This window comes from Falco punctatus (genome assembly GCF_963210335.1).
Source record: "Falco punctatus genome assembly, chromosome: 3".
Lineage (NCBI taxonomy): Eukaryota > Metazoa > Chordata > Aves > Falconiformes > Falconidae > Falco > Falco punctatus.
The window spans coordinates 69986860-70119686 of NC_137582.1; the positions used below are offsets into that span (position 1 = coordinate 69986860).

The 132827-nt window shown below is 38.8% G+C and overlaps 1 long non-coding RNA gene across 1 annotated transcript; it reads right to left on the reverse strand.

Moving 5' to 3' along the window:
- Positions 1 to 45834: 45834 nt before the first annotated feature.
- On the reverse strand, positions 45835 to 115041 carry LOC308060175. Its single transcript, XR_013926632.1, has 2 exons — positions 89506 to 115041; positions 45835 to 78695 (listed from the first exon to the last, which is right to left on the reverse strand). It is a non-coding gene; the product is annotated as an uncharacterized lncRNA (long non-coding RNA).
- Between the last annotated feature and the right edge of the window lie 17786 nt (positions 115042 to 132827).

The window sequence follows — 132827 nt, forward strand, 5'->3', positions numbered from 1 at the left end:
ATGAATTGATGCCAAATAAGCAGGGATCTTCTTTTATCACTCTTTTTTATCCACTCAAGGAGTTAGTTGTGTATCTGCCATGCTTGCATAAGCATTTCCTACTTCCCCACAATATCCCTTGTGCCTGTAGTGGTTTACATCCCTAAAAGTAGGCAAACCCTTACTGGTGTTTCCCAAAGCGCTGAAGTACTTTTTCTGTTTGATAGAAACAGTGCAATCTATTAAAGCAGTTGAGAAAAAACAGCTATAAATCTGCCTGCATCTTTAAGCATTAAAAAGAAAATAAATCTGGCCCTATAAGCCCATGTATTGTATAATAAAATATTGTCTGAAACAAATGAGACATAGAAACATTTCCCAGTATCACTGCCTTTGTTAAATTAACAGAGAGCTGTCACCCATCTAAACTAATCTGTAATCTCAGTTTGTAGCCTGCTCTGTATTAAATTGTGTGGCAGAATGGAATGGCTGATACTCCGCCACAGCTGACCTCTGGGGAGCTGCGATCAGCTGGGGCTCAGCAGAGACCCTTTCAAGACTTAGGAGAGGACATAGCCATAGCATCAATACAGCATCAGTATTTCCCCGTGACCACGTTGGCATGGTATGATGCAAAAGAACCCCCCTTGCCCAAGCTGGGTCTCTTGGAGGCATACCTCCATGAGGTCACTGGAAATGGCCATGTTTTTAACTGCTTGCATAACGAGATTAAGGACGTGACTGGCTGGCACTGTGCAGATAAACACGCTGCCTAGCTTTAATCCTGCTTGATAAAGACTGTAAATTCTGATGGGTCACCAGCTACAGCATGCTACCAGAAAGAAAAAGGGAAAAACAAAAACCCCAGCACTGATTAGAAGAATGGAGTTTAAATTTCCCTAGATGTTAATTTCTCCAGGAAGCAAGATGACAACTGGAGGAAGTTCAAATTGCCCTTTGTATTGCATCTGACTGCTGATTGCCCTATATATTGCAAAGACTGGGGACAAAAACCAGGAGATGGGGTTACTGTATTCACTCTCTGTTACTTGAGTGGATGAGGCTTACTGTGAAGCACTGCTCCACAGATTGAAGAACATGTAAAGCATATGAAGAGCAGTAACTAAAGGGAGGCGAGATAAACTTAATTCATATCAGTCTTCTCTAAATTGCTCTATAGCACTTTATTGTTTCTGTCTTTCCCCATTCTGACATCAGTAAAAATATATGCACTGAGACACAATAGTTGACTTATGATACTGTATTTTCACGAAGACATAAAATGAATAATGTAACAAAATTAGATTTCAATTCAGCAGCATAGCCCTGTGCATTTTTAAACCTAATAACTAATTAAGCCTTACCGATTTTATTAAACACAAATTGTTGTGCTAAACTGAGGTCATCATTTTCCTTGAAGTTAAATATTGATTTTTACAATTACATGTACTGTATAATAAGTTAATAAATTGTTATGATGTGAATCATTATTATTTTCCCCACAAGTGATACACCAGAGAAACATAAGGAAAACAAAAATTAGAAGTAGAAATGAGCAGGCTGTAATAGTAAAGAATTTATTTATACAATATATCATGACTATGGATGTTGTAAAATGAGCATTGCTGTTCATAGGCAACACAGTAGCCTACAACTTCTGGCAGTAAAAATTATAACACCTAATTCTATCACCTATTATGTATTTTTACCATTAAGCAGAATTTTCTGAAACATAAACAAACCTCATAACAACAACAGGTTTGACTTCATTCAACAGACTGTGAAGACTGTGAGGACATTTTAGCCTGTTTCTAAACAGGTACTTTATTTTACCAAAGGGGTAATCTTAAATATTATTTGAAGTTATTGTAGTAAGCAATTGAATGTTAAGAAAGCTGTGTATGTCTGTAAGTCAGGTATACATAGAGAAGGAAGAAGGTACAGTACTGCAATATATTAACCATACTATACAACTATCCATCTTTTCACAATAGTTGCAATTCTGCTAGCGCCAAGATATCTGAAAGTCATTCTGTGATTGTGATTTTAAGATGTATTTTTTACTGACCTGCAGTAACACCTTCCTTATTTGTGTGATTCTGCTGGAGTCTGATAGGATAGGAAGGCTTCACCATATATTGAAGTCACTGTAACTGAAAAGAATGGGGCATCACCTGGAAATAGATGAAAATTGCTATATCAGTTATGAGCAAAATTATCTTTGTCCCAAGATTCACTCTTGAGGGTAACAGTTTGACTCTTTCAGTGGGATGTAGCTGTCAGGGGAAGAGAAAACAGTTCATAGAAGTAATGTGGGAAAATTCTGTGAAGATACTGTAGATGAAGAGTGAAACTTTGCAAGTAATTCAGAATTATTTGGGGAATTAGTAAGGACAGTGAAACAGACTGGGGATTTTTGATCAGGTGAGCCCTATCCATTCCCCATCAATCCTGAATTCTTTAGGAACATAAAGATGAATCTTCAGTTTATCAGGCAAGAAATTTATTGGACTTTAAATTATATGTATTTGGTCATGCCTTATTAGAATAGAGTAGATTGATAATTTTTAATGCTATCAGTGTTAACTGATTGTCCACTTCTGAAACTGACTGAATCAAATCAAGTCAGGAAACAGATACCAATCAACTCCAAGCTGGCCTTGTAACATGCAGTGTAGTGTGTTTTCATACAGTTTAATATGCAACTTATGTGATACTACTTTGATGCAAGGTCATAGAGAATTCAGTTTATATTTTTCAGGCTACCATTTCATTATTGAAATTTCAAGAATTTCATTTATTTAGCTAACTAAATGGAAATGCAGAAAAATATGATTGTGCTTGAAGTATTTTATTATTCTAAGTAGCACTTACTAAAATAAGAAAAAATAGCCAGTGAAATCCTGCCAAAGAAATCACAAAACAACTGATATCTTAAAAGTGTGTGGATTTATTTAATGTAATTTTATATACAACCACATATGAGATCTTTACTAAATTTTTATTTTCTCCATATTCAGGCAAATACCCATTGATCTAATGCTTCTTTTTTCACAATGCATTACAAACAGGAGCAATAATAATGAAGTATAAATCAGCTATAGACCATTATTGATGTCATATTGTAAAGCCATGATCTTGATTTCATAGCTTCAGTTGTAATCAGTCTCCAGTACAGATTCTGATTTACAGACTCCGTTAGTCCTATCAAGGCAGAAAGGAAGGTGTGGCACTTATATTGAAGAATCAGGAGCACTGAAAGGTTCAGAGATTTTGGAGCTGAAGAAAACCAAAAAGCTGTTGAAACTTCTAAGCTCTAAGGATAAGGTGAAAAGAACAAGGGAGCTGGATATTTTATTAATGTAGCTTAATGTAATAATCTACACTGAACAGACACAAAATATATGTATATATATATAAATATACACAGATACACACAGTGGATTGTTCTGATTAATGGAATAGGTTTGCTGATAAACTGTCTTCAGAATATTTTTACAAGTGTATTACATAATTATAATTTTAACAACAAAAATTCTTACAGCATTTATAATTTCCCCTATCAATTTTCCCAAAGGCTGGACTTTGCACAGGAGGAAATAGTTCTGTCACAATTTAATAGGAGCTCTGTGAATAAAAGGTCAAAATCCCTTTCTTTGTGTATATTTGTGTCTACAAATTTAATTATCCTCATTGTCGTTCTGTTTAAAACCTGTGTAAAGTGGGAAGAATCTGTGTAGTTAGTTGCTTCCAGATGGTGTTTTGAGACTTCTGTCCCAGTCAAAACTAAGAAGTGACAGATGCCTCTGGAGCAATAAAAACTAATAAACTGCTAACAATCTTACAGAAAATTAAGAAAAAGGATTTAAGATTGGGATGTAAGGTTTTGCTGCTCGTTGTTTATCTCAGTTGATTTTGTGATAACTATTTCTTTAAATTTTTTCAATTTGCGAGGTCATTAAGTAAATGAGAGATATAAAGAAAAAATGTGTCACTTCATAAAGCCTGCAATCTCACTTTTGCATATAGGCAGTGTTTATTAGGTGACAAAGATTGAATGTTAAGATGTTGATTGGCTAATAGCTGCTCAGCCTTGATAGGCGACTGTTTGTGATATCCTCTTAATTGTTCCTTTCACGATTTTGTTAGAAGGGTTTGGGCCAGCTGTGACCTTAGGTTTGCTGCGTGGGTGGTTATGCAAAGATCAGCCATTCAGGTAAAATGCTGATAGGCTTGGCGATTGCCTTGTGCTTTCCATTAGGTTTGTTGGCACGTAGTAATCTCATCACAGATTTCAGCACAGATGTTTCTTGTGTCAATTGTATTCATCAGTTTGAAAATATTGTGTTGTCACATGCCAGTTATATTATTTTCTAGAAAAGAATATAATGAAGATTAAACAGGAAAGATGGTTAGAAGATGTTATGAGCAAGTCTTCAGGTCAAAGCTTTCCAAATCTCAGCTGTATTAAATTAGGGCTTGCATTGAAGCCTGGTTTTGGTCTAACTTCCACCTCCCCATGACCTAGTGAAGTTTTTCATTCTCATCTAAGCAGTTTGCTGCAGAGAAACAGAGCCTCTTTCTTCAGGCTCCGCTTTCTGCATTTCCTTCACTGGCACTCTTGATCTCCACAAATGTAGTAGTATTGCTCTTATTTCCCAGAAACCAAAGAAAATCCTGGCCCAAGAGTATTCCTCCAAAGTGATCCATCCTCCCTGAAGACCTGCTAATACCTGAGGAGTCCTTGAAGGAAAGGTAGAGGGCACAGGCTGGTTCAGTTACTCTGGTAAGTTACAAATAGTTCAAATTCGATTATTTGTTTCTGTAGACAGCAAAGATTTATAGCAGTGGTAGTATTTTTTTTAATTAGTACAACAGTGACTGTAAGATTGGGCTCTGGATCTGCTCTGAGGCTAAAACGATTCCTTTAAGGATCTCTCCACTTTCTTGGAATCCTAAATAATGCCCCATTTTAAGGGATGTTCTTAACTAAATGCAGCCTACAGCTTTGATCAATGTGTTGTTAATGATTTCTAAATCATTTATCCAATAGCTCCTTAATGTACTCTCTCTGATGATGCAAACATACTCTTTCCCATTAGTGGCTTCAGGCTATACATCACTATAGTTAATGTACATAGAAACAAAAAAAAGTTTGTGTAAGAGGTAATCTAACATACTGCCTGATTACCAAAAGCATTGAGCCACGTCTCACAACTTTACTTAACAAGGGTCTGTTCAGACAAAAGAACTATGTGTGATGATTCTAATCATGACACAGAAATTTTAAGCATGGCTAAAGGAGGCCTGAAAATAAGGATCTTTCCATGACCTAATTCTAAAAAACCTGAAAGAACACAAGATTTCTGCCCTGGCTGTTCCTGCATGTCAGTAATTTTCTGTTCTGCGGGATGTGTCGCCAGGCCACTTTGCTTGGTGCCTCAGCCCTCTTGCAGGCTGAGCTGCTGCGCCAGAATTCGCTCAGAGCTGGCTGCTTGCAGGCGCCACCGCATTTTGATATGATTTGGACACGATGATTTAGTGTTGTCTAGTACTTCATTGTAAGCTGTAACAAACTATACTTGGCAAGGTTTCTTACAGTCAAAGAAATCTGGGTGAGTTTAGACATAACCAATGTAAGCAATCTGATTTTCTTGCTCCCTTATCTAGATTGCAAAAGACAGGCTTAGGTGGTAAGCCTAGGTAGGAGGCAATTGCTTTTAAGCAGTGCTACAGCATCATGTTCTGTATCCATTCAAACTGCAGTGAAAGCAGGTTACTTCCCCCCCCCCCCCCCCCCCCCCCCCCCCCAGGCTTCCAGTAGCTCAGCTGTATTGCAATGATTCAATCAGTCTATTGATTCTTAAGACTGCCTATTGCATGTTATTTTGGGTTATCCTCTCCTTAGTTTCTTTTCTGTTATTTTCATCAGTGAGTAGTTTCAGATCTTCATACAGTAGTGCTCTGGAAAAAAATGAAATTATATCTTTTGCTGCAATTCTCTAAATGCTTTAATGTAAAATAAGAATATACCATCACATCTTGGGCGTTCCCTTGGGAATCTTCCATTTTGACTCCATAATATCTTTCAAAACTTAGTTCAGTGGTAGATATGAATTGGTTGAAACAACACCTAATTCACATATTTCAATTTGAAAGACAAATTAAACAACCAACCAAAAGGTGCTAGTAGTAGTATTGTTATTTGAGACTTTTTTTTTTTTTTAATATGATATCCTCTACCAAACTGTGCTAAAAGCTTAAAGCCATAAATCCCTATAGCAGTTACAGACAGCAGGCAAAAAAAAATCAGGTACTGTGCAAACCTTTATCATCTTATCCCTGTGCAAATCAAAGGGGTTGTTTTGAATCTAAACTGAACTTGAATGTGAAGGAAAAACATTGAACTACTACTACAGAGCTGACAATAGAAAGAAAACTGCCTGAGGAAAATCCTGAGGAGAGCCTAGAACAAGTGCTACCCTATCATTTTCAGAACTATAATTATTTCTGAGAGATTGACGGTACATACAAAAAAAGAGAACATTTCATCATCTATAGTATGATGCTTTATATTACTAGATCATCTTTATGCAGAAACAGGGTTTAGAGCATTAACAACATCGTAACATTTATTTCATTAATACGTTACAAACATGGTGCAATTTGACTGCTTTCCAATCAAAGTCTCACAGTGAGACTGCCTGCTAACACTGATGCGATTCTTCTCCAGGTCTGCATGGGTATTTTGATGGCAGAACTCAGTGAAATAGAATACAATGTCGTGAAGGGTTACTGCTGACTAATTACAGTCCTGGAGTGCAAGCCTTACAATCCCCAAAAGCTAAATACAATAAATAGCAAATTCAGTGGCTTTGTTGTAACATTTTATTATTGCCATTCCCTCTCATTTGCCTTGTTATATGTTTCAAATACCTGTAGGTATAAATTTTGGGAAACATCCCAGTGAGAAATCTTGAAGATAAAGGAATACTGAGACATTGAGGTAACTGCACCATATCTCCCTGAACTAATGTCAGTAAATATTAGACTTAGTAACTATTAGACTTACAATCTATTATTAGATTATTAGATAAATATTAGTAATTGAGGGTGATTATCCTTCATTCTTTCATCCAGGCATCTGATTTTTCCGGGGTCAGCTGAAATCTGATCTGGAGAACCTTTGTGTGGCAGAAAATGCTGTATGAGGTGGTGACCTTCTCTCTTGGTCTTCTGGAGTGCAGGACTTCCTACACCCTGCCTGTGGGAGGTGTGGGGACAACCCCATCCCTCACCACTCTCACCTTGTTGTACCCCTTTTTTCTCCTGGCACCTGGAAAGAAGGAGCCCTGCTTTCAGAGAAGGGAGGGATCATGGCTTGCTTTCAACCCACTGCTGGGAGGAATAGCAGCTCTGCAGGCAGTGTTACTAGTAGACCCTGCTTTGGGGAGAGAAAGGTGCAGGGGCAGTAGCAGTGCTGGTGCAGGGCTGTTTGCAAACAGGCATAGGACTTGTGTTGCCCTGAGGGTGAGACATTGGTAGCATGAGCATCCCACCATTTTGGTACTGTCTACATTTAAAAAGTCTAACGCTGCCATGGGTCTATTGTGCATTTTTACTGGGATAATATACAAACAGTAAGAGGGGCTGCAGTGTGCCTGAAAAGATTTTTGCACAGTGATCACTTTTGCAGCGTGTAATACTGGATTTTCATGCAACAGGTAAGACCAACAAAATTAAATCAAAACATCAAAGAAAGGTCTATGATTTATTCAAGTTACTCATGAACGTTTCTATTTAACTCTCGTAATACAGGTACCAAAAAATATCTCAATGTCCTTAAGTATTTCAATAACAGTGACATTTTAGGCATGTCATGAGTGACATCTTAGAGAGCACTTTGAGGAGGCAGGGAAGCAGCTACCTGAATGTATTATTATCTGCTATTAATAATATACCACTTTTGAAAGAGGAAGATTCATTGCCATAGCAATAAGTGGATGACAGTATCCAAAACCACCCCACTAGCGAAGAAGGTCACAGAGGACTGGCCAGCTACCACCTGTGTGTCTTTAAAAATACACTCCTCCAAGTTCAATCAATATAATGCAGCACATAGCAAGTATGGCTGTAGCTTTTCAGTTTTAAATGTATCTTGTCTGATTGACTTTATTTTGCTTTTATAGTGCTCGTGATGAGACAGAAAATGAGGAGGAGAAAATTATATCAAAGGTGGACAGCTGAAATCTACCCAGAAGTGAAGTCTGAGAAGAGCGGAAAACCGAGAGGAGGTTGCTTGCCTCAGAGAAAGAAGGAAGGACTCAAACATAAAGACAGCTGTGGATAAAAAGGGAAGAACTGGGCAGGATGACGGGCAGTGAGCACACCTCTGAAACCAAAGCTGAGATGGGCCAGTGAAAAGCCAAACCAGTGGCACTGCAGATGAGGATTATAAATTGGGGAGGGGGGTGTGTCTACAGAAGTGGTTTTGTTCTTCGTCTTGACAACCTGTACAGTCTGTTCTGATGCCAAATTTGCACTTCTACTTCATGTGTGAGAAGGTCTCAGACACATCGGGTGTATTGTAACCAGAGCCATGTTTTGAACGAAAGGCTGTGCCTAACAGTGGAAAGACAGCGGCTTGTCTGAGGACAACTAACAGCAAGGGTGCTGTTACACCCTTCACGGAGAATGCAGCTGGTGAGAAGTCATTTGTGGATGTGGCTTAAGTGTCACCTTCACGTTCCTCCAAGACTGTTGACCTAAAAAAAAATCATAGTTATAAAAAGCTTTTCCTCTTACCTGGATTGTTGATTTTTTTTTTTTCTTTTGGTGCAAGCCCAAGCTGTGATCTGAAGTAGGTGGTGTGACTCCACACTGAAAATACTGGGAAGCCCTTATAGTCTGAACAGTATCACCCAGATTCACACCCAAGGTGGAGGGGGAAGGAACACATTTTGCAAAATGAAATCTTTCTGACTTTTAACTCCAAGCTCCTGCTCTTGTGAGTGAAATTAAAAGAATTAAAAGTTCTTTCCTGACTTCTTTTTTTTTTTTTTTTTTTTCCTTTTCTTTTGGGTGCTGTGACCACTTTGAATGCTGGAGCCAAAGCTTAGTATCTTTCATGTAAGTGCCACCAGTTGAATCAGCAAGAGTTAAACCAGGGAAATAGAACATATTTGCTGAATGTAGTTGCTTTTGTTTCCCTTCCTTTCAGGATCACCACATAAAAAGTTTTTTCTTCTTTCATTTGATCTAATTCCTCTTATTCATGTGAAGGGAGTACAAAGTCCAATCTAGTTTGGCAACCTTGAAGATACATTAATTATATATGCTGTAACGATTGATATAGTTCATATATGATGACACACATATATATATCACAATGTATTTGTTCAAACCAGCTATAAATTAAACCAGAAAAAAATCAGTGCAACAGTTTGTCATCAAGAATATCTTCAGTGAGGATTCTTAAATTATGCCACAGAGTCTTTCCCCACATGTGAATTTTCAATAGCATTTAAAAGAAAAAAAATGTTCTTTGTTTTTTCCAGATATTCATGTTGGATTTCCAGTGACATTAAGGTCCCAGCAAACCTATTCCTATTTCAGGCACAAAAATGTTTCTCAAGACACAAACTATTATGTTGTCCTTAGTCAGATTTCTTATAAAAGGCAGGGGGGGTTTATGAGCCAGCCATAAAAGCCCTGCTGGATATTACACTTCTTTCACTCCATTGCTTCACCAAGGTAAAAAATATGCTTTATGTCATATTTTTATTATTAGAGCAGAAAGGTCAACTATAGGTTGTCAACATTAGGGATCATTACTACTCACAATGTTGGGCATATTATGAATGAATATATTTAGTTTGAGTAGAACTGAATCTGTAGTCATGAACTGTGTGAGGACATGAAGGTTGTATTTGTTGAATAAAATTTACAGTGATAGAGCAAAACCATTCAAAAAGGCCTGAATGTTATACCATATTTGTGTACAGTGTCATATATATTATGTACAAATATTTGTTCTGAAAGTCTGTATCAAAATATCTACATTAAACATACATAGTAAGCAAGAAAGCAAATCCAGTTCTGTAACTTTGCTGTACTAGAAGTTTATTTTGTATTGTTGTCTTCAACTTCAGTTAAATTTAGGAGTTTCCAAATACAGGCTAATTACCACTGCAGTTTGGGTGCTGAACAAGGGCATTAAGCCAGTAAGGTAGAAAGTTACTGTAAGACAAACTTAGAAGTTCAGATGAAAAAAGATTATGAGAACCCATTTTTTTTCACTAATCTTCCATAATGGTTGTGCTATGAAATGTTACAATATTTACTGCCTTCACAGGCAAAATACTTCAAAATGAATTCCAAAATATAAAACTTCTACAATTATGAAGGGCATCTTTTCTGTGAAATTTATGAGTGATCTTAACACTTCTTTCATGTTCAGTCTCCTCTATTTTCATGTCATTCTCTGCCATTTGTCTTTTTTTAATGTATTCTTTGTATTTCTATGTTTAGCTTTGTTTAATTATCTTCCATTTTTACAGCCATCTATATTCGTCTCACCAGTTAGCTAATACAGTATTACTTCTCATAGTAATGCAGTAAGAGAGAACTAAAATTTTGCTCCAACGCTGCATTTTTTAGTGGAAATTAGTATCAGTTTTATAACCATCTCAGTGTGGTCTACTATCACCTGCTGCTTTACTGCTGCTAGCAATTGCATCCTGTTTGTGACACAGGCTCAGACACCTGTTTATGAACAGTGCCTTCAACAACATTTTTGTATTAGATGGAGTAAAATACTATAAAACGAAACATCTTCAGGAATAAAGAAGCATATTCCAAAGAGGATGAGAGAGAAAGAATGCAGATGTGTCTATGATTCTGTAAGATAGTCCATTTTTCCTCATAAACAACTGTTTCTTTATTTTTAATCAGACATAATTTTTTTCTATTTAAATTATCAGTTAAAAAAAGGAAAAAAAAAAAACAAAGCCACCCAGAGTTTGCTTTTCCTACCAGCTAGCCAAAGCTTCTGCTTGCAGCAAAGCTGACTATAGATGAGTCTGTTGTGCTGAAACAGCAGTTTAACAGTTAGATGTGTCTTAACCAAACCAACCTTGCTGCTTGGAGTTTGTACCTAACCGCATGTTTAGGCTGTTAAATGGTAGGCATGCTGAATAAACTACAATTCTTTCTGCAGATGCTCCACACCTTGAAAAATCTGTAGACAGACAGCTCCTGGTAAGTCCTAGTGACTAGCTTTAGATGCCAGAATTCTCTGGTATTTTGGGCTACACGGACTTTTTGGTCTTGAATGGATCTGTGCCTTTCAACATCAATGCTTTGGCATTCACCATGCTATAACATCTATGCAGCACTGAACCTCTGTCTCCTGGAGGTCTCAGAAAAATGCCCATGAAGTTACCGCTGCTCCTGCTATTTGCCTGGTAGCACTGATATTCTGATATTTTTGTGAAGGGCTTCCTGTGAAGTATATCACATTTCCCACAGTGCTCTTCAATCCAGGATATGCTGAGAATGTTCTTCAGCCTGCTCTGTCCCTCTGAGCCTGCTAGGTACGTTCAGCAATGTGTTGCAGCATCCTGGCCCGCAGAGATTTTATCCCTGGCAGCCTTTGCTTTATCCTCTAACAGGTTGCTATGGGAACAGTGAAGCACATATGATAACTCATTACAGCATCGACCAATTGTTTTTAAGTCAACTAACTTGAAAAAGGGTTGTTAGCATGTTTTTGGGGTTTTTTTTGTTGTTGCAAAATAATAATGATAATAATAATGATAATAATGATAATAATGATAATAATAACTACACCAACATATGTATCAAGTACCAGCCACAGTTCTTTAGAACACAGTACACGACGAGCTGGGAGCGTACATATATCTGTGAGAGACTTTACCAAAGGAGAACTTAATAAATATCTATGTCAGAAAGCTCACTTTATTCAGACAAGTTGTGCTCCAGGTTTCTGTGCACAGTTCTGACATGTCAGGAAGGATACACTTCGTACAGAAATTTTGGCTTCATGGAAGCTGATCAGCAACAACCAGTTCAGTCCTGCCTTAGCACAGAAAAGGCTCTAAGGCTGTAAAGACAACAGCTTTTGTAGCCTTAAGAAAATTTACGTGTATGCAAGATAAAGAGTTTTTCAGGTGCCTTGGTTCAGTTTTTCTTGGGAGGAGAGGGCAGAGAAATCTTGTGGAGTATATTCTGTAGCTAGATTGAAAATTTTCTTTCCGTGAGGCTTTTGGCTGGGTTGACGCAACTAGATAGAGCTAGCACACTTAAAAACACACTTTTTTTGCTTGTTATGAGATAATCCGTACATGATGTTAAATCATGTTACTATCTCTAGAGGAAACCTTTTTATTTGTCTTGATTTTCTGTATTTTTAATAGCGTAAGAGGATTTTTATATTCAAAAGACACACAGTAAGTGTGAGTTCTCTTACAGTGCATCCTACCCCAACCTGCTCCGAGAACAGACACTATATTGAACACTGAGAACATAAAGAGTTTCTGTTCAAATAAAATGTATCAAAAAAGCCAAGAAAAATACAATTAAAATCAATTCTCTATATGGCAACAAATTAAGATTAGCTAATCGACGATGTAATTTGTAGTACTATGACTGCAGGTACAGTTCACATACTTGTAGTTAATTTACATCGGTTTGGGGTTTTTGTTGTTGTTGTGACATAAAATTAGCCATTCAAATTTGCTCTGGGCTGAAACATGGCTTGCAGGATACCATTTAGTGCCAACTGTATTATTTTTTTTCCCTGCGTCAATAATGAAAGCTTCTTTTTCTCCAGGCTATTGAGTTGTGCTATTGGGGCATATGTAGGACACAATTGTTTAATTTGTAGCTGACACTGAAAGAACCAACCATTCCAGAATTTTACATTAGAGTGTAACAGTGAAATAGTAAGCAAATGTGTCATGATTGCATGAAACAACCCCTTGAAAAGTGATTCTGCACATCCAGAGTCACAACTGCTAATGCTAATAAGGAAAAATAAGTGCTTTGTGTCTGTTTGCTCCATATAACTCTTCTTTACAAGCATGTAAGTGAGTAAGAAATATTCAGAGTCGGAACCAGCTGCTTTATGCCACCCTTGCAGGTGGAGGCAGGGACAAGATGGATATAGAAGCAGTAGCCCATATTTCAGTGTGGGTTAACATCAAGTGTGCAGCTGGATCCCCAGAAGATTTGTATTCTGTGCTGAAATTCCATCCATCTGGGTCTGCTTCGCATGGCTACCCAGGCTTGCCAGAGGAGAGCTGGTAAGGGGATGGGTAAATTGCCCACATCTGCAGTAATCCTATGCAAACTGGATTCAACTAACAGCCCAAACTCCAGCTGGAAGGTCCCCAATTACAGAGGACAGCCAGCAGTGCCCAGAGGAGGTGAAGTGCCCAGCAGGGTGGCATGATGAAGGTAATGTCCTACGGGGCCTCACTGCCATGTCCCATAGGAATCCAGTAGGTAAGGCTACTACAGGATTGGGGCTTGCTTATGGGAAGCCAAAATAAGATGTGGTAAAATCCCTTTCTGCAGCAAGCAAGTGTTTTTGCTTTAAGATTATATTTTCTGTGAAGATTCATAGTGAATGATAATACTACATGGACAGGAAAGCAGATGGAGCAGTTTGTTACTGCTTTCTAAGACCTGAAATGGGGTCTTCCTACTGAATTTGTGACCAATACTATTCCTCCTCAGCCTTTTATTCACAAAATTAGAAATGGCCTGCACGTGGGATTAGTTTGTGCATAGAAAAATGGCAAAATCTTGGGCATGTCAGTTAGTAACCAGGAAAATGTATCACTTTCACTATGTGTTTCCAGATGTTGCCATACCATGAATTAAAGCCTTCCTGCTTTATTTGAATTGGATTTGAAACCTGTTATATTGCACTACTGCAACCACAGTGGTTCTGTCACCAGTGGTGAATTACCTTACAAGAAAACATGAGAAACAGAAGCACAATGTAAACTGGAGCTGAATCAAACATGCAAACATTTTGCAATATTGATACATCTAAAAACTTCTGCAGCCCACCTCAAACACTGGAGACTGCAAACCTCTCCACAGTCAGGTGTTCCCATAAATCTTAGAGAAATTTCATAAACATGTTCTCAGGGGTGCTTTTTGCTCTGTGTTAAACTTGTAAGCGTTACTGACAAGCCTCTCAATCAAATTCCCTTCCCATCCTTTGAAATCATTATTTTTCAAGTCCGATACATAATTTGATCCTAAGTTTGGGCAAGAAAGACTGAGTGCTGCCATCTGAGTGTGCCCCGGACTAGGGTTTGTCAGTGACAGCTTCATTAAGAACCCTTGATATTCCCTATGTCAGCCTTTCCTCTTGGACATTATCCTGTTACTCATTTGGTTTTTCGTATTAGTTTCCCTCTGCTTGACATTTGTAAGACAAGATTAATCAGCAGGTAAGCCAATGTGCATATTGTGCAAAATAATGTGTAATACCTAATTTTCCACAAAGATTAGAAAAACTTCTCTCACAGAAGATTATTCCACATTTGTCTACCACTTTTTAAACATTTTTCTCTGAAGCATTTGTGACTGGCCTCAGGATGTTGTACTAGACAGTCCATTATTCTGATTTGATGTGGCAATTTCTACATCCCTAAATGTGTTGATGGCAGCACCCCTGAGCTGAAGATGGGCTATAGTTTTGTGAATTCCTCCCTGGGTATAGACCTGTCAGGGGGGCTGCAAACACAGTCTCCAGCTTGGGATGGATGCTGGGAAAAGGCTGGAGTACAGTCCAGTCCTGCTGTTTTCCAGTTATTCTCCATCAGGAAAATGTTCACAGGGGGGATGTTGCAAATGAATGTAAATTAGAACTGGCTAAGATTCCCCTGGTTCCACTGATGAGAGCCAGGGCCGGAGCTGTGATGCAGGCAGCGTACAGCTAATGAAAAATCAGCTTTGCCCCCTCCCTAGGCTGATGATGAACCAAGTTCAGGGGCAAGGAGGCTGTAGCACAAAGCACTGCATCACCATCGGGCACATTCAGGTCCCTGCTTCCAGACTGCTCCCTATGCAATTGCTGCGTCATTTCCCACGCATACCTATTAGTCCATGCAGCCAACACTAAGTTGAATTAAAAGCCTTTTTCTGAACCTGTGAGTTGTTTTCCTTTCAGTCTCAGTCTTCAGGAAATACTGTAGGTTAAATGAGGTTATTTAACAGAGTGCTTCTGGAACTGCAGAGGTAAATCCAACTAGTTCTGATTCTGTTACAAAAACACCTGCCCATTTCTAGTAATTGTAGCCCATCTGGAGGCTTCGTTTTCTCCTGTAAATATCTGTGAGAGGAAGTTGGAAGCCCTGTTGAGTCAAGAGCAAAGAAACAAGTAAGCTAAGCCAGCCGTAACTACCGTGGAAATTTATTTCCACCGCTCTTCAAGAGAAATACGTATTTATGCTATTGCTGTACTTAATGGAGAAATCATACACAGCAAAGTGGCAAAAGTCCAGGCTCATTAAGCATGACTCTTCTCCAGAGTTAGCTTTATAACCTTCTCTCTGGAGGAAGGGTGGTGCCATCTACATGTAATAAGATATTGCAATTAAATAGAGATCCTGGTAAATCAGCTTTCAGCAAGCTTTTTCTATAGTAAGTTTGGTAATGGCAGCTTTCATACTGTTAACAGAAAAAAGATGCTTGAAAATATGTTATGACTTCATCAACAAAGCTCCTTAGAATAAATAATTTGATGAATGGACTTGCTTCTGTTCATAGGCTTTACAAACTGGGAGGGATACTGCACACCACTTGGTATAAAAGTGTGTACAAAAAAAGAGAGACCGTGACAAAGGAGACGCTAACGGTGACGCCATATACTTTTATGTCTTATGCTGTTTCTCTTACAACCTCTGGTCACACAGACAGATTTTTGCAAAAAACTAAAATAATTTGACTACATATCACTCAACAGATTCATCTGCATAGATAGGGTGTCAGGACAGCAACATACTTTCTCACACAGTTAAAGAGCTGCGTCAAAGGTAAACAACATATTCACAATGATAGCATGATGGAGACATCAGTAAGTAATTTGCAAGTCTGACGAAAATCTTTGAAATTAGTTGGGGGAAAAAAGAAAGGATGCTGAGGGACAGGTTCTGGCATTGCTGTGGTGTCTTGGAGGGACCAGGCAGCCAGCAGAGGCAGAAGTGGAGTGAGGCTCAGTGTTCAGCTGGCTGCTTCTGTGTGCAGCTGTGGCAATCTCACCATCCTGTGGTCCAGTCCCTATTGTGTGACTTAGAAGCCTCTCAGAGTCTTTTCTTTGAGGAAAAAAAAAAAAAAAAAAAAAAAACAACCCACAAACCAAAGACAAAAGTAAAAAAGCACTACATTTTCTGAGGATCCTTGAACCAGTCTTGTCAGATTGCTTAAGCACCCCCAATCCCACTGGGAAAGCTATCTCTTGTCTCAGACTCAGTATCTGTTTGATGCTTGTCCAGATTTCTCTATGCTTTCAGTTTTTCTTTTCATGAAATCGCTTCTGTAGATTGTAATAGTTTGTCTTTAGTGAGAGTATATGAAGTGCATATAAAGTACATAGATTCGGTGTGCACTGTGCCTAGCTGTGGGACGGATGTCTACTCAGTCTCAAAATCTCTCTTCGGGTTATTTTAGCTTTGACATAGGTTTGGCTCTGAGCACTCTAGTAACTAAATAATGGGTCAGAAATTATTTTGGTGGGTGCTAATTTGCTAACAATGAAGACGTAAGCATTTCCAAGACTCTAAGCTGTATGCCTGTGTATCTTTTAAAGGATGTGGCAGCATTTGACTTGTTCACCATGATATCTTGGAGCTGTAGTAAAGTAAGAGCCTGAACCTCATCTTCCAGGTTTATGCCAAGAGCACAAATCTCTGGTCTTTTGAGGATTTTTGTCATAGAATCATTTCAATTTTAATTGCTAGCAGACATTTCAACAGCATAAGGTAGTACTTTTGCATTGATTTGAGGCAGTAGAGAACTGAAAGGAAGAACTGCACTCTTCTGCATGTACCAGAGATATGGGGGTTTTGGAAGCCACAGAACAGGGATTTGTAGGAATGAAAAATTCAGAAGTGTTGATGTGGGAAAAGACTTTATCACAGTGAAACCTACAGAGTGATAGGCACAAGAATATGGAGGATGACAGGTAAGCTCACAAGAGACGAAATATGGAAAGTGAAAGAAAAGTATAAACTCTGAATAAAGTATAAGAAGAAAGTAAAATGCTATTATTCATAGAAATGACTGACATTGCATAAAGGACAGCAGCAACTTTAATGATTTTTATGCAGGTATTGCATCTGATCTGTGAAAACTAAAGATACCAATTCTTATAATTACAGGTGCTTTATTATTTACATATTCATAATCTGCATTGATAATACCTTAGGGCAAAATGGAAACATTCAGAAACTTAGAAAGTAGAAGAGGAAAATGTTTTTGTTGGATGCTCCTAGTCGGAGTCAACTGAATAGAGATCACTATTTATGCAAAGTTAAAAAAATTTAGATGTCTAAATACATAGACATGTATTCCCTTGCTACTCATTAAAATTAAATTAAATTAAATTATAACAAAAAATAAATTAATCAGAGAAAGTGTATTGCTTCGTGTTAATTAGAAATGTACATTTGCACTGTGAAGGACGATTGAAAACATTGATGGTTGTCACACCAACTCAGTAGCCAAGCTGTCATGGTAATTCAGCATCTATGGAAGGAAAGCAAGAACTAGGTGTGCTTCTTCTGAATGCAGGGGAATTTCTGCAGCTTGCCAGCTAGTTTACTTACTGTAGAATGAGGAACTGGCAATCACTAAATTTAGCCTAACTTCATGGTAGCCTGGATTGGGAGGGCTTTCAACAGATGCCAAAATATTCTCAGAACATTGCAGCATGTTACTTGCCCTGTGAGGGGATTTATCAAATTGATTGTCTTAGGTCATTTCATATAGTCAAAAGCAAAATAGGTGCAGTGTCATGACAGAAAATTACATAATTGTCAAGTCATTATGTCCATCCTGTACAACCCGTGATAAATTGAAGATGAGCTAATATGATTTGAACAGGAGCAGTAAATTGTACAATCTTTTGCTGAAAATGATTTTTTACTCTTTGTCTTCCAAGGTTGTTATCTCATTCTGCAACTAATCCTTATTTTCTATATCTGCCAAAGCCAACAGTTACAACCTTTAAATTTCAAATGTATACTGTAAAATAGATTTATGTCTTGAAAGTAAAAGATAATAATAATATGCATAAAATGCATGACCAATAACCTCTTTTAAGAGTATTGCTTGATTATGGGCTTTTCAAAGAAATTTGTAAGCTCAGGCAATTCACCAGAACTTTTGCTAAACACTGTCCATGATTCTTTCATCGCGAATAACATTTGATTGGGACACAGAGATGTATGTAATGGGATACGTATATTTTATTAAGCATTCAAGTGAATATTCAAACAGAACTGAGGAACGAACTTCCTTCGTGCTTCTAGATGAGCACCAACCACCTGTTTGACAGTCTATTCTTATTTATTAAATGCCGCTCTATCTCTGTGGAACTATAAGAGACTTTCTGTCAAAATCAAAAAACCTTAAATTAATTTGGAGTGGCAATACAAAACACCTAAGGACTAGATCCTGACTGGGACACTAAGGGAATTTTAATCCAGCTGGGACACCTGCTATAGTATTCACCGTGTTAAGCTCAGAACCAACAACACATAGTTCCTCATTTGAATTAGGTAGGCTGAGCTCCCTTCATACCCAGAGGAGGAAAAATGAGCTGTTCTATAGCATTCATCTGATTAATTCTAAATGTTAACCTTAAGATTAGATAAATTATGTCCTAGTGTTTCTTTTTCTGTCCTATCCTATAGAAGGAGGAAAAAGTAGGTAGTTCAGAAGTAGGTGATCATACCTATAGATAATGACAGTTGGTTAGATAAAAACAACAAAACCTTTTTGTCTGATTGTGAACAGTACCTGCCACTGAGAAATACTAAGATAGATCCATTTTTATGAAAAAAAAAATTAAAAAGAAGAGATTCTGCTGGGATAGGGGAAAATATGCCTATGATTATGTAAAGCGTTATTACAGCAGTATCATTATAGAATATTAGCTGTAATTGTTTGCAAATGTTTACATATTTAAAATTAACACAGACCAGATTTTCTGTCCTTTCTACTCACTGATTAAACAGGTCAGCTAAACTGAATATCATCACAGGAAAGGAAAAGCAAATGGTCACTCTTTAGTATAAGAGGTTTGATGAGCAGAAGTAATTGTTATGTCTGTATTAGTCCAATGATATATTTTACTTCAACATTGTTATGCGTATAGAATCTTTCTTGCCCATTGCAAGTGATTTACTATTAAAATACACATTTTTTTGCATAGCAGCTGATAAAGTGAATGCAATCAAGTCTTGTATGCATAAATAACAAAACCTCTTTTTTCTTGAAAGCCTTCAAAAGAAATTGCTCAATAGCCTCTTCACTGTAAAACTATTTTTCTACCGTGATCCACTTCATGAACTATCATGGAAACATATCTTGGGCATCAAGGATGGACTGGGACAGAACTGGGGCTTTCAGCTTCATTTCAAGAAAAGTGTAAATGTCTATGTGTGTATGTGTCTGTAGTCTGTGCTTTTTCCACCTATTTTGTTTTTACGTTCAGATCCCAAGAAAATCAGAGTGCTACTTCCTTTGCATAACATACCTTGAGTTAGAAGAGTTACAAGAGAAACACTTAGATACAGATTGACTCTGTATGCATTTTACATTATTTTCTGTGGTTAAAAATACTTAGATTTGAAAAAACAGTAATATCAGTCTAAGTATTTAATATTTTCCCATGCACTTATAATGGTACTGTGGGTATATAATATGAGATCATTAAAACTGGAGGGTGACTTTCAATACTATTTGTTTCTAAACCAACAGATACTCTCTAAACTGCTACAGCAGGAAAACAGAGTGAGGAAATTCTGTCTAGAAATGCACGTGCAACACCATCAGTCTTTCTTGAGGACCAGATTCAGTACAACTAAAATCCTGTAATTATTTTCTTGCAGAGTGATATTAAGTACCGCACAGAAGGCATCACTGCTGCTGGCAATAACAAACATGTAGCAAGCAGCATGGCAAGGAACATTTTTCAGGAACAAGTTCCTGCCTCTGCACAGTCAGGTATAACTGCTTCCTGGAGTTCTAAAATTAAAAAGAGAATATATGGGCTACTTTCAGCACTGAGTCAGCCTGATGACTTAGCAGGCTGGTTATACTTCCATTTTGTTTCACACTCTTTGAAAAGTGAAAAATTTCCTTTATTCTTTAAGGAACTGGATCTGCTACCTCCCAGGACTCTTAGAATTGTCTCAATAATGTGACATTATATGAAAAGGCAGAAAAAAAACCAGTAACAGGAGAGGGCTTCTACTACTTTCTACTGAGGAAAACCACCTTTTTCCAACTGCACTGTAGTAGAAAAGTTGTGAACCCAAAAAAAGAAAATTCCACGGTAACTGCTGTCAGAGCGGAAATGGCTGAGAAAGAGTGAAAAAGAATTTCAAGAAGAAATTTCCTTTGTCTCCGTTAGCCTTTCTGAAGGCTTGGTCTTGTTTTCCCAGGCAGGAGCTACTCGGGTAGCATGGATAGTGATGAGGAAGGCACTAACAGCTTTCAGTCTCTTTAGCTTAAGAACCTATTTCCCTCCACTTTCTTCATCCTCCTACCTTAACACTATCAGCCAACTGTAAGGTCCATGTTTGTTCTGCCCTTATTGAATTAGAACTCCACATCAGAGCTTCATGACTGTCTCCAGAAGTGTTTACTCTTGACTGCCCACCCAAATGTTGAAAGACTGGGCCAAATAAGCCGGTATTTCTTGGGATATGAATATATATGGACACAAAAATCCCTTGCTTCCTTTGCCTTATTCTTTCAGGAATCTAGCAGGCTACAGGTTAAAAATACCTCTTTACACAAACTTGTAAATCTTTTTCAGCAATGGAGTACTTACCAGGATTTGTTTTAACATGGCTTTAATATTATCTTATGGGCAGCCATAATTTTTGGTTTTCTTATAACCACAGTGTGGTTCACTAGCCTTTGGGTGGCTATAAGCAGTTCAGATTTCTCTTAATTAAATGTTTTCATTTGTCTTGTTTCCAATTACATTTGGTACTATTTTATTGACTGAAGTGTAACTCTTTAAAGTGTTCTGTTCTAATTAATATAAATAGAGGGTACGTAATTCAATAAGTAATTCAATTTTTTAGGGATTTCTTATTTTCTCTTGAGGCTATAAACTGAGCACTGATGGTAAAATATTCTAGTTTGGAAAATAAAGAAGAACAAAACCCCTATTCAGATTTTACTTTCAATCTAACTGGAACCATAACCATTATGAAATCTCAGTTTATTAAAGGACATAGTCTACTTTTGTCATTATTTAATTTTTTTAAAAAATTAAATAAGATTGTCTTAGTTAACTGACCCTGTCTGGTGGTTTATGTCTTTCTTTATGGGCAGCCTAAACTCATCCTAAGGTGACTTACTGATTGAAGTGGAGTTATGACAGAAATGAATGTGATCCAGTACCTCTCGCATGAAAATATATTTTTAGTGCTGACAGGTTTTCAGTAAGCTCTTGAATATCAGTTTTTTGCCTTCAAAAAATCCTCAACTTGCCTTCTGAAGGCAGTAGGAGGAAACCTGATTGACAGACATCAGCTGCATTGAAGAGTGGTCCTGCTGCACCGCTCCTAACTGTATTCCTTTAGGCACTAAAAGATGTGGGAATAGTGACTTTTTCTTACAGTGTGCTTATTTGTTTTTGTAACTTTAAGCATATCAAGTCTTTCTTTCCATCTATAGTCAACCATGCACACAGAATAATTCCTGCAATCTTTTGAGGTCCAGATTTCCATAAGTGTTCCTGTTATTGAAGTAAGCCAATCACAACAGGTATTTTTAAAGTTCTTTAGACAGGTTACATTTAGTGGGATTTAGGCAGCAGATTTTGCCCTCAGTGGGCTTTAGGGTCCTAACTTTCTGAGAAGAATTTACAAACACAGAAAGATACATAGTATTGTTTTGAACCAAAAGCATTTGGGCATCTGATCTTTAATTTCTGTGTGTCTTTTTCTAATGTTTATTCCCTTCCTTCAAGACTTCATCCCACTGACCAAAATCTTGTGGCCGCTACTGTTGCTACAATTCAGCCTTTAGATTTTACCTTTTACCTTTGTTGCGTTTGAAAATAGCAGCAGTGTTTCTGTGTGCCTAGTTTGAGAAAAATAGTCACATTCTAAAAAACAGAGGATGTTTTGCAAAACTCAGACTTCAGTCAGTTGACTAATCAGGACCATAACAGATCCATCATTTCAAAGTGCTCATTGCTGAAAAGGTACTATGACCAATGTGATGGCTACAAATGACTTTATATATCCTTTAGTCTGGCTAAATTACTCGGCCACACATTGTCCTTGAAAAGATTGCATTTCATTTCCCCATCAGAGTGTAGATAGATAGATAGATAGATAGGTGTGTATATATATATATATATATATATATATATATATAGGTATATACATGTATAAATAGAATTATTGTGTTAAATAAAGACATAAGCATGACTTGGGGTCAAGTTGAGAAGCAAAGTTCACTCATAGTAGTAGTTACTCCTAGTAAGGAATAGCTAACGACCAGCTTGGTAGTCATAATCAAGTGGATGTCTCTTAATATCTAACACAAATATGATGTGATTCATAAGCATTTTGATCCTCAGAACCTGAAAAGGCAATATTTAACACAAGCAATACATGAGAAAATGTTGAAATATATGATATACTCAAACTAGTCAGAGGTATGAAGGTAGGTATGTGTGGGTATGGAAAAAAATCTATTCTCTCTGGATTCACACTCCTACAAAAAGTAAAAATTACAAACTGGATAAACTACTGGATCTGTTGACATCTCATATTTTAGAGTTATGAATTCTTTTATCTTTTTTAATCTTTTTTATCTATTTTTTCTATTTTGTATTTCTATAAAATATTCTATTTTATATTTCTATATATATTTATATTTTATATTTCTATAAAAAAATGTCTATTTTTATCTATTTTCTATCTTTAGTGATTTTAAAATTTATACAGAAACGTAAGAAGAATGGATTTTGAAAGTTAACCAAAAGTCCTCTCTTACATGGCAAAACTGAGAAGTTTTTCTCTTTTCTTCCCTGAGGAATACATAGATCTGGCAAATCTTAAGCTGTACGGTTACACATGAAGTAGAGAGCTGAGGAACTATTCCTGTCTCATTAGAATATTTTGAAACACTATTTTTAAAGTTTAAATTCATAGTAGAATATAAGCATCTCATGTTTATATGGTTATTCAACAAACGATAATAAATGCAGGCATTATATTTAAATAGGCTTACTTTCAAGATTAAAGACATTTTCTTCAGTATCTATTTTTCCCCACAGTACTTTATTTTATATGCAAAGTCTTAATGAGGGAGACTGAAATGGTAGGATATCACTGGGAAAAGAGATTCACAAATTCTTACAAACTTTCTTGCCAGTATTCTAATCTCAGAATCCATTTTTCTAATCTTCTTTCAGAACTCCAAGTTTAAAAATAATTCTAGAAGTACAATAAAATAAATCCTTTTATGACTGAGATGTATTTAACTCTTTAGCAAATGAAAAATGTACTGTGGTCTATTGTTGTTTCTGTCCAAACAGAGTAGTAAATAATATTAGCATAATTATTTAATAAAGGCATACTTATATTTAATAATAGCATAAGTATTTTGTTATTGCCAGAGAACTTTGGCAACCTCAAGTAACAAGAATAAGTAATGGAGGAAAATAGTTCATTTTATCAGTAGAATTTAAGCAGTTCTACTGCAAGGGAAACGACATCATTTATAAAATGCATTTTACAGAAGTGAAAAATGCCTGAAGGGTACTGTAGCTCACTGCTATAGAAACTTCTTCACTAGGCACAACTCATGATTTATTAGATTCAAACTGACAATGTATTGTAAAAAAGGTCAGTTTTTAACTCAAATAATTATATGTTCATACATGGACCTCACTTATTTGTATACTGTGACATAACTACAATGATAATTATATTCTATAAGTTGTGCCTACACAAATCACAGAATCACAGAATCAATCACAGAATCACAGAATGGTCAGGGCTGGAAGGGACCTCTGGAGATCATCTAGTCCAGCACCCTACTAAAGCAGATCCACCCAGAGCAGGTTGCACAGGATCATGTCCACGTGGGTTGTGAATGTCTCCAGAGAAGGAGATTCTGCAGCCTCCCTGGGCAGCCCATTCCAGAGCTCCGTCACCCTCAGGCTAAACAAGTATTTCCTCATACTCAGGTGGAACTTCCAGTGTTTTGGTTTGTGCCTGTTGCCCCCTGTCCTGTCACTGGGCACCACTGGAAAGAGCCCGGCCCCGTCCTCCTGATACTCACCCTTAAGATATTTGTAGACATTGATAAGATCCCCTCTCAGTCTTCTCTTCTCCAGGCTAAACAGGCCCAGCTCTCTCAGCCTTTCCTCATGAAGGAGATGCTCCAGTCCCCTCATCACCTGCATAGCCCTCTACGGGACCCTCTCCAGTAGTTCCTGTCTCTCCCAAACTGGACAGCCCAGCACTGGACACAGCACTCCAGGTGCGGCCTCAGCAGGGCAGAGCAGAGGGGCAGGATCACCTCCCTCCACCCGCTGGCCACCCTCCTCCTAATGCCCCCCGGGATCTCACTGGCCTCCCTGGCCACCAGGGCACCCTGCTGGCTCATGGGCAATGTGCTGCCCACCAGCACTCCCAGGTCCCTCTCCGCAGAGCCGCCTCCCAGCAGATCAGCCCCAGCCTGTGCTGGTGCGTGGGGTTGTCCCTCCCCAGGTGCAGGACCCTGCACTTGCCTTTGTCGAACTTCATGAGGTCCCTCTCCGCCCAGCTCTCCAGCCTGCCCAGGTCTGCCTGAATGGCAGCGCAGCCGCCTGGTGTGTCAGCCACTGCTCCCAGGTTTGTACCATCAGCAAACTCGCTGAGGGCACGCTCTGCCCCTTCGTCCCAGTCAGCGATGACTGGAGTTTAACATGACTGGACCCAGCGCTGACCCCTGGGGAACACCACAAGCTACAGGCCTCCAGCTGGACTCTGGGCTGCTGATCACAACCCCCTGAGCTCTGCCATCAGCCAGTTCTCCATCCACCCCACTGCCCGCTCATCTGACCCACGCTGCCTGAGCTTACCTATGGGGATCTTATGGGAGACGGTGCCAACAGCCTTGCTGAGATCAAGGTAGACAACATCCACGGCTCTCCCCTCGTCTACCCAGCCAGTCATTCCATCGTAGAAGGCTGTTAGGTTGGTCAGGCATGATTTTGCCTTGATGAATCCATGTTGCTAACTCCTGATAACCCTCTTTTCCTTCACATCCTTAGAGATGACCTCCAAGATGAGCTGTTCCATCACCTTCCTAGGGATAAAAGCTATAAGAAAGGAACTTCAAAACTTTGGCTGCAACTAATCCTGTGTGTATTGCCCAGCTGCTCACTGACAGCTCAGAGTTATACTCTGGCTCTTTAGGCAGGGAAACTCCAATGCAGAGAAACGGCTTCTGAGAAGTTGTATTTTACTATCTGACATGCTGATCTACACCAGCCTTTCTCATAGCCCATTGAAGGTACCCCATCACTCCTATACTTTTGTAGCTTCCCCTGAAACCAAAACCCAACCAATCCCTGCTTTACTATCCCCTATCTAAAAGGGCATCAAAAGTAGCCCACCCATTATTTGTATAAATAGTCTACAGCTCTGTGTGTTAATGATCCATCTGGGCCTTTGCTAAGGAAATCTTGTCAGTAGATTTAAAGGGTAATTTAGGGTTAATTTTGTGCTAATGTATCATTATGTCACCAGAGATGGCTAGAGGGTGGCTTTGCTGATCTTGGAAATAAGTTCAAGTTATAACTGAAAAGCTTGATGGTGGCCTACAAGAATTGTAAACACTTTGCTAACATAAAGATTGCAGTGTGATTTATAGAGGTTTTCACCTATGTTCTGGTAATCCATGATAGTTTCATGTCAGAATTAGTAGTCTGTCCTCACCCTTTGATATTGTTGTGTCAAGCCTTATTATCCGCAGTCTCAGCCAGGAGAAGCTGAGGAAATAAAGGAAGGAATTCTTTCACAGTTCACACCACCAGTAACATGAAAGACCCACCCTGTGCTGTTGTACAGCTGCCAGCATCTCAGGATCCATTGAAGGGACTTTTTATGTCTGCTCAAACACCAGCAACTACGTGAGCAGAAATCTGTTGGGAAACTGTGAGTGAAGGTTTAGGGGTTGGGAGGTTGGGAGCACACAAGCTCTGTTTGTGGGGCACGTGGGGAAGGGTAGAGGTGTGTGGGAAGTCCTAGGTACACCCCTTTTCCATCCTTCTGCTCTGTCCCTCTCCAGGAGAGACAAGGGTATCTCATCCTGTCACAAACTGGGTCAGATGTACTGTGTAGGCACAGTAAGAACCAGGTGTGTCGGGCTGGAAACTCAGCAAGACAGCCAAGCATATACCAGCTTGGGCCAGTTCAGCCTGAGCACAGCACGTGTGACCTCCTCACTGTGCAGCCTACCTGCCTCTTGAAGAAATTAGACTTTGACCAGACATCTGACACAAGATACCATTCTGAGCCAGAGTCACGCAGACCAGCTGTTGAGGTGGCTATGATAAAACAAGAGCTGCATTTGAGAACTAACAGAAAAGGGACTGACCTGGGTCTGCTATCAAAAACTGGCTGGTGAAGTATGACTAGAAATGAGATAAATCCCTGTTTCTCTGGGACTTTCTGAAGCATAAGGGGAATCTTTGCACTTATACATATGCTGGGATTTTTGTTTGTTTGTGAGGTTTTTTTAGTTTTGGCTGTATGTAGAATCTTCTTATTTCTCTAGCAGAAAACTTGGGTATTTAACTACAGATTATATAGAAGGAAATATCATTGCTACAGGCCATTCTATGCCATCGCAAATATCAGGCCTCTCAGACAAGCTAGCTAAAACACCTTGTATTACAGGATTGCAGTAGGGGGTCAAGGAAATGAATGCATGGTCTGCTTGGCCTAATCATCTCAGGGAGGAAGTAGGTAGAGCTTGGGCATCTCAATAATGGTAGTCATCACCTCTGGATGTATGTCACAGCTAAAGCCGAGAAACTGCAGCAAATGCATATTGAGCAGATTGCTTGCTTAAAGAAGAGCATGGCAACAAGTGAATGCTAGGAGGCCATTGAACAAAACTCGTGGGCAGCCCAATGTGTGGGACGGTTAGGATGGCAGCCAACTTGAACCATCCACCCAAGCCTTAGGTGCTGCTGTTTAGAGACAGATGTGTGTGTTCTTGGCTGGGGTGTCCAGAGGATACCTCAGTATGCTTGAGGGTGCCATTGCAGAGTTTCTCAGGAATATGCAATGCCTTTTTAATATCATCAGATACAGCCTAACTTCTCTGTCTCTTTTTCTTCTTTTCCTTCATTGCTCATTCTTGTGCTGATACAGAGAAGATTCCAGTCTCTGCTTGAAGCAACAATAATAAGAATGATGAAAAATATCATTAGAAGAAAAGCATGGCTAAGCTGGTCATATCTTCAAAGGCAATTCAAGCTCAGCCGATGCAGGCAATTTCCTGTCAACTTGATCTTCAGTGATATGACTGTCATTAATTATGCTTATAATGAAAGTTAACATATGATGGACTTTGATACTAGGACACTGTCTTCAACATAAAAATCAAGGAGTATGAATAATTTGCTGGATTTTTAAGGTCAGAGTTGTAATTACAGTGCATTAATTTAATTACTCAAATTTAATCTTTTAGACCTGCTTCTTATCATGTTTTAGTCTGTGTGACTCATGAACCACGAGCATGCTAGAATGCTGAAAAGACTGCCATACACCGTAAGTGGAAGCAAATTAAATTTTGGGGAATTATTTGAAAGTAAATGATGTGTGGGGCTGTAAAAGTAACGCATTCCTCTGATAACCTGTTATGAGTAGAATTTACTGCATTTATCCTTATCACATAGAAAATGTTTTGCAGTTAAGGAAAAGTGAAATAATTTATTTCAGGTTCTATATATAAAAAAATAACCTTTCTATTATGTTTTGTCTAGTTGGGATATTATTTTTGACCCTTTAGTTCTTTTCCCCTTCTACTTTATACATTCAGTCTTAGTTACCACTTCTTAATTTTTGCTCTGTTTGATTTCTTATTTAATTTGCTAGTGTAAATTACAAATATTTTGAGATCAGGAAAGGCTCATAACAATGAACATGATTCAGAGCTGGACTTGTTATATAAAGTCCTGTTCCCCATAGAGAGTAAATTCTCATGAAAGAGGGTTCAGTTTCATGATCAGCTGTTACTGATAAAAATCACCCCCATCCTGCTGTCACATACTCTGATCTTTCTTTTTTTTCATCCCTTTCAATTCTTGAGAGTTTTGTAACTGAAAACTAACGGAGCAGGCTGCCCAGACCCCTGCCAAAAACAGCTACATCTTCATTGAGCCAGGTCTCAGCAAGCTGATCTGACCTAGTACTTGTGTAAAGACTTCACAGGACAACCAAGAAAGAAAAGGAGTCCGAGCAGACCTCAGTGTTGGCTGAGCTCATCATGGAACGCCAGCCTCATTAAGTTCAGAAACATGCAGACAGCTTTGGGATTGCATGGTCCTGTGAGCAACTGGGCTGGTTTTGGCTGAGTTAATTTTCTTCATAGTAGCTGGTATGGGGCTGTGTTTTGGACTTGTGCTGGTAACACTGTTGATAATTCAGAGATTTTTTCATCATTGTTGAGCAGCACTTACCCAGAGCCAAGGCCTTTTCTGCTCCTCACCCCACCCCACCAGCAAGCAGGCTGGGCGTACACAAGAATTTGGGAGGGGACACAGCTGGGACAGCTGACCCCAACTGACCAAAGGGATATTCCGTACCATATGACATCATGCTCAGCATTAAAAGCTGGGGGAAGAAGAAGGAAAGGAGGATGTTCAGAGTTACAGCATTTTGTCTTCCCAAGTAGCCCTTAAGCATGATGGAGCCCTGCCCTCCTGGGGGTGGCTGAACACCTGCCTGCCGACGGGAAGTGGTGGATGAATTCCTTGTTTTGCTTTGCTTGCATGTGTGGCTTTTGCTTTGCCTATTGATCTGTCTTTACCTCAGCCCATGAGTTCTCTCACTTTTACCCTTCCGATTCTTTCCCCCATCTCACCAGGAGGGAAGGAGTGAGTGGCTGTGTGGGGCTTAGTTGCCAGCCGGGCTTAAACCACGACAGCAACGGAAGTCGGACTTCTAAATAAGGTCTGAAAAGCAATCAAAAACTTAGTGCCCCAAAAATCTGTTTTTTTACTGAAATATGTAATTAAAGCTAGATTTAGCAGGTAGGAAAAAATGCTTAATGTAATGACAAAAACATTTGGACAGTTGTCAAAATTGTTTTAACAGATAATCTCTTAAATCAAAACATTCCCTTTTTTTAAAAAATACTAATTTACTATTAATACAGTTTTACCCTATCATTGTCTGATCTTATGAATTAATCTTCTCAGAACCAAATTAAGGTCTTTTACTCTGACATACATCTTCCTCTGGAATTACCACTGCATATCATTTTTTAAGACATTATAACCTTTTTTTGAGGGACATTTTATAAAAGCCAGGCAATTAGTTACAGAAAAAAGTGTACTTGGTCTTCCTTGACAACAGTCTAGATTGAAGCCAGGTGCCAGGTGTATCTTCCTCAGTGTCCCAGGAGATTTCATATCATTACTCTGTTACTTGCTCTGAAGCTAACTTAATAATGTAACATAAAGACACTCTGGAGATACTACAAATCCACAATGCATTACCTCTAATTTATTAAAGTTAATCCGCTATGGAGATATTCTGCTGAATCTCTCAGTGATTTTCATCAAGGAGATCATTGAAGTTTCTACTTCTGTAAGTATGCCAGTAAATCATTTGTATGTATGACTACTCAGCCCTTCTTATCCCAGAGTATTAGGGTCCTCATTTCAGTGAAAGAGAGCATATGGCTAATGTCAGAAGTTCCATGCATCTCTCTTCTGGTCCTTTCAGTGGATGTCACTCTGTGCAAGGAAGTTACTACTGGTTTCATGCAGAGTAATTACATCTTTTAAAGCCTCTCGGCACTGGTTTGCTTTTAGTCAATTTTTTTTTTCAAAAAATAACATTTTATTATTTTGGCTATAATTATGGGAAAACAAATGAGCATAAATTTTAAAGATATTGGAATAATAGATGTATTGTAGAAAGAAGCATGCATGTAGAAGTATCTGTCTGTTGCCTGTTGTGCATCTTCCAAGCCAGCCTAATCAATCATGTTCGAAGTTTGAAAATGCTTTTATAAGGGTTACAATGTAATAAGCTTTCATGCTACTTAAGCAAGGAAAATCAGCTTTGTTTCCTTAGACAAGATTTGTTGAATTTACTTTCTTACCAGTTACAAAACTTACCTAGAAAATCACATCCAAAAGCATTGTTTCAAAGCTTTGTAGGCAATGATTTTTTAGGCACCATGGCAATTATTATTTGGAATGTTTAACATGTTTTATACCCAAAAAAGACAGACCAATCCATTTTCCCTTCAATACCAATTGTCATCAAGGATTTGAATTTTTCCCACAATTTCCTCAGGGTATTTATATAAATGTGTGCTTGTTGTGTAGCAATATCCCAAACAGATTTGTCTTGCATTGACTGAGCAAAGCGCCCTGCTAATCTTTTTGTTACAGGCAACAGGCAATTTTTCTTTTCCTTATGATAGTTCATTGTGCACCTAAAAATTAATTATTTTAAAATATTCTATTTATACAATTATTTGTAGCCTTCAGCAAGTCTTCCTTGAATCTTTCCTTGAGAATGTGGTCATCCTTTGATGAAACACTGGGTAACTACCCAACTCCAGTACCCCTTGCTTTTCTAAAACTGTGGCTCAGCATATATAAAAGAGAGATTATATAGCTAATGTTATTAAAGAAGAAATACCCATAAATTTTACACAGAGAAAGACAACCCTAGCAAGTTAGGGATGGTTGATAAAGGAGTATCCATATTGTAGTGAACTGGGGATTTATTCTTTTTCCATTTCCCAGTGAAAAGCCCTAGATAACCTGAACTTTAACATGAAATGTAATAATAGTTATGTAGCTGTAAGTCTCAGACTTAGAGAGCACAATAATCCTTAGGTCTGGTGTTGAATTTTTGTTCCAACATTGAAGTCAAGAGTCACTTAAGTAAGGAAGTGTGACATAACAATGTACATATGTATAACAACTCCTCTATATAAATAGTTTGTAGCACAAAAAATCGCACACCTATAAGGCACATGGTTAACAAAATTTATTTTAATTGTAAGCTAGATACTTGATTTTTGAAACTAGAAAAACTCATACCCAGTCCCGCACAAGGGTCTGCTTGGCATATCCTCCTTCTCCTAAGGACTTGGGGATCTGTGTAGAGAAGAGTTCATTGAGAAACAGAGGCCTTAATGACATGGATTAGCCAACAAACTAATTTGTAGAGGGTTACAGCTGAAGTTACATCTTTCTAAGGGTTACAGTTCCTTTAGTAATCTGAGAGTAAGCAGTATGAGAAGGTGACACAGGAAGTGATCTAAGGCATCTCAATAATTTGAAGGCATGCAGCAATAGGAAGTCTTAGATGATAAAAACTTTTTTTATTTTAACATTGTACATTCCCAAATGTTTCATGGCAGAATGAAAACTTTTCAGGGCATTTTCTCTGTTTTTTCTGCCCTTTCATGCACAAGTTTGCTAGAACTCATTTAGATGAGTTCCTCCCTTACCATCCTAGGAAAGACCGAGCTGACAAACTTTTGAGCTCAAGATGTGAATTTAGCACATTCTACTCTGTAGCCAACACACAACTCATAGGAGATGCTGTATAACATAAATGAGAACAATGACGTTTAGGACAGCCTTAAAAATCAGATGCAAAATCTAAGATGAGAAATTGAGCCAACATTCATTGCCAGGACCAATAGTTTGAGTTCAGTGCTAAGGTAACAATTACAGCTTTTACAAAATTACATATTGTTGATCCTTAGCATCTTCCAGGCCCTACTGAGCCTTATGAAGAAAATTCATTGACAAGGTCAAACCTTTGATATGAAATCATTAAGTACTAAAACAAAGCAATATCAAGCTGCATATTTTGATTTTTCTGCTTACAAATAAATCCTGCTATAAAAACGTGAAGCTGTCCCAAACTGGGTTAGAGCACATGCTTTTTTCTAACATGTGAAAGATTATCAGAATTCCCTGACGTGTAGGGAAATGGCATATTATCAGTGAGTTTGTAATTCTAAACAATTCTTTCCTTGAACAGAAGAAAAAGAATAGAAGCCTAGTACCCCTGTATATATACAGTAAATTTCCATTATTGTTGTTGCAGTTTCAGCTGCTACTATATAAAGGAAAAAAAAATACATTTAATTAAAGGAAAACAGTAGTTTTTTCTTTTTCTCCTCTGGTTCAAAAATCTTAGTCTTGCAGTCAGAACCTAATCTTCTAATGGATTGCACTGGGAACTTTAACTAGGAGAGAAACCTGAGCTATACCTGTGAGAAATTAGACCAAAGTGTGAAATATTTATTGCTCTGTCTTATAATTCCATGGAAAAATAATTATTTTCTTTTATGATTAACTGGGGCTCATATTGTATAAGTATTTTAATTACTGATGTAGCTCATTGTCGACTTGCAATGCTTTTACTACCCTTGACATTAAGTAATAGTTGGGAAGGGGACAACACTGTCCTACAGGCAAAACATAATCAAAACCTTTTTTCATAGCTTCAATGCCTTATTTTAGTCAGCTTTGTAATTCTCAGGGTTTCTCAGTTCAGAAGTCCCTGCTGTATGTAGTGTCCATCAGTAAAAAGCTGACATAAATTACTAGGGGTGTTGAGTTAGAACAGAGACAACACAGATGTTCTTCAGAAGTACCATGATCTTACGTCCCGTGCTTCAGCTCAACGGACTACACGTGAAGCTTAGTCTTACAGTATGTTAGTTCACTCCTATTATAATATGGAATTTATTTTAAAACGGCAGTCTTTCAAGTAACGAGCTACTGCAGTTCTCCCCAAGAGCCTTACTTCTAGTTGTGACTGTTGTTTCAGGTTTCGCTAGTGAAGAAGCCAGTTAAGCAGGCCACTCTCACGAGGGAGCTGCAGAGCGCGGCTGCCATCTGTTTTCCGTCTCGCTTTAGTCAATCATTAGATCTTTGATAACGTGCTTATCTCTCTACAATAATCTATGTTGTATGGGGTGGCAGAGCCTGGTTTTAAAAAACCATAGTGTGCACCAGGGCACCATGGGTAAGATGGCTCCCTGGGGCTGGGACGCTCCAAGAAGTGAGGGCTCCCCATGGAGCTCCCTCCCTCCCAGTGTCCTACCCATCCCACTGCCCCTGCCAGGAGCAGGGCAGCCAGGGAGCACCGGGCAGCCCCAGCCCCAGGCATCGGGCACCTCCCTGGGCATGGGGATGGGCTGAGACAGAGCCGGGACGTGGGCCCACAGGTGGGCCTGGCGTGGGGGCCCATGTCCGGGCAGGGCAGGGCTGGGGGGGCTGGAGACCGGCCCCTCTGCAGCATCGCTGGGGCTGGGGCTGATGGCCTCAGGGGGCTGAGGTGGGCTCCTGGGCCCTGGCAGGAGCAGGAGGTGCTCACCTGGGAGTCCCTGGCTCTCCCAAAAGAGAGCCAGATGTCCCCAGTGCCCTGCCTAGCCCTGAAAGAGGCAGTGATGGCTCCAGCACCAGCAGGGAGCCAGTGGGTGCAGCTGGGCCCCCAGGAGACAGACCCCAAACACAGCCAGGAGCTGCCCCAGGATCCCAAGGAAGCAGGGCAGGGCAAGGTGGAGGGACACCAACGAGCCCCAGAGAATATTTTGAAACATTTAAGTCTTCAGCATAATGATAGACCAATTGAAGAAAGGTGTTTTAATGGTTTATGTGATGATATCAAGACCTTCAACTTTTGGAGGACATGGTCATTTCATCCTTTCCATCTAGGCTGGAGTGTTCCTTTTTTCTTTTTTCTTTTTTTTTTTTTTTCCTAGTTGGTGCACCTTGATGCAGACCCAGTCTGCATGCTCCCAAAAGCAGCACAATTCAGAAGCAGGTTCTAGAGGGGCTTCTTTTACCCGTGAGTGAACAGTCCTCACACATTTTATTAGAACCTTGCAGTAATGTAACATGGCATCATCGGCTACCTGTAAATTGGATTGATGCAGAGGCTTAGGTGAAGTGTGCAGTAACTTAATGGATCTATCCATCAGAATTTCATACGAGGATAGTCAGTGTTTTTTATTCAAAATGTTCTGTGTTACGATATTCTTGATATGTGTTAGGACAAATAGTAAAGTATCTGGCCATTTAAGGCCAATTTTTTTCACCAATTTTGACTAGTTGAGTTTTTAAATCAGAATTCTTCCTTCAAACACCTCCGCTGGACTGTGGATGGCATGTGCAGTGTAAATGCTGATCGATTGTCCTGGAACAGGATAGCAAAAACTAAACCTCTGTGCCTTCTCTTTAAGTGAAATAAGTCCATTCTATTTCTGTGGAAAAGTATGCAGATGATGCTTTAATGCATGTCAGTGTTGCACCTCCAATTGATTTACTATTTATAAGTGTGAGTTCTAAAAGAGATGCTCTGTACATTTGATAAACCTTTCTTTTTTGCATGATAATTCTCACCTGATTTTACTTTATCCAAACTGCTTGAAAATCAACTCTTTTTGACATGTAAGAGCACATAAGGGTGAGGAAGGCGCAAAAATATTTGTTTTACTTTTACACTAAGTATATATTTGTTAAATATTTTTAAATAATTGTATACAAAGCTTTATTGCATTTAAATGAGAAATCTTTAGTTTTAATGTGTTTCCCATAGAGTATCAACAGCCTTAACACTAAATGAACTGATTATTGGCTTGCAGCTTGAATAGAGCTACATTCACTTACAGGAAAGATCCTTTTGAACTTATTTCTGGGAGGAGTATTAGGAGATACAATTTATCACAGAGTATTTGTCTTCTGCTCAAAACTGCATAAACTTCACTTTGTGTTAAATCATGAGGCAATCTCATCTTCTTGTCTGGGATGGCTTTCTTCAGACCAGCTTCCTAGGATTTTTTTTTTTTTATTTTGCACTGCGGGGTCTTTTTTCCCTTAGAGAAACACTTCTCTTTGCTAGAGCTTAGTCCAGAAAGCCATTCCCTTGGGCCTTCTTAGTTTTGGCAGGAAAGTTTATTTATTGCTCACTGTATCTGATCTGTCTTACAGGCAAGTTTCATTTTTACAAAATTATGACAATAATTTAATGAAATAAATACTTAGAAAACACAGTGTACTCATAACTCTAAATGCCACAAGCTAGCATAAATATAGATAATAGCATATATCAATACTGTTATTTCACTGTATGCTAGAGTTGTGAATTCCATGATCTTTCATAGAAGTTTATGATCTTTCTGCCTCTCATATATGCTCCTTCTTTTGTGCTTAACTTTAAGTCACTGAGCAGGTAAATTAATTGACGGATTCAGTAATAGTACCTTGGTGGGCAGAGGTATTTGTGTGAATCCAGAAAAAAGTTTATTTTTCATGAATGATATTAAAAAGTGTGATGAGAATGTATGAAGTCTGAGCTTTATTTGTGTTCACTGGGAGTCTGAGCTGGTACAGATAAAATCAATTTAATTTTATCAACTTCAATGGGAAGAAAAGGGAACCCTAGCAGAGAAAATAGGGAAAGAGGAAAAAAGGCAGTTAAAGAAAGTAGTTCTAGAGCCCTGAAGTATTAATTCAACTCTTCTGTAGCGTTTGAATGGCAACAACAAAAGCCAGGTTCAAATTTTAGGAACCCCTACAAAACACTTGCTCAGCCAGCAACCCGGGGAACATTATGGGATCCTCCCAACTTACAGGCATGTTGCTTAGATATGCAAGGGGGGAAAAGATAAATCAACAGGACAGATAAACAGGCAGTACAATACCTGTGCACCTGTGACAGGTCTCAGCTTGAGTGCCCTTGGGAGCCAAGAGCTGAGCCAGGTCTTCACTTCCCTCAGCCTGCAGCAATGCCCACTCACAGTTTGGGGTTAACCCATCATGGATATTGATATGCATCTCCAGCTGGATCTTCACACTGGAGCAGCTAGAATACTTAATATTTTCAGATGCTCATGGTATGTAATGATATATCTCGCTTCACAAAGTATGGTAACTTCCGTGCAGAAGCTCAAACGTCTGCTGAGAAAATTCTGCGATCTTTTTGTTTTCCAGATGATGTCTGGGGTTTTCCAGCATGAGTACTTCATTTCACTGAGGACAAAACCAAAATCGGTGTAAGTCCATTTGCAAGAAGGTGAAAAAAGGATAGCCTGTTTCTTCCTGAAAATTGAAGAGGTTTTTCTTTAATTTGTTCAATGCAATGGATTGCTTTATCCATGTTGTAGAAGACTATTCAAAAGGCCATAGTGGATCTCACAGAAGGTCTAGCCTAATGGCCTTTCACTGATACTGGAAGAATCAGGAGCCTAGCAAAGAATGTTTTTTGGAAAAAAAAAGGAGAAATGATGTTTTAAAAAATGGTTACTTGAATGCTTTTCCTGCCTTCACTGCTCTGTGGATAAAAAGAGGCTTCTCCTTAGACAAAAGTGTCTGTTTAAGGACATAAACTGAAAAGCTGTTAGCATGTGGAAAAAAGCACTTTTGGTTTTCAAGAACTACAAATGTTAAACACACAAAAAGATGTGCAGTTTAGTTCTGGATTAAGTTTTCCTTCAATATTGTATTTCTCTTCAAGTCTGACCTGGGCCTAATGGTTTTGTTCAGATTCATGCTGTTCTTATATCCAGGCAGATATTGCTAGATTATGTGCTCAGGTGGTAGTGCTTGACAAAGATTAGCTGAGGTTCTGAGATCCTATTACATTGATTGGGAAAAAAAAAAAATCTCATAAAAGTACAGTCATTCCCTTGAGATTTCTGCTATTTCAATGCACACTTTGTTAGGACTGGGAAAAAAACATGCTTCTCTCAATATTTTTTTAAGGCCACAATGCTATGCTCTTTAAAAAAAAGAGGCAAGAAGACAGTACTTCTCCTTCAGAACTATCTATCTAGTTATAGCTGTGTTTAATCATAATTAAAAATTGTGTCTCTGATTTATACAGATTCTATCATCTCTATAGTGATTCTTTTCCAAGAAGTCATGTTTTAAATTCCTCATATGTAAAAACTATTTATTTGTTTTACTTTAACAAGAAAATTAAAAGAGCATAGATACATATTCAGAAATAAGTGATTAACGTAATCTTGCTTTTAAAATGTGTCATGGCTTAACCCCAGCCAGAAACTAAGTACCACACAGCTGCTTGCTCACTTCCCTGCTCCCTGCCCCAGCGGGATGGGGAGGAGAAGTGGAAAAAGGTAAAACCCATGGGTTGAGATAAGAACAATTTAATTATTTTAAATAAAGTAAAAATAATAATAATTAGTAATAACAACAATATTAATTGCAATGAAGAGGAGAGGGAGAGAGAGGAATTAAACCCACAAGGAGAAAACCAAGTGAAGCACAATAGAATCGCTCACCACCTGCTGACCAATGCTCAGCCAGTCCCCGAGCAGTGATCAGCAGCTCCTGGCCAACTCCCCCCAGTTTATATACTCAGCATGACATTCAGTGGTATGGAATATCTCTTTAGCTAGTTCAGGTCAGCCGTCCTGGTTGTGTCCCCTCCCAGCTTCTTGTGCACCTCTTCTTAGACTTGAAAAGTCCTTGATTTAGAGTAAGCACTACTTAGCAACAGCTAAAACATCAGTGTGTTATCAACATTCTCATACTAAAACAAAAACACAGCACTGCACCAGCTACTAAGAAGAAACTTTACTCTATCCCAACCAAAACCAGGACAAAATGGCAAGTAGCCCTATCTCTATGACTTATTTCTTCCCATAATTACATGCAAAAAGATTTATTAGAAAAGAATGTAATAATTTCTAAGAAAGATCAGTATCAGTGGTGATTTGGAATACAATGTTTCTCAACACTAGCTTCCAAAAGAGTTTGATTCTTTTTTTTCTTATTCTGTGGATAACTGTTTCAAGCAACTTTAATCTTAAAATCAAAAGTAGGGAAACATAGCTTTTTCAATGTATTTTTCATCCAAATCCAATTTAAAAGGCACACATTTAATTTAAAAATACTAATAAAAAAATTCCTTGTTTGGTTAAATTCTGTAACACCTAACAAGACTCTCTAAAACTGGAAATTTTCCCAGCATTGAGAACATCAAGAAAAATGCACCAAGATTACAGGGGAAAGATTAATTACTTCTTGAAACTCTTCTTTATGTATTGCATGTTGTGCACAGAGTAGAAATGTATAGTTTGGGGAATTAATATATACTTACTATATAATTTGGGGGGCAGAGAAGACTCCAAATATTATCTTTAAAAGCTGGATTTCCATTTTAATTGTGAATACTGCTGTAGGGTAGTTCATAACAAGTTAATATCCTCTAAATACCATTGTGGTGAAGTAGAACTGTTTATGAGTCCATCTGATTGCGAAAAGATTGGCTTCTTCATGTATTCAGTGTTCTGAAATGCCTGAAAAAAATACTTTCTGGTAATTATGTTAGCATGATTGACAAAATGTTAAGTAACATGAAGGATTTTCAGGGAATGGCTCCATAGCAAAGACCCTGAGATTTCAAAATCCTGAAGTAATAGTAACTGGCACAATGTTACAGATGTACAAATAGTCATTTTTTTTAAAAAAAGTGCTTTTTTTCTGTCCTGAGATTAGAAAGAACAGAGGAACTGTTTATTCTTGCAAAGAAAAGGAACTACAAATAGCGCTGATGAGCTAAAGCTTACTTGAAAAATGAAGAGACAATCAGAGTTCCAAGAGAAAAATGGCATTGCAGTTTGTGAAAAGAAATGCTAGAGGCAACATCAAAATGTGAGCATGATGGATGCATGATGTAACAGTATCTGAAATACATTGTCTTATCATTTTCCTTTAAAAAAAGCCAAAACCCCTTCAATAAACCAGCTCTGTAACATTCCTAGAAAGCCCTTCAACCTCCCCTTCTTCCTCAAGGCCCCAAAACACTGTTACAGGTAAAAACTTCCTGCAACAAAAGGTTTAAGTTGCAAATGATCAACATCTTTGTGTTAATTATTTGTGCATTTGCAGGGACTTTGTGACCTTACCTGTATCTGCATTGTCCTTTGATAGTTTTTCAAATTTTAGCTCTGTTTTGTTGCTTTACTATGTATCATTCTCATCTTATTTTGTGCAGCATCTAGGCTCCACCTCATTGGATTCATGCTCTGATTGGAAATTGATGCAAATCAGAATCAGAACATAAAATAGGTGGAATATATTCTAGAAAACCTATCTGCAATGTGTTGTGTTGGTAAGTACAGTTTCTACCTGATTTATCTTTGCAAGATCTTGCTGGTGGTTATTGTCAGTGAAAAAACAGTCAAAAATATGTTACAGATAAACACGTAAACATCCCTATTTCATTGGGTCATAAGAAAAGTTCACAGTACCAGGATAAAGAGATGAGAGTAAGTAAGGTTCTTATTTTTATTTTTTGAAGACAGATCTAGTATTTAAAGCTCTGTGCAGTTCTGTTAGAGCACCTGCGATGTTTGAGAAATTGAAATTTTCATGCCAGGTCATTCATTCTGTTATGCAACTCTATCAAAGTTTCAGAGTGCATAAAGCAATATGGTTCATTTCACTTCTTCTGTTTCCTCTTTATCTGGTGATTGAACTTCTTGTAATTTTCTCAGTAGCTCATCTTACCACCTGAGAATAATAGGTTCATAGAAAACTGGGTTTGTATTCTGAAGCATTATTTATCCAGTAACATCAATTTCAGCCAGTGTCCATACGTCTTGTCTCTTCACTGGGAAACTGAGTTTTCAAATGCAGCAGCCTGCAGGATTAGTATACATGTTGTCTGAATCACTTGCTTTAAAATAATATAAATTGGAATTGCTTGCCTATTTCTTATCATCATGCTATGCCAGCATAGCATACATACCTCAGTGAGTTAAGAAGTGGGAAAGGTAGTAGACTTGTAGTTAACCTTCTCAATGAATATTTGCAAAGGCTTAGTTGTTTCCCAATTAGTATTGCAGTTTACTTTCTGATAATTTATATGACTCCTTAGTTGTTTCTGTATTTACAGGAAAATGATAAAATATTGTTGTTGTTTTGTTAAGTAAGAAATATGTGATCTTTTTAATCACTCATTTTATTACACAGTGTCATGTTTCTTGCATTTTCAATTATAGGAAAAATTTGCCTACAGAAATGCTTAATTTTTGTTCTGAAAATGCAATTATTTTTTTAAAATCTCGGTTACATTCCCAGCTCTGCCAAGCATTCTCTTCTTGGAGAACCCCAAGAATCATGAGCAAAGCTTTTTTTTCTCTTTTCCTAAGATAAACGTTGCCTTCAAATGCATAAATTTTGCTCAGCATGGAAACCTGTATCTTATTGATGCAAAGAAATCGGGAACAAAAGAAATCTAAATAGTAGAATAAATGAAGAAAATGGCTGATTTAAAGCACTCATATGTACAGTACTATTGCTCTTTAAAATAATATAAAAATTTGCTGAGATTTTTGCTCTAGACATTAGCACTAAGATAGCTTGAAAGAGTATGAAAATGTATTAAGCTGGTTAAAAAACTAAAATAGTAGTTTTCCTCTGTATCACTATTACTATTAAATCACATAATTGAGTTTAAAAGAAGGCATTTCTAAATACATCTGTAGGAAAGCCATTGCTTGCTTGAGCATACTTACATTTATTCCGTGATTCAGCCTTAGCATATCTGTGTTATTTGCAGTATTAAAATACAAAAACCCTCTGAAATCTAGCTAGTTCAGGCCAATAATTATGACATTCATGTTCATAGCTTACAAAGGACACTATAGTACTGATGTAGATAAAAACTAAGACTGAAGGACACATGGGATTTTGAAACTAATTTATCTCAAAAACCTGAAAGTTACCATACTCCATAATAAAGTTCTTAATTAGCAGAGTCCATCACTTCCCCTGCAGTGCACACAGGAGTTTTGTGGAAATCACTGAGCAGCAGGAGTTGGAGTGCAGTGGTGACAGAGGGGTGTATAAAGGGAAAACTTTATGTGCTCAGCTCTCTTTCTGATCCCTCCTGGGAACACATTTTGGAAGACTCAGTGTAAGAGCAAAGATACAAAAAACCCTACTGTCAGTGCAATTGCCTCGCATAATAAGATTCACAAACTTACTGAAATCTTTTTTACAAGTAAGGAGGAAATGTGTTCCTTTCCTTCTTCTGAGAGGCTGTTTTAGGACCTCACAGCATGATGATTGGAAAGCATTTTCCAATCTGTAGCCTAAATTCAGTCACAGCCAGTTTCTGCCCCTTGTTCTGCTGGTAACATCATCTTTCAGTTTAAACAACCCTTTTCTATCTCTTTGGAAATACGATGGTAAAAAAGCTGCAAGATAGAAAAGCAAAACTTCCCTCTGGTTTTGGGAGCGTGTCATGAAAATCAGCACTGGTGATCTTTAATCTGTAATGTGAGGGGAGAAATCTCCTGAAAATCCTGTTACGAAACTGCAGTTTAGAAGGGAAATAAATTAACATTGGAGTGACTGGACACTAAGGTGCTTTAATATCTCACTTTGCTGGGATAGAAGCTTATTCTTCTGGGATCTGGTTTATTCTTCCTTTGGAATAAGCTCCTCAGTTGCTGTAAAGCTGTGCTGCCTTACTAGAGCTGTAGGGAGAGGTCTTTTAACCAAATATTGTGCTGTACCAGTGCTGAGATCAGCGCTGTGCAAATTCAGAAGCAGAAAAGACATTTTTGCTTTCGATGTACTAAAAATGTAAACGTGTATATCTCAGCAGAGAAGTCAGTTAAATACAAGAAACATTAAGTCCTAACAGTGAGACTCAAAAGCTAGTTAAGAGGTTTGGCAACAGCCAGCAAAAAAATGCTCATGAGGTTATGGAGAGGTTCAAATTAATTAGTGTTGATTAGGTGAAACATGGGTATGGGAGGAGGCTAGCATCCTCGGGGAACAGTCACCTCTATGAGTGCACCTGCATCAACAGTTTAGTGCACAGATAGATTCCTTTTAGCTCTGCAGCCTTCATGTGTCTGTACTTGATGTGCTGTGCAGCCCCTGTCTTTGCACCACCGATGCTCAGGTACAGGTTTTCATGATTTCTCATTAGAGCAAATGCCAGTCAGTATGAGCCAAGAAATTGGTAGAGGGAGGTAATGTTTATAGAAGATTATAAAGAGCTTGGTTCAGAGAAACATGGATTAATGATGTTCTTCTGTACAAATTCTCCAAACAAGGCAATTGGACTGAAAAATTTCCTATACTAAAACTCATTAGCTTGCCCAGTCTGCACTGTCAAGCAGCTGAGCCATGTACCTGCTGCTTCAAATCTATGTATAGCGTGGCGGGGGTGGGAAGGGGGGGCTTAGGGAGGAACGCTTTGTCTTTTGTTTCAAAATCACCTCATGAGTGTTTAACTAATTGCACCATATTATCTGCAATTTTAGGCTGTGTAGCCTAAATTGGTTTCATATTGTAGAAGGAAAACAGGGTCATGAAAATAATGTCTGTGGTCTTGAACTACTTTTTTTTTCTAAATTATTAAAAATATCCACCATCTTTTTGTGTGTGTGTGTGTGTGAAAGTAGAGGATCTGAAGTTGACAATAAATCATATTATTATAGCATAGCATTAAGTTGTACTCAAGTCATTTCAGGTCTTTTTGTTTGACTTGCTATTAGAAACTGCTTGACATCACAGTCTATGCAGTCAGCACTGGTGCTAAAAGAATCTCAATATTGTAAAACTTTTCCTAACATAAAACCTAAGTATCCCTTCTCCAAATTTAAGTCATTGCTTCTGTCTTTCTCACTTTGTACATGGGGGAGATTTTTTTAACAAACATGGAGTATCCCTCCATTTTCATCTTGAAACTAGTCTCAGTTGTGTTTCAGCCTTCTTTTGTGGAGCCTACTTATGGACCTGCAATTATTCTTTTTGCTTTCACTTTAAAATCTCTTCACTACCAGTTACTTGAAATGTGGTACTGACAGCTGGATATAATACACTGTTATCTTGCTGCTGTCTGCTTTAGAGCAGGAGTCCATTGGACGGCTGCCTCTTTCACTTGGCAGTATGATCATGGATAGAAATTATGATGTTGATGCATGCTCAGCTTGCAAGATACTACTCTTCCATAGAACCCTTCCACAGAACAGTTGTTGCATGTTCTGCCTCTGAGCAGATGATTGTTCCTGCTTAAATGCCTTTACATGTTCTAACTCAAAGATAATCCCTTCACTTCATAAAAATTCACTTGATCCAGTTCATCAGGGCAGCACCTCCCAGTCGTGCACCCACCCTATATTCTTACTTTTTTGATATCAAAAAACTCTGTCAGAGAAGATCTGATTAAATGTCAAAAGCCTGATTCAGAGTTTGGATATGCATACCTACAGCTTCTAATCCATCCTCAGGCCGTCACCGGAGGAGATTTGATTGATTTGATGTTATTCGGAGAGGGTTTTGTCAAATACATTCATTTTAATATTACTCTTTAGTCTTTCTTCCATATCTTTACAAACAGTTCAATGGATTATTTTTGCAGATATTGTAGCATAATACATAGCATCTTCCAGATCTTCCTCATTTCCCTTTAAAGACAGCCATTATTTCCACCTCTGCAACCTTGTGTTTCACAAGTTCTCAGAGATCACTTCAGCCAATTCTCTAAACTTACTAGCATCAACTTTATCAACTTTATTCTTTACCTTCTTACTATTTTTCCCCTTCTGAAACAAATTTCGGTGGTTTTAATTCTGTTAACTCTCACTTTCAGTGGAGAACAAAATGAAAGTGCTGCAGTTTTCACAGTCATTTCTCATGACTTGTCACTTCTCAGGTCATTTAGCAATGATTTTCTTCTCACAAAATCAGCAGAGTAAGACTTTCCTCATTTTTTTTCCCTAACCTAACATGCAAAGAGAACAAATTGTACCTTTTCAAGTTTGTTGAAGAGGAATGTGCCACAAATCAGTGGTTCTTGGTTAATTAGAAATCTCAGAGTGAAAATTTTGTTATGTATGCGATATGAATTTCATCGCTGTCTCATTAAGTAACATTGCCACATAACAATGTTAACCAACAAGGTTGTAAATAAAAAAGCTTTCTTCTGTGCCTTTTTTGATAATAAGATGTTTTGAAATTCCGTCATGTGAAAGCTAAACAAATACATTCTCAAAATGAGAAAGACTACAATCCCTACTAAAGTGATTGATATTGTTCTACATGGTGAAACTCACAAAACCTACTATTCATATGAAAGATTAGAGGAAAAACAAACCGGACAAATTAATAAGCAAAAAAAACCCAAGCTCACAAAGATGCAATAGACTATGAGTACAATTCACACTGAAACTCATGCAATAAAAAGATCCTAAATTACAAAAATATGGCACAGAGTGTGAAAGCAGCATGACAGAATATAGCTGGCAAGAACACTCTTGATCCACAGGCACATGTACACTCTACTGATCTCTTAAAGTAGTGCCTGTTCACAGGAACCTGTGAACTTTACAACGTGATCTCACACAACCATTATAACCAATAAGTTACTGTTGTGGGAAACCCATTCTCATGGCAATGGCCATAGTATGATGCAGAATGAGCAAATACTAGCTTTTTCTATGACGTAATAGTACATAGGAGCAAAATGCTTATAATGCTTTCCTTTTTTGTTTACTCAGACGTTTTCTGAAAGACAAACTTCTTTCTGGCAAAATTTTCTTATTGCCTTACAGTTACACTTTTTTCTTAGAATTTCTGCATGGTTTTGTTATTATTAGATTTAGGTGGAAAATGAAACAAAAATCTCACTTCCAAAAAGATGTGAATTTGGGGAAAAGTCACATTCATGCTTCACAACCCAGTTCCATCTGTAAATACATAATCAATAGCATACTCCCTTCATTTCTCATCTTTCCTGCTTTTTGAATGACATTAATGTTTAGCTTGTCTCCTTTCTTCAACATTATCTTCCATTAAGACTGCTCTAGTGCATCCTAAAATTGGTTCCATAACTAGAGCTGAAGCAAGAATTTAAATCCTTTTCTGAATTTTTCATATTGCAGGACCATCCATTAATTTTATCTGCTACAGAACTTAGACTTATCAGCATATTACTTGCCAAACTCCACAGGGCTGATTGGATAATAAGATAAATATTTCCATAACATCTCTTATTAATTCTTTATGTTGGCACCTATGAATCATTATAAATAAATTTACACACAAACCAACATAATGGGATTAGGTTGTCAGTGAACATATGTATATTTAGATTTCAAATATAGCCCTCAGATACATAAAGGTTTTGCACTGCAGTGTAATTTATACCTACCTACATTGTTCAGAACAATGAAGGTTTATTTCAAACCATTTATTTATGTGCTATATAATACATATACATTTACAATGTGCACATTAAAAATAATATAAATATACTTAAATTATGATGTGTTGTATGTTTTTATTTAGGATTATGTTTATGTTTATTTAATTTCTTTTTTAAAAAAATTCCTTCCCACCACAGTATAGTTCCTATATTTATACTGTGCAACAGGTTCTTACAATATTTTTGTTGTTGCCAGTGCAGATTCAGGAGAGAATACAGTGAATATAATATCTACATGCATTGTTTTGCATCAGAGTGAATAAATTAAAATTAGCTTAGCTATGACTTCAAAGAAAAAGGTCTCTATCTTCAAACTAGGGAGGGCTTTTTTATGATGTGATTATCACCTCTTTTTATTAATTCCTATGGTAATTAAATCATAATGTTCTTGTGCATCAACATTTTAAAATTTTCAGGACATAAGACGGTTTCCATGAGTAGCTTTTTTCCTCTGTTGTAACTTCACTGAGCCAACCAAAGAGATCTGATTTTAACTGTTGCATTCTCAAAAACTGTAGAAATACCATCCCTTTTAAGTTTGAACACAACTGCACTGTTGAAATAAACAGCTCCAATACTGACAGCTGTTTTTCAAATACCACTCAGGGACTTTGTGAAACATTTGTGAAGTGCTGTGCTACATAGAGGGCATTTTGTGAAAACAGCATGGGACTGTAATGTTTCTTGGTCTCATACAAAATGCAGCCACACTTAGTAGAATACAATCCAAACTATACGCAGTGTTTTAGACCATACATTTACACTCAGGTTCTCCTATTTGCTGTTTCAGACTGAGTACTAAAAATCAACTCCAGAAGACGGCAGTGGCGTGAGTCTGATTGTGTGCTCAGTCAGATGTATTTCAGGCCTTCACTGTGAGCACTACTGTGTGCAGTTACAGCTCCATTAAAAAAGAAAAACGACAAGAGAATTAGCAGTAAAATTGTTTTTAAGCAAGAATTGGAATTTAAAGCCTAGATTTGGTGGGAGTATTTTATGTTCTAAAGCAATAAGAAGCATATGGCCAGCAACTCACAGATTTGGTTTCTTTATTCCTGTTTCTTATGTTGAGGCCAACTGCATGATTTGAATCACCCTGTATTAACATAAAACTTCTTTGTAGCGCAGGTGGAGCAGCTATTCCTTAGCGAATGCATGCAGGTCTTCTCTCAGCCCGGTTTGTTTGAATTCTGCTAAAATTCTATGGCTGATTTGCACTTTGTCTAGAAGTGCACCAGAACACATGAGGGAAGAACACTAAACTTACTAAATGCTTTACAGTATTTTTAGACCGTTGCGGGGTAGATCCTAATAAAGACTTTCAAAAGAGTTTCATACCAATTCAAAAATGACTGCATTCTGTGTGATATCTCGGGGCAATTCGTTTGCCTTCATATGCAATCATGATATACATTTTGGGAATATTAGCAGAAGCAGTTACATGATTTCAGGACTCCTCCTCAGTGGCAGAAGAATAAAATGCAAAATTTCCTATTACAAAGTCCTGGTGCCTATGCAAAGTCGGTTTGCATCATAATATAAATTTACCATAGCTAAATAAATACTATTTATTTAATAGAAGATAAAGAAATAAATGCCTTGGAATACATGAAACTGAAGTACTCTGTGTTGAGTGACTGACTATTCTCATTATTTTTTTTACATCATGCAGAGTTGTCATTCTTCAAAAATGGTTTTGCAGGCTGTACTGTATGTCTTAATTGGTTATGATAATCACAGTCCTAACTACATTTCTGTAACATTATCTGAATGCCTCCTTTTTAATGCAGGAATTGGTTAGGCAATTTTTTAAATTATATATTCTATTTGTGATAAATTTTCCTATTAATTATTAAAATTTAATCAAAGAAGTTTTTTTATTTTAAAATCAAATATCTGCATTTTTCTGTCTATAGAAAACTGCAACAAAATAATATGAGAACAATGTTTTGAACTTAACTACAGAGGACATGAAATGAGCAATGTGATAGTGCTGCTGTTCACTATAGTGTTATACATGTGCTTTGCCTGCAAAGATTTTTAGCATCTCAGAATTTTAATTTTGTGTGTTCATGTCTTTGCAGTCAAAACACAGATAGCAATATATGGAAAAAACCTGTTCAAGTCAGATTTGTATTCATAGTCAAGTATAAACCAGTCTTTGCATTTGAAACCTGAACTCCTGGAGGAAACCACCAGCCTTACTGCTTGTCATTATATTAAAATTATCGATTGCTAAACAGCCTAGATGAATAAATGAATAGTATAAGGAAAAAAGGCTTTTTTCAGAAGTAGGAAAAATTTCAGAATAAACAATGACAAGATGCTACAAATAACATGTCAAATTACAGAAATGTAAAGGGAAGAAGGTAGAATTTAATCGATATAGCAAAACATGAGGGATAGCACAGACAAGAGTTAAATAATGCACATTCAAAAATAATCTTCAAGTATTTCCAAGATCTGTAGAGAAAGAATGAAGCTAAATTTGTAGTACTTTCCTTGGCTAGAGGAAGTTGTTCAGGCATACAAATCTCTCAGGTAATTTTTGGTTCCTATAAAGTTTCCCTACAGTCAAGAAGAGCTTCCATTTTGTTCTCATCTTACTGAATATTTCAAATGTTTTCTCGTCTTTATTTAAAAAAGAAAACAACTTAAAATAGGCAAACAATATAAACCTCAATATTCTCCATAGCCATGTAAGTGTTTAATGAAACCTCCCTTGACTCCAGTCCTTTGGCTTTGTAGACAGCAGCTGGAAGACGGTGCTTCCTTAGCTCATGGTGTCACTGTTGAAGAGAACCGTGACATGCAGTGCAGAAATAATACGCTGGAGAGGTCAGTGTAAGGAATGGGTAGTAGTATTTGTAAATGAGATATAGTTAGTACAGTCTTCTGTGGAAAGCATAGATAATAAAGTGAGAAAGGAGTCTAAGAGATCACCTGCTTTACCTTCATCTAATATGCCCATCATTCTCATAGCATTCTAACCTCCAGGTACAGCACTTTAACCTTTTTTATCATTGAAACATACTACATCAGATTGTTATACAGTACATTCTTCAGATTCGTTTTTGTAGAAATGCTGTCTGCCTGATCTTTCTGCAATTTATATCTGTGCTGCTGATTATTTCTACTTATTTGTGGAAATCATGCTAGCTCCTGTTGAGTTCAAATGATATTCAGGTAGTTCCAACTCTAATCTTATCCTCAAAAATACTAATCTCTCACTTTTTTGTGACATATGTAGGTTTATAAGCTTGTCTTTTTTATCATCCAATTTTGGTGCAAAGAAAGTACTCGGGAAGAAAGTATATAGTACAATTGAGGAAAGAAAAAAAAAAACCCAGCAACTTTTATCCTAGTTTGCCTTGCTAAGAGAATGTCAAACTTTAAAACACCTTTTTTAAATTATTTTTTAATGAAAAAGATCGATTTTTTTACTGAGGGAAACAAATAATTTGAAAATCTAGCAAAATTTAGACCTGGATAACTCAGGCTGGGCCTAGATTTATGTGTAGATACACAAATCCTACTTATCCCGGTTCCTTTAAAGACTGAATCCTGGATGCCAGAGTGCCTCAAATAAGCACTACACCTGCAGTAAGAGAGTTTCTTTAAATCTCTGCTATATCCAAACTTCCCTTTCTGTGTCTTTGTAATAGAATAACAGCATCTTTCAATGCCTCTCAGCTTCACAAGAATATATTTAATACAGAGGACTCCTCAGCTTTATTCTTCTGTAGGATTTTCAGGCAGTGAAGGAAAAGAAGTATCTATTTAAGTAGTAGTATATTCTATTTTTCCAGTGATGCAACAGGTAAGTTTTCACTAAGCCTTCTGGCTTAGAAAATAAAATGTTAAAAACTGTGGTCCTTTTTCATCAAAGTGAAATATAGTTTTATGTAGGGTTCATTTCTATAAAACCGATACAGGGAAAAAACAGTAGAGCAGTGTCTCTATTGTCTTCCATTAATTCCATGTCATCTGAAATCATTTAAATTTTATATCAATGTTTTATATCAACATATTCTAAATCTTCTCTTTTTTATACATCAGTATTAGAGCTTTGGAAACTCAATTATTCTCTTAGTTAAAGACATGAATATACACATACATGTGCAGTGCCACTCAGCCTTCAAGGAAAATAAGTAACTTATTTTCTTTATTGCAGTCAGCAGTGTCTGACTGCACAGAGAAGCAAGTCACATGAAAAAGTCAGCATTTTTCAACAATTATTGAAGTAAAATTCCTCTTTAGAGGTCTAATTCAAAGCTCACTGCAGCCCTTATTCACTTTACAAGGTTTCAGATCTGGCCTAAGAACACAAAGGAGACTCTCCTCACCTTTTTTTCTTTTTTTTTTGGTAATTAAACGGTAATTAAAAGAAAAATGTTCAACTTACCTTTTTTATACAACATTATATGTGAATTAACTTTTCTCAACTACATTCCTTAACAGATTCAACAATAAAACTTTTATTAATTATGAAATTGGAAATTTTTATAACACAGGTTTTCATAACCCAGTGCACTTTATGGTATTGTGTCTTTTAAAATCTCTAAAATATGCCACAATTCTGAAGTGTTTCATCAATTTTTGAACCCACTATGCTTTTGTTGTAGATATGTTTTATGGCACACAGCAAAAAGAGCTCTAGAGTTTCAGAGTGTATTTATGTGGCTTTATCTTAAAACTGGAAAGAGAAAGGGATATTAAAATTAACACACCCATTAGATCTTTGCACTTCAAAAACTCTACTTATAGGAGTGAGCCCTGCATTAGACAGGTAACAGGAAATTTCTTTGGTGTCTTTATTCCTAAAATATCAGTCATTACATTTAGAAACATGACAGACTTACTGTTAAAGGATAATGAAAGGCAAAAGATTTTATGCTGCAGGGTTTGTATAAAACAGAGAAATGCTCGTTGATTTTGAAGGGATGAGGATCTGGGCCCAAACAAAAATCAGTCAAAATGCCAGTGGACCCCAAAGGGAGGGAATAACAGCCTCTCTAATTAGAAACATGATGAAAATGCTGTTGTCATACCTGCACTTCATATTTTTCTACCACTTTTTGAAGACTGAACATACCACAAAAGGAAGGACGGTACCCCAAACTGTTTGCAGTAGCAAGGTCCAATAGGCTTGGGATTTCATAAGAAGATTCAGAGTGCCCAGAGCTTTTCATTGAATAACCCTCCGTTGTTGGTGGACTGAAGTTGGTAAGCTTTGCAGAAGCATGCTAGCTCCCCAAAGAAAGACGTATTCAAAGGCAAACAAACTTTTTATTTTCACAAAGAACTAGTAGTGGCATCTTTTTCTCTACTTCTAACAAACCTTCACATATGAAAATAGCTCTGGATGAACAAAAACAAGTGTATTCCTCTGACAGCTTCTGGTAGTTATATCAGAATCATCAAATCATTTAGGTTGGAAAAGACATTTAAGATCATTAAGACCAACCGTTATACAATCTTGTGTTTGAGTTTTCACCCAAGACTGTAAAATAACACCTGCAATGTGGTTTTAAGAGCCTCACAAAAGTAAGAAGACAGACATGGATGTGTTTTTGGGGCAATGTTCTTCCGAGTCATTAACCGTAAGCATCTCCTATCCCACCTGTATTTGCAGACAGTCATTTCCTGACCGAGGCATGGTGTTTCTTTGGTCCTTGTACAATGCTGAGCACATGGTCAGGAAAACACATTCTCTTAAGTAAAGAAAAAATTTCAAAATGGACAACAAATTATTTTTTGAGGGAAAAAGATCAAACATTTCAGTTCCTTTAAGGAAGAAGCTAATAAAGTTTTGCAGAAAAGAAAAACTTGTGCTCCTTATGAGACACAATTGAATTACTAGATACTTACACTGAAGCAAATATTTGAAGTAAACTTTAATATTTATGTAAGTGTTTTATTATGATCGGTCCCCACTGAATTTTGGGGCTCCTTGCCCTTTTATTTCCCTTACAATCGCCCATTTTGGGGGTTTGAGGTTTTTTTTATTATGATCGTATCCTTTTTTTCTATCAGTAACATTAACATATAGTTTATTATCCTGATAAAATCTGTTGTGAAGAGATTTCATTGCTGGAAATTACGGAAGTACCAGGAAAAATACTTTTCATTTTATGTCAGTGAGATTGGTTCTTGCTCTTTTTGAAACTGTATCATAGAATGCTGAGTGATGCATCACTGTAACAATCAAAAACCAGCAGTGGGAACACAGAGGGAAAGGTTGAATCCCATTACTCATTTTCAGCCACATGAATTCTGATAAGCCTTGTGGTTCTGTGCAAGTCATGAGACAGTACGCTGTTTGAAGTATTACATGACCTTGGTGTCCTGCAAAGACTATAAAGGCTACTCAAGAATATCTTTCCATGCTGATACAAGGCAACAAACAGGGGGAAATACATTTAAACCAAGAACTTTTTAATATCTATATAATATTTCATAAAACAGATAGGTCTGAGAAGAGGGACAAGAAACTTCTATTTTTCACTGCTAAACATGCTCTAAGATAGATTTATATTTAATAGGTACAATGGTAAGATGTTGAGTTTACATTAAGTGATTTTGAGGGTCTTAACTCTGACTGGTTACTTTACAGTGGATAATTATGGGGACCAAAATTAAACATGAAAGGCTGCAAATCTAAAATGACTAAATTTGGCAGAGAAGATTATGTATCAGATCTTTGATGGACTTGAGAATGTCTACAGGAAAACAATAATGCATCTTCTACCAATACACAACCATGCTGGAATGACACCAAGAAGACTATGAGGGAATATAAACATTCAAGATTAATAATATGGACCCAGTACTAGTCCTCTGCCTTAGTTAAACTGCTGATTGGTGAAAGCAGAAAAAAATAAGCTTTGATTTAGTGGAGCTGTGCTCTAGGATCAGACCCTGACGTGAATCCTGCTTCAGACTTGCCAGGAGACCCCATGACTTCCAGAGGAAAGGCAAACCCAAGACACAGGCACCTGTCAGCATTTCTTGTGCCCTGTCAGGTTGCTGTGAGCCCTGAACTGTGCAACCTCTCGTTTTCCAAAGAGAGGTCAAACTGAGCCCTGTTTTCTGTTGCTTGAGGCTGGTTTTCCTTGGCGTTTGGTATTATTAAAAACATTCCAACTGTGTGGGCTCCTCTTGTGGTTTTGATTTCCTTTTGTTTTCTTCTGTTCCTACAACCAGTACTTTGAAGTGGTTGTTTTACTCTCACTTATCTGAAATTCATTCTTGGATGAAATAGGACATATTTTAAACTTAGGTTAGATTAGAAAATATACCTTTAGATTAAAATGTCTATGTTAATCACAGTATAGATTTCACTGCCTAAATTCTTGTCAGCGTGCCTTACAAGGATAGCTATCTCCCTCTCATGTTAACTTGTATTTGGTCTCATTTAGGTAGAGAATTCTCTCCTGCTTGGGACAGTAGTGAAGACCAGATCACTGGCAACACAGTGCCTGCCTAGCCAAAAGCACATTGCAGAACTAAGCACCTGGAAATGGACCTCTGTCATTAGTGTACGCAAGCAAAGTAACTGACATTTAAAGGCTGTGGTAGTTACTGGTTAAAACTTAAAATAAAGCTGGTGTGACATTCCTTCTATTTGATTTACTTGTAGAAATTTTCACCCCTGATGCATCTCTGCTTACCAGTTCTGTCACTTAATTATCCATATTTATTTTAAATAAATCCATGTTTTGGATAATACGCCATTGTAACAACTGACCGCATCTTATCACAGAAACAATGTGGTTGTGTTCCTACTATAATTAATAGGAGTGGAGCACCCTCCGTTAAACTTGCTACAGCAAGTACAGCAAAAAAATTCTTATACACCCAACTAGAAAGCAACAAAACTCTTATATACCCAACTTAAACCTAAAGTGCATATTAGTATATACTAGAAGTCCCTTGAAAATATGTATCGTCTCCTTCATTATGTTATTTCTCAATACCTCTTTTATGTTTTTACTTTCTTCTTTTTTTCTCCTTCAATTCACAGTATTTCAGAGGATGGTCTTGTATCTCACTAGCTGAAACTTTTATAGCAGGCTGTGCACCGCGTGTGTTGTGGCTGGAGGGCACCTGGGGGTGCTTGGAGGTGCACAGACTGCTAGGGCAGTAGCAGAGGATGGAGTCATATCTACCATGCTCTACCTAAGTGCTTGTTGCAGAAAAGTGTATCTTCAAAACTGCTTCCAGGCTTTTCTGGAGAGAAAGGTTGTAGGAATTTTATAAAGCTGAGCCAGGGAGCAAGCAGCATGTGTAACTAGGAACTGGTCCTCATGTTTGCTCCCTGGTCCTCTCTAGTAAGTGTAGTGTACCCAGTAAGACTTACTACATAACAAGTTCAGTGATAGTTTGAAAACTCTGAAGGTTAAAACATTGCTTTCAAACTTGATTCAGCATAATGTCTATGAGTCTGTGCGCATGTGTGTGTACAACCTGGACTGAAGCCAAAAGAAAATAGCAACGTCTTGGAACATGCTTACAAAACACCTGGAAATGGAAAAATTTATTCTACCTCTGCTCTTTCCTATATATGGGAGAATATTAGAAAAATCGGTGATCGAACCTACAGGGTGAGTTCAAGGTATAACATCTCAATTCTTTCATTTGGCTAGTTGTGGTTGCATCATAACGGACCAGTGGGGACTTTCAGTTAAAAGAAGTGAATCTGTACTTTCCTTTGTGCAGCCTGTTTTGTGGCAGTGTTACAGAAATACCTACTAATGTTTTCAGATTGCTATCAGGTCTTCTTTTTTTCATTACACTACCCCTCAAACACTAGTTTATCACAAAAGTGAATTATCTTATCTCCAATTTTGTATAACAGGTAAAGGAAATATCTGAAAATGAACCCTGGGCTGGTATATGCCAGCAGACCAGCAAGTATACATCAGTGCAAGTGGTGCAGTGCAGAGAGCACTGTGGGACTATGCATCCAAGCTTCTTATTTCGTGTGCATGACCAGAATCAGGAACATTCAGAGCTCTGCAGGTTTGCCGTCTACATTAGAAAAGTTATGAGATGCACATTTGTTGTGTCTCAAAATGTATTTTGTGTTATGAGAACTTCCTCCCATGCATTTTCTTCCTCCATCACAATATCACATGAGACATGTATGTAATGAATCAGCTGGCAGGACAAAAACTTTTTTAAAGCTTTTCCAGGTGTGTCCTGACCTCCTTTTCCTCTGGGCATGCTAAGTGGCCCTGATGTGAAACATGGGGAAAGAAACAAAAGAAAAACAATTTTTTAAAAAAATCCTGGGTTTAGACTGCTAGAGAGGTATTTGTACTATGGCAACAAAGGGCACAGCTCTATCTAGCCAACATATGGAAATTAAAACAAAAAATCACCTTGAGACAGCAACGCAAATATTACTATTTAACATTAAACATGTAATTTAATTTTCACTTGCTGAGTCCTTTTACTGACCTCTTGATTTCTCTTCATCTTCCAATAATCAATGCTTTGAAGTGTTTTTTTCTCAAGTAGCTTATTGAGTCAGCTTCCTTAACTTATTGCCTTGTAAAAATTCCAATAATGTTACATTTCATGGTTGCATTTGCAATTAACCAAATACTCTTAACTGCTTTTGCTTCTATTTATTTGGTGATGGTCACGAAAAATATACTAATTTGTATATTTTCCTATATTTCTTTGCTTCGGCTCAATAGGGTATATATAAAGGCATTAAGAATGAAAGGGGAACTTTGGGAAATTCAATCTTGCACAATTTGAGAATTCCAAATTATTTAGGTTCGTTTTTTTCAGTTTACAACCTTCTAGCTACCTAAGAGGAAAAAAAGTGTATTATTAAATTGATTCCTTTTGTTTCAAATAAAATCTGCTTTTCTGCCTTATAATAGCTAGCTAATTAAGTTCTCCCTTTCTCCTGTGACAGCCTGAGGCTTCTTCAACTGAAGATCTCTTTTCAGTTCTTACTCCTCTTTCTTGCCCTCCATTAATCAAGATAAAAATCGTTAATGATAGTAGGGGGGGAAAATAGACTTATTTCTTGGATAGAATTTTTTATTACTGTTATTAAATCAAAAATCGTCAAAGCACTCTTTCTGTTATGCTGTAAAGACTTTTAAACCTTTCATTGACACAGTTCTGCTTATCAAATTTCTGCTAAATCTTCTAAGGAGAAATATTAATAAAAGTAACCACACTAAAAGGCAAGTGACCTCTTTTGAGAAATACAGGGCACACACACAGTTAAGCAAATCTCAGTCATTACTATATAGCAATTTGAAAGAAAATCCTAACAAGTTTACATTTGCTGCTGTTGCTGTCCAGGTTAGTTACACACAGTAGTTCTTTGACAACTTCTGAATTTCTAGGTGTATTACTGTGTATGCCAAGGAAAAGAAATAATAGATCTTCCCTAAGAAAAGACTCCATGCTACCAATAAGATGCTATAAATATGAAAAATAGGCAATAAACAAAAAAATCACAGTGACAGTCAATTTCAGACAGATACATTTCAGTGAGGTGGATTTCACTGACTTTTCAGACAAAATGTTTTATATTCACAAGTGGCAACGGTGTCTTTTATTCTGACCATGTAGTTCTAAGAGAAATATTTACTGGCTTTCATCAGAGTACCACAAATGTCTTGAAATAAAGACAGCTGTGCGGAAAAATAGTATCTTGCATTAGACCAACAAGTAGAGCTGGAAATATCAAAGGTCTTCAGAGCATGCAAAACATTGATCAAGATTAAATCTCAGAAACACTGAAATGTAAAAGCTTTTTGCTTGGAAAGGAGATCTCCATGTCAATCAAGGCAAATCCTGTTTGTTCAGAAACAGTCAGAAGACTAAACAGCAACTGTGCGATTTTTGCGACTGGCTATACCCATTAGCAAAAAAAATATGGCATTTAATTTTGACAGCTCAATTAAAGCAATGAAGCAAACAACTATTGCTTTAAGAAAAGAATAAAGGAAGCACCAAAAATGTTAAAGAAACATATAGATCAAGTCCTTAATTCTTGTTGCTTGCTTCCAGGAAGATATCATAAAATTATTAGAGATGTAGGAAAGGCAATTTCCAAATAACATTACAGCTCAATTATGAAAGAACAAAGAGCTGAGATTGGAATGGCATTAGGTCACTGCAGAGAAGATAAACACATTCCCACATCAGAGCCCTTCTTTGCAGAGCACTCTTTAGAGGATTTGTCTCAAACTGACTCAAGAAGAAGTTACGGAGCAATTTAACAAAATCAGTCGTAACAAATTGCCTGGGCTAAACTGATCTTACCTGGAAGTCTGAAGGCAACTAAAGGATGAAGCACTTGAATTGCTGATGTAGGTGGTTTATCTCTTGCTTAGAGCTGTTTCACTACCTACATCTTGAAGGGTGGTCTGTGTACCCTTGTACATGGCAAAAGCAGCTTCCAGTCCTCATCTAAAGAATTACAATCCCACAAGCCTGACATCTGTGCTGGGAAAATATAGAGAAAATATAGTGAAAAGCAAGATTAATAAATACCTGAAAAATATGATCCCCTGTATATGAAGAGTCAACATGATTTTTTGGTTGATTTTTGTGTGTGTGTATGGTATTTAGAGTTTGTTTTTTGGTTGGGTTTTTTTGTTTGTTTTGTTTTGTTTTTTTTCTGTAAGATATCCCGTAAGTGTATTGGGTATATTTGAAATTCAGATTCAAGAAGCATGTGGGGAAGAGTGAGTTTAGTTGAGACAGGTTTGTAAAAAAGTTCTGGGCAGAGAGGTTTATACTGGACATTAGGAAGCATTTCTTTACAGAGAGGGTGGTCAAACACAGTAACCAGCTTCCTAGAGAGGTGTTCGATACCCCACGCCTGTTTATGTGTTTAAGAGGCATTTGGTCAGCCCTGAAGTGGTCAGGCAGTTGAACTAAATGATCACTCTAAGTCCCTTCCAATGATTCAATTCGATTTGATTAGATTCAATTCGATTTGATTTGATTTGATTCTATTTCTATTCTATTCTATTCTATTCTATTTTATTCTATTCTATTCTATTCTATTCTATTCTATTCTATTCTATTTCTATTCTATTCTATTCTGTTCTATTCTATTCTATTCTATTTCTATTCTATTCTATTCTATTTCTATTCTATTTCTATTCTATTCTATTCTATTCTATTCTATTCTATTCTATTTCTATTTCTATTCTATTCTATTCTATTCTATTCTATTTCTATTTCTATTCTATTCTATTCTGTTCTATTCTATTCTATTCTATTCTATTCTATTTTAATTCTATTCTATTCTATTCTATTCTATTCTATTCTATTCTATTCTATTCTATTCTATTCTATTCTACTGGCCACAACAGCTTTAAGGAAAATGAGTATCCATAGCAGAAAAGGGAGAGCTCTTGCATGGATAAATAGTTGGCTAAAAGATAAGAAATAGAGAGCGAGAGGGAGGGGTCAGGACTTCCAACAGCCTTTCAGTGAAATGTCACAGGCCTGTCCTGATGTATCTGCTGGTTAACAGCTCTGTGAAACACCTGAGCAATGGAATGAGTAGTGAAGTAAAAAAAGTTTTATTATGATGCACAGTTATCCAGAATCATAAGGACAATGAAGAATTTGAGATTAACTTTAGAAGACTAAATCACAGGGCAATAAAATGGCTCCAAATTCATTGTGGATAAATGTGAATTGTATAGGAGAAAGAAAACCCAACAAACCTGGCTCCAAAGGCTAATCAATGGGCTCTGAGCTGTCTATTGATTTTTTTAGAGTAAGGATTTGGGGGTATGATAATTCCAAGAAAAGGTCTACTCACTGTTTGACAGGGGTCAAAGAGGCAAATCAAACGTTAGTAATTCCCAGGCAGAGAACAGATAACAAAAAAAAAGGGGCATGATGCCATTTTTTGGATCTATTGTTTGCCCACATCTTGAAGGGTGCAATTCTGGTCCCCTCAGTCAGTGTAGCAGGAGTGAGAAGAGTTGAAAGGAAAGCAACCCGAAGTAGCCTGCTTACACTGATGCTGACACTTGTCTGACTGCTGAGGGAGCCCACTCGACATACCAGCCCAGAGGAGTAATAACCCAGCAAAACTAAGTGAATGTCATTGAGCCAGGTAGGAGGGAAATGGCAGGAGGCTCATCCTTTCAAAAATCAATGATACTCTATGTTGAATTTAAAGAATAAATTAGACATTCCTTTTTATTTTCATGAAGATATTTCAAACTAATAAAAACATATGAAAGTTTAAAATAGAACTACTTACCTACAATAACCTTTCCTACAAGATAGCTGAGGCTAGGTAGTATCAAATTTTCATATCATTAGATCATTCTGTACCTCTACAGCAGTGTAAAAGAGATTGAACAGCAGAGTAAATTATATTGGCACATACATTTAAGGTACTGTTGGTGTAATGTCAATTAATGTAAATGAAATACTGGTTTCTGCTATGGCTAATAAGTGCATTCAGTTACATTAGTCAGTACCAAATTACACTGATGAGGAATATAAACTTTCACATGCCATGGAATAATAAGTCAATCACTAATTAAGGAGGCCTGAAAAAAAAAATGGCTTGAACAATTGACTGTTGCCTGTGTTTTGAAGGCTATATATTTCTTCCAATTTCTATTTTTTGTTGCATTTTTAGAAAAATTCTTACTGGTTTCTTCTGGAATACTGTACTATGGGCAAGTCCTGTGTAGTAGAATTTGATGAACAATCATCAAGTAGAGTAGTATTTTTCAAATTCTGGAGAAGGTCATTAACTCATTTATCCACTTTAGGAAGTCTTTCACTGAGTCCTGTCTTGCTCATGTTGACAGATTCTTATCAAGAGTAGGAATTAAGTTTCTTCAAATTATTTTTTCTGACACTTTGCTTTCCCCTTTCCTGTAAAATTTATTAACCCACTTAGAAAGGAAAAATATTAATCACACTTTTTTACTTATGAGTTAAATTTATATGAGTTAAAACTTTGCAGTATTAATTAGTTGTATAAACAAGTAGTTAGGAAAAACACTGTTTGCTGATCAATGTGCTATTTCAAACAATAATAATCTCTGGGTGGTATAGAGGAACAAATCACAGCAAAATGTATAACAGTAGAAATAATACTTACTTAGGTACTTAGGCATCCAATTAATTGGTACTATACAAGCTAATCAACTAAAATGTATCCATAAATCTTCTTGGTGCTCTAAGCCATTATATTTTTCAAAAGGAAATCCAGAAGTGGCCCCGGAAGGCAAAAATGTCACAGCCTCCCTGGTTTATGTAATTGGAAATTTAGCCTCCTGGGTTTACAAAAAGAAATGCAGTGGGTTTGGACGTAATCCAAATGACTCATTGTCACCTGGTTCTGAATGACTGCTCCCCTACACACACACACATATATACAAGGATGCTGCTACTACACTATATACTACATATATAGATAGTGCTTGTCTATGGTCAAGGATAGGTAAAATCTCACAGCCTACTGTGATCCATATATTTTTTTCTAGTTGACAACAGATTGGATCAAGCTATGTCGTTGATACATATAAATGGATTTCTTTTTTGTTAAGGCAGGTACTGCAAGACAGGCAGGAACAATACCAGTTTCCATCGAGTTTTGTTCTCTGGTGCCTATAGTGTTTGTTTCCAGACCAGGTTTTAAGTCCTCTCTGGATTCCATAGTCAAAGAAAGGTATGTTGTATATTACACTTCACGATAGAGCACTACTGTGCACGCTAGGGGTTTTTTCTCTATTTTTGTATGGAGCTTCTTTGCATGTTGATAGTTGTTAAGGGTATGGGATGGATCTGTAAGCTTTCATAAATCCTGCAGGGGATTCCAGGATTTATGGACATCACAAATCATGCTATTAGATTCTAGCCTAGGTTTAACAATTATCAAGCTAGTGAACCTCATGTTAGTAGAGGAGGAAAAGGACTATGCATAACATGTTAGTCCATTTTAGGACTCTGAGGGTTTTGTCATTAAGCTAAAATACGCAGACCCATACAATGGAGGTAGCAGTGACCCAGTCCATGCCTTTTGCCCAGATTCATCTCACTAATTTTAGCTGTCTAAAAATTAGGTGTCTTATCTAAGCTAGCTGTCTAAGCTTCCTTAGTATTCAGCAGAGATAAAGGCACTTGAGGATGATTCATCTGGCTTATTTTACAGAAGTGTTTATTACATACATATGTTGGTTTAGCTTAATAACCGAGCTGCTAGGGTTTAAATAAACAACTTTCTAGTAAACATGGCAGGGGGTCATACAAATTCTCAGTGCTTTTCATGGCCAATTCACAATGTTGAAAGCAATTATGACTGAATCAAGTAGGAGTAATTTTTGAACAAACTATGGAGATTTCATGCATGACTACAGGAGATAAGGGAGCCTAATTTCCTACAGATCTCTGTCTGACGCACGAATGCTGGCTGCAGTTCTGCTCACATCTGTGGCACGAGTAATGATGTATAGATCTTCTGGGGCAGGAGATTATGATGGCAATCACCCCTGCAGTTAGTTTTTCTGCTTTATCTTGGCTGTTGATTTTTCATTAATTTGTTGGCAGTTTGGAGGTATCTTACTGCTGGCAAAGTGAGGAGAAACTGAACTATACGTTCAGTTCTATACTGAACTGTACATGGGGCTTTCAACTTCAAGTAAGGCTGATGTTGCATAGCAGCTATCATAATCTTATCCACAAGACCACCAACACTATTCAAATGGAAGAATTTGTACACTGATACCAAAAGCTGTGAATTATATGCAGAGAATGATAGAAAATCAATAAATGAAGGAAAAAGAGAAAAAAACACCAAAGCATACATCAGAAGCATTAAGGTCAGTACAAAGAAATTTTCAATGACTAAGAAAAAAATTAATGGACAAGTGGCATCAACCCATTATTAGGTAGGTATTGTGGAGATCTCAATAATAATTCAGAGATTTTTCAGGGAAGTTTATGTTCTGCATTTTAGAAAAAGCAAACAAACGATTCCTGTTGAAGAAGAATGATGAATAAATATGTGTTAACTAAACTGTCACTCAGAACAGGGTGATCAATGAAGATAGAGATTTGTAAACCAGCAGCTCCAGAGGGCTTCATCCAGCAGCTGGCTAAGTTCCCTGAGCTGGCAGAAAAGTAGCATTGCACCACTAGTCAACAAAATTGAGTAAGATAATATAAAAGGTGATTAGTCCAACAGCCATGGCATCGACCCTGGACAAAGTGATAGAATGACTGTTGCAGGAGTCAGGAAAGATGGCGCTGAAAAGACTAAGGAACAGAAACTTCACATGCTGCCTTTGCCAGCAAAGGAAATATGATAAAAGGACAGTCTCTATGTGCTTTCACAGTTTTCGTCTTTTTTTTTTTTCTCTTTTTTCTCTGCTGCTAGTGGAGTTCACTTCTTGATGAGATTGTAAATTTGGTTGATAAAGATAATATTTTTCATGCAGCACACTTGTTCCTCTAGGGCATTGGACTTATCATCGCGTGACGTCTTGAGCAATTATCCAGGGTGGTACAGTATAAACATGGCACTGATGAATTTAGAACAGATTAAATGAGAAGTCCCAATGGTAATTATAAATAAGGAATCATTACTGAGTGATTGTATTTCTTGTGATACTCTGCAGAGATCAATTCTTTGGCCTCTGACTCTTGGTGATTTTATCTGTGTGCTGAAAGAAAGTTGAGTATCTGTGATGAAGTTTTCAGTTCAGCTGGAAAATTCAGTGTTGAATTAGAGGAGGCTTGGTTATGAAGGGAACATGTATTCACAATGGCTCTCTGTTTCTGCAAGTGCTGTGGAATGCAGTCTGTCAACAGCTAAAATCAGATAGAGACGTGGGTTGCTTTCTGCAGATCTATAAAGGATGGCTTAAAATTAGATTTCTGGTATGGTTGAGACGAAACTGTAGGTATTGTGCTTGAAGCTCTGAAGCTCATTTCAATTCTTTTTCCATCTCTAAGCACTGTAAATCTAGCTACAAAGAATAATGAATTGTTTTCTGCTTGGTTAATGATTTGAAATGGCTCACTGCAGGCTGCTGAGTGCTAGAGCTAGCATGACGAGGGCAGAGTGAAAGCATGGCAGGGGAAAGCGCTGCTGGGGAGGGCAGGACCGTGGTGACCAAAACTGATAGCAGCTCCTGTGAAATTGTCTCATCTCAGAAATTTCCTCAGAATCATACCTATATAACCTCACAATTCTACTTTATTTACTTATGAGAATAAATGCATGCGATTATGCATGCAGAACTAACCTAGCTTTCACTTGAAAGCAAAGTGGAGAGCATGGATTTAGTCTGAAGCGCAAATGCAAATACGGCAGTGTCCTCCAGCATGGTCTATGAGGATATTTGCAAGGTTTCATGAGGTGTCTTCAGTGCCTAGAAACTTCTGCAGCATCACTGTGTTTGCTCCCCCATTTGCAGCTGTGTAGCTCTGCTGGCTGGCATTGACGAAGGGCAGAGACCTGTCACTTTGAGTCACAGGCACGCAGGGTCACAACCTGCTTAAGCGACAGTCTTCAGGAGCCCTGCTTTTCCTCTTGTACCAGGGACATTGATCCCTACAGCTGAACATTGGAGCTACTCCCTGGGAAAAGAGACTGTGTGAAAGGTAGTTCTAGGTCATTCTGTCCCCCATCGATAAGGTAATATGACCTGTTAGTTACAGCTACATGGCATGCTTTCTTTTGCAGAAAAGCCATTTTTAGAGATTCCTAATTTTTCTGTTGCACCTGCCCCTATACTGTCTTTTGCTGTCCCTCATTTGCACCAATTCAACAGGTTTTTGTACTAAAGACTGGTGGAAAACCAGGTGAAAATAACAGCTTGCCTTTTAAGGACTGATTATTTTAATAGACATCATCACAATGACAGTGTTCCACAAAAGGTTGTAGCAGCATATCCGACAGGGAAAGGGCTTCTGCAGGAGTTGGGAAAGATGGGGTGAGATGACTGAGAAGTAAAAACTTCACAAGCTGACTTTGCCAGCAAAGGAAACATGATAAAAAGACGGTCTCTATGTGCTTTCACAGTTTTAAAGATATTTTGCTCATTATTTTCCTGACAACTCTGCTTAGTAATAGTATAATGGTTTTTGTGTGTTAAAATTAGTATTTTAGCTGTTATAACTGATCTGCATCCTTATCATACCCTTCTGCTTTCAAGCAGAAACATTACCCACTTCAACACAGGATTACCCTACTCTGCTGGATAAATCACTTGCAAGGTACTTTCAATATAAAATTAATTTCAGACTAGATCAGTACAGAATAAATCCTTTATGTGACTTTCAGTCTAAGAATACACAGCTAATATAGCTCACAGAGACATTTCAAATTAAGTTCCCTCACCGTGATATTTTAATTATACCAATTAGTGAAGTAAAACTTTAATGTGTCAGGATGTCAACATTTCTAAGTGATAAATAAGTAATTTTACCATGATCTAACTGACAAATGTTTCTCTGTGTTGAAAAGAGTATTTGAAAATGTATCCAGTGTTATGTGATTTCACAGGAAATTTTCCTGACTGTCTATAAAATGGCAAAATATTTACACCTTCTGAATAAGAAAGACTGAAAATAAATGGTATGTATCTTCTTCAAAGACAAATAATAACAAAGTTGAACCTATTTCAGCAACTAATAGAAAATTATAATTTCCTTTTTTGATTATTTCCACTCCTTTGGACTTGCCTTAGTAACTCCATAGTGACTGGGGAGGTAAGGGAGAATTGTTAGGGTAAATATTCAGTATGTGCAAACAGTAAAAAGTTTCAATAGCACAGCAATGGCTTACTTCAGAGCAATTTTCAGTATCATGGTACCTAAGATTTCTTTGCTTCCTTTTATATTTATTTATTTATTAATTCACAAAGAAACAACCATATGGTTATTCCATCATCTAGATTTTAAAACAATATTAGAAAGATCATGCTTACAGACTCTTAAAGGTACTTTAAACCTCCTGGATAGGTAACAACAGCTACAAACACATTTTTGTAACTAATGCATACAGAGAAATGACAACTTTCATTTTTGTATTATTTTTGTCATACTTTTACCGAATTACAGGCATGCAGGTGGAAACCTGAGTTTAGGAATCTTGTATTTAAAGGGTGGTTCTCATGGGTTTGAACATTTCCATATATTGTTTACTTTTGTTTATTTTGCTTTCATTTTGTATTTCAGCTGTGCCAAATGAAAATCTTTCTTTACTCAGAACTGGTCCTAAAGAAAGTAGGAAAGTCCTTTTAAAGGTAGGAAATATTAACCAGAAGGCTCATATGCTAAAGTCCTGCATTGTGCAACCACGTCTCAGCCACAGAGATGGGCTGGCCCAAGCTTCCAGCTTGCTCCTTTTGAAAAAGGTGATTCTGTGCATCTCTCCCTAAAAGGTGCCTGATGGGAGCAGTTCCAGCTTGCCATCCTGGTTTACTTTCTGGCTTACTTGAACTAAGCACAAAAGTTCTTGCTTCCGTTTTATGTTTGACATGTAGACAGAGCACGACGGTAAGTGTTCAGCCGTGCTTTACAATGCTTTTTTATCTGGTGTGAATAACCCTCTGACGCTTAATGAGATAATTTGAAAGAAAGTAATAAGACAATGGAGAGATGCTTATTGTCAGAGGACTGTTAACAGAAGTCTGTGACTGTAAATTTGTACCAGATAAAGTCTATAATTTCTGATATTAAAAACGAAAGCAAAGAACTGAAAGCAAGAGCGTGACAGTTCCCAAGCAGTAAACAGGCCCCACTGGGATTACAATTGCCTAGTATAGCCAGCTTGCTCTTTTGCAGTGTCAAGAAGGGAACTAAAACTTTAGAACTTGATTTCAAATAACACTACTTTGTGATGACTGGTATGTCACTATAATAGAAGTAATTAAATGGTATTTCCAAGCCCAAGCATGTATAAATTACTTTATTCTTAATTTAAAAAGTTAGTGAGAAATCTCATTATTTTTTATAGAAAGCATTAATCAGCATTATTACGGACAAATTCCTCAAAGTGTGAATCTATGATTTATTTATTTTTTTCTCACCGGAACAGTAGAATTTCTCAATGGTAAGCTGGTATTGGTTTATTCCATATTAACTTAACTCCTAATGTAACTTCCTGCATCCATGCCTCCTTCTCTCACAATTATGCTTAAGTAAACAAAGATACAACTAATACAAAGCTGGTTTAATTCAAGAACTAGCTACAAATTAGCCCTGAAAGATTAGAGAGAAGAATTGCTGAACCTGATCTTGCATTGCTTGCTTTTTTTATCTGTGTCTGTGCTTGCACAGATTATAGCTAGATCTCCTCAGAACTATTAAAATGGCTGCAAAGATGGCAGGACTCTCCTGACTCTGTATCCAGTGGATTTGAAGAGACATAAATTCAGAGGTAATGTTCCTTGTTGCTATTTACTATCTTTGTTTCTTGTCTGGCATGTAATTGCAAGAATGGCTGATTTCCAAATGTTCTACAAATAGCTGTCAGAATGACACTGTAATTCTTTGCAGGTAAATATACAATTACCTACTCTTCCTATAAGCCAACTGTACTGATGCTTATGGATGTTGCTATGCCAGAGATGTCTTTTTTTTTTTTTTCCCCAACATAATTTCTGAAGTTCTTAAACTCTGCAAATAAAAAATATCAGCAGGGATACACTTACCAAAATGAACATAAAATAAACATACTGCTGTTTTTCCCACCCATCAGTAGTCACGTATCTACTGTACCACTAGTTCCTGTTTCTGGCAATAACAGACCATGCTGGAGAAATCAGCATATATGATACAGAACTGAAATATAGCTCTGTGATAACTGCATGCTTATGATGTCTTTGTATCAATCAAGTGGACTTTCAGACTTGGCCCCGAAGCTGCCTGTGTAATAACAGGGTACCTGGTCATTTGAACTTAGCCAAAGACAGCCGGAGCTGTTCTCCAGTTACTTTAATGCCATCGAACCAATAACTGGCTTTGGTTTGAATAAGTGGGTTTCTGCAAAAAGGAAGAATGGCAATTTTGAAACTCACCCCTGGACTTTGCCGCTAACAAGTTATGCAGATTACATGCAGGAGAGTAGCACGTTGTGCCATTGCAGCTCTCCCTGTGCTTTCACATTTCACATTTTGAATGCTGTTCTCTTAGGAGCTTGGCACATGAAGAAAAAACCCATAGGAGGAATCAAAATAAAAAGGTTAGAGAGCAAATTAAGTAGTCCTAGCCTCTAAACATCTTAAAATTATAGAGAACTACAGCATGTGGCCAAGAGAAAGGCAAGGGCTGTTACCCCGGCCCGGGGATTAGCTGGCAGGGAAGCAGAAAGGGCTGCTCTCAGGCTGCTTCATTAGTGAGAGCTGGGGCAACACAAGAGAATAATAGCAGCGGCTGATTTTGTTCACATCTATTGGCAGAGATAGGCAAAATGACATGGATGGGGCCAGTTCAGACTTTGACATCAATCATATGGTCCCCCAGAAATCAGAAGAAATATTGGTGAAGTCAGCCAGGAGTCCTGCTGCAGCGCTCACCGCTCACATGGCTCATCTCAAACAGTCTCCTGCCCTTAAACTGCAGCATCCTTCCCTGCTTGCCTTCGAATCCTTTATCCAATAACACTGTTCACACCTTGTAAGTGTTCATCCAGAAGCAATCACCTGCCATATCCACAAATTACTTTGTCAGGGATAGCCTTTTCCCAGTTCTTTTTGATCTCTTTTAAGACAGCATCCAGAGAAGCCCCTTTCCCAAATCTTTTGTATCTGCTTTAAGACAGCATCCGGAGGGGTTCAATGGGTCTAAGCACAGACATGCACAGGGCTTTCAGCTGCTGGTCCACTCGTTCACAGAAAGTACATGGTGACCCTCTCTGTAAGACTCCCTGTTCGTCAGCTGGAGCGAGTGGGAATGAACAACACACTTGTGAGGGACAGACTGGAGGAGAATTTGCTGGCATTACAGCAGCAGTAACACGGTTTGCCCTCCAAAGATCTGTCAAATTATGTTCTTATGAAAGACATTTGTCCCGACGTGTGGCACAGCCACTGCAGCTGAATGATTGGCCCATGGGACTGATTTGTTCTTTGTTTTCAGCTTGGTTGTATGTTTCCTCCATATATTATTGTGATATTCCTGAGCACAGATTCTTCTAACAACTGCCTTCTATTTCCAGTTTCTGCAGTCTCCTGCCACATTTTCCAGGATAATTTGCACTGCAAAATCAGAACCACATGAGACCTGAATTTCAATTCACAGTCTGTTAAGTACTCCTAGATTATTTTAGAGTAAACCTAAGGTGATTTCACTGATGAAATGGAAAGGTGGAAGGAATTTGAAGGGTGGAAGAGATGAAAAGGCAATTTCACATGGCAAGAAGAAAACGAATGAAATGTGATGCAGCAAACTGCTAGGGGGGATAGCAAAACTCTAAAAGTGAAGTGTTTGAACTAAACACCAGACTTTGAGTCTCATTTTACATAGTTTAAATGCTAACTGCAATTGCAAAGCATCATATAGTAACCCTTTTACTAAACAAAACCAGAACTGGAGGTAGCAGGCTTGTTCCCTTCCAGCCAATCTAAGGGCATGGTACCACCAAAGAGGGGGAAGGAGATGCTGGTGCCCCCACCCATGCTTCAGTCCTGCATTCCCACATTTATTCTTCTATTAGTTAAAGGACTTGATGTAGCTGTGCAATGACTGGAAGCAAACTTTATAGACAAAAAAAGGATTTGTGTTCAGTCAGATTAATAAACTAGTCAAACTCATGAGACTATGGCATCATACAGGAATTCAGAGTCGTGGTCAGGGGAAGTGTGAGATCTTTGGCAGCAACATGGTTTTAGACCAGCTTGGATTGGCTGAAAGACATGTCTTTCATGTTCATACCCAGAATGTGATACACTGAGGTCACAGAAAGAAACTTAAATTTCACAATGAAGGTGATTTGAAAATGGTAACAAGTATTACGATATCGATTTCCAAAGCAAATAAGTGATCTGCTGCTGGGCAAAGTCTCTGCTGGGTCACTGACTGTTAGCACATCCTTCTGAACTGCAGTCTGGGAGAGTTGCTTTGGTCACCAAGCCTCTGAGGATGAGCCTCCCAGCCCAGCACCTCCCTTGGTACTTCAGAACAAATGAAACTGGTTGGGAGTCAAAACTGGCTTTTTTGCTGGGGCAGGCAACCATCAAATCTGTTGTTTCTGTGTGATGACAGGAATAGATAGCAGTGTGAGACTGAAGCCCCGGCATATAAATTAACTGAATCTATTCGCTTATTCAAAACTTTGTGCAAATAGCTGTTCCTTATTTCTCTCTGTGACTGTCTTAAAAGTAAATAAATCCGGGTCCTTAGGATAATAGATGAATGAGGGCAAATTTCTTATCTCCTCTGTGTATTTTAAAAACTAGTAACATGAATACTAAATTCAGCAATTATGTATAGGAATCTCATTGTTCTTTTTATATTTACAGTGGAATTTGAATAGCAAAAGCATCTTCAGCAGTGTGACAGGGTAACAATCCCTGTTCCCAGACGAGTGTCTCCAAATTTATGAAAAATAAATGACAAGCTTGAACAAGAAAGACTGAACATGGAGAAAGCCCCTACACAATGGCTTTATTTTTATTAAAACAAATGCTTTGTGACAATTAACTCCCTCTGACTTATGCATCTCATTGATGAATTTTATGAATAGTTTTTATTTCATTCTTGTTGGCCATTATTATGAGTTTTGGGCGTGTTTTGAGTTTGGATATGCTCTGATTCTGGTTTTCTGTTTCATTTCTGTTTCATTTAGGGAGAGACTGAAGTCTCTATGGATTAGTTCTCCTCCCTGTTCCTTTTGTGGGTTTGTTATTCAATTCTGAGCTACCTTTTAGAGCTTTTTACCCTTTTAAATATTTTTTATTTGTACAAAAATATTTTTCTAGGGCTATGTCATGGTTTAACCCTGGCTGGTAGTTAAGTACCACACAACGCTCACTCACTCCCCCCACACCCAGAAGGATGGGGAGGAGAGTTGGAAAGGAATGTAAAACTGGAGGGTTGCAATAAGAACAATTTAATAGTTGAAACAGAATAAAAATGAAAGAATAATAACAACAATGACAATAACAGTTATAATGAAAAGGGAAAGAACAACATCCAGAGGGAAAGGCAGAAAGGAACACACGGTGCACAGTGCAACCACCCACCACCCACCAGCCAATGCCCAGCCTGTGCCCCAGCAACCACCCGCCCGCCCCGGCCAGGCCCCCAGGTATATATACCGGGCATGCCGTCCCATGGTATGGAATAGCCCCTTGGCTAGTTCGGGTCGGCTGGACCAGCTGTGTCCCCTCCCCATTCCTTGTGCCCCTCCAGCCTTTTCACTAACAAGGCCTGAGGAACTGGAAAGTCTCACACCAAAGCCAAAACACAGCACCACACTGGCTCCTGAGAAGGTAATTAACTCCATCCCAGCTAAAACCAGGACAGGCTAGTAGCATCTCAAGTTAATTTTTATTGAGTTTTGGGCTCCTTTTTGCAGTAACTATACACAGACTTGGCATTTGAATCCCAAGAGGAGAAACTGTTCAGGAAAGCCCAGGCAAGGAGGAGCATTGTGCTGATACATGTAGGAGAGAAAAAGGAGGTACAAAAGGAGGAGTGCTGCACTCTGTGCTTTTCATATTGGATGGTATTTCTGTTGAAAGGTAGTGAGTGTATCATAGAGGGAAGGAGGTAGAGAGTTAAGATAGTGTGGGGAAGTCCAGGTAGATAGATGTGAATGTTTGAAGGGAACGGTAACCCTAACCTAAGGCGAGAGCTTACAACCTTGCACAAAACAGGAGCATAGAAGAAGAAAAGGACAAGAAAATTTAAAACGTTAATTTAGGCAGCAAGGAGTTTTTATGGTTCTCTATACTGCAGCATCTTTCTAAATAGTGGAAATCACTAGCAGAAAAGAAGGGGTACCTGGAGAGGAGCAGCAACCTACACGTGAACTAGCGGAGACAGCTGGGCAACTTTCATTGCTTAAAACTATTTTGTAGGAGTAGATGGTGGTAGTTTACTCTTCTATGTCAGGTGAAGGTCTTCAGGAGGTTGATCCCATTGCTTAGTGCCTGACTTCAGACATCTAAATCAGCATTTTCAAACTTAATTTTAGAAGTTCATAGAAGGCATTAGAATGTCAGATGCACTGAGAAAGAGGAGGGATTTTCAGAAGAGTTTGTTCCCACCACCACTAGTTATTTTTTAAGTTTTGAATGGAAAGAATCACGCCTTTAGGTATTTCTTTTTTGACTTCCCCAAAAACAAGACCTCCCTTCTGTCAGTTTGTCTTAGGTTTATCCCCCTGCAACTCCATTCTGTGCATGTTATTACCATGTTTAAATTTGTGTAAGATATCCTGAGGAGGAATAAAGTGTCCAGAGGCCTGGGCTTTAGAATAGTCTGAGGAGACAATTTTAATCCCAATCTCAGCAGCAGCTGCATTTGGGTTGCCATCATTCACAAAACTGGGAAGGAAAACCTGGCTTCTGTCTCCATCGTTGTCAGCTTGTTTCTGCTGGAGGACTCAAGGTTTTGAAATTATGAACAAAATTCAAGGAAGTGAGCTGGAAATGGCTGAAGACTCTGTAACTGCTTATAAATATGATACCTAGTACCTCTGGCATTTATATGAGATGTGAGTTTCTTGGTTTAGATACCTACCAGAAGCACCTTTGTAAAATGGACTCATCTGTGTTTTGATCTATCCCTGGATTATCTGTCATTTTAGGAAAGATACTCGAACTGGAATTTTATGGCTCACCTTCATAATTTACTGCCTGAGAGAGATCCAAGTTTGATGTCTGCAACAATTTAGTCACCCCTTTCCTTCATTTCCTTCAAAAATCAAAACCAGCAAGCAACTGGGGCTGATGTTGCTAAGCCCGTAGCCCCTGTGTTTCTTGCCACACTCAGCAAGAAGAGTCTGGGAGAATCAGCAGCCGCCGCCGTCACGAGAACTAGGTCAGGTTTGCTGGAGTGTTGCAGTGTGTTGAAAACAGCAGCGAACTGTGAAGGTATTTTGAGACTTCAGCCCCGTGTCAGCTGTACCCAGCTAGCAGGAATGCTCTTACCAGCATTAGACATCATGAGGCACCTGGCTACATGTGAAATTATTACACAAGAGAAACCTTTGTTTTCTAAAGAGCGGCAAGTGTCAAAGGCCAAGGTTAGGCCACCAAGGATGTTTCCCTGTGCTGCTGCTGCCGCTGCCGCCACCACCTTCATATCTTTGCACTGGCAGCGGCAGCAGCAGCACTGTTGCCCTGCTAGTCCCGTACCGCATCCTTCCTGGGGAATAATTAACACTAACAGATCACTGGCAATTTGAAGAGCTCGGCTGAGTGAATGGTAACCAGCTGCTGCCGTTGTGGAGCCTGCTGCTATCACCATGACAAACGATCGTGTGCTTCTGCATATGTACACTAGAGCTATAGTTCCTTTTTCTTTCTCTTTGCACCAGCACACGCATTTGCAGCTAGTAAAGCACAAGACCATGTTTGAAAATCATGTTCCCACACTGGCTGCTGCCGCATTGATGATGTGGTCCCAGAGTAATCAGTGATCTGCACATTACTATTGCCTAAAAAATGCTCGACACACTGCATGCTGAGGGGTAAAATGATGGTCTTCCTTCCGTAACATATTATACTGACTTTAGGCTGCTTAAGGGCTCTAAATTCCTGCTGAGGCTGACATCTATAAGGGACTTTTCAAAGCTCTCAGGCATTGCAGTATGTCACACATGCCTGTCTCTCTTGGATAGCCAGCTGGACTTGCTTCTGCTATTACAGTGCTCCCCCCTACCGTGGTTACCTCTACTGTCAAATTCAATCATTAGTACCATCTAAGGGTGGTCCTTTGTCCCTATACTCACCCGCAGCTTGACTAAAATATTTGTTATCAAGCATGCACTAATAAAGGGAATTTTCCACATCATGGGGAATATAAAAATTTATGATGTGTTGCTTGGCTTATGCCTAAAGTCTTAATATCATCAGTAATACGCAGAACAAGAATACTGATTTGTGGTATAGCAGGCACACTAAATATGGTTACCTCTCCTCCTATTTTACATTTTGGTGCTTTTTCTTTCAATAACTACAACTAATTCATTGAATCCTACTGCTTGTTTTAGCAATGAAAATGTTGAAAATAAGATTATTCAGCTTTTCCTTTGTATTCCTGGAGCTTTTTACTCCTGGATGACAGGAAGTAACCACTGACAGTTCCAGTTATATGGATACTTCATAGCAGCACCTGCTACAGAAAACGAGTGTAAACTAAAATGCCACATTTTGTTGCCATACCAGCTGATCAAGTGAATGCAGGCTGTTCATCAGATCGCTGGAGAATGACAGAGGTAAAGCTGATCAACCACCAGTAAGGATACTGAATATAGCCTATCATGCTGCTCAAGGGCTATAAAATATCTGTAAATTCTCCCTGATATCAGTTATATACGTTATAATTTCTAAACTATCTTCTTCAGTGTCTGTAAAATAAATTCAAAGTTAATTTCCTGGAATCGGGAAAAAAACCTGGATGAGGTACTGACTTACCTTGGATCTTCAGCGTTCAACTCTATAAAGCTAAACTGTGTCCAAAATGCTCTCTGACTTTGCATTCATGTCCATGGTGCTATCCAGTCCCACAGACCAGCATTTAGACACCTCAGAAATTACTTCTTGTGGTAGCAAAGATCCAGTTATGTGTCAACAACAGAGCGCTACAGCTACAATATTTTGTTTCCCCTCCCCTCATGGCTTACAAGCTAAAAGGAAGCAATGAGAAGGACCCAAAATTCAGAATCACTTTGGAGAATACTTTTTTATTCATGTATTGCTATTACACTCTCGCTGCTGTGGCTTGTTGCATCTGCAATAAATACCTTGTCACATCCTGACGTGCTGCATCATATCTGAAGTGACCATCTGTGCAATGCGATTGATTTAACAACACACCAGAAGACATTAAGGGCTTGCACTGGAGTTGTTTTTACATAGCGGGTGTGTTTATTTGAATTTGTTGTCATCTTAATTGTTTCCTCCCCTCTCCAAATGATCTTCAATTTGCATTCGTTTCTGGCAAGGCAGGTGTTCCATTTCCCTTCCTTACACAACTCCAACATTTAAAGCAATGCCCATAGGGAGACCTGGCACTCCTAGGTGGCAGCATTCTTGTCTTACCTTCCCAATGATGAAATTTCTTAATTCCATCTTTCCTTAACAGTATTAAACCTGCAATCATTTATTCAATTATCCCTACTTACCTATGGCATTTGAACAGCAGTAATGCAGCCATGACATGCTTGTCATTTGAAATATTAGATACTAACACTCTTTAATATCGATATATTGATTTATCTATCTTCTGCATAGCAATTCTGAGGTCACATAATGGATTTAAAAGTACCTATTTTATGTTTCAACATAAACAACTGATGTCTATGTGGAAGGGCAAATTGTGATGATCCATTTCAGAAGATTGCTGATGACTCATTAATAAATTGACTTTCTAATATATATTTATTTCTCAAAAATCTTCTGCCTTTTAATATCATCCCAATGTTTTCTGTTGTCATAGACACTCATTTTAAAAAAATGTAACTGTACTATCCAGAGACAAATAGCCTGGTAGCTAAAAATATAGATTGAAATTGCCTAGGACGTGTTTGTTTAGCATCTTTGGATAGATCACTTGGACCTCAGAAAAAAATGGCTAAAACATATTGAAAATCATTACTGCATAGCAGGTAATCAAGGCATGTAGAACACTTAGGAATAATAGATATGTGCAGTTTTGCAGTGTTCCCTCCTGTTTAAAGAAAGCAACAAAAGGGAGAGGGGAGACTTCCAGAAGAAAAAAGGGAGGTTAACAGAAGTAAACATATTGCATGTGTTTATAACCGTTTATTTTTCACTGAAAATCCACCCACTAAACACTGAACTCAAGCAAGCTGCCCTTTTTCCCAACACAGCATTTCTGCTTTAAGCCTGCAATAAGAAGGTGGCAACTATTTGCAGGTTTGTTATAAACCAAGGAGCAGAGAGGCATGACTGGGTACAACTTAGCAGTGCTTAGGCTTTTTACGCTGCCAAATGGATGATAATGGCCTGTGAAGTGCAGTAAGAGCACTCTAAAAGGTTTGTCTCGCACAGGTGATACTGAGATGTGCTCTGGGCTCAGAAGTCATGCTGTAAAAATACAAGCTAACAGGCCGCTCAGGAGTGTAAGATGTTTGATCAACCCAGACACAAGTAGTATTTTTTTGTATGCTTTGCCTATTTCTTCTTCATATGCTTTATTTAATAATCTGTTACCATATCTACAAAGAACACGGTATTTTATTTCATCTCCAAGGATTATGTGGACCCTCCAGCGCTCCTGAAATCCTCCGAGTGTATCTTGCCAATAGAGTTGCAGGCAGTGAATAGAATCGGAGCAAAATCTTCAGTGTCTGATGCTACTCCCATTGACAAAAGGTATATCTCATTGCAATGGTAATGACAAGCGATGCCACAAGGGAAATGATTTACAGGCTTTGCTGTGTTATCTCACAGAGTAGGTTTTGGAGCAGAACAACGTGCATAGCTGTTGTTTGATACGAACATGGTATCTGCTATCCTCTTCTAGTGATGGAGAAGCCAGACTCCCATGCAGCTGCAGTGTGGCTCTGCCTCCGACAAAACTCACTAACCACCCTGGGAAAGAGATGTTAACATAAAAAAAATAAGTGAGAAGGGCCCCTCACACTGCTCCTGCTTCACCCTGCTCCTTATCAGCACGATACACAGTCCATTAGCACCAGGGCTACTAATTAATGTGTTGGCAATATTGCTTTAACATACTGCCCCTTTTTTAATGCAAACCCCAGCCCATGCATGGCAGAATTTTACACCTTTATTGTAGCTGGATTACTGTGGTGACAGTGACAATACACCTCAAAGAATAAGATCCTAAATAGCTCTATGTTGTACCCCCCAGACAGGTCTTGCCTGAAGAGGTGTCACCCTGCTGCTCCCACAGCCCCAGTGGTCTCAGCCTGGTCAGGGCAGGTGGGTGTTGGAGAGGGAGTTAGCAGGGAAGGTGCTGGGAAATTTCTGAAGTATGAGCTTGTATTGGTTTGTGTGGCAAGATTTTGGTAGTGGGAGGGCTACAGGGTGGCTTCTGAGAGAAGATGCCAGAAGCTTCCCCTGTATCTGATGGAGCCAATGCTGGCCGGCTCCAAGACCTACCCGCTGCTGGCCAAGGCTGAGCCCATCAGTGACAGTGGTAGCACCTCTGGGGTAACATATTTAAGGGGAAATAAACCCTGTATGATGGCAACTGCAGCCTGAAACAGGAGCAAGAGTATGTGAGTCTGCAGATTTAGACACCAAGGCTGGTGAAGAAGAAGGGGGAGGAGATGCTCCAGGTGCCAGAGCAGAGATTCCCCTGCAGCCCCAGGTGAAGACCCTGGTGAGGCAGGCTGTGCCCCTGCAGCCCGCGGGGGTTCTTGGTGGAGCAGATATCACTGCAGCCCATGGAGGACCCCACATGGGAGCAGGGGGATGCCCAAAGGAAGCTGTGACCCCTGGGAAGCCCAAGCTGGAACAGGCTCCTGGAAGGAGCTATGGACCCCATGGAGAGAGGAGCCCAGGCTGCAGCAGGTTTCCTGGCAGGACCTGTGACCCCATGGGGAACCCACCCTGGAGCAGTCTGTGCCTGAAGGGCTGCACCCCGTGGGAGGGACCCACGCTGGAGCAGTTTGTGAAGAACTGCAGCACATGGGAAGGACTCACGTTGGAGAAGTTCATGGAGGACTGTGTCCCGTGGGAGGGACCCACGCTGGAGCAGGGGAAGAGTGTGAGGAGCCTCCCTCTCAGGAGGGGGTGGCAAAGACAATGTGTGATGGACTGACCATAACACACATTCCCGGTACCCCGTGCTGCTGGACAGGGGAGGAGGTAGAGAAATTGAGAGTGAAATTAAGCCCAGGAAGAAGAGAGGAGTGGGGGGAAGGTGTTTTTAAGATTTGGGGTTTTTTCTCATTATCCTACTCTGATTTGATTGGTAATAAATTAAATTAATTTTCCCCAAGTTGAGTCTGTTCTGCCTGTGACGGTAGCCACTGAGTGATCTCTCCCTGTCCTAATCACAATCCAGGAGCCTTTCATTGCATTTTCTCTCCCTGGTCCAGCTGAGGAGGGGAGTGACAGAGCAGCTTTGCTGGGCACCTGGCATCCAGCCAGGGTCAACCCACCACAGAGCTGATTGCCAGGGAAGCTGTGGAAAGATGCTCCTTCTGGCCACAAGTTATGCCAGCTGTTTGATCGGCCAGTCCTTAATTAGGTTCATCTTTCAAAGCAGTCACATAAAACTGGGCAAAATCATTTCAGGCATGACTGTACGGTAGGAATAGCAAGATACATTCCTTTTTACAACATTGCAGCTATCGGCTTGTTAGAACATTATGGTGATAACATTATTCTAACAGTTTGTTACCATGATTAGAGTGTATCTGGCCTTGTGGGAAATGGATCAAATGAACAATAGCTACCTGCTCTTAGCAAAAGAGCCATTCCTTTATCAGAATATAAACCTCAGATTTGCAGTTTTCAATTGATAACCCATCCAATTCACTTATCTATGTGCAAAGTATCCCGTTTTACCCAATGAAACACAGAACATACATTTTTCTGTTGAGAAAAATTGCACTTAGATCTTCCTTATAATGTCAGGGTCACAGTGTTATCAAATATTAACTCTGAAAGCACCTTAAACGTCTATAAGGACCCTTGGTGTTGAAACAGGTTCTTTACCTGGTTTTCATGCACTTCAAACCTAACATGAATACCCAGCAGTGTGATGCTGTTACGGCATTAACAGGAATTATATAACCTTTCTTTTTCTATATATCATCTATATACATAATATTTTGATAAAGGCTTACCTCATTCTTTTGTCCAAGATTCCAGATACTCATATCTGTTATTAAAAACCAATAAGCTAATCCTCTCAGATCCTAAAATCTTTTTCTATATTCATTGTGACAAAAGGCTTTGAGAATTACAACAAATACCATAGTATCACCACCTGTATTATTTTAGCTTCCATGTTGTCTACACTTTAATAACTGGTATGCGACAGCTTTAGAAAGTAGAAAAGCCAGAGCCGCTTTCCCAGTGACAGATTAATGAAGTTTCTGGCTGTCACATAAATCCATCGCCATGCCTATCTTGATGTACCAATATAATCAGGTTCTGCTCCGCATGCAGGCTGAAGTAGTGTCAGTCAACATGCTGCTGGCTGTTATGACATGACTAAACATTATTCAGGACGGAGGACAAATTGTTGTAACAGCAGGCAGTCAGCATCCACTTGCATCTGTGGAGTCTTTTTAGAAAATAAATTCTAATTAAAACTACATATTAACCCTCATGTATTTTATACAGTGAACTTTTCTATTAAAATAAATGCTAGGAGGAATATGTGTGTGTGTGTGTATACATATACACTTTCCATGAACTAGAAAAAGCAGATGGGGAGGGGCTATAAATACTGCCACAGGCTGAAGACATCCCACTTTGTGCTGTAAGTGAAACAGGGAAAACTGGAGACCTTCCTTGTGATGGGAAGACCCATCTGTCTTGGCACAATTTATGTTTTTTAAACAGCAGTTCAGTGGCAAGATGCAGTGTCTGGTTTTCCAAATGGACAGCATAAACTAAAAGATGGAATAGATATAGCAGCTGCAAGCAGCTGTTCTGGTGTGTCCTCAGAAGAAAAGGTGGTTTCCCATCAGACTCTTGCCATCTTCTGAGTCCACAGAGATAAGCAACCACAGGAGTGAGCTTCAGAGCTTTTTCAGGTGGACCATGATGTGTATAGACACACCACCCCCTGTGCAGACATAAGCAGAAACATTCAATTTTACTGAAATGGAAGATCAAATTCACATAGGTATGGCACTGGAAAATTTGCAGCTCCATGTTCTAATAATGTTAACCAGAGAATGCCTAGTCTACACACTGGGCCGGGCAGTAACAGAACAGAGAAGTCAAGGTCAGATTAAACTGAATAAACAGTACCAGAAGACTGAGCTCTCCAAACTACAGCAAGAGTCTGGAAGAACTCCTGGAAAAGTAAAGAATGACCTACTGAGCGAGACTGAGAAACACAGCAGGTGCCTATCTGAATGGGGTGTGCATTATTGTTCCTTTTCTGCACTGAAAGCTTGCTGTGGAGCTCCCACAAAATTTTGAGACCCATAAAACCAGATGTTTGCAAATGGGGAAGTGTTATTAGAGAGCTCTGGGATGAACATTAGAAAATGAGAAAAATCCAGATCTTATTTTGTACACAAGGGGGAAACATTTTGAACCCTTTCTCTTGGAAAGTTGCTTACAAGACTACCTGTCCATGACCAAAGATTCACATTTGCCCTATTCCCTGAAAAATTTTCATATAGTGCCAGGAATTATAAAGAGAACAGTAACTTCACTACTACTAACAATTGGATATCCATGTAAATAAACATCACATGACAGAGAATAATTTCCTAGTCCCAGTAAGTCTTATTAAATTGAAATGCACCAGGGAGAAACAAGAACAGTGTCAGACTTGTTTTCCTGCCAATCTTTCTTTTGTGGTTTTGTTCATAGTGTAAAAAACATGTCATAATAAAGCATAAACAAAATACATACTTGGAATCCATCTATTAGAATCTGAAAAAGTTAATGCAATACAGATATGTACTTTTTCAACAAATCATGTATCACAAAATTGTCCCATATTTGCTCTTGGCAATACATGCTGAATTTGCTTTTCAAAGCCCTGTGTTATTTACATGTAAAATACAATTTTGCATTTTCAAGGGGCATTGATATTCTTTGGCACTTTGGAGTTTAAAAGACGAGTTAATACTGCCCTCTGCAGCTAGTCTGGGTTCAAAAGCTCCTACTGCTCTGACGGCATTGGTAGCAGTGCTGTGGTTACTATGATGGTCTAAAGATATAGGAAAAGCTTTTTTTTAATTGTATTATTGTAGCCTGGAAAAAAACCATAGATGAGGTCTGGGAAGGGGGGCACATGTTGTTCTTCTGGCCTAAAACAGAAGCAGGAAACGTCTTTTTCAGGCCAGGAGAAAGGCTGACATGCTGAAAGCTCCTTTGTTTCTTCCAACCTATATAAATAAAATTAATTAAAGATATTACCGCTACAAACCTTTCCTACCTGAGCAACTGCAAGCATACACAGATTGCGTAGTGGGTAAATGGGTAAGGATGTCCAGCTCTGCTGTGTAGTTTTCTGAGAGAACTCGGAGACCATCTGAATAGCTCACCTAAAATCTCTCTTCTTAATGTGAAAACTGGAAGGGGTGGAGAATACACCATATCCCCATGGTCAGTTACCCTCACTGCACAAACGTACATCTTCTTATCTACAGCTGGGCACAGGAAAAATGCTTCTATGTTTATCTAACTCCCATTTTCTCTTATTGGTCAGCTTCCACTGACTTCAGGGCCATAGACATCACCTACACCATGAGAAAGCCAGTCGCGGGACAGCAGTTGAAACCCTGCTCACTTCTAGCAGAAAAAAAACTTTGACATGTTTATTGTCCAGGCTGCGTGGTGTGCTTTAACCATTTGGTAAGGAGTCCTCATCCCTTGCTTTCTTACCTATCCACAGCACTTAATTTCAAAATTTGGCCTAGACCATTACAAGCTCACATTCCCTGCTGAGGTTAAAGGTCTGGTGAAAGGTTATTACCCTGCAAAACGCATGTGATAACTTGGGGAGGTCGGTTGTTTCCACCGGCTGTGTAGGAGGCATTGCAAGGAGAAAGAGTGACTCAGACATGGGAGATTGAACTCCTCTAAGAAAAAACAAAATTAATTAGGGGGGGAAAAGTAAACTTTGAGAACATTTTACAAGGAAGATGTATGTTTCATAAAGTGGACGAAGGAAAAGACAAAGGCAGGCATGCTGATGTTAATGTCACTGCAAAAGGAGCTATTACTCCTCACCCTTGTCATTTAGATACACAGCTTCTACAGATCTAGATTTATAACCATACATCTATTGATTGAAATTAAACCTTACATAATATTTGAAGAAAAAATACCATGTTTTTAGCTTGACTACTTAAAGGCATTGCTACAAAGAGATTTCTGGATACCACATCGTCATTGTTTCATGTGACCCCTTTGTGAGTCTCCTTTATTCTCCATGCCAGTTTTCCTGCACTTCATAAATGGAGCCAAACTGCATCTCCTCTTTGCTACTTACTAGGATGATTTTCTTTCCATTTTGTTTTTCCTAACTCATTACCATGACAGGGCACAATGAATCCAAATATACATTTCATTATGTTTCCATTTCCAGATTCCAGATTTATATTTTGTTATTTATAATATACTAAAACCCTATTAACAATCTTCATTCTACTAATCTGAAGACACTGCTGGAGCTGTATAGGAAGATGCAAAAAGAAGATACTAAAAACATTAAGTGTAGGCATTCTCCAAAGTAGCATGGAGCTATTAAGCCAAATTCTACTCTGATTAACATTGATAAATGCCTAATAATTCCACCAAAATCCCAGTTTCTACACCTTCTTGCCCTGGTTAATGAAAGTAGAATTTAGTCTGTTTATTTCAGAACAGAAAGGGAACTTTGCCATTGTCTCATATAAGGGCAGGATTTTACCCAATTTCAGGTTTATGTCCATCATAATAGGCAGACTATATTTCTGATCTCAAATTTATTTGACCTATTCCTTAATGAATCCAATTATTCATTTTAATATTCATTTTATTCCTTACCTTTCTTTGAGACACACGCAAACCACATTATGATGAAACGCCTAATGAAAAGATTTCATGAAACCCATAACGAATCACAGAATATTTAAGACAAGAGCAATCTAGACTATATTACATCATTTCAAAGCACTGCAGCAATAATATCGTACATCTTTCCATTAAGGGGATTTGCATCTTTCATTGTTAAAATGTGGCTTTACTGATACAGCTAGTTGGAGCACTTTCTATCTGATACCATATTCATCCTAACATAATGACTAAAGTCTATTACATTAAGGTCAATATTCCTAACTGAGTTAAATAGAAGCATTAAAGTTTCTAAAATCAATATTAGAGAAATCTTAAAAGATAACCATATGATCTAATAACTTTTGATTTATTTTCAATGTACAATACCAAAAAATGCTCTGTAAACTTCATCTAAATGAAATACATTCACTCTCCCAACAAGACCAAAGACGAATGCTTCTCTTGTGCCCTATCTTGTTAACATGGGCAGAACACTAAATCATACCTTGCCTCTTCTAAAAACTGATTCCCTGGTTTCGATTCAGTTTACAGCTTCAGGACATCTCTAGAGAGCATTGCTGTGATCTTTTTTTATTGCTCTGTTTTTGTTTCTAAGCTGTGAGAAGGAAGTCCTGGCATACCTGTAGCACATCCCATTCTTGAAGAGAAGACTAGGGCCACCATTTGCTTTACACAATCCTGGATGCAGATCCATGCAGGAACATATAAGGACATTTCTGTTCTGTGTAAGGCCCCTTGAAATTAAATTATTTTCCTACATAGTAAGGAGAGTGCATAACTGTGGTTAAAAGGATTTTTTGTTTTTTTGAGGTTGTTAATCAGGAAATTAATTGAAATGTGCTGACTTCCATGTTCATTCTTCTGGTGTGTTTGGTTCTAGTATCTTAGTGAGTTAGCTAGAACTTACTTTAATAGCTTGTAAACATTTTCTAAAGTATCCACATTCACACCAATAATGCTATACTGGATAACAGGTTTGAATAGTGAATATTTGGTATCCAAATACTGTATTGCCCTGTGTTGCAAAAGCACATTATATGGAGACAACTACCTACTATGAAGCAGATGTAAATTTACAGATGTATAACATATCATGTACCTGCTATTTTTTTGAAAGATATAGTTTTGGACATATATTTATTCTGTTAATGGTGTAATTTATAAAAAGTAATTAAAGGGTGTAGACAAAAAAAGCTGTTCTCCTTATTTGGATGTTCAGTGACTCCCAAGTTCTTAAGAGGAAATGTCCTTCTTAATAAGATGTAGAATAATTGAGAGAGATGATATTAGACAAAATTTAAGACTATAGGTATGGTGATGTGTCTATTATAGAATTTTTTGAGTGACTGTCACTTAGAAAATCAAACAAATAAAAAGCCCAGCCAACAGTGCATGCATAAAAATACTTTAAGCAGAAAAATTGCAGATGTCTTTTTGACATAGTGAAAGCCAATAAATCTCTGATTTCAGGCAATGGTACATGAATTAGTCTAGGCTAGACTGAAACCTTGCATTTGAGGAAAGGTGACCTTTGAAAAAATAACTTCTAAACTTAAATCAAAGCGTAAAACATTGCTAAGATGTCTCTTGCCTCTCCTTGGCCCCTTAATTTTTAAGAAGACTTCTTTGCCAAGAAAGCCCTTCCCACAGTGCAGTGGATATCATTTGACTAGTGCCATGCCCCTACAAACCCACTGATTTATATCCTACTTTGTTGCTTTTAAATGAGGTTTTCAAACTCTGTTTATATCCTGAATCAAAATAAATCTAATTTCTGTTCTCTTGCACAGACTTCCCCCTAATACTGACAATCTTTTCAAGATATTCAAACCTACAGAGCTACAATGACAAACTCAAAGTAAGTCTGAGGATGCAGGAGTTTTTTGTAAGTAACAGTAAATAATTGCTCACTAAAGGCAGAGCTTAAGCCTGGCATCCCACTTTTGAGGGAAGCCCAAATCTCTGCGCAGGGGCTGGGCTTGGGAGGTTCACAAAGTCCTTCTGGACTGAAGAAGCCTTGGCTTGAGGCTGGACTTTGCCGAGCATCCCAGTCACCACCTGACTTTTGTGGGTACATGCTACCAAACTCCAAACTCCCTGCAGAGCTGCTAGGCGAGTACAGCATCAGCCTTGTGACTGGCCACAGAAAGATTTAGGGGGGCCCAGAAGGGCTGGTCCCCTGCTTTAACCAGGGTTTGCTACATTTGGGATGCATTTGAAGCGACCACGTGGAGGAAGGACTGAATCTGAAGCGCACATCTAGCTCAGCCTCAAGCTAACTCAGGAGCTGATGCGCAGAGGTGCTGACAGTACTTGGTGCCAGGACACAGCTGAGACATCTGAGGGATCCTTCCGGAGTGGGGGAAGTTAGAAAAATGCAGCCTCATAAACTTAACTGGGCAGCATCCAGTTTTATACCTATACCCTCTCCCCCTTGCCAAACTCTACCATTTAGTGTATTAGATATAAATTGGTGGGTACGCACAAAATCACTTTAGGCTTTTTTTTGCAATCTGTTGTACCAGAAGCTTGCTGCATTTTATACAATTTCAAAGCAGTATCTCTAACTTGGATCAGTTCAGGGGACCATATTAGAATTGCACTGTTGAAACACCCAAATGCAGAGACATTTCTGAAATATTTGTTTCCGTAGTTGTAAATGCAGGTAAAATGAGAAGATTTGTTGCTATTAAGCACAATTGAGATAAAAGAATGAAAATAAAAGATAACAAAAATGAGTGTGCCTGAGGATTCTGGTTACAGGTCCAGGATTCCCATTTGTGTTACCTGCAAGCTAGAAGATAGTCAGAAGGAACAGAGCTGGTGATAAGCAAAAAGGACTGCTGTTAGCCTTGATGGATACCAGCTCCCATAATTTTCCTGTGTTTTGATCAATGCTGCTCAGTAACTGATCCAGCCTGAAACTGAAGCATCATTCCCATAAGTCACACAAGTGCACCTTGAAACAGAAGCTTGTAAGGAGTCTCATCAAATCAAAGGCATGGTGTCAAATAAAAAATGCTTGTCATCCCTTTCAGGTCCTCTCTTGGCTCTTTTCTCACTTCACTCTCTCTGTTGTTTGTCACCATAAAATAGTTAATTCCCATCAATGGTGACAGCTTCATCAGCTGCATGTCTTTCTATAAAAATTTAGAGAAGAAGTGTATCTTCCTTCTAATGAGCTCCTTCACTTAAAAGAAAATTTACAACTTCTGTAGTTAATGTAGACAGTGGGAGAAATGGAGGTGAAATGATTTATGAAGAGCCATGTAGCCAAGTCAGGATTAGAAGGAAATGACAATTCAGGTTTGAGGTCCAGTGCCCCGATGTGTCTGCAGTGTTTTCACAACAGCACTGTCCAGCAGCAGGCTTGCAATGACACTTTATAGTGTATTCTTTAGGGAACATTTTGTTTCCTAGTCTGACAAATTCCAAGTATCAGCTGACTATTAATACTTACGGGTTTGCTTTGAGCATGTATTATACAGCTAATATAACCTCATGAGTTTCTGAAAACATCAGTCTGCTGTGATGTCACTTCGCAGAAAAAGAATATTGCATGGTTTATCGTGACAGATCCAGTCCTACACTGTGCTTCCCTCGAACCACTGCTAAGAAAACTGAAATCCGCATTCCAGGTGGCATTAAGGAATGGCTGCCTCAAGGTTATTAAATATCCTTTTCCCATGTCCTAGCTGCTATTTGATAACTTGCCTTGACCGAAGTCCCAGATAATCCCCCCTTTTTCCTCACCTTTAAACCTACTTTGCCACTTTAATTAGGTAGGAATGTGGAGAACAAATTCTTTGCTTGAGAGAGTATAGATTATATGAGTCAGCCTTACTCCATTTTCTCAAGCGGAGTGAATGCAAAGATAAAATGGTTCGAGAGAAACATTTACCTGCAGCAATTTGGCAGGCACTGTGAAAATTTCTTTCAGAAAAGGAAAATGGAAATGGTTTTGAAGGACATATGTCAGTGAGTTTCAGAGCCATTCGCGTGCACTTTCCTTAACAAAAATCTTCTCCTGGTACAAATGCCCATGCACCCGTGTGCAAACAGCTGGTTTGGAGTAGCTGTTAAGCAGAGACCTTCAACCCCTTCAGATTTGTGGCCGATCTAACTCACTTTGATTTCTACACCTGACATGGATTCACGCATAATTTTTGTTTCAGTGCTATAAATATGTATTGCATCTGGGACTGTGAGGGGAAGGGTGAGAAAGAAGCATTCCCTTGCCAGGTTCTTGTTTATAGAAAACAAAAAATTGTAATTGTTAACCCCAGCATGTATGAAATGTGTAAAAGGTACACGTGCTTATTACCAGAACATAAATGTAAATTCAACTCCAGCACAGGATTATCTTAGTTCACTGCTTTGTGAAGGCTATTCTACAAGATCAAAGAGAGCATCCAGGGCAAGATGGGAAAGCATGGGGGTTTAAATTGGGCATTTTTGCCTCTAAATTAACTACATATTGCTGAAAGTGAAAAAGGAAAAGAGTTTTCCTAACTTTCTGTAGCACTATTGTGAATGTGCTTGAAAAGGAATATGGTTTGTCACTCGTCACTGATGCTAGCTCATTGAAGGGAAAGAATTGAGTGCTAGGAAGGAAATAGCATTGGTATTTAATGTTTATCACCCCTAATACAGATTTTAGGAATCAGGGCTCTCAAAAAAGCCCTAGGCAGTTGTCCTGGTTTCAGCAGAGATAGAGTTAATTTTGTTCTGTGCAGTGCTGTGTTTTGGATTTGGTGTGAGAACAACGCTGATAGCACAGGGATGGTTTTGGTTGTTGCTGGGTGATGTTTACACCAAGTCCAGGACTTTTAAGTTTCTCAGACCCTGTCAGCGAGAGAGCTGGATGGGCACAGGAAACTGGGAGGGGACACAGGCAGGACAGGTGACCTGAACCAGCCAAAGGGATATTCCATACCAGGGGCCATCATGCTTGGTATATGAGCTGGGGGAAGAAGAAGGAAGGGGGGATGTTCAGAGTTATGGCATTTGTCTTCCCAAGTAGCCCTTAAGCACGATGGAGCCCTGCCCTCCTGGGGGTGGCTGAACACCTGCCTGCCGATGGGAAGTGGTGGATGAATTCCTTGTTTTGCTTTGCTTGCGTGTGCAGCTTTTGCTTTGCCTATTGAACTGTCTTTAGTTCAGCCCATGAGTTCTCTCACTTTTACCCTTCTGACTCCCACAACCCACCAGGGGGAAGTGAGCAAGCAGCTGTGTGGGGCTTAGTTGCCAGCTGGGGTTAAACAACGACAGGAGTATTACGGGAAGTTATGAAATGAAGGGAGAAGCTGAAAGCATATGTTAAAAACAGATTTTGATCGGTTGTTTCTTATTCACACCAAGTTCTCCAAATGACACTGAGTCAAAGAGAAATTAGATAAATACCATAGGACTAAAATTTGAAATTCTGGTTTCAGCCCCAAACACAAATTCAGATTGCTTTGTTCCATGCTGCCATGTTCAAGCCTTAGAACCTGCTAGTCAGACCCCCAGCATCATAAATAGCCTAAAAATGCTGAGATGCCAGAACATAGCAGAGGTTGCCTTTAGCTTTATATAAACCTTTCTTTTGGGCACCCTTTTTAAACCATTCTCTGCACATATCTGGGCCAGAATCTTGCTTAAATAATCAAGTAATCAAGAAGTATTTGTTTTAGAAACAAAAAACTGTGCTAATCTATTTTTACACACTAAAAATGACAATCATTGTTATTGGACTTCTTCCTAACTGATTGTGAGTAAGGACTGAGTTTTCAGGTACAGAAACTATCTGTTTCTACCTTTTTTTCCAGGTTTTACATTCCATTCAGTTCTTACAGGTAACCTTCAGAGCATGCTAGGAGGCTCCCCCAGTCTTGAGTTTGTCCCCCTGAGCCTTCCAGGAGGGGGTTCAAGGCTCCTTGTGAAACTGTTGTGGTTTAACCCCGGCCGCCAACCCAGCCCCACGCAGCCGCTCAATCGCTTCCCCCCACCCGGAGGGGTGGGGGGAGAATCGGAAAGGAATGTAAAACTCCAGGGTTCTGATAAGAACAATTCAATGCTTTGAACAGAACAGAATAAAAAGATAAGAACAATAACAATAATAATAGCAACGACAGGTTATAACAGAAAGGTGGGGAAAAGGATAAAATCCAAAGGAAAAGGGCAAAGGAAAACAAGTGATGCACAGTACAGCTGCTCGCCGCCCGCTGACCGATGCCCAGCCAGTCCCTGAGCAATGATCCCCCCACCCCCAGCTAACCCCCTCAGCTCATATACCAAGCATGATGGCCCATGGTATGGAATATCCCTTTGGCTGGTTCAGGTCACCTGTCCTGCCTGTGTCCCTTCCCAGGCTCTTGTGCCCCCCCAGCCCTCTCACTGGCAGGGACCGAGAAACCTAAAAGTCCTGGACTTGGTGTAAACATCACTCAGCAACAACCGAAAAACCATCAGCATGTTATCAACATTGCTCTCACATCAGAGCCAAAACACGGCACTGTACTAGCTACTAAGAAGAAAGTTAACTCCATCCCAGCCAAAACCAGGACAGAAACCAACAAGGAGATTTTTTAAAGGAGATCCTAGATGTGGCCCTGAAATTGATGAAGGAATATGAAAATAAGAGTTGTCATTTCAGTCTCTAAATCTATATACAGCCCTGGGCTCCATCAGTTTCTGTTGTCAGTCAGGTCTCTCAGCTAGGCATTTCAGGACAGCAGGCTGCCATGAGACTGTACTTCTCTTCCATAGCCTTCAGTGTATCCTGGTTAGCACTGCCAAGATATAACTAGTACCACCATAAGTCCTTACAGATCATGTATAGTATGAATGTTTTATTCTTGCTGTCTTCATATGAAAAGTGTAATTTTTCTTAATATATGTTGGGTGTTAATTTAAGCTCTTCTTTCCTAAAGTAAAAAAATAGCTTTGTTTAAACAAAGTGCATGTTCTTTCACTACAAGTTTGGTTTCTTTACTAGGAAAATGTTTTCTGTATTTCTATTTTTCCATTTCTCATTTAGGATTCTGTTACACCTCAATGGAATGGCTGGCAAGAAAGTGAAAATTGCTTCAGATGAGCAAATAGCACTAAGGTACCAGCATATGCAAGCGAGATTAGTTTGCCCATGGGAGTTTCACAAAGCCTGTGTCAGCCCCCCCACCCCGCCTTCACAAGCCAAGGCAGTCCAATCACAACCATTTTACCAAACTGCCACATTTACAAAACACAATGCTGGATTCTCGTAGGCACGCTTGAGAAATTTGAGTTGATGTGTACAAAAGCATTTAATAATAGCTATCACTGTAAATATCTATAATTTCTTCCCAAGTGTGTATTGCAAATATTTTGCTTTTAGTTATGACTGTGCCATTGCCTTAATCTTCAGACAGCAACACGGTGTTTGACTCTAACAGGCACGGCGTGCCCTCCGCCTTGCTGTTGCTGAAAGCATCTTGCTTTCACCACGTGCCTCTCTTTCCCCCTGTCCTTGCACTGTGCTCATATTCATGTGTGGGTCTTCACCTTCAAACCCTGAACTCCTGCTCTGGAGATGGAACTAAGACTCCCCGTATTTCCTTACTGACCTGGCTGGTGTAATCTTGACCGTACTTGAATTGTCAATAAAAATAATAAGACCTAGGTGTTCAATAGAGAATGCTGGAGTCTCTATGTGTTACAGGATGATTAAAAACAGCTGAGAATTCTTCCCTTACTGTAGAACTAGATTCAAAAGTAGGTGTTAGCTTGTTAATTCCCACAGGGTTTTAAAGTCACCTCTGTTGCACTTCTACAGAATCTGTTTATTTTAGATAAAAATGAAATTGCATAGGAGTCATATCAAATGCACTTACCTACTGGACTTACTCCAGCGTATCAATGTTTTTCTTGGTCTGAGGAGCCTAAACTGGAGACAGTCCTTCAGAGGTGGCCTCAGATGCCTAATAGAGGGGAAGAACCACTTCCCCTCTTGGGAAGTGATAGCAAAGGCTAGCAGCAAGCTAGCAAGCAGCAAGGGCTATGCTCTTGCTGGCGCAGCCCAGGATGCAGCTGGCTTTTGTTGCTGCCAGGGCATACTTGGCTCACATTCCACTTGCTGTCAGCCAGGACCTCTTCTGTGAAATTGCTTTCCAGCCAGCTGTCCCCAGCCAATTCTGTTGCATGGGTTTAGTCTATCCGAGATGCAGAACCTTGTGTTAGCTTTTGAGATTTCTCTCTTTATACATCAGCCTTGCTCTCCTGCCCATCAGCTGCTGCCTGCAGTTCGGTATATGTGACTATCCTGAGGTTGTGCTACATGCCTTTGTCCAGGTTCTTAATAAAGATGTTTAAACTACTGATGCCAGTACTAACCACAGAGGGATGTCACTGGTCACAATCCTTGGATCTTGACAGGCCAGCCAATTTTTCATCCACCTATCAAAACTGTATTTCAGAAGTTTATTGTGTAAAACTGTATAGTCTTAGTATAGTCAAAGTGAGGAAACAGCCATCCCTGTCCTCTAGTCAACAGAACCAGTCACTTCTTCATAGAAGGGCATCAGGCTGGTCAGATCCGACTTGCCTTTAGTGCCTGGATGTTCCAAATCGCTTTATTTTACTTCTTGTATTTGTACATGACTTCCAGGAAGATTTTCTCCATAACCTTCCCGGAAACCAAAACTGGTCTGTCACTCCCTGCATCTTCACAAAAGGATAGATTCCTTTTTCTGACATGAGGAAGCAAAGAGAACTTTGGCTATTATTCACCTATTACATTAGCAGCAAACACATAAGAAACCATATTGTTTTATTACTTGCACCACCCACCCTGCACTGAGGCACAGTGTAGTGGATAATGTACGTATACGTTCACCGCTGGGAACAAGGGCTTTATGCTCTGGCTCTGTATTTGCTGAGGTCACAGCCTGACTCTGTTCATCCTTTCTGCTGCCAGGTCTGTCGGAGCTGAACTTGACTCTGCCCGAAAACAGCCTGGTGGGTGCGAATCTGGCCTTCAGCGGTCTCTTCTGCTGTAGAGCAGCACGACATAGAAATGACTAGACCAAAAGTCCGATCCTGCTGTAAAACCTTCATTAATTCTTCTAAATACATGGGTGAACACTTAAATGTTTTTCCCTTGCTGCGGTCTCGTTGTACTCCTTTCTTTCTCAAGCAGCTCTGTGGTAGGAGGCAATGCCCTTACTGTTGTCTCAACTGCTGCCTCGCACTTGCAGCAGCTCTCTTCATGCCAGAGCCACTGGGCCACTTTCAGCTGCACTGCAGGTGGTTTCAAGTCCCAGTTAAACAAGTCACCATCGTCTTCTGATCCCGAATCATTTAAGTTTGGGGCTTACTTTAAAAATGGTGATTAATGAAGTTAATTATAGATTGCCATAGGCGCAGCGTGCAAACTCATCTTCCACCAGACCATCCTCACCCATTGGTAACAATTTAGGGTCCTGAAGCTTTTAGACTTTTGAAACTGGGCTCTCAAAGGGGTCCTCATGATTTTGCACAAATCTTTAATGCCTTGTATCATCCTCATTGTAGTTCAGTACCATAGCAGATTTTCAAGAGGATTTGGAGAGGAAAATTGTGCCTTTCAGTCATTTTTCCAACGATAATGAAGATGTATTCAGCTCCTGGCAGCTGAAGTACAGGGGAAGGATTTGAAATTATTCTGAATACATTTTTCTTTTTCCCTCAGAAACAAGGTCAAAAGAGATTATTGTTTTATTAAATCATTCTGTACTCACCCTTGAAGTAGTCTCAAGTAATCACAATGGGAACTTGACTGAGTTCAGAGAACAGAGAAAGAGGAGGAGAAGCAGTCAAGGAAGAACTTGCTAGGATTTTGCCATGGTAATTTCACAAATGCTGCTTTACAATTCATCTATTGATCTCAAAATAGCTCTAATGCACTCTACAGTTCACACAGCAAGCAGGGGAAAAAATGTATTAATCACAATGCAATGAACTGCTGACTCCTAGAGTAAAAAACCAGAAAGTAGAAACTCTGAAAGACACTTCAGGAGAAACTGAACTTCAGAAATGCTGAAAACGGTGTTAGAATAATGTATTACTTTTAATCAAGCCAGATCCAAAATTCCCAAACAAACTAATCTTTCTTGTGTAAAGTACTGAGAAAATGCACACAAAGAGGGAGGGCATAGCCTCAGTGGAACATACACAGGCAGGTATCATTGAGGTTTTGACACACCAGATGAAGTATTTTGAGCTTACTAATGCATACGCAACTCAGGAACTTATACAGTAAGCAAGAGGCCATAAATGCAGCCAGCAGTGTCTGTTGGAAGGAATCCATCCATGTTTGTGTTCTTTCATATGGGATTTGTAGTCATGCTAAACCTCAAGCCACACCGGTGATCTCCAAAATATGATGACGCTGCCTAGATGGATACACAGATACCATCTCTGCAGTTGCCATCTGGTGTCAGGTTCTGAAGCTTCATATCTTCAGTTTCTTCTGCAACCACGGTATCATAGGCCTTTCTCAACAGGAGAAGCTAACGCTCTTACTCTGTTACAATTCTACATTGTGGGGTCTAAGAAAATGCCAAATAGCAGATTTCTAATGAAATTCAAAATTAGCAACACAAACACGAAAATAAAAGAGCTTTCCTCTGTACCGCAACAGCAAGCACAGATAACATTTGCCCGGATGGTTAAGCTTCCTCATTGCTCTGGGCTGCAATTAAACTGCTTTAACTATCTGGCTTAAAACACCTTAGCTCAAGCTTGAACTGGCAGGACAAATTTCTGCTTTCCAATCTGAGACAGAACAGATTTTAATATCTCTACAGAGTCAAGTAGAAAATACATAGTATTACATGTCTTTTTAGATAACCTTTAATAAGGCATTGGTTTTATCTTCGTTTTAGTTAAAATTAAAACCAAACAGTGAATAGGTGGCAGAAAAAAATCAGGTACAAACTGTATGTCAGCACCAAAGTAATGCTAATTAATATATTTCTCCTTAAGCGGTAAAAGAGAGAAAGTTAGCTGTAAAAAAAACACAGCCAGTCTGGAGAGCAGCTGCATATCCATGAAATATTGTGGGACTACTGCCATCTTCTGGGACATGAAACAAAGGCACGTTAATACTATACTAAATACTTTTTTCACTTGCAAGAATAGATGAGGTTTAGGGTTTAACGTACAGAATAAGCAGAAATTCTTGAGGGCTGACTCATTTGTCCATGGCTTCTTGTACCTGTCATGTTCCAGTTCTTCACCATTTACATATTTGACTCCTATGGTTATCATTTTTTTATACAGCAAGATTATACTCCTTGAATTTAAGTTCTGGGGAAGATAGTTGTAAGCATTTGTTGCGTTCTACTTCTGAGAAATTTCTTACTGTGATTGCATGGGGATAGTGTAGTTTTCTTCGTTTATATCATGTTGATTGGAGTGGCTTGTTGTGCTTCACAATTAGAGCTTACTGAAGTAGTGTTTCATGTTATACAAACATATAATTGAGTAAATGTATGTCTGTGCAATGAATTTTGTGGTAACTATTGCTTATGTCAGGCTTTTTATACTTTGAGGAAGACTCTAAGCAGTGAAAGAGTTGGATTTTTTATTTTTTTTTTTTTTTTTTGAAACTTGCAGCATGTTCCACAGGCTTGCTTATCCCATAGATTGATTGTGAACAGAAAAGTTTATCACAGGAGTTCAACACTCAGTATATAAGCTATGAGTGGTTTTGTCATGGTTGACAACAAAGAACTGTTTGGTGTTTCATCATAGGAGCATAGTTCATGATCAGGAGAAAAGGAATTGCATAGCGCTAGGCTTCTCAAGAACAGGTTAGACTTTAGGACCATGGAAAATAAACACTTAACAATAAATAAATAATAAGTAATAAGCAATAAATTATATATAAACAATAAATAATATATAAACAAACAAACAAATAAATAGATAAATAGGACTCTCAAGTTTCCCTGAGTGGTACACCACTCTTTTTCAAAACAAACAACAGCTCCTGCCCAGCCTTAAGGTCTTGCACAACTGCTTACTAGATCAGGCAGTTTTAATGCAAACACACCTGTTATTGAAGGAATGTAACACTTCTGCCTACCCTCTTAAATATTAGCCTGTAGCATAACTAAACTTGGGATAATTTTATTTGGTTTACCATTTTCTTCCCCCATTCACTTCATGTCAGTTGTCTCCCAGCCTGAAATTACAATTGGCTCCTGGGTTGTTTTTTGCAGGACAATGCAAGCAAGCAAGCAAAGGCAAAATGTTACCTGTTCAAAAACTCTGTCCACTGGGGATGTGTGGCAGGAGAACTGCAGGTATCTGCCCACAGCCCAGCAAGATATATGAGCTCTCAGGTGGCCCTTGGGATAGGGCTGCCAAATACATGTCATGTGAGTTGTAAAACACTTGGCACCTTGCCTTGGGTTTATCTTTGCTGTTAATAGCAGCCATCAATCTTGTTCCTCCTGAGGCTGACTGCTCCTATAAGAAACTACTTCTGCCCACGCATTGCCTTTCACTTGTAAAAGACCACATTATACTCTGGGTGCAGCTAAGAGTGTCAGCCTGTCGGCCCAGCAGAAGTAACCCCAGGTCTTGAAGGGGTCTTCCCTGTTCAGTTGAGACAGCAGAGGAAAGATGCTACAGAGCCTTCAGGTAATCTGGAGGTGAGTTTATGATAATTGGCAAGTGAAATAAACCACTTTCTGATAACAACTAAAAAAACCCCAAAAATCTGGCCAAGGTCTGTGCAATATTTAACTGTTACTAAGATTTTCTGTTTAAAAAGTCAGTATATTTCTTCACTTTATCATGCCAGCTGAAGTGAGATACAACCTGGCAGTCCTGAGTAAGGTAGTTTATTAGTTGGATGATGTAGTTTCTACAATGTGAAACTCATTTTTGTGGTATCCCAGGGGTACATCATACTTGATGAGAAGAGTTTAAATGTTCATTACTATGAGAATGCAGATAAAACAAAATCTGTGTTCCATGCATGTCCTTTTGGCACAAGATTGAGTAGAGATTTTAATATTTATAATAATGCATTTATACTACTTGCTCCATTTTTAACAGTGTTGATTTGGGATGGTTTAACATGAGAACCTTGACCAAAAGAGGAAAAAAGTGTTTCCATCAGTGTTTATGCTAAGCACTGGTTTTGCTGGTAGTGAACAGTATTTTGCAGAGCATAGGTTCCATAAAACTATGGAGACAATTTGTCATCTGTTAGTAAGTGTTATCCAAGTTATGTTGTGTCCCTAGGAAACATGAAATATAATTTAAATGTGTGGCAGTGTAAATCATTTATTAACTTTTTACCTTTGAATCTTATGCAAAACTCTTCTCTACGTTTTAGTATTAATATTCTGAACAGCTACTACTACATTGGCACCATTGCTATCTACAGGGAAGAGTTGGGGTTATTGCTTCAGGCCATCCCAACACCTTCTCTTGTCTATGCAACACAAATTTATTTCTCACTGTGCTTCTGTTTCCAAGTGAAGACATACAGTCTACAAGATCATTTAGATAAGACCTTTGAGCCATCTGTAGGAGTATAGTGCATAGCACAAGTATGCACAAAACATGCCTGCTCCTAGAAAGCCTTCTATGTTCTAGAAGTGCTGAGATGCACATTTAGTGCAGTAGTAGAGAAATGTGTGGTCTTCCTTGTATTCAGTTTTGTATAGCTGGAAAAGGGTGCTGGAACTGGCAAGCCAATTAATTAAATTTTACTGAATAGGTAGGAGTAGCCCAGAAGCAGCAAATGCTCAGGTGTGCCCCCTTTGATTGCCTGCTGCCTTACAAAAGCAGCTGTACTCCACAGGGACCATCCAGCTGACAGAGGCTGTGCTGCTCTTGTGGGACTTTCCTCAGTGGAGATGCTCATCATCACTAGAGGTTGTCACACAGCCGAGATGGGTTACACCCAGGGAACGCTGCAAGGTCTTCTCCCACCAAATACTGAAGGCAGTGTCCTGTAAACAATTCTTACTCTTGATTTACTTGCTTGAAAGAAAAAAAAAAATCAAGGAAAACAGAGGGGTGTGGGGAATGGATATAATGGTTTTTTTCAGACTTGCATATTTGCTGTGTTTCCAACCAAGGTACTTGTTTTGAACAAGGTATTCTGAAAAAAGAAAAATTGTCCATTTAGGAAATGTGGAATACTTTAACTAAAGTTCTTTTTTATTTTTCACAAATTAAGAATAAACTTTTATTTGACTTTAACATAATTATTTTTTTTCAGTGAGGGAAATTTCAACATCTATTTTGATACTTCTTAAAAAAAAACCCACATTACTGAGACATCATATTAATAAGCCATTCTGAATATAATCAAAATATAAATGTCTTGCCTTTTAGGTAATGTGGTAAAAGCTCCTGTGCACACCCACAAAGGAGCATGGAAAGACAATGGCAGCTGGAGGAGCCTGAATAATACCTTGCCCTCGCTGCTCCCAGGCCCATCGCAGAAGCCACCACCACCACAAGCCCAGAGAAGCACGGCGGCACAAGGCACATAGAAATCCAAATGAAGAGCTCTGAGGACTTGCAGGGCTGTCCCAGGACAGCCTCAGCCCCAGGGTCCAGGTGTGACACCCACCACTGTAAGGCAAACTTGGAGCACCTTCTGGAGTAAGGGCGGCTGCTGCCTAGGGATGTGGGACACTTGATGGGATGCAGGGAAAGAGCATTTTGGAAGAGCATAATCATTGGACTTCTTATGGGATGTTTTGGGGGAGAAACTAAAACAGGGATAAAGGAGGGGTTTGGGTGATCTGGGGAGGAATAAGTGTGGGGAAAATAGAGGGGTGAGAGGATTAAAAGGGACAGTCGTGTGTCAATATTTCACTGGTCAGTGCACTTGTCTGACCATGCCCTGTGTCTGATCAGTGCAGTCTGCCCTGACTTCTCCTTCCCTGCTACCTTGAACACATTATATGTGATCTGCTTAGGGCACAGACTGATTACGAGATAGGTTAAAAAAATTAAATTCAGTTTTGTGGTTTCCAAAGAAATTGAAGTCCTGCTGCTCTTTATTCACTAGAGGTCTCTTCAGGGAGCACACAGAAGCCTCTCACTCTAACAACATATCCTTTACCCTTATCAGATCCTGGTTGCATTCCTTTTTAACCCTGTTAATTTTAGTGAATTACTGGTGACTTGAATGGGATTTACTGGGCAATCTCCCTTTCTCAGACCTTTGCAACTGCATTTGTTCATGTGAAGTTTCTGATATGGCTAGCTATCTGTGACCAATACCTGACATACATGCTCTGACTTCATGCACAATATTTAGATAACTAAGCCTTAAGGTCTGCTTAAAAGAGTATCCTTATAAGGTCAAATATGGGTATAAACAGCAATGAGCTCCTGCAAACTCCTGGAAGATGAAATTACCTTTCATTGCAGAACTGAAATGCAGATTTCCTATGTATTATTGTATAAAAATATTCCATTTCTAGTTTAATTTTCAGAACTTCAAATTGTATGAAATTCTCTAGTCTGTCTCGCAAATTCAGGACTGCTAAGTAAGGAAGACTGGAGCTGAAGTATATCCAGCGATCAGGTCTAATGTAGCTTTTGACATTTCTGAGACAACTGCAAAGAAGGGGGAGAGAGAGAAGAGAAGAGAAAAAATTCCTCTTTAATACAGCTTCAATGTTGTGGAGTATTTGGGTAGCGAGCAAAGAGGCTAAGTACAGGGACACAACCTCCCGTGGAGGTTGTGGCTGCAGAACAGCTCAAAAAGAAAAAAGTCCTCGTGCAGCTGTTTTCTTTGAACCTCAAGAGCTGGTACTTTGTGAGCAGGGTCTGCTGGAAGAGTGAATGTGGCCAGAATACAGTGATACAAGGCTTGGGGCTGAGGGGGTTCTGAGCACTGTAAATGTTCTTCTAACCCAGAGAAGAATGAAGAGTAACTTCTCCAGCTGGCCAGACTTCTCTGCTACCTCTATTTCAGAGCTTGCAGTTTCAGGTTTCAAATCAGTAGGATACTTTGAATTACCGTGAAGCACTTGTTCTACCATGACAGTAGGTGTTCAAGTTGCTCGATGACTTCCAGTGCCTTCAGTTTTGTACAAAACAAATCCACCATGTTTCACTTGCCAGCAAGGACCGTAAAAGTGTGTGACATATACTTCATTTCTGTGGTTGCAGAAGTCTTACCTTTACTAAATGTCTAAATACTACTTATATATTCTGAAAAGTTTAGGTATAATTTTTTCTCCTAGAGCTGGGAAATGTAAATTGGGTCTTGTGCCAGCAAGGCTTGTGGATTGCAGGGGAGCTCACCCCGAGTGTAAACTCATAATGTCCATCAGGACATCTGCTGGGTTGAAAGAGCTCTATGGAATATGCAAGCGTAGGGTCCTGGGTGATTCCAGTCATCTCTGCTGTATCCCCAGATCAGTCTGACTAGCAGAAACCAAGGCTAAAGTCTGAGGATAAATCAAAATTTGCCTGAGGTGGGTTCCTCCAGTTTTATTCTTATCGTAACTCCAAGTGAAATGGTTATTATGAGTATTTTACCATAATCATAGAGAGAAATCTGACCATCTCTTACTGACAGTACATTTATTCATATATTGCACAAAACAGTAAACGACAGCCACTGCTGTCCTCAAACTCAAGCTGAACCATACTGAATTTCATACATTTGCAAAATTAAAAGTGTAAATTATGTTACTAATAATTGATGAAGTTTTTTATTTATCAAGGTATTTAAACCTTGCATACCCACAGGTTTAAATAAAATGTGGCTTAAATGTTATCCTGAAATGAAGCCACTAAGCTGCATCTATGCACATGAAAATGTAGCCAATTTTGCAAATACTAGCAAATCACTCTGAAGATACAGTTGTGTTACATCACTATATCTGCTAATTTTGAAACATCTTATCTAGCAGAATTATGCAATAACTGAAGCAGAGAAAAAGAATCCTCCTGTGGCAATATGCAGCATTTCTTCATTTTAAATATGTGTATTCATATTACCCTTTATATGTGCATTCACTACATCTTTCATCTTGTTAATGAACTTTGACGATTTGTGACAGCACAGAAAGGGGATTCATTATATTTAGCAACAGAAAACTCATTTCTCATTTTTCTAGTTCCAAGCAGCTGCAGCAAAATTGCCTAAACCACTATATCACAATTCCTCACCACTGTGGTTCTTCAGGTCACCCTGAAGGGTCTTCAATTTTCTTATGTCCACAGCTTGGCATTTGGTAATTTTCAGAATCAGGAAATAAAAGGAAGATATATATTTTTATTCTGAGAAGAATTTTTCTTTATTTGAAGAAATAAATCTGTCAGTTTGAAAATATTAGAAATCAGAAGCTTGACTAATAATCACAGCAATGTCAATGACCGTTTTGTTTAGAAAAGTTTGGAATGAAAATTTTCTGCATGACAAAGAAACCTCCCCTCTTTCTGAAAGAAATTGCCCATGTGCAGGGGAAACTGAATTTTTAGTTCAATAAACAATGGATATTAAGAGGTTATGGTAATCAGGCTGAAAGGCACCCAGCATTATTTTTCCTTAAAAAGTTCTCAGTATTCTTGCTGTTGCCAACTTCAGTGGGCTATGTTGGCTAAAATGGAAGAAGATTAAGTCATTTTCTCTATAGATAAGGTGGTCACATGCTTTGTATACTAGTATTAATAACTGAGGAAATACTATAATAAGCACTAGCAGAGAAGTCAATCTATTTCCCTAAGAATGACTTCAGATTCTTGCTTCAAGCTCTGCAATAAGGTGGAAGAAATGGTTCCTTTTAACCTACCTTTATTTCCACCGAACATATATTTTCTAATTCTTCATCAGTGTATGACCTGAAATAAAGTCCAAAGGATTTTTCTGTTCCAGTTAAAATTTTGCTATTAGTGAAAATAGAAGGTTTCTGAATATGAAGACAGGAATTAAAAGCAATAAAAACATCAGATAAAGAGCATGTTGAAAATCAAACTACTTCATATTTATTCACTTTACTACCCAAATCCTCCAAAGTTTTCCATTTCCATAGGCTCTCAGACTAATTTATTTTATCATAGTGGTAAATGTAGGCAATGCAAATTCACAAATTTAGTCGTGAATGCTGCCATGGTGTCATAAGAGCATCAGTTTTGCGCTCTGCTGTGTCCTTCCTTGTGCATCCTCACCAGCTCAGCCCTGCTGTGACTTGCCTTCCCCCAAATTCTCTGTCCCCAGCTCTGGGTCAGCACCTGCAGAGCCTCCCAGCTCTCGCAGGGGAGGTCTGGAGAGGATGTCTGCTGCTCCTTCCATCCCTAGATAACACGTTCCAGCAGGGAAAGCAGTGGCTTTACAGAGGGGGTTATACAGCTTAGGGTAACTTCAGTAATGAGGAAGACAGTGAGATAAAAAGGAGAATTGCCTTGCATAGTGCTTTGTGCTGTCATCTGTCACCTGCTGTTACCTTCCCGGACAAATCAGATCTTCTGAGGAATATTTCTATTAGTGAGGGAGGTGAGAGGATGCCACTACAGAGCATAACAAGTCTACGATTACACAGGACAGGCCTGATCCCTCTCAAAGTCAAAGCAGGCTTAGAATTTCCATACTATATTGCATTTGCCCATATAAGCTGTTCTTTAAAAAGTCCATTCTGAGTTTAGTGTTTGTTGTGGTATTAATGGGTGGGTTTCAGTCCAGAATTAGGGATGTGATTTCTTAACATGGTTTGAACAGATTTTTTTAACCCTTCCGAATGTGCCCTGTAACTTTGAGAATCGCTTATATTGGCGTTTGCCTTTAATATACACACAGAGCTTCAACCCAGGCAGTTACCCGTTCAGTGCAAACACAGTCATGAAAAGCTGTATGTCATTAGCAGGGTTTTTTCCAAGCTGAAATTGTGCAGGAGAAATCCAGTCTGTCAGTGGCTAACAATAGGAACTACAGAGATATTCTCCCATGCACAAACATAGAAAAGCCTAGATCAGAAGCTACATCCACCTGGGGTTTTCCTCTGTTATACACCTCACTGAAGGGGGCAACCTCATCAATCCTCAATGCAACTGCATTTTTGATGATAACCTTCTGAGATAATCCTTCTGGATCAACCATGGAAAAAGATTTTATGAGGAACATTTTATGAGGAACATTAATCATACTGCTAGTACAGTAGGAAAAGAGTATGCTCACAGTGCACCTACAGATTTACTAGTGCACCTGGGTTTAGCCCCTGCATTACGAACAAGTGTATATAAGCATATGTATCTCTTCCTGGACTTTCTCTATAGCTATAAAAATATACAGGTCCTTTGTAAACCAACATCTTTTGCTATATAGTTTTTGTTTTCAGTAGTTAACTGGTTGACTGTTTTCCTTACTTATTCTAATATTTTTAACATCTATTTTATATAACTGGTTTATTTTTAAAAATATGAATGTAATATTTTTGTATCTCTGAAAATGGTATAAATTGAGATGTCTATGGTTTCACATGTATTTGCTACTGATATTTATTTTATATTAGTGAAAAATGGCATTTTTGACTCCAGGCGATATGCAGTTCAAGAACAGTGACTATTGTGTGTCATGGACCGTTACGGATCAGATTTCCAGTGTTTCTGTGATAAAACCTAGTTCAGGGGAGTTACAATGCTGAATAACTAATTTTCTTCAGTCTGAGGTGTAATAAATCATGCTTTCAGGAGATTTTTTTTAAAATAAGTATTTTTATAACAATTTTAAAAGAACTATCAGTGTATTTCAGAGATGCTGCTGTGCCTAGCAGCTGTGTACTTCAACGGAAAGCCTTTGAGATTAAACCTATCAGGATTTTAATAGCTACTCTGCAAGAATTGTGTAAGTGATCATTCATATCAGAAAAATACAGACTGGGAGATGGCACAGCTGTAGATGAGAAGCGTAGCAATAATGACTAATTCTATACAACGTTTCATTTCAAAAAGCTTGATTTGAAAATTAAGTGGTCAAGTGGCTGCCACTGTTTTGGATATTGGCTTAGCCAAACCCCAAGACTACTACTTCATAGCAAAGTGTGCCCCTCTTCACTGGTCTTCAAAAGATGCTGTACCTGGCGGGCCAGCTGGCTCAGCCGTGCGAGGGAACAGCCAGGCACTTAAATGCATATCGGGTCGCTAGATGTCCTCATCCCATGAAATTAGCTCTCATTCTCAGTTAGAAAACTGGTAATATCCTCTTTAAAAAGACCTACTACCGTGTACAGCACTAAAAGATTGGCAGTGCAAAGCTGTGCAGGCACAAACAACCTGCACCCGGGAAACAGCCTCAAGGCAGGTCAGAGCTCTGGACTTCGGAAATACTTCTTATTAAACATAAATTAGGACCTTAAGGGATACAGAGGAATTTTCTGTCACAGCAAGCATTGCAAAAGCAGGACTCCTTGGAAGCTATCCCCTTGTTGGTGACTTATAAAAATCTGGATTACATAGATACATGAGACTTACTGTAAGTCATATTTTTTATTATCTCTGTGCACCAGTTATATAGTGATTTATGTGCACAGATGCATGAAGTCTCAAGATGAATCCTTACTTGGGTGTTAAGTGGCCATTTTCCCTTCGGTTTTTTCTTGCTGAGGAAATGCAGGCTTTTGGTTTACTAAAATTTCCCAGAATGTGCTGTTCAGACAGCACATACAGACATGTTCCTGTAGAATATGAATCCCCGCCACTGGAAATGGATACCTATCCATAGTTAGATAATGACAGCAATCTATAAGACCTGCTGCAGGCACAGTAGCTGGGACAGCTTTCCTGCTGCAACCCAGCAAGCCCAGCTGGCACTGGTGGCTGCAGGCACCTCTGGTAACTGGAAGAGGTGAGGCATCGGATGGGGAAGGGAGTGATGCCTGAGGGAAGCCAGTGAGGAGCAAGGGAGGATGAACATTCATTTTGTTTTTCCCAGGACCTACAACAGCTCTTGACTCATGTGTCACAAGCTATTGAAATTATGCATGCTTCTTGTACACTGTATTACTCAAAGATGGTTTTAACTGCTGGCGGTACTAAAGAGCATCAAAGTAGTAACTGCGGTGTGTACTAGTTATTGAAAGGTATAGCTTGAGAAATGGAAGTGTACCACAGAGCCAGAGGAAGAACAGTATTTTCAATGGGGTTTTGTTATTCTGGAACACTGTTATTTCTAGTATTGAGTTCTGGAACCCTGTGCTGTGACACCATGCAAACAGGGTGTCCCAAGGGTTTCCAGCCCAGGCTGAGAAGCAAGAAAAGTCAAGATGGAAGAAAGAGAGCTACAGTTTAAAATAGTCTACAGCTTTTTGAGTGTTACTTATAGAAAGACAGAGTAGGGAGGTGTTTTTTATGGCAATGAGAGCCATTTAATTATCTAGTTGTAGTGGCTCTTTTTAAGATTTCAGCAAGCTGATGTTGTTGAGTTTCCACTAAACCCCACAAGATCTCACAGGAATTTGCTGGGCTGCAATTTGCAGATCACTATGTATAGTTAATGTCTTAACATGCATCTTCATAGTTCATAACTGTCTGCAAAGGTATGTAGGCAATATCCAGGTTTAATTTAGGGTGAGACTTATTCTGGACAGATTAAACAGTTTAGAGCCTATAAATGAATGAAACAAAATAAAAACATCAACCATGATTCAGGAATTTCAGTAAAAAGTAACAACCAGTGTTGAGAGAGTATAAACTGTTACAGAATTTTACAACTTGTTTTATTCCAGGGTCACTCTACTGATCTAAGAATAAAAAGGAATAGAGATGCTCATTAGCATCCAGGAAAACGTCCCACAAGAATCTTGAAAAAACAAATCAATAGAAAGGCCAGGTGGGTGAGCAACAGGAATTGATCCTGGAAGGAAAGGAAAAGAATGGGAAGAAATCTGTGTAAATTTGGGTATGAGAGATAAAATTAATTTGAAGAATCACAAAGCTTTTAGTTAAAGAAATTAGAATTTTGGTCATTCATCTTTTGGGGCATAGGGTTTTAAGACACAGTCTATAAAGTCTGACCTTGAGTAAACTCTGTAAAAATGAGTCTTCTTACTCCAAATATAACACTCGCTTCTGAATTCTTACTTGCCAATATTCTATGAAATCCATGCAATGAAACTAAACAGTTTCCTGCAGTTTATGTGAAAATCTCCCCAACCAATCAAATGAACCTGCTATGGAGTAGACATGAGCCACAAGAAGTCTAATCAAAAGCACATTGTAATAAAACTGAGTACTATCACAGATTTATTTTTGAATCACATTTTTTTAGTTTTATTATTTTTATTTTAATCAATTCAATAGCTCGTATCTTACCATGTCCTTCATTGACAGATTTAGAGATTCACACGCTGATGTTTTGTCAACACTGAACTTCACTCATTGCTTTGCAGCTTTAAGCACTCCCTTATTCATTATAATTAGAGTGTGGAATAATACCTACAATAAAAAGTATTTTAGCTTCTTCATCTTCTGTCTTCACCCACTTGTGACTTTTCAGCCTTTATGAGTAACTAGTGACACAGCAGCCATGCTCTTATCATGGCCCCTAGTTTCTTTGCTTTTTTCCATAGCTGCCAGGTTCTTAGATATGTCTGTAACACTCTTAATGCTCCCTAACAGGTAAAACAAGAACTTGGTTTCCACCTGCCTGCTCTTTATGGTTTAGAACGAAGCTTGTTATCAGAATGAAATCATTTCTAGCACCAAAGTCTTTCAACTACATTGTCTCAACCACCATTTCTAAACTGGTCTCACAAATGAGTAGTTTATGTTGTCACTTAAAGAATCACCATCAAAGGTATGAGCAAACTGGTTTTAACATGAATTTGTGGGAGTGCGACTTCACAAAGTTCGATGGCAAGGTCCACTCTATGACTTGTTATATGGATAGAACACACAAAGGAAACCAAATTAAAAATCAAGTTAGAATTAAGCTAAAATGATTTACACAGGGATCAAAGACATAGGGGTAAGGGAGACTCTACCATTGAGTCACAAGGTTTAAAGAGAACCTTCTTGCTTTCTAAACTCTTTGGTAATATTTAGGTGTGACTAGATCCAATCTTAGTCTCAGACTTGGCCAATGATTTATATCTAGTGGAAAAGATGTAAAGAGTAGGACAAAAAAGTAAAGGATACCCTTCCATTGAGTCATGAGGTTCAGAATGGGCCCCCTTGCTTTCTAACCTCCCTATAGAGCTTAGGTGTGGCTAGATCCAATCCTAGTCTCAGACTTGAACAGATTATATCTAAGGGCATATAGAGAGTGAAGGTCTATTTACAGTTTAAGGTTGATCACAAAATTGTAGTAGCAGTTAATCATCAATTAATTTAACATTTAAAAAGTGATTCAATAAGATTTACTTCAATTATAACAATTTTAATTTACTTCAATTATAACAGTGATTTAATTATGGATCCAAAATTGTAACACTTATACTGTATTGATTATGAGGTATCTAAATCAATTTACATGCACACACTTGCACACAAACACAAAGGGACAGGTGTGTAGAAATAGGTATTGTACAAAGGTGTACCTATGAAAAGTTCCCCTTGAGTTTGGTGAAATACGTCAGATGCCTTTGCATTTCTCAGTGGGTGAAGGGCTGAGCCTCGAGGAGCAGGGGTATCAGCCCAGGCTCCACAGTCACCTTTCAGTGACGGTTGCCCTAGTATTGCAAACTTGGGAGTTTGCAAGCTTTGAGCAGTGTCCCACTCAGAGGGACATGCTGGTTGCAGCCCAGCTTCAGGAGAGCTCAAAGGGTCTCACTTGGACTGCTGTTTATAGGGTCAGAGACGATTGGCTTTAGTCATCCATAATATTCCATCCTGGCCGTTATCCAAGTTGGCCATTTTTCAGTGACAACAGTACCATTCCACTCAGGCTGTCAAAGGATGACCCATTATAGGTTTTGTCTCCACTTTTCCCAGGCAACAAGAGTTCCTGGTACAGGCAGTACCACTCCCCACCTTAGTCATGCAAGAGTTGTTGGTACAACCAAGGGGTACTTCACCACTCAACACATTACTCAAATGCCAAGGCCAAAACAGAGATCCCTGAGATGGTAGAATAGCCCAGGGAAGGGGGCGAGATGCACCACCACAACCAGGCAGGAAATTTTCTTGGCTTCTACTTGTTCCAGTTTAGCAGAATCATGAAGTAGTATTACAAAATGTTGAATCTGTAGGACAATGGTTCTCAACAGCCAATTTACTGAACATAAGCAAGACAGTAGCACTGAGAAACACATTGGTAAACCATGTACGTGGCTGTGTGATTTGTTTCACTGGTTTCATCCTGTTGTGATACAAAAGCATATTTAGAAAGTCAAGTACATTTTCCTTGCACAGAAACAGAACGTTCTGCCTGTAAACTCCTTAAAGTAGAGCACTGCACTGTTTTTTGTACTAAATAAGACTTTCATTTTCTGATCATGTTTCTTATTCAAATTCATTAGTGTTCCAAGAATAAAACTACCTGCCTGTTACTTGGGTTGATGGTACACCTTGGAGTTGGGCAGAAATGTGTGGATAACCAGTTTAATTACCAAGGGAAATAAAGATTTTGAGGAAATGGAAAATTGTTGAACTATGTTTACCAAACTGGAAATACTTTCAGCTGAAGTCAAAAATAATGTCCAAACATTTTGTTTGATTTCTAAATACAACTTTAAAAAATTACATTGTAAAACTTTGTTGCTAAAATAAGTGAGGGGAATAAGCTGAAATCGATGAAAGCTTTTCCTGTTGGGTTGAATAACATACAGTGGCTGACAGACTTGTCTTGTTCCAAAGGGATAAATATTATCTGATAACTGATTTAAATTTATTCCCCACTTCTTTGTTTCGATATTTTTATTTGGTCTACTACACATGCAGTATTAATTAATGCTAGATGCTGTGCTACGTTGGGAACTCATAGGAGCCTCAGCGTTGTGTTTCGTATTTCCTAGACTTTACTGGTCTGATCTGCTTTTATTCAGGGCAGAATTCCCTCTGAAGTCAAAAGAGGTATTTCCCAAATTAAAGGATGCATGGTAGGTACCAGTCTGTGAAAAATGACCTAAAGCTTCCCTAAATGGGAAGATGACCAACATAATCTTGTAGCCGAAGAGTGTGCACTGGAATACAGGTGCTGGTGTAACTCCCTCAAGTAAATACTCGGTTTGGATAAGCATAGGAAGGTTGTTTGATTGTTTCAGAAGGCAAACTTCCCTTTAGAGTGATAATAGCTGTTCTTAGATTCACAGGTGGGAACCATACATCTGAACTCATGTAAGAAAGGGGAGATCCAGTGGATAGTAACTTGCAAGTGTAAAAGGTAATAAATCAAAATGGTATCAATGAAGTGGGGATTCAGAACATACTTTTCATGCAAATGTTTAGGTGGAAAGCATGGTGTTCTGATGGGCAAGTAAATCCTTGTCTTAAATAATGGTAAGCTTCTTATTTCTAAGATTAATTTTAAAAGATTTTTTTTGCTGACCTCAAGCCTCCAGGGCACCATGCAGTTGTAGTGGCCTGGCTGAGAACAGGCAGATGGCACTCACAACCCCTTCCAGGCAGCCTCATGTTTTATCATGCCAGCTTTGTCGCCAGTTATTTTAGTGTATTAAAACAGTGATGTATCTCATTCAAATGACTAAGGCCTAAGACTGGCATCATCTGTGTGCTAGCTATGTATACAATGAGAAATTTTTTGATTGGGAAATGATGAGCAGATCATAAATTTCAATGTGGAAAGTGAGGTGGCTACAGTCATGAACCAAAAGCTTACCAAAGGTATCAAGTTGCATCAGCGTGTCAACAATTAAAGTTTGCATGGTCAAAATCATGTGTAGCAGAGCCTTATGACTTTCCCCACCTGAAAAATTATGCAAGATATTACTCAGATTGAAGGGTATACTTTGACCATATTTGACTACACTTTATTGACTTGCTAGAAGAAAAGCTGTTAGACAGGTCAAAGTCTGCCCTTAATTTTTCTTTCTATTACTCCATCTGCTTCAGTGGATGATTATACCTATGGCAAAAGTTGACTCCCTGCTTAATAAAATCATGTTGGAGAAAAGAAAAGTATGAACTTACGATTGGAGTGTTTTTTCTAGAAAGAATGTTTTCCACATTTACGTAACTGAGATATAAATGGATGTTAAATATGTGGACAAAAACCACTTGAATATTTTTTTTACTGGCATGCTTTGCAGAATCAAAGAAACTTTACAAGATCACAGACACTTCTAGTACAAATTTATCTTCTTATTTTAAACTAACAGAAATGCAAAATCTCCGATTTTTTCACTCATCACTATCACCATCCCATTCTAACTATTATCTAACAAGTAACACTCTGGCTTGAGGCCACTGGGAAGATCCTGGTTTATGGTTTCTGCTACCACAAGCCACATTATCATTAAATGTCAAAACCTATCTATAGGTCAAGATCAGACAAGGGAAATGACTGGGGAAGAAGGTAACTGTCATGGAGCAGCCAGAATACACATTTGCATCATATTGTCAAAGAAATCAAGTTGAAGGAAGGAACTAAAAAACACTCTATAAACATGTATAAAGAAGCAGTCCCATTTATAATCAAGCAGACTTTCTACTAATGCTTATTAACTGGTAAAAATGCAATCCTGTCTTCCTTCCATTCAGCGGCAGGTACCTTACACAGCAGGACCACTTTGATCAGATAGCTCCTTTCGCACTTGACCTTGCATAAGCATGAGTCATTTCACAAAGTAGACTGCATAAAACCTGCTCTGTTTTCACTTCAGAAGACAGCAACTCAGGATGTAATTGTCACTTGGCATAGTATTCATCCATAGAAAAGGATCATTTGAGATCACAGTAAAGGAACTCAATGATACCAAGTCCATGTTCGTGCTGTTAGTGCACTTTTTACAGATATTGGTATCCTGATGCTAACTCTGACCTTGTTCACTGAAGGTAAACATTGGCAGAGAAAAACAAGAATAAATGCTTCCACATAGCACCTTTCCAAAACAAAGCCCCATCCTGTAAATATCTGTGGAATCATAAGAAAATTAAGCTGGGGAAGCTGCAGTCGCAGAGGAGCCATCGGCAAACGATTTGTAGAAAATTTAATTCTCTGAAAGCATCACATGGTTTAGGAGGACAACATATTTCACAGTAATCACCCTTCCTTATGCCATTTCTTCTGGAAGGCAGCACTTGAAGATCGGAGTTGTCTTTGTTTTGAATGCTGCTGAGACTGAGGTTATGAAGATGGTGTTATGAGGACAAGAATCCTTGACCAAAACTGTAGAACAATTGTCAGGTACGTTAAGCTAGTAAGGATAAGAAAAAGCAAAATTGGCTTATACCTAAAAGCAGAAATAACATGAAACTATTTCACATATACATAGTAGGTAGGTGTTTCAGTACTATACCAGAAGTCCTAATTAGTGTTTCTACAAAACTGTAGAAGGAAAAGAAAAAAAAAAAACAAAACCCCCACACCCTCTCATGTGAGTTATACGCTTCTTAAGTAAACCAATTAACACTTGTGAAAAGGAAGGAGTCAGTATAGGAAAACCAGAGGAGGTACAAACTTTATAGCATGGAACAGTAGCTCAGGTTTAACTCATGCAAAGAACTTGTGGTTTGGGAAGTAGCTGGGATTTATATCCAGTGAGCGCTTCTCGTGTTTAAAATTGTCAACATTGTTTACTGGTGGCACTTGAAGTTACAAGTTTCATGATATTCTACTTCCCTGCTAGTTATGTGGTTGCTGCCAGTGGATATAAATCAAATAATTTTTTTTTTGTTGTTATCAATAACATGAGGTTTTATCTCTGTATTTCCCTCAAGCCTTTCTTAATCTTGTTGTTTCTCCTCTTTTACAGAGCTGTTTGTGACAGACACTAGGCTGTATGATCAGTGGGTACTAATAAAGCAAATGAGTATTTGGGAGTTGTAGAACAATATGGGAGGATAATGAACTGGGTTTATGAAGTATGATAAACAACCCAGTTTCTTAATGTTGGCAGTTATTTCTGAACAAGTAGTGAAAGGAGAGAACATTATTTACAGAGTGGGCAATTGTATGCCAAAATTGAGCAGTTTGGAGCAAAAGTTGTAAGAGACAGTGCCTTTTACAAATTAGAGAAGGGATGCAACCGATTAAATATTGTCAGATTGGGTATCTTTTGCTTATTTTAAAACGTGTTCTGTCTGCAATTGCTAGTCTTTGTAGGCATTTTTTAAATTAAACTTCTCATCTCTGTTTGAAGCATACAAATTTAAACCAAAATGGATCTGCAAGAGTATCAGCAGTCAATCCATCACAAAACCAGGGACAACTCAAGATTTAAACTTGAAACTACTCACATTTTTGGAAACTCTTCTACCATGCCCAAATCTAAGGTCCTGATCCATGTGGAACAGACTAAAGGACTTAACCTGTGAGAGACAAACTACCCCTCATTGGGTCATGTGCACACATAGAATTTGAATGCTGGTGTCATGTCACATCTTTTGTACTAAACAAAATTAAATGGAAGCATTGTCCTTATTGCTTACTATTTCTGCATTTCTTTTTTTTTTCTAATTAATATCTTCCCCTTCTAATTATAGTAACATTCATGTGCAAATCACAATTTGCCAATACAGTTTTTTTAGGAAGCTATTCTGGGGACAGTAATTCTTCAGATATAAGCAACCAGCTCATGACACTCTCACAGCTTCATGGTTTTTATTATCCTAGGCCTAGGCACTAAAGGGCAAAAGACATGGTATTCTTTTGTATGGTTTTATGTTACGAATATTGCAAGCTATAGGAATAAGCTAGAGCTGAAGTAGTACCTACAAAGATTTTTTTCCTAGATAGACTTAGAGTTCAGATGTCTTGTATGGGACATGTTTGCTCTCTTCTCACAAAGTGAAAAGAAAGAATATATTTTAGGCACACTGAACTACATTTAAAGGTGATTATGAGTTCAACATTGTGGGTGAAAGTGAAGTTTTCATTAAAAGTAATCTCCTTTAGAGACATGCACAGGATTTTCAAACTCTTCTTTGCCAACTGCCTTGTGAGGGGTGTGTGACACCAACCAGCTCCATGCAGCTGCCCTGCACCGTGAAAAACCTGAAAAGCAACTGCAACAACCCCACCTAATTTTGAGCAACTGATTAGCAAATACATTTTGAGTTCAGCCTACCCGGTGATAACATACAGACTCTGCAGCTCACCAAATACAGGACTGGAGAATATGGCTTTGAAGTATCCAAGCAATTTAGAAGAATCTTTCACCTGCTGATATAACCAGCTTGATGGGGAAACCTTTGCTTCCTATGCAGGCCATTGTTAATTCTTTTGTAGATGTGCAAACTTCAGGTGGCAGCTTTCCTTTCAAACCTTAAAATACTCTTCTTTGCCCTTCTCTAGTTACAGTGGAGCCTGTGAAAGGCCGAAATCTTGAGGATCTGCAGAAAATCCGCATTGCAATAATCTGCCCCCTAAGGTCAGGAGAGTGAAGACTTTTTTTTTTTTAGACCAACTGTGCTTTTTTAGTAATTGCTACTGTGCACCAGCATCACCTCTTGAATTTTAATTTGCTCGCTTTTCAATCTGCTAAATATAACTGAAAGACCAAAGAACTGCATCTACCCAAACTGATCTACCTTGCAGTCAGTTTAAAAAGACTACTACAAGCTGTCATTCTTACAAGGATATTTCTAATGAATGGGTCTGCTTTCTCTTCTGCCCAGAAGAGAGGACTTTACTTTGGGAACAAAATAATTTTTCTATTCACAGTCCAATACATTGCTTAAAAGATTCAGCAATAAAGCTTCATATTTACATTCCTGATCAACAGTGAAAGCCTTTGAAAGTTTCTGTGAGTCTGTGAAAACCAGGATGTAGCTACACACCCTGGAAGCAGCGCTGTGAATGCAAAGGAAACCTTAAACATTTTTGGAAATGGAGAAAGCCAGAGAGGTCATTCGCTGTGTAACTCTACTCACTTTGACCATTATGTGAATGAGATGTGAAAAATCATTTCCTGCATCTAACCCCTGGAAAACAGTAGTAGTGATGTTGCCCACCTCCTGACTTTCAGCGTGGCTTGTCCTGGGCCATTGCTCTGCAAACAAGCAGAAGAGACAAGAGTAGCTGCATATCACTAAAAAAATACTTACATATCTATCTTACTGGCAGACTTTAACAAGCCTATGTTGCACATTACATTTTAAGCTCTATCTTCTAGTCTTCAAAATAATAATGACTAAGGTATGTGAACAGTGTAATTATCTTTTGGCAATAAATTGCAATACATATTCATAGTTACATGGATTTCATCTTCTGTGAAATCGTCCTTATAAAAATAGTAGTAGTTGGCATGTCTTTAAAGCGTATCAGCAATTAATCTCAAAATGATCAATGGAAAGAATGTCCTTTTCTCTCTGTCTCTGGTTTATTTATATGTTCCCATTAATTATGTGTAATTTTATGTTGGCACTTTTCTTCTTAATGCAGTTCAGTTTTAGCTTATATTTCCAAAGACTTATTAGTAAGTAGGATCATTTCTATTGGCTGGCACAAATGTTTTATAATCCTCTGATGTTAATGAAAAAGCAATGCCTTACCAATCAAAAAAATGTATGAGGAGTAATGATTCTCTGCTATTAACTTATTAGGTCAGATCACCCAGTTTGAAGTGTCTGTAACACCTTAGTTTTATCAGATTTCTTCTTTTGGAAGCTGCTACTCTATCTTTTATTGACATTATTTTTATCCCAACAACTCAGTTCCTTGCCAAAATCAGCTGCACAGATATAGGACAAACAACAGACAGAAGTTCCAGCAAGGGAAATTCCACCTGGATTAAGCTAGAATTTCTCCATGTTAGGAGTGGTTACACAGTGGAACAATTTGCCAGGCAGTCTGGAAGCTCAGTCCTATTCAAAACAGCTGGAGAAGGCTCCAATCCAGCTCTGAAGAGAGCCCTGTGCATGTGGCTGATGATGACCCAAGCTTGCTCAGAAAGAGAGGTGATGCAGGGCAGGTACGAGGAGACAAGGCTATGGTCAGAATATGAAAGCATTTTGACCAAAAAGCTCTAATTCTCCTGCTTTTTACACTGGTGTTCTACCAGCTCCCCCCTGCACATTGCAGCACATTTACACACAGCCCAGCCCAGAGGATCCCCAGCTGACACCACAGTGGTGTCACATGATCTGTATGTATATAATTTTCAAATTCCAGAGCTTGTGCTAGGAAACTGGTAAAGCTGCTGTACCTTACACAAGCAGTGTTTAATCAAATTTAAGAATAAAAGAAGAAGTGATCATAGTCAAGTGGTAGAAAACGAAAGGATAAAGTTAAACTTACTTCTACGTACCGTCACATCTTCTCTGGTTAATCTTGCTAATCTTGACATAAATTTGGGTCAAGATTGTAGCAACAAGCAAATTGGTGATTTCTAGATGATGCTGTGATAAAAATTCTTAGGTTTTGCTTTCTGGTTGGAGCAGGTCAGATAAAAACTGATGTGGGCAGACACTCCTGCTGCATTGTCAGTGAAGTAAAAGACCTTTTTTGGTATTCTCAGCATCAGCAAATTCAGGCTGAGGTTTTTCCTTTCATGTTAAATGGCAGCTGTAGTGTAAAAATAGACAGTGCTATTTATTGGAAGCTTAAGCCTGCTTAAGTTTTACAGATTTAGAAAGTTTGCTAACCACTATCAATTAAAGAGGCTCATAATTGCATAAATTAATCAGAGATGCACGCCACTGCAGGGCCTGCTCAAAAGATTTATTTTGAAAAAGCGTTACCAGATTTAGTCCAAGGGTGGTACTTACAGTAACAGTCAAGGCTTTCAAACTGCTACGGTTACAAGCATTTTTCTAAATATCTCATAAACTCAGCAAGACTGTGTTACCAGTGTCTTAGCATCTGGTAACCACTGAGCACATTCCGAAAGGCAAGAACAGAAAAGCAATACTTAAAACTTACTTTGAACGCCTGGAAGACTGGAAGTATACGATGTTCCCATGAGACTTTCTTCCATTAAAAATTATGACCAAGCACAAAAGTATTCATTCCACATCACTGTGAGAGAGAGTAACACAGCTCTTCCCAACATCCTGTTCCTGCAAATGCCTGGATATAAGGATGATCTCCTGGGGTTAACTCCTGTCTAGATGTATGCCAACGGCAAGGCTTCTGTTCAGTATTACCTGATATATTCAGTATTCTGTTCTGTATTACCAGGTTTTCATGTATCTTTCAGGAAGAAAAGCTGCCTGCTTTAGCTCTGAGCAAGGGACGGGGGTGTCGTACAGAGTGCTACAGAGCTGTGTCTACCTTCCTCTTCAAGTCTGTAACGTCTGATTTTGTGGGTTCCCATAATTTATTACTGCACAGGCTTCTTAAAAACTGTTGAAGGCAAGGGCTCTGTGTGCTCGTCGTAGCACGTTGTGTTAAAGCAGAAACAGTGCACAAAGCCTTAAAAGCTGGTTTAGTGGAAGTCAGGACTGATTGACTTTTCTTGGAGATTTATTCAAAGCAATTCTTTGAGGGTAGATGTCATGACATACCAAAGTGGAAGCGGTGCTACATTTGCTTACAGCACTGAGTTGAGCTAGGGAATTTGGATACTGCTGTTTCCTTACTCTTCAGCGACAAATATCCTGAACCCTCTAAATTGGCTCTTTGAGGGAAAATAGAATTGGTAGATGCATTCAGCAAAGATAGTTAAAGACTGATGAAGGCTTTCCATTAGAAAATATTCTGCAATGTATACATACAGATAAAAACTTATTTTTATGACACAAAACCACACAAACAATGAGACAGTTCCAAGAATTATGTTCACAGAAGATATGGTAGAAACATCTATGCCTTCCATTTCCATACTGACTTATATCAGACAATTTTCCCTGACAAACTGTGAAACTATCCTATGTAAAGTACATTTAGAGATATAATTAGCAAATTTATCTACCCTTTAATGAATGGAACTTACAGTTTTCTTACTTGCATGTTGCAGAATGGCTGTGTGATCACAGCCATGACTCCCTTAAAGATCTTTGTGAAACAAAGTTAGCGTAAGTTAGCTGAAGCAGGCCTTGCAGCTGTGCTGAGGCATGCTGATAAGGAAGCTGAGAAAAACACTGACCTTGTGCCTAATGTTGTAAATAACTTTGAGGAATTCGCGTAGACAAGAGAGAAAAAAATATGTAGCTAGCTATCCGCAGAAACCGCAAGTAGGAGGACGTATGAAAATGTAACCCTTTAGAGCTTAGCCAATCAGCAGATGACTTGTAGGCATAATTAACTGGAACTGTATATAAGACATAATCGCGCCGTAATAAATCGAAGCTTGCTTTATCACTCACATTGAGTCGGCTGCTTGCTTCCCCTCGCTCGTCACTTGCATCACTATTTCCTTACTTGTGTTACAAGAGCGCAAGGAATCTTTTGCGGTAACTGTATCTGTTACAGGAAAGAAAAGGAAAGCATCGGACATGAAGCATCACATAAGAACATATCACCATCTCTTGATGTGCTTTGAATTAATTTTTTTAAATGTGGGGAATGGGATCCATTTGATCAAATGTTAATTTATGATATTTGAGCTGATTCCCTGGATTTTTTTTACCTCTTTTTTTTTCTTCTGGAGCTATGCTCTATTGCATAATTTCTCTCATTCTAATGTAGCTGCCTGCAGTCTCTTTCAATGGTTTTAGAGGGATTTGGCAGCCATTGACTCAAATGGACACATCCTTATTTTTTTTAAGGCTGAAATCTTCCCATAAATTCAGGATTACTAACATTTACAATACTTAGTGTTGTTCTACAAAGGTTTGTTCAGTTTTATTCAATCTCTCCATTATTTGTGTGACAAACAAAGAAAATATGATATGATACTTATAGTAAGGCATGGGTGGCCATGCTGAGACAGGCTAAATTAAGAAAAAGGTCTGTTAAAGTAGATACGATAATGTTTGATAAAGTTCATGTTAGATGTGGTCTTACAGGCACTTGGTGTTGAGAGGTGGGCCTGTTATCATGTCTATAACCTCTGACTCTATTAATCCTCCTTTAGGTCAGCATGAAATTACTGAATTCAAATTGGGTTATAACATGTCATGGATTTATCTTGAAAATGTGACCAAAAAACCCCACACACCAAAACCTTAATTATTTTACCTGTGTTCTGGTTTCTGCAGTTGTGGTGCATGTGTTTTAATATTATCAATTATCAATTTTAATGTTATCAAACTCCTCTCAGCAATTATGAGAGACAGAAATTGTTCTAAATTTCTAAGCTCTGAAAGATGATGTTCCCATGTTTCCAGAAAATGCCACAAGAAAACATAAATTTTTTATTAGATTTTTTATAGGCAACATTAGTACCTTACGTGTAGTAAGGCTCTGTACACCCAAGCAGTTGTTTGGAGTGCCACTGTGATACCCTCCCCTTCCCCACACACTGCCCAAGCCGTGGACCATGCGATGGCAGCATTGGACCAACCCAGGGGAGCAGAGCAATGGAATTTTCTCCATTTTTCTTAAAAAACCCAGCAAAAGTGGAGAACGAGCTCCCAGGATCTAGAAACACAGCACAAACAGATTTAACACGGAGTAGTTTTAATCAATGTGAAATGATATAAACAAATGAAAATATCTGAGATACTGTGAATAGACTGTGGACTTAAAGTTGGTATTTTGATTTCGTTAAAAATATCTTTCCTAGTGATTGTGATAATACAGCATATGTGGTGTATGTCAATTACTAGCTCAGAATACCAGTGTTAAAACATGCCTTTCACTAAGAGGTGTTTCTTAAGTTATAAGTACGTTGTTTTTACTGTTGAAATAATGAGTAATCAATCAGTATTTGGACAGACTTTCAGGTGGAAGCATCTCAAACCTCTAAGGGCCTCAGCTTTTCTGATCTCTTCAGGGTGTTTTAAGGAGCAGACAGTAGTGGTAACCTTTGGCACACAGTACTGACCAAGCAATAGCTTCTTAAAAACCCTCAAGTTTTAATGCCGTTTTCTTGTAAGTAGTAACATTAAAAAAAATATTTTAATAGTTCTAGTTTAAATGTTTATGCTGCGCTTAACACAAATATGCTGGTGATTGATGTAAAACCTCCTCTCTCTCTCTCTCATACTGCCTTTTCTCTCAGTTCTCTGAAGACAGTGTAAAATGCTATCAACTCAAACCAGCAATGCTCATACCCACAGGTGGTGGTTTAACCCCGGCCGCCAACCCAGCCCCATGCAGCCGCTCAGTCACTGCCCCCCACCCGGAGGGGTGGGGGGAGAATCGGAAAGGAATGTAAAACTCCAGGGTTCCGATAAGAACAATTCAATACTTTGAACAGAATAAAAAGATAAGAACAATAACAATAATAATAACAACAACAACAACCTTTATAATGGAAAAGTGGGGAAAAGGATAAAATCCAAAGGAAAAGGGGCAAAGGAAAACAAGTGATGCACAGTACAGCTGCTCACCACCCACTGACCGATGCCCAGCCAGTCTCTGAGCAATGATCCCCCCACCCCCAGCTAACCCTCCAAGTTTATATGCCAAGCATGACGTCCCATGGTATGGAATTTCCCTTTGGCTGGTTCAGGTCACCTGTCCTGCCTGTGTCCCCTCGCAATTTCCCGTGCCCCCCCAGCCCTCTGGCTAGCAGGGCCCAAGAAACCAAAAAGTCCTTGACTTAGTATAAACATCACCCAGAAACAACTAAAAACACCAGTGTGCTATCAACGTTGTTCTCACACCAAATCCAAACCACAGCGATGCACCAGCTACTAAGAAGAAAGTTAACTCCATCCCAGGACTTTAAATCAGGACACCACACTTCCCTCCTTTGTAGGAAAGGCAATGGAAAATCAACACCCTGAGCTTGCTAGTGAGTGAAACTCTCCCTATACCTTGACCTTAGCAAAATGCACATGCAAGGCAAACCTCCTGCTTGGTGACTGTGAGTCTGGAACTAAGAACCTGCAGTCTTTATCAGAATGAGGATCCCTCATTATCAGCTCCATAGCATGTGCCATCATTTGCTTGTGCTTTCAAACACATGGAAAGTCTTGCAGGGCTGTACTTAATAGGGCTCTATAAGAAATGATCTGAACACATGTAACACTGAAGGTAAAATCTCCGTGTCTGTGTAATTATCCCATGGGTGTACATCCAAATTAAAATCTATTTGAATTACAGAATAATATACTTTCTATGAAATTGTATGGGATTTGTCCATGAAGGTGCAAGAGGCAGATCCTATATCCTTGCATTAGAAGCATTTCTTTGGTTTTCAGTTTAAAGTTTGGCTTGGATACACATGTAGGGGAATATCATGTTTACTGCCAAATGTTTTTATATGCTGGGAAGCTCATGAGTAGCTGATCTATGCATTAAAAATCACTTTTTTCAGTGAGGCTCAAAGCACGTTATTCTCCCATATTTTTTGTAATGTCTTCCTTGAAATCAGTAGGCTACAGTGCATTTAAACCTTTGTCATCAACACCATAAACCAAGTGCTAACTTTAGCAGTTGTGCCAAATTAGAAATGAAGAGAAATATTTTGTAATTTTTAACTGAACAGTGTAGTATTAAAGTACTTGTGTGGGGTTTGAAAGTATTATTCCACACATAAATGAAATTGTGGTCTGCCCTATTGCCCTGTATGTTGCATTTTATCAAGGGGAACTGAACAAGCCAAGACAGGAGATAGTAAGACCACAGCAATTCATTCTTGAGTTACATCAAATTATATCTCTCTGAGACAGAAGTATGGGTTACTGATTGCACGGTGTTTCAGATCTGCAATGCGACTAATGATTACTGACAGTTTTACTCAACTGGAATTTTGCTCAAAGCTACTGGATTCTTTCACTTGAAAGACTCTAGCTAGCCCTGCTTCCCGGGAAGTAGTTGGACATCGCCTGCTGATGGGCAGTAGAGGATAAATCTTCTGTTTTCCTTTGCTTCCACACACAGCCTTTGGTTTTGCTTTATTGAACTGCCTTTACCTTGACCCACAAGTTTTTTTCCATCTTATTTGTTTTCCCCTTCTCCTGCTGAGGAGGGGAGTGACAGAGTGGCTTGCCGGGCACCTGGCATCCAACCAAGGTCAACCCACCACAGTTAGGAATGATACTCCTCAAATTGGCACTGTTAATGATCTGAAGTCTACCCAGCATAATTTACTCTGCAGAAATCATCCTTCAGTATACTCTGGTGCCTTAACCTCCCTTTACTCTCACAATTCAGTTCCACAAATTTCAGCTTTAAATCAAACTAGCCTGGCACACTGTGCATGCGCTGTATTAGTGATAGTTATCTTTCACCGTTGTACACATAAGAGGGGTAATTGCAAAGTTGTCAAAGAAACGCTAAAAACACATCGTTACTGTAATCTTGTACAGGCAAACATAATGAATCAAAAATACTAATATCTTGAGTTGATTAATAAAAAGTACATTGATTTATAGGTTCTATGACTCTTTGGAAATTCACTAAAAGCGTTGTATGATCCCTTGCATAATTATGAAGTCTTTCATTCAACACAATATATTAGGTACATACTGCTGATAGCTCCTAGCAAAAACCAGTGCATTCTGGTGCTTTCACTCAATATAACACGCTACATACCCACTACGTCCAAAAAGAGATGGTTTCTTCCTAACAAAAAAGCCAGAAACTAATTTATATAGAGAGTACAGAGTAGTAAATATTTATATCTTAATATTTTTAATATTTTTACTTAGAATGTTAATCTGTAAACTCAGTGATGTAAAAGACACCCGTCCTACACTGTATCTGAAGTATCATGGGCTCACACAGATAATGCATATAATGGATATAATCATCAAAGTGGATGCTATATTGTCTGCTTATTTTACTGCAGAAAATAGTATTTTTGCACAAATATTTAGTGGAATACTACTAAATTCTCCAACCACCTGGAAAATATTTATAAAAGCTGTAACACATTAACTGTGCTTCAAAATTATATTCATCTGTGTCTTAACTGTGCACTGATGATGTCCAGGGCAGTGGTTTATTATCCTCAAAGCTTACCTTCCAGTTCCTCTTTTACCATCCACTTTTTCAAAAGTTAATTAAAGCATCAGCCATTACTGTAATAGAAGGACATACCTTTATTGCTGTAGTCTAATGATAAAGTAGTAACCTAGCATTAATTATAAGCCATATAGCAAATTCTGAAAAATAGCAATGCCCTGAAGTATTTATCACAGAATAACACCCCACAGAGGAATAAAACATTATCTAGTCACATCTGGAAGACACCCCATCCTCACCCCAAACATTGCAACCTCTCTTCTCCTTGGATACTCTGTCCTACCTCCTCTTTGCTTTGCTTCATTGGCCCTTTTCAAGTTCTGAGTTTTCATTTTTTTAGGACTATAAAAAACCATATCTGGTGGCCCTGTTTGGAGCTTATAGCTAGTTTAATAACAACAAACATGAAAAGAAAAGAATGCATTTCATTTATCTAAATAGACAATTCTCATTCACTAAAAAGCTATTAACTTATTAATAAAGGCCATTGATGCCTGCTGATTCTCAACATTTTTTTCTCATTTCAGACATCGCTTCTGATTGTCGTAAATTACAGTAATTTAAAACCTTGCACCTCTTTGTGGCAGAATGACATTTGGCTTTAATGACTGTCTCACTGTAATCAGTGCTGCCCAGATTTTTCTTTCCACAAGCCACACCCTGCTGGTGCTTTTCCGTTTGCCTGTGATTAAACTAATAAAACAAAATTCAGCTGAAAGGATCAGACTAAAATTATGCCATAGTTGTTTTTTTTTTTTCATTTGAATTGCATATTTCTTGAAATTGACTCATTTGCTGGCAAAGCACAACAGCGCTGAAGAGCCAGGAACAACTCTACTGAATCATCAGGCAGCTTAGAAGTCTGTACAATATTGTCAAGTTTAAACTCGGAGAAAGGGAAAACATTTCTTTTTAAAAAAATCTGAGTGTTTGTGGAAAAATACTGATTGCTAGTAAAGGTGGACCGTGCTTCTCTTCTTGCTGATATATTTCTTAACTGGTATGAAGAGCAAACAGGCGCCGGCAGCAGCCTTACTGGAAAGGGCTTGCTAAGCAGGATGGCCTCATCTAATATTTTTACCTGGGCTTACATGGGCAGCCAAGGGCAGTTTCTGTCCCATTGTTGCCATAAAGCTGACTGAACAAATCCTTAGGGATTCACCTGAAAGGATTTTTTTTTTTTCAGAAAACTGTACTTGTGTGGGAGATAATATAATATAAAATACAACCTTTTGTTCTATTTTCCCTCCCCTGAGAAGGATGAATAAGAAAAAATTCTCCAAATGTCGCTTTCAGACTTTTTGTGATATATGTGTGCATTTTAGAGACAGGCACTAAAGCAAGTGTGCGTGTATTTTTTGGCTTATTCAGAGAAACCAACATTGTTTTCTGGCTTCCATCTTTTTTTTTTTTTTTGTAATTATATATGTATCTATATATCTCCCCATTTCTGTTCTGAAGTTCACCACTGAGATTTGGACAGAAAGTGAAACACTATCTTTAAAAAGTCCATTTTGTAGGAGTCTTCAGCTACAGTCAAATGTGTTAATATATCTATAAACCTTTTTTCCAGTCTGGAATTTTGCTCAAAATATTCTCTTTATCAGTGTAAACATATACAAAAAGCAGTCCTTTTGCTGTACATTACACTACATCATTCTCTGTGGTAGTGTTATCACAGATAACTTCAGCTGGGTAGACACATTCTGCCCCCAGAACATTCCCCACATTCTGTTAGGGAAAACTGAGACTTTACTAGGTTGAAATGTACTGCAATAATAACAATATAGGGGAAGGTTTACATAATTTAACACTTCTGGGGATAGAATGATACTAAAATAATATTTTAGTAATATGAAAAAATTTTCAAATGGTAAATAGTCCAGTTAGACACCTTTTCCACCTTCTAATGTGTAACTCCTTTAGCTGCTAAAAAATGTATCTTTGTTTAATCTGAAGACAACATCGTTGTTATTTCTAAAGAGATACACCCTGCAGAACCAGTTTTGTAGTAGCTCACTGATAGAGTTCTGAATAAGCGGAAAAAGAATGTGGTTACTTTTAGTATTAGGCTAGATGATTTGATAATGTAATTTATGTTATTGCATGAAGAAGTTTTTATTTCCTCCTGCTTTAGATTAGCAACTAGTAACATTTTTAAAATCTGGGCTGTGCTCTGAAAACCTATTCTTCCAAGAACCATGCACTGACCAAGCCAAAATTGCTGTCTTGTATGTACAGATCCTCACCTCGCATACACTAATGTGAAGCTATATGAATTACAGAACACTGCAAAGAAGTAAAATATCTCTGCTCTGCAGGACTAGGGTGGGGAAAAACATGAGATCACCATGTTTTACGTATCGTTTGCCATACACACAAGCTGCCGCCTGGGAAGCTAACAGCTCTTAGAGGATGCTCGTTTTTCCTTCACAGCCAGCAGCTGTCTTTGGTCAAATAAGCTCAGAAATGTTTGTAATAAAGTAGAAATACCCTCCAAGAACTTCCTGAAGGATAAGCAGTAAATCTTTCAGTCAAGATTCAACAACCACAGCAGGTGTCAGCAGATTCCACTTCAGCGGGAAGAAAGATAAGGTTTGATACAGCCCTTTCTTAAAAAATCCTGAGCAAGTAACGTAGTCTTAAGAGAAAGTTCCCAGTTATACCTATAAAATTACATTGAGAGATTAACATTGAAGGTGTTTCATGGCTATAAACAAATAATTTGTGAGCGCACTGCGCTTAGAACACAGATAGGATCAGGAACTCGAAGAGCGCCTAGCTGACCAGCACACACATTTATCATTGGTCCGGGGTAATGAAGATAACCTGATGAAGATCACACTATGCCGGTTTTTCTTTTGCATTGCCTGCTGAATGGACAGAAACTGTTTCCTGCAGCCAGCCAACTATTGATCCAACTCCTTTCTGCCAGAGGTGCAGTTAATGGGCATTCCACAGGCAAATCAAAGCTACGTTTTGTCTTCATTTTCATCTGAGATATGAGTTGATCTTTTGTACTCTAGACAGTCATTCACTACTCATTTTCCTTTACTGATGTTTGTGAGCCAAAATATAAAATGATGCTCAAACGTAGTTTAACTGAGGCCACGGCTGACATGGTGACCATGACTACTGCTGCACCATCAGCTGCATTAAGTCCATGAATCAAGGTCTGCTCTTCATTCACCTTTGAGGCAGCATAAAGTAGAAAGTGTCCTTAAAATGCAACTGTGCTGTAGTTGAAGAAATGCATCAATTTGTATGAATAGAGACTGAGGGGGGAAAAAAGTGCTCGAAGTCCTTAGCAAACAGCAACAGAGCAGTAAAGTGTTTCTCATTGCTTTACATTCAAGGGCTTTTCCTCACACCATGTCTTAGAAATAATTTGCAAAATGGTCTTTCTTATATGCATTTTAATATTTATCTCACTGAATTATTAGTAACAAAATGAATAGAAGAGCTGCTATAGACAGCAAGAGGGAAAGCCATGGCACTCGATTAATTTGTAAAATTGTAAAGGACAATCGATACTGTGGGCAAGTATTTTTTATATGCGTTATTAACTCATAAGCTACAGTATATCTCATCTCATTTCAACAACAGCTGGTGTCTCCATTTACCCCTGGAAACCCCTGCAGGTGCCATTATAAGAATCATAAATAATATGTGTTAATGAGATATGGACTGATTATGTTGGAAAGGCTGACATTTTCACCATTCATTCTAAATTATGTTTAACAATGGATTACCAGCCAGTAGTTCCTCTGATAGGAGATTAAATAAAATAGCAGGCTGTTTGAGCAGGCTAGTCCAAGGAGATGGCAATAAATCCACTCAATTATTGTACTGCCAATCCAGTTTTCACTACTAAGGATATTATTATTTCATTTAGACTTGTTCGCACATCATAGATTATCTTATTTCAGTCAGTCAATGGAAGAAACTGCAGTATTTTATCCTCAGAGCTGCAAAGAACAGAGCTTTGAGATAGCACAGTACATGCAGTTCAGCAGACCTCAAGCAGACAGAAAGAAGGTACCAAGTTCTTATCAGACCAAAAATGCATTGTGAAAACCACATTCTGGAAAGCAGCATTTTGTTTTCAATCTAGTTTATTTTACTTATCTGTAAAGTCTCAACCGAAGGATACTGCCTGAGAAGCTGACCCATTGAAAGAGAATTACTGGATCCTCTACAGTTCGTACTTCCACCGTAGTCCAGTAGCATACTGAGAATTAGGTCACTCACACTATCTTCTGGCCTGGCAAATTAGATGATTGCAAATAACTGTAACAAAAAGGGTCCCTGTTTTTCCCTGTCTCGTGCTCAGGAGGGGAGAAAGCATGCAAAGTTTATTAACAGAAGACTACCACAGAAAGTTATTTTCTTTGCCGATCCTGATAAAACTCCCCTTCTTTGCAATGAAATAAAAAATACTGCGCTTCACTCAGCGCCCATGCTCTCCCCAGAATGTTTTGCAATGGCAGATAATACTACAATATGAGGCATGTCCACTGCCCAGCTAAGCCACCCAGATGTAGGGGAACTTTTAGAGTTGGGTAAGTTTTCATCGTCTATCCCAGACTGCCAATCAGTGGAGCAGGTGGTCTGTGGAAAACACTTTGCACATACAGTGTGAATGATCCCTGTTACTCTCCCAGTTACTTTTCTGTAAAAGAGGGAAAGATGAGAATAATGGTTTCTCCACTCTCCGAACACCAGAAAGGCAATAGCCTTGTGGTGGCAAGTTGTAATCCATCCCTTGCAGAAGGGAATTTCTCCAACCCTGATCCAAAACCTGCTTCCCAAGTTTTCACAGACCTGACCCTTTCCCTGCGAGCATCCCCAAAAGAAAGAGGTCAATAAGGTAAGACTTTCCTCAAAAGCAAAAACACAAATTCACTTATACTCTAGTTGTGGAAACTGTACTGAAGTGCAGTAACTAGACGAAGAGAAGAGATGCATGGAATGTAAAGTTTATTTCCTCCCTAGTTTTATCCGTTAGCAAAGAAGTGAACACTGCTGAGCTGCAATAGAAAATTTGCTCTGATAAAAAAGTTTCCTCCCTGACATGTTCCTGTTTTGCAGCCCATCATATAAGCTTTTACCTGATGGACCAAAACACAGGCACGCTGCAGAATAGTGCCCCCACGGGAGCATCTGTGCAGGGCTGGACTAATTTAGCACTAAAGAAGACAATATGGGAGTCTGTGTGGCTAGTTTTTTGACAAAAAGCAGTTTGAATCTCATCATTAGTCAAAGAGGCAAAGAGAATTGTTAGGAGTTACTGGGACAGGAATGGAAGTAAAATAAAAATGTTGTTACACACTGTGTTGAGTAACATCACCCATTCAAAGAAGGTACAGCAGAATTAGAGAATGCAATACAATCAAGAGTCAAGCTGGGCCTAACCTATTGAATAAATATTTGAAAAAATTTATCACCAACACAGCCAGGTTCCAGCTACTGCTAAGACCTGAAAAAACTCACCCTCTTAACAGATCAGCAGCTAACTGCTAACTTTAAAAGGACAACAAATGCATCATGGATGTTGCATTTCAAGGATGCACAGCATGGCCAATTTTCAATTTGGTCACTTTGGCAGTGTTTGCTCTGTATAGATTTCTAAATGCATTTGTGTTACATATCTCCTAGAGGCTGGCAGTCAAACATCACTCTGAACTCTGAAGATAAACCCAAAAGCCAGATAAATCAGTTAAAGGACAAATTCCACATGCCATATCCAAAGCCACGTACAGAACCCCCACATACACCTGAGTGCATTTATGACAAGGATGCTCCCAGGGCACAAAGTCCCGAGGCTGCGTTTGGAGGGACTCATGGTTTAAAGTGATTCTGCAGGCCCTGGCACAAGGAACACAGGACCCAAGGATGATGTATCCTGCTGACTCCTGTGAAGAGAGGGAATAGGATTTTTGCCACCATGCCCTGTCTTGCTTGTCACAACAGCTTTGTCTGGAAGCTGCATAATGGAGGATGTCAGCACAGATCGAGGAGCAGAGCCATGGAATTGCCGTGACAGAATGAATGGATAGTATAAAAATATTGTAACATACGCAATGAACAGTAGGTGTTTCATTAAAGTTATTAGCAAAAACAGCTCAAAGATGTTCCTATTTTCCTCACCCACACAACAATGTATACCTGCAGATATTCAAACTGTTACCAGTACTGCACTCACCAAATGAATCCCAGAAGTGGTCTCAACTACAATCACTCTCAGAAGGGGGCCCAGAGGGGGACCGATTAAATGAGTCTCACTTCAATGACGAGCCTGTCATGGAGTGTGGAGTCAGCCAGGCATTCCTGGCAAGGGTCCAGTCTGTCTAGGAGACCTAGGAGATCTCACAGAAAAGGATCCGTGGCATGGGAAGTTCTCAGAAAGACAAACTCCATTTTGGGTAAAAAATAAGTAGTTTTTTTATCGCAGTGACATAAGGGGGCATAGGACACCACCAAATGGAGCAGGCAATGGGTGCTGTTAATTTCCATTTTTCACCTGGGATAGCCAATAGATAATGATGGTTTCTATTTTTTCAGACCAGTTTTTATTTTTCCAGACTGCTTTCCTTGTCTTCCAGGTAGAACTGCCAATTGCAGTTGCCAATTCCTATATTCTCAGGACTTTTCCAGACTATTTTTCACCTTTCAAGATGAAAAAAAACCCCAATTTTTTAGTTTTGTGCTTATCAATGGTATCTCAAGATGTCTCCAGTTTCTCAGTACTTGCCCACACTTCAAAGATGCCAGCTGCGCTTCTCAAGGATGCTCCTGGTTCCCAGGCTGGCAGGCATCTTCCCTGTCAGTATTTCAGCAGGCATCTTCTTCTGTTCTGCATTTTTCCCTTTATAACCAGGTCGCCTTTATGGCTGCTCCCATCAGTGGCTGAGTTCTGCTTAGCCTCTAATAAACTGACAATACTTGACTCAGGAAAATGGTATTTTGCAGGTGTTACAGGATGACTGAGAAAAAAATGTGTTCTAAAGATGCAAGAATGTCATCTCTTCATCATACCACTGTTTTTACTTCCTCTTTTTGCTTTTCTTCCAATTCCTGCCTTACCCATGTTTTTAACAATAGACTGTATGACATTTGCTGAAGCTACTCAAACCTCCTTTGGTATGAGGAGCCAGTAATTCGTGTACTTGCTCTGTAAAGCAAAGAATTCAATCTCTGAACTGCAATAGTGGATTTCTTGTATATATATATGAAGGAGACGAAAGGAATTGTCTGATTGTATTTTTTAATATAGTTTTTCATGCTACGTTGCTTTGCCAATTTTTGATTCCTCGGTTTCTGTGATTTCCATGTTCAGGCCAGACTTACGGAGGCTGAAGTCTGCTTATTTGATGTAAAAACAATTATTCTAGTAACAACACAGAAGTATCAGTGGGAGCATTGTATTTTTTCTGATGTTGACCAAGACTACGTGGCTTTGAAGAGGAAGTGTGTCTGCAGTGAGGAAGCCTGGCTCTTCCCTTTGCCAGGCAGCTCCATTTCTCACACCTTGCAGCCTTCCTGTCACCATTGAGGGTTGATTTACAGACCCAGCAGGGGAAGATGATTGTCCTCCAATGCTTTGCATGGCTGTGAGTTCCTAATTTTACTGGCTGCAAAAGCACTAGATATAGCTGCACTTTTTTCTTTTTTTTTTTATTTTTTTTTTATTTCTTCTGCTGGAAAGAGTATTCGCTCCTACACTCAATGCTAGCGCTTTTGGAACCATCTGTCCAAGTATGCAACAGGCTCCTTAGTACAGTGCAGGCTTCTCTTCTCATCCTACCAGGAGGTACCTCCCACCATCTTAGGGAAAACGGGGAAAAGGATGGAAGGCAGCAACTGTTCCCGTCTGCTTTCTCTGCACGGCAGTAGCTGGCCCACCAGTGCCCTTGGCTTTCTTGCACACAGGCTTCCTTCTCCACTGAACAAGCAGGATGCAGCTAGTCCCACGCGAACACAAAGGCATCAGGATGAGCAGCTCCCACTCCAGAAACCTATCAGCAGCACCTACTGCCCACTGCCTGCAAGCTCTAGAAACACTTCGAAAGGGAGGAGCAGACCACGAAAGCAGGAATACTGCAGATGGCTGAGGCTAATATGGTATCTTGCTGCTGAGCCAGTTCTTGCCTTTCATAACGCTGACGAGCTAATAGGCTTAACACTGATGAAATAATAGGCTGAGTGTACCATAATGCTACCTAAAGGCCACCGAGGCTGCAAGACATAGCCTACTAGGTAAATGTTCATCTGGTTGCCCTCAGCACCGTGCTGCGGTAAGCGCATTCAGTTGGTAGACAAAAAGCCTCTGAAGCTGTCATCGGCCAGGACAGCTAACCAGCTGCCAGAGATCCAGAGGCAGTTTGGATACCTGACAAGCACCCCCTGCCCCCATCACCACTAAATGGCACTTCTGCCACCCACTTGGTGCTGGTGGCAGGGAAGCCCTGACCCAAGACATGCCACTGCTGCAGCGCAGGGAGGTTCCTCCCATTGCAGGGGGCTGGCGCAGCCCCCCGGCACCCTGTGCCCTGCCCTCCCTCCCCTTCCCACCCAGCTTGTCCACAGCTCAACCTGCTGCTCTGGAGTTTTTCATGTGACATCTATTCCAAAGAGGTCTGGGAGGCGCACTGCTTTAGTTACCAAACTTTTGTTAGATTGTATGGTGCTTTTCCAGAAATACCCTTTTTCCCCACCTCCCATCTTAAATGGGTAAAAACCTTGACCTGTTTCAGTTCAAGGAAGTGTCTGCCAACACCGACAAAGAGGTTGCATTCACTTCCAGGGCATCTGAGACAGATTTTTTTCTGATTCTTTAATAATTGGGAGAATTTTGAAAGCCACAGTAAGGCGAGTTGCCTTTCTCAGCAGTATTTGTCCAGCATTGCCAGTTGTACTTGCACACAACATCTACTACCACGTCCAAGTAAAGCTTCTGCCTCAACAAATGGTTTCTGAGTACGTTTCTGTTTGCTTCTCTGCCCCACCAGTGACAGTATCAGGAAATCTAGCAGTGCAAAATGTTAGAATGACATGGTGTAAACCTTCCTTTCTTTCTTTCATTGAAGTGTTATCCTTCATCAAGGCAAACAAATACTCATACCCTTTTCCTTGGTCAAAACTGTAGATCTACTGTATCTTCTTCTGTTAGTAGGCCAATCTCTTGTCATATGTGCATAAATACATAAAGGTAACACTAGTGATTTTACTGTGGGTTGTTGCAAATACAGTATTACTTTTGTTTCAGATGTTGTAATTTAGCAACATTTCTGCCTATTAGACCTCCTGTTCCAGCCTCCTATTTTCTCAGCCGTTAGCAAAACGGCAGCGCTACACTGATGGCTTCTCAGTTGCTGAGAGTCTGTTTAATCTGAGCTGATGTTACACAACAAGCCTTGCCTCCAAGAAATAAAAAGATGCTATTTAGAAATCTCCATTAATGAGTCTTCCTTATACTCTTGGTGAACAAAAAGCTGGGAAATTTACCCCAGGGAAGTTAAGCAAAGTCATTCTGTAACCCCTGCACTGGGTTTACCTGCGCTGGGTATTTCGAGACACCACGCACCAGCACTGTGTCCTCAGTAGGGTTTTGTACCGGACTGGCTGCCGCTGGGTGAAAGTACACTGAAATATGCAGAAGTGATAACACGACCTTTGTGGAGTTTTTCAGCCAAGCTAAGCTTGGCTACAACTGAAAATCATGCCATTTCCTCATCAAAAAACAGCTCATCTGGTTCTAATTATTCTCATCTTTTATTTTGTGCAGCAACCATAACAATAGGCTCTGCAGGTGTTGCCATAATACAGGTTATCATCTTTGTGTTTTGATCTAGTAATTTTGGATATGTCTTGTCTGTTCTTGTATCAAATTGTATTCCAAACCTGTATATGTGTGATATTCATAACCTTAATCTTTCATGCACTTCCTTTTTGTAAAATGAATTTTTAATAGTTATAGTTTCAGATTACTCCCTACAGTCAAGACCACACATATTCTTTAGGTATGGTCTTGATACTTTTAATCATGATAACATAATTTTCTGCTGTTACTGTGGTTTTCCCTGTTACTATTAATTTCCATTTTTTTAATCCATCTATTTATTATTTACCTCCCTATATGTTTAACATTTCTTTATTTTGTTCTATATACACCTTTCTTCTAGTAAGTTTCAGCTCTTTTGATGTAGAAATGTTTAAGATTTGCTGGATCCTCAGAAGAAATTGCTTTTTTTTGATACCTAAATCAAAGTATTAATAAAATAATGCCTCTAATAGTACATGATTTCCGCAAGGTCCTTTGTTGCTGTTCATTATTAATAGGAGAGAATTATTGCATTTTCTCACATTCATATGTTTGTGTAAGTCCTTTGGGAGGTATAGATGACATAATATAATGTTACTGAATCAGGAAAACAAACCAAATTACAAGCTGTAAACCAAGACATCTTTTGCTTGGTTTAACTTTGTTGTTTCTATCCTTTTAAGTTTTAGTTGCCATATTCCGCAGATATTTTCCCTTTTACATCACTGAATAAATTAAAAGGCAAATTAATTTAAGGGCTCTGATTGCTCTTGATTGTCAGCAATTTGGACGCTTATTAAGTGGTTTAAAGTATATTTAATTAAAGATGTATTGCTTCACATCCAATAGTCAGTAAAACATTTAGCATTTATGTCTTCTTAAATTTATTTAAGTATTATCACTTTTCCTGTAGTTCAGGAAGTTTTAAAGGTTGTATGCACGATTTCCTCATTCTGAAAGAATGACTAACCACTAATTGCACGGAATATAGTCTTCTTCTTGCCTATCTTTTATAATTAGAAAAATGAGCTGGCCCTTACAAAGCGTTACATCTTTGCTTGTTCCTAGTGAAAATACTATGTTCCCACTCACCATTTCAAAGGTTAAGAAAGACTGCTGATCAGAGAAGGGAGCAGTTAGTCAATGCTGGAGATCGGTCTGGAGTTTAGGCATCGAGCTAAGTCACATGGTGCTCTGAATCCATTTTATTCCCAAATTAAAAACCTAATTTAGAACAACAGCAATCAGCCTTTTTCATATCTTCCAAACTAGTCCAGAAGATGCAGCCACATAAACAAAAGCAGTCATAATAGAGAAGGCCACATAAACTGGTGTTTCTTGCGATGAAGCATGAGTTCACTGTGGTTTCCCCTTCTCCAGCACCTTTAGGAAAGTTAAACCATTATCCCCTGCCCTCAGTTTCACCTGTGGCTGTAACTAACCAGGGAAGGGGAGAAGGTACAAGTGGTGAAAACAAACCCTAGGACATTTCTTCAAAGGCTCTTAGTGAGGAAGAAGGGAGCATGCAGCAAGTCAGAAGGTGCCAACCCCGCTTTGAACCTGGGAAGGAATATCCTGGCAGCTGGAGGTATTTTTCACCTTTTCATAGAACTATTTATTTGCGAACAGAAAGAAGAAATCACGGGCCCAACATGGGTTAAAAAAAGTATCATTGACTTCTCCCTCCTTGTTTTTGAAGCTGAGTTATTATAGAATAATGGGATATGTTAAGAGTAATCAGGACATGAGGATTTGGACACCCTTCCCAAAACAGGCTGGCCTCTTTCACCTTTAGTAAAAGGAATTTGGGGTTTGATGTTTGAAGAAGCATAAACAGAACTGGAGATTTCTGCAGCTGATTTCTATGGAGATTAATAAACATCCTGAGGTTTATTTGCTTGTTTAGTAAGGTCACCTAGACCTCCTGTTGAATCAATGGACAACCACACCTACCTCAGCCCTCCTTCTTCCTGGGATGAGGAGGAGCTGGTTAAGGATCCTGACTATTCAGGATCCTATTCAGGGCAGGTTCAGGCTGGACATTGGGAAGCAGTTCTTTACCAAGAGGGTGGTCAGACACTGGAACAGGCTTCCTAGAGAGGTGGTCGATGCCCCAAGCTTGTCAGGGTTTAAGAGACATTTGGACAATGCCCTTAATAACATGCTTTAACTTTTGGTCAGCCCTGACCTGCTCAGAAAGTTGGACTGATTGATCATTGTAGGTCCCTTCCAACTGAAATGGCCTATTCCATTCCATTCCATTCTGATCTCAGGGCAGGGATCCACAAAGTTGTCTTGCACTGCCCTGTAACATAGCAAGCCACGCTCGCTGTGTTTGCAGGGTGCGAGACAGAGGTGGGAAGGGCAATGCCTGGACACATTCCTCCTTCCCCGGCACTTGGCTCATCGGAGCACGCAGGCAGAGCCATCAGGCATGTCAGAGCAATAACGGCATCAGTGGAGTTTTCCTTGCTGGGCAGGTAAGGCTGCAGGGGGGTGCCGCTGCTGTTTGCCTGTGTGAGAAGCCACCTTTTTTTTAAAAGTTGCATGGTTTGTGGGTGCCCAGGCACTGGCAGGGGGCTGCCGGGGCCTCTGTGAGGAGAGGCTGGACCTGTCTCATGCTGGGCACAGCCAGCTCCGATGGACACACTGCAGGGCATGGCTGGGCACCACAACCAAGCTGGTGGTTCCTCAGAGAAAGCATATGTAAGACGGCAGAAAACATGGGGCAGGCAGAGGAAGAGGGAAAAAAAGAAGAGTGAGAAACAGCAGAGGGAACACCAAGATCAGAGGAGGAGCTCTATGGTGGAGCACATACTGCCTGAGCCTGCAGAGGACCCACCCCAAAGCAGAAAGTGGGAGGGGAAGGGCACAGCCAAGAGATACGTTTGTGAGCTGACTGTAACCCCCCGTCTCGCCACCCCTTACCCTTCTGAAGGGACAGTGTGTGACCTGCGGCAGTAACAAGGAGAAGAGAGGAGCCTGGGGTGACACTGACCACGGGAAAGAGGAGAGGAAGGCTGTTTAAGGGAAATATTTTAATGTTCTTCTACCCAACTTAGTAATTTAAACATATATATTACTTGGCCATAAATTAATTTCCCCAAATCAAGTTTGTTTTGCCCATGAGGGCAACTAGCAAGTGTGATCCCTGTCTATTCTCAACCCATGAGCTTTTTTACTTCTGTTTTTCCATTTCCTCCTCCCATCTCACTGTGGAAACGGGGACCCAGTGAGCAGCTGGCTGGAAGCTTGTCTACCCGCCATAGCCAGCCCACCACAGC